Source organism: Mus musculus, chromosome 18 (assembly GCF_000001635.26).
Source record: "Mus musculus strain C57BL/6J chromosome 18, GRCm38.p6 C57BL/6J".
Taxonomy (NCBI): Eukaryota; Metazoa; Chordata; class Mammalia; order Rodentia; family Muridae; genus Mus; species Mus musculus.
Genome location: NC_000084.6, coordinates 59,814,898 through 59,959,076, shown reverse-complemented (window position 1 = coordinate 59,959,076; position 144,179 = coordinate 59,814,898). Strand labels below are relative to the sequence as shown.

At 39.5% G+C, this 144,179-nt stretch overlaps 2 long non-coding RNA genes and 1 pseudogene across 2 annotated transcripts; 2 read left to right on the top strand and 1 right to left on the bottom strand.

Moving 5' to 3' along the window:
• Positions 60,990 to 61,500, bottom strand: Gm18217 (predicted gene, 18217; annotated as a pseudogene).
• On the top strand, positions 82,233 to 93,972 carry Gm41742. Its single transcript, XR_877464.1, has 3 exons — positions 82,233 to 82,385; positions 92,402 to 92,550; positions 93,763 to 93,972. It is a non-coding gene; the product is annotated as a predicted gene, 41742 (long non-coding RNA).
• A 383-nt stretch (positions 93,973 to 94,355) lies between these two features.
• Gm35234 (predicted gene, 35234) lies at positions 94,356 to 133,646 on the top strand. The gene is made up of 7 exons (NR_165277.1): positions 94,356 to 94,391; positions 95,138 to 95,232; positions 103,615 to 103,756; positions 104,398 to 104,521; positions 124,374 to 124,436; positions 129,463 to 129,545; positions 133,354 to 133,646. It is a non-coding gene; the product is annotated as a predicted gene, 35234 (long non-coding RNA).
• The last annotated feature ends 10,533 nt before the right edge of the window (positions 133,647 to 144,179 follow it).

Below are 144,179 nucleotides of genomic sequence, written 5' to 3'. Positions count from 1 at the left end.
CTACATGTTACTCAGTTTCATACTGAGCATTTCAGCCTTGACTACTTTAGTCTTGACATTAAGGACTGTTATTAACAAATCATTCCTTTCAGGCAGGCAGGGCATGTGCTAGACAATTGGGGGCGGGGGGGGGGGGGAGGGAGCCAATGATATTTACCAATTTCTTGTAAATATTTCTTGAAATTATATTTGTAAATATATTCCTTTTATATTAATTGATTATATATCAGGACTTCTCAAACTTTTTGTAGGCAATGACTAGTTTTAAGATAAAAATTCCAATCATATGCAAACCAGTAAATTTAAAAAATATAATAAAGGGTTTGAGGAAATGTTAAAGCATTTTGAATAATCTCAAGTATCTGCATTTACCTCATTGTCAATGGTCACTCAACCCTGCAAACTGTATTTGGTGGAGAGCAGTGCCCCTCATATTTCCTTATTGCATACAATTACTATAAACACAGTTTTCTATTCCTGCTTTCCCCCTACTTTACCATAAAATACCTTGAAGATGTTTCGATGAAAATCCAACATAAAATAGTTATTCAGAAAGCAAGAAAACACCAAACCTTACTGTTTTGAAAGGTACTGAGATATCTGGGGTTAGACACCATTAAAAACTGACTGATATTCATACTTCTACTAACACCCTTAAGAATTAATCAGTATTAATTCTGTAATATCCAAAATGAATTCAAGACCACCCAGTACCTTCCCCCTTCGAAAAGGACTTTCCAAACTGTACTAGCAGGCAAAATATAGCGCCAGATAAGAAAGCTGGCTGACTAAACAAATGTAAAAATATAGTTTTAGTGGTCAAAATGACTAAGTTTGCAACTGCCAAAATAATATCAGTTTTTCTCAGAGAAATAACCATAACAAGATTAGCAATCCCCCTACTGCTCTCCACACTGAATTCTGACAAAGACCACAAACCACCCTGACCTTGTTGCGAGCATTCCCTTGACGTTAATAGCTGTGACATTAATAACTGACCCATAAGTTCAAAATGTACTATTACTTTGCTGACCAAATCATAATAATCCACCATGGGGGCAAACAGAGTCACTAGGTCAAAGGGTTACTTAGTCACTATACAAACCAACCAATGCCTGAAAGGGTTACTTGCTACATTAATGAGAACCCTGTTGCTCAAATCTTCCCCTTACAAAGGTATAAAAAGTGTGTCCTGTCTTTGTTCTGGGTCTCTCCTCTGGCCTGCGTGCTGAGAGGGGAGTCCCCAACATGTTGGATCAATAAAAATCCTCATGAGATTTGCAACAATGGCGGTCTCTGTGGTCTTTGTGAGGGTCTTTTGACGAACTCCAACAATTCCTTTAAATTAGGAGAATTATCATCATGTTTTATTGCCTTATTTAGTCAGGATTGGATTTTCCATGGAGATTCTTCCTTTCGAGTTCTTACATTTTCTGAAATATAATGCAATATAGTTGTTTGGTTCAGATGAAGTCTATAGGTTATAGCTGAATTATTACTTATCTTAACATCTTGAGGTCTGTGACACAAACATAACCATGTGTGTGTGTGAGGTGTGTGGCTCAGGCAGCTCCTCTAAGAACGTTGTTGATGTTTTGTCTTCTGGTGTTGAGAAGTCTAACGTGAATCTTGCTGTGCATCCCTCTTCTGTATTTTGATCTAACATTTATTTGGACTAAATTAATGATTGAGCATTTGTTTTCTCTTCTGCGGAGCATTGTGCTCAGCTCTTGTATATTCAATGTTTGTCTGTTGTTGTTGAAACATAAATACTCATTTTTTTATTGCTGTTATTGGGACAAATACCCATAGAAGTTATTTAAAAAGAGGAAAAATTTTTTTTTAACTCACAATTTATCTATATTGGCTCTCTTGTTCCTGTGCTGGTGTGAGGCAGAACAACATGGTTGAGAGCATGTAAAGGCAGAGTTGCCTCCTTCATGCAGGTCAGGAATCAGAGAGCGAACCAAAAGAATGAATGATCTTGTTCAGTATCCGAACATTAAAGACACACATCTAGTGCTCTACTTTATTGTAACTTCAAAATTTCATGACCTCCCAATATGTCACCAAATTGTGAACTCATCAGTTGATTGACTCATCAGAGTCTTCAGGATCTAATAACCTCTTTATTGGATCAATTGAGGACCAGGCCTTGAGTACATGAGCCTTCTTTCTGAATATATTGCTTGGTCAGACTAAAAAATTGTGAGACTAATTTCTTAAACTGTTGTCAACATGTTTTCTTGACTGTCAAGAGGACAGCTGGAAGAAGCCCGAAGCAATCTGATTTTCACTCCATTTTTTGGCTGCCTTTCCTATTTGGGGTCTGCACACTTCTCTTTTCAGCATTTTGATGCCTATTATTTGTAAGCAACATCCCACTCTGTGTGGATAGCCCTGGAGCTGATTATATTTGATGTTAGTTCAGTTAACTTAACTTATTAATTAGTTTTAATTAGAATCTTAGGAACGCATGCTTGAGATTTGGCTTGACTTGGGTGTACATGTGTTTTGTTGATACTATTGAAATTTCTGTCAGTTCATATGTGTAGCTGCCCTGCTATGTTCAGAAGATAATGTGCCCTTGTAGTACACCACAATCTTAGACTTCTACCTTCTTCATGTCCCCTCTTCTGCAATGATCTCTGAACCTTGGGAACTAGGGTGCAGTGTATATTCTTTTCAGGGCTGAAAATTCTGTAGTCTCTTATTCTGTCTACCTTGGTCAACAGCAAGTCACTTTTTGGATGAGTAATGAGAGATGCATTGATTTATGAGTATAGTGAAAAGTGATTAGGAGTCAGTTTAATATTACATCCATTTAGCATAGGAGCAGTAGGTTCTCCTATAGACCCTATGACCTGCTGGTGTCCAGCCCCAGTGGGGTCTTCTTGAGGCAGCCGAGTGGGAAGCATGTAGACAAAGGTAAGACTTTGTGTTATGACATATTTAGGGTTGCTGTATAATAATATAAGGTTTACTTATCTAAGTCTAAGTTACTATGCTACTGTAGTAGGAGAAGAGAGTAATGCTCACAGAAGGAAAAACTTCTGCATAAACAAATATGCATAACCTCATATAAAGTTCATATATAGATTCATGCATGCACATTTGTACATTTCCAGTTGGGCCTAGCTTGCATGCATTCTCACAATTACACAATTACACACATGTATACACTCTCACAATGACATATGTACACACACACACACACACACACACACACACATCTGTACTTATATATGCACATGGAGCAAAAGACCAAGCACCAGTGCAGAAAGAACTCACTCATTCTGGATGAAAAATGAGCGCCAATCTTTATTGCATAGAGAAAGAAAACGCTTCTACCCTTTTAATGCTAACTGACTTAAACCCATGTTTGTAAGAAAAAAAAGCTTTGTTCCTTTTAATAAGACTAAGCTTGCCTTGTTATTAAGAAAGGACCTGTTCTGTCCCATGGTAAGGAGAAGCCTGCCTGCTCCTTCTGCTCTCTGCATCTTCTGTTTTTCTCTTTCCCTCTGCATTCTGCACATTGCTCTCTTAGCTTTTAAGGTTACCTATAGTTTCTAATTTATTCCACTCTGAATTCTCCTTCAAATCTTGCTCTCTTCTCTTGCTCTGAAGTCACAACAATGCTCTTACTCTCAATGCCATTTCTCCCTAAGCTATGCCTATAGAGTTCAGTTCTGTCTAAAAACTGTTCTGTGTAAAAACTTCTCCTCATCTTAGTGCCTCTCAGCTCAGTTCCTCTCAACTCAGTTCCTTTCAGCTCAGTTCTTCTCTTTGTCCTCAGCACTTAAAACATCTTTCAGAATACATGATCACATGTTAAAAAGTTCACCACAAGTTCACACATAAAATCAAACCATAAATTGAAATAGAAGTTTACAACAGAGAATGTTTGCATGCATATCCATTAGGAGTGATTATCTGGCTAAACATCCATCACCTGTCACAGTTCCACAGCTTCATTGAAAGTCAAAAAACGATCTTGGTCCGGGACCCGCCGAACTTAGGAAATTAGTCTGAACAGGTGAGAGGGTGCGCCAGAGAACCTGACAGCTTCTGGAACAGGCGGGAGCACAGAGGCGCTGAGGCAGCACCCTGTGTGGGCCGGGGACAGCCGGCCACCTTCCGGACCAGAGGACAGGTGCCCACCCGGCTGGGGAGGCGGCCTAAGCCACAGCAGCAGCGGTCGCCATCTTGGTCCGGGACCCGCCGAACTTAGGAAATTAGTCTGAACAGGTGAGAGGGTGCGCCAGAGAACCTGACAGCTTCTGGAACAGGCAGAAGCACAGAGGCGCTGAGGCAGCACCCTGTGTGGGCCGGGGACAGCCGGCCACCTTCCGGACCAGAGGACAGGTGCCCGCCCGGCTGGGGAGGCGACCTAAGCCACAGCAGCAGCGGTCGCCATCTTGGTCCGGGACCCGCCGAACTTAGGGAATTAGTCTGAACAGGTGAGAGGGTGCGCCAGAGAACCTGACAGCTTCTGGAACAGGCGGAAGCACAGAGGCGCTGAGGCAGCACCCTTTGTGGGCCGGGGACAGCCAGCCACCGTCCGGACCGGAGGACAGGTGCCCGTCCGGCTGGGGAGGCGGCCTAAGCCACAGCAGCAGCGGTCGCCATCTTGGTCCGAGACCCGCCGAACTTAGGAAATTAGTCTGAACAGGTGAGAGGGTGCGCCAGAGAACCTGACAGCTTCTGGAACAGGCAGAAGCACAGAGGCGCTGAGGCAGCACCCTGTGTGGGCCGGGGACAGCCGGCCACCTTCCGGACCAGAGGACAGGTGCCCGCCCGGCTGGGGAGGCGACCTAAGCCACAGCAGCAGCGGTCGCCATCTTGGTCCGGGACCCGCCGAACTTAGGGAATTAGTCTGAACAGGTGAGAGGGTGCGCCAGAGAACCTGACAGCTTCTGGAACAGGCGGAAGCACAGAGGCGCTGAGGCAGCACCCTTTGTGGGCCGGGGACAGCCAGCCACCGTCCGGACCGGAGGACAGGTGCCCGTCCGGCTGGGGAGGCGGCCTAAGCCACAGCAGCAGCGGTCGCCATCTTGGTCCGAGACCCGCCGAACTTAGGAAATTAGTCTGAACAGGTGAGAGGGTGCGCCAGAGAACCTGACAGCTTCTGGAACAGGCAGAAGCAAAGAGGCGCTGAGGCAGCACCCTGTGTGGGCCGGGGACAGCCGGCCACCTTCCGGACCGGAGGACAGGTGCCCACCCGGCAGGGGAGGCGGCCTAAGCCACAGCAGCAGCGGTCGCCATCTTGGTCCCGGGACTCCAAGGAACTTAGGAATTTAGTCTGCTTAGGTGAGAGTCTGTACCACCTGGGAACTGCCAAAGCAACACAGTGTCTGAGAAAGGTCCTGTTTTGGGCCTTCTTCTTCGGCCAGGAGGAGGTCCAAATACAAGATATCTGCGCACCTTCCCTGTAAGAGAGCTTGCCAGCAGAGAGTGCTCTGAGCACTGAAACTCAGAGGAGAGAATCTGTCTCCCAGGTCTGCTGATAATAACAGAATCACCAGAAGAACAATCTCTAAACAGAGTCAACTATAACTACTAACTCCAGAGATTACCAGATGGCGAAAGGTAAACGGAGGAATCTTACTAACAGGAACCAAGACCACTCACCATCACCAGAACCCAGCACACCCACTTCGCCCAGTCCAGGGAACCCCAACACACCTGAGAACCTAGACCTAGATTTAAAAGCATATCTCATGATGATGGTAGAGGACATCAAGAAGGACTTTAATAAATCACTTAAAGAAATACAGGAGAACACTGCTAAAGAGTTACAAGTCCTTAAAGAAAAACAGGAAAACACAATCAAACAGGTAGAAGTCCTTACAGAAAAAGAGGAAAAAACATACAAACAGGTGATGGAAATGAACAAAACCATACTAGACCTAAAAAGGGAAGTAGACACAATAAAGAAAACTCAAAGCGAGGCAACACTAGAGATAGAAACCCTAGGAAAGAAATCTGGAACCATAGATTTGAGCATCAGCAACAGAATACAAGAGATGGAAGAGAGAATCTCAGGTGCAGAAGATTCCATAGAGAACATCGGCACAACAATCAAAGAAAATGGAAAATGCAAAAAGATCCTAACTCAAAATATCCAGGAAATCCAGGACACAATAAGAAGACCAAACGTACGGATAATAGGAGTGGATGAGAATGAAGATTTTCAACTCAAAGGTCCAGCAAACATCTTCAACAAAATTATTGAAGAAAACTTCCCAAATCTAAAGAATGAGATGCATATGAACATACAAGAAGCCTACAGAACTCCAAATAGACTGGACCAGAAAAGAAATTCCTCCCGACACATAATAATCAGAACATCAAATGCACTAAATAAAGATAGAATACTAAAAGCAGTAAGGGAAAAAGGTCAAGTAACATATAAAGGCAAGCCTATCAGAATTACACCAGATTTTTCACCAGAGACTATGAAAGCCAGAAGAGCCTGGACAGATGTTATACAGACACTAAGAGAACACAAACTGCAGCCCAGGCTACTATACCCAGCCAAACTCTCAATTATCATAGAGGGAGAAACCAAAGTATTCCACGACAAAACCAAATTCACGCATTATCTCTCCACGAATCCAGCCCTTCAAAGGATAATAACAGAAAAAAAACCAATACAAGAACGGGAACAACGCCCTAGAAAAAACAAGAAGGTAATCCCTCAACAAACCTAAAAGAAGACAGCCACAAGAACAGAATGCCACCTTTAACAACTAAAATAACAGGAAGCAACAATTACTTTTCCTTAATATCTCTTAACATCAATGGTCTCAACTCGCCAATAAAAAGACATAGACTAACAAACTGGCTACACAAACAAGACCCAACATTTTGCTGCTTACAGGAAACTCATCTCAGAGAAAAAGATAGACACTACCTCAGAATGAAAGGCTGGAAAACAATTTTCCAAGCAAATGGTATGAAGAAACAAGCAGGAGTAGCCATCCTAATATCTGATAAGATTGACTTCCAACCCAAAGTCATCAAAAAAGACAAGGAGGGACACTTCATTCTCATCAAAGGTAAAATCCTCCAAGAGGAACTCTCAATTCTGAATATCTATGCTCCAAATACAAGAGCAGCCACATTCACTAAAGAAACTTTAGTAAAGCTCAAAGCACACATTGCGCCTCACACAATAATAGTGGGAGACTTCAACACACCACTTTCACCAATGGACAGATCATGGAAACAGAAACTAAACAGGGACACACTGAAACTAACAGAAGTGATGAAACAAATGGATCTGACAGATATCTACAGAACATTTTACCCTAAAACAAAAGGATATACCTTCTTCTCAGCACCTCATGGTACCTTCTCCAAAATTGACCACATAATAGGTCACAAATCAGGCCTCAACAGATTCAAAAATATTGAAATTGTCCCATGTATCCTATCAGATCACCATGCACTAAGGCTGATCTTCAATAACAAAATAAATAACAGAAAGCCAACATTCACATGGAAACTGAACAACACTCTTCTCAATGATACCTTGGTCAAGGAAGGAATAAAGAAAGAAATTAAAGACTTTTTAGAGTTTAATGAAAATGAAGCCACAACGTACCCAAACCTTTGGGACACAATGAAAGCATTTCTAAGAGGGAAACTCATAGCTATGAGTGCCTTCAAGAAAAAACGGGAGAGAGCACATACTAGCAGCTTGACAACACATCTAAAAGCTCTAGAAAAAAAGGAAGCAAATTCACCCAAGAGGAGTAGACGGCAGGAAATAATCAAACTCAGGGGTGAAATCAACCAAGTGGAAACAAGAAGAACTATTCAAAGAATTAACCAAACGAGGAGTTGGTTCTTTGAGAAAATCAACAAGATAGATAAACCCTTAGCTAGACTCACTAAAGGGCACAGGGACAAAATCCTAATTAACAAAATCAGAAATGAAAAGGGAGACATAACAACAGATCCTGAAGAAATCCAAAACACCATCAGATCCTTCTACAAAAGGCTATACTCAACAAAACTGGAAAACCTGGACGAAATGGACAAATTTCTGGACAGATACCAGGTACCAAAGTTGAATCAGGATCAAGTTGACCTTCTAAACAGTCCCATATCCCCTAAAGAAATAGAAGCAGTTATTAATAGTCTCCCAGCCAAAAAAAGCCCAGGACCAGACGGGTTTAGTGCAGAGTTCTATCAGACCTTCAAAGAAGATCTAACTCCAGTTCTGCACAAACTTTTTCACAAGATAGAAGTAGAAGGTATTCTACCCAACTCATTTTATGAAGCCACTATTACTCTGATACCTAAACCACAGAAAGATCCAACAAAGATAGAGAACTTCAGACCAATTTCTCTTATGAACATCGATGCAAAAATTCTTAATAAAATTCTCGCTAACCGAATCCAAGAACACATTAAAGCAATCATCCATCCTGACCAAGTAGGTTTTATTCCAGGGATGCAGGGATGGTTTAATATACGAAAATCCATCAATGTAATCCATTATATAAACAAACTCAAAGACAAAAACCACATGATCATCTCGTTAGATGCAGAAAAAGCATTTGACAAGATCCAACACCCATTCATGATAAAAGTTCTGGAAAGATCAGGAATTCAAGGCCAATACCTAAACATGATAAAAGCAATCTACAGCAAACCAGTAGCCAACATCAAAGTAAATGGAGAGAAGCTGGAAGCAATCCCACTAAAATCAGGGACTAGACAAGGCTGCCCACTTTCTCCCTACCTTTTCAACATAGTACTTGAAGTATTAGCCAGAGCAATTCGACAACAAAAGGAGATCAAGGGGATACAAATTGGAAAAGAGGAAGTCAAAATATCACTTTTTGCAGATGATATGATAGTATATATAAGTGACCCTAAAAATTCCAACAGAGAACTCCTAAACCTGATAAACAGCTTCGGTGAAGTAGCTGGATATAAAATTAACTCAAACAAGTCAATGGCCTTTCTCTACACAAAGAATAAACAGGCTGAGAAAGAAATTAGGGAAACAACACCCTTCTCAATAGCCACAAATAATATAAAATATCTCGGCGTGACTCTAACGAAGGAAGTGAAAGATCTGTATGATAAAAACTTCAAGTCCCTGAAGAAAGAAATTAAAGAAGATCTCAGAAGATGGAAAGATCTCCCATGCTCATGGATTGGCAGGACCAACATTGTAAAAATGGCTATCTTGCCAAAAGCAATCTACAGATTCAATGCAATCCCCATTAAAATTCCAACTCAATTCTTCAACGAATTAGAAGGAGCAATTTGCAAATTCATCTGGAATAACAAAAAACCGAGGATAGCAAAAACTCTTCTCAAGGATAAAAGAACCTCTGGTGGAATCACCATGCCTGACCTAAAGCTTTACTACAGAGCAATTGTGATAAAAACTGCATGGTACTGGTATAGAGACAGACAAGTGGACCAATGGAATAGAATTGAAGACCCAGAAATGAACCCACACACCTATGGTCACTTGATCTTCGACAAGGGAGCCAAAACCATCCAGTGGAAGAAAGACAGCATTTTCAACAATTGGTGCTGGCACAACTGGTTGTTATCATGTAGAAGAATGCGAATCGATCCATACTTATCTCCTTGTACTAAGGTCAAATCTAAGTGGATCAAGGAACTTCACATAAAACCAGAGATACTGAAACTTATAGAGGAGAAAGTGGGGAAAAGCCTTGAAGATATGGGCACAGGGGAAAAATTCCTGAACAGAACAGCAATGGCTTGTGCTGTAAGATCGAGAATTGACAAATGGGACCTAATGAAACTCCAAAGTTTCTGCAAGGCAAAAGACACTGTCTATAAGACAAAAAGACCACCAACAGACTGGGAAAGGATCTTTACCTATCCTAAATCAGATAGGGGACTAATATCCAACATATATAAAGAACTCAAGAAGGTGGACCTCAGAAAATCAAATAACCCCCTTAAAAAATGGGGCTCAGAACTGAACAAAGAATTCTCACCTGAGGAATACCGAATGGCAGAGAAGCACCTGAAAAAATGTTCAACATCCTTAATCATCAGGGAAATGCAAATCAAAACAACCCTGAGATTCCACCTCACACCAGTGAGAATGGCTAAGATCAAAAATTCAGGTGACAGCAGATGCTGGCGAGGATGTGGAGAAAGAGGAACACTCCTCCATTGTTGGTGGGATTGCAGGCTTGTACAACCACTCTGGAAATCAGTCTGGCGGTTCCTCAGAAAATTGGACATAGTACTACCGGAGGATCCAGCAATACCTCTCCTGGGCATATATCCAGAAGAAGCCCCAACTGGTAAGAAGGACACATGCTCCACTATGTTCATAGCAGCCTTATTTATAATAGCCAGAAACTGGAAAGAACCCAGATGCCCCTCAACAGAGGAATGGATACAGAAAATGTGGTACATCTACACAATGGAGTACTACTCAGCTATTAAAAAGAATGAATTTATGAAATTCCTAGCCAAATGGATGGACCTGGAGAGCATCATCCTGAGTGAGGTAACACAATCACAAAGGAACTCACACAATATGTACTCACTGATAAGTGGATACTAGCCCAAAACCTAGGATACCCACGATATAAGATACAATTTCCTAAACACATGAAACTCAAGAAAAATGAAGACTGAAGTGTGGACACTATGCCCCTCCTTAGAAGTGGGAACAAAACACCCATGGAAGGAGTTACAGAAACAAAGTTTGGAGCTGAGATGAAAGGATGGACCATGTAGAGACTGCCATATCCAGGGATCCACCCCATAATCAGCATCCAAACGCTGACACCATTGCATATACTAGCAAGATTTTATCGAAAGGACCCAGATGTAGCTGTCTCTTGTGAGACTATCCCGGGGCCTAGCAAACACAGAAGTGGATGCTCACAGTCAGCTAATGGATGGATCACAGGGCTCCCAATGGAGGAGCTAGAGAAAGTATCCAAGGAGCTAAAGGGATCTTCAACCCTATAGGTGGAAAAACATTATGAACTAACCAGTACCCCTGAGCTCTTGACTCTAGCTGCATATGTATCAAAAGATGGCCTAGTCGGCCATCACTGGAAAGAGAGGCCCATTGGACACGTAGACTTTGTGTGCCCCGGTACAGGGGAACGCCAGGGCCAAAGGGGGGGAGCGGGTGGGTAGGGGAGTGGGGGTGGGTGGGTAAGGGGGACTTTTGGTATAGCATTGGAAATGTAAATGAGCTAAATACCTAATAAAAAATGGAAAAAAAAAAAAAAAAAAAAAAAAAAAAAGAAAGTCAAAAAACATAACTAAGTTATTAGTGAAGTTTTGTATAGATAAACCCAGTCAATACTTTATCTTCTGTCCTAGCACCTATAATAAATTGCTAATTCTCAGTTTATGACCTTTGGCTAATTGTTTTACAACTTCTTGAAATATGCTCTGAGTACAAAATAGTCTGGTTACTATCTAAGAGCAATAAACTGGTGACACATGGGAGACTGACAGAGTTCTCATTGCAGTTTTGATTATCAGAAAAGGACCTAATAGCAGTCCTACTATAAAAGATCTTAATAATTACTGATACAATTATAGGAATTCTTATAGGATCACCATTAAGACTTAAGAAGTCATCTATATAACATCACTACAAGAGAGTACATCTTCATAGATCTGCAGAGCTGCTCCACAGGGGTGAGCTAACACCTAGTGATTGTTACATATGTTTAATAATAACAGGAAAAGCATATTAATAGCAGGAATCTTTCCTAAAATGAATTCTCTTAAGCCTTGTCTATAAGAGTGAATCTGTTTCAGATTATATTATAATCTGAAGCAAACCATCTCAGGAAAATCACCTGATAGTTATTAGTTTGTCCTATTATGGCTCCTGACAATGACTTAGCTAGCCATAGGTTCTTTGCTCAATTCTTTAGCAGTGAGATGTTAGAGAAAGGGCAAAGGCAGCCCTACAGGAGAAAGCAATAGCAGAGTGTCTCTCAATCAAAGAATAGATAAGACTTTAAGAAGGAAAACGAAGTCAGTTGCATGTGTTGAAGAATGAAGTACATAGTTTTTTGTTTGTTTGTTTGTTTGTTTTTTGTTTTTGTTTTTTCGAGACAGGGTTTCTCTGTGTAGCCCTGGCTGTCCTGGAACTCACTCTGTACACCAGGCTGGCCTCAAACTCAGAAATCTGCCTGCCTCTGTCTCCCAAGTGCTGGGATTAAAGGTGCGTGCCACTACTGACGAGCAAGAATGAAGTACATTATTTAAGGGATACATCCATTGGATCTGACAAAATCAAAAACACCATGACATTGACAGCAACATTGGTGGGGTGAGAAGCTACATCACAGTGGCTTCAATTACTGAGGTATAAATGAGGAAACAGAAAAGCAGACAGTTGTGAAGTTTAGATATGAATGGTAACTGAGAACCAAGGTAGTGGAAGGCGACAGTTGTATTGTTTTATTTATTTGATTTTAATAGAAAGAATACAATAACATGCTTGCTTCTTAATAGAAATGATATGTGGGAAAGAAGTGAGCAATCATACAAGGAAGAAGTTGCATACGTAGCGTTGGATAAGCTTTCAAAAAAGTAAGAGGGGATTCAGTTCAGAGAAATAGACACTGATCCTGTGGATCCTGTAATGATGTGTATCAAGCATATGGGTGTTTACTGGGAGATTTAAAAGTTTGGTGGCAGGAAAATTATGAGAATTCGCCTTTATATCTTAAATCTGTGACAGGTGGAAACTATGTAGCTTAAGACAATAAAGCTGCTAGATCAATTTGCCCCTTGTTGTGTTTGTTATACTCAAACCATTATCTTATATTGCAGGATTCTTCTTCTAGTAGATAGCCCAAGTATAAATCAAAGTCAAATGATCACTGGCACATTACTGTTCCATTAGTGCCTCTTAGTGAATCCATTTTACAGATTAAAAACACTAAACCTTACATATGTTTAATAATTTGCTCATTGAGACAGAGCTGGGTGAAGGAACTAGACCTCATCTCACCCATCCGATCTCAGAGCCTGCTCTTCATTAGCACACTGTACTGCTTCTATTTATCACGATGCTTGAATTGCACAAGCAAATGCTGTGCTATAAACAGCAGGGTGTGCTGGTTTTATTATGAACATTCTTATCTATCTTAATAATTAGCATTACTTCTTCACTGATTTATATACTTAACTGTTTTACATTCTGGGGAAAGGGACACCTTATTTCAAATTTACTGTGGTTGAGTGGAACAAAATGGAGTTATATATTCTCACGCTAATGTTTCCCATATATATAAAGAGTTTTTTTTATCATAAACCTTTAATAATCAAATAGTGGTGAAGAAGCTAAAAATCTATAGCACCCCTTATGGTGAATGTATGTGTTCAAGAATAATCTCTCTCTTTCTTCCTTGTCCGATGGTAACATTTGCTTTTGTGAACATGTTAATTTTTTCCCCACGATAATTTCTTTAATTTTTTTCTCAATAAGACAAAAACAAGAATTCTGAGAATTGAAAGAGTATCTATAAAAAGCAGAAAAGAACAAAAAAGATGCTGTCTTGGCACTGAGCTAATGAAGAACTCTATTGAAAAGAGCTGCAAGAGACAGAATAATGTGGGCGTGCTCTTCGTGAGACCTGTTTGTTTCTCTTAGCTTTCTATGTGCAATGGAGCTATTTGAAACTTGGACACAAACTTGATTTGACATTCCAGTTATTAGGCATAATGACTAGAGAGCAGAGGAGAAATGAAAGGAAAGAGACAGGTGATGTGGGAGGGAGGGGGGCATGTCCTGAATTTTCTAACGTATCTCCATTTTTATTAAATTTTGTGAAAATGTCTGAGTTATTCTGTTTTATGAACAGAAAAATTTTGAGGATAAAGATTATATTATGAACATGTATCATCTAAACTTATGTCATTTATTCTATTGTTCTTCACCTTGACTCAGGGAATGTTGGATTGAAAAGACTGCCGAAGAACAGGGCCAACTTATGAAATTCTAATCTAGGGAAACAGAAGATATAAGTCAAAATGCAAATGCAATCAGAGGAAGTTGGGAGTAATACTACCATAGGCAACTAATCTGATTATAAGGGCTGGAGAGGACATGGGGAGAAAGAAGTCCTCATTTTTGTTGAGGGTGCAGATAAATGCAAGCATTATGGAAATTGGTTTGGGGATTTCTCAAAAAGAAATTAAAAATAGAACTATCACGAGGTTTAGCTATCTCACTTCTACGCATATACAAAGAGAACTCTATAATTTTTCATAAAGCTATTTGCACTCCCCTGTTTATTGCTGTTTCACTCAGTTAAAATGAAGAGTAAAATTAACCTTGTTGTACATTAACAGATAAATGGATAATAAAAGTTTGGTATATACATGAATACTACTTAGTTCTAAAAAATTACAGTTAAACACTTGCAGGAAAATGGATGGGCTTTGAATGTATAATATTTAGTGAGATTAGACACAATGCCAAACAGAAATAAACTGCATGTTCTCTCCTATATATGGAGTCTAGCAATAATATTGTATATATGTAACAATGTACTTGTGATCCAGTATAACATGAGACAGGGATGACTGAATATAGGGGGTGGAGAAGCACTGAATACAGGCTATAAGCATGTGTTTTGAAAGAGGATATCAAGGTAATTGTTTTTCTGGTTCTAATTCTGTCATAGTTTTTTCAGGGGTTTGGTGGTTGACAAGAACATAAAACGTATTTGATACTGAATAGTAAAATTTAATATTGAAACCTCACATCTTCTGTTTCAAATGTCAGTTTTAAATATATATATGTACATATATATACATGTACATATATATATGTATATATATTCATTAAATTGTATAGACTCAGTCTGATTAATTTTGCTGTGTATGTTTTTATTTATTTGCCAGATTGTCAATACTAAAGTTTACAAAATTAAAAGAGAAAGCTAAAAATGTTGACCGTGGCATAAAATTGCTCCAGGGAGCTCAGAAATGCCTTATGACTTGTCTTATTTAAGGATAGTTTTTGTTGAGAGAAGAGACTCAACACTGGATCACACAAGTGCATGAATATGGCCAGGGTGTCACTTTGTCCAGTGGTTGGCTGGAGACCAAATGACAACTTTGCTTACTTAATTTCATTCTTCTTGGTAGAATGGCCCTTCTTGGGAGTGATGCTATCCACATGTATCAAGAGAGCTCAAGTCAAGATTTATGACTTCAGAAAAGAAAAACTTATGTTCTTTCTGAAATTAGAGGTACTCATGCAGCTACATAATATTTTTCTCTAAAGCATATTTTCTTGTTTACAGATTTCTCTTCACTAATATAAACAGTGTTCAGCGAGAAACGTAAGTTCATTCTTTACATTTGCAAAAAGCTCTAAGATGTGGTAAATATCAAAGGTTAATAATTAGCTCTTGAAACTTGGTAAAATGAGAGTTGTATTTGTTCTCAAATCAGAATTTCATAGAGATAGGAAATCAGACAGACAGACAGATTCCTAATGTATGTAGAATTATATGCCACTCTTTCTTGGGTTTATTGAAGTGGCAGACATATGCAAGCTTCCTTTCATCTGATAGCCATAGAAACTTCTTGTTAAAAAAAAAAAAAAAAGAATCAGGAGCTGGAGAAATGGCTAAGTGGTTAAGGGTATTGCTGTTTCTACAAAGCACACTAACTAGTTCAATTCCCAGGACACAAATAAGGTGACTCACAGCTCTCTGTAACTCAAGATCCAGGGGTCTCATGGCTTCTTCTGACCACCTTAGGCACACACACACACACACACACACACACACACACACACACACGTGTTAGTTACTGTTCTATTGCTGTGAAGAGACACCATGACCTTGGCAACTCTTATAAAAGACATCATAATTGGGACAGTCTTACAATTTCAGAGGAAAACTTACAAGTATATAATCATGCCATCCTGTTACATATTTTTCATCTCCATACTATTCTGCAATTTTAAAAAAGATAATTCATTCTTGTATTTATTTTCCTATCTTACTAATATATATTGTATCTGAGTTTCCCCTGTAGCAGTTTGCCCCTGACTAGACCTGACTGGGACTTTAATCCAGCAGAAGGTAAGGGCCTCCTGAAGGTCTACTGCCAGGCTCCATTGGCATGTTTCAAGGGGGCCTACATGACAGACTACGAATTTGACCAAGGTACATGAGGTTGGATAGGAATCTGATGAGTCACTTTCAGACTTTCTAGAGAGACTCATGGAGACATTCTGTCAGTATACACCCTATGATCCCAGCAGCAAGGAGCAAAAAGCTACTGTGAGTATGGCTTTTATAGACCAGGCTAGTAGAAACACCAGGAAAAAGCTTCAGAGGCTAGAGAGATGACAGGATAAGTTGTTGATTTAGTGCAGATTGCTGAGAAAATCTACCATACCAGGGAGACAAAGGAGGAGAAGGAGCAAAGAAAGAGAAAGAAAGAAGATGAAAGGGATATATATATATATATAAAAAGAAAAGCAACAGGAAGGAATTTATAGAGAATCTTGACTGCAGTAGTTAGAGAAAGTAGGGAATAGAGACTCCAACCAAAGAGAGACAGAAAACCTCTTGAAAAGGACCAGTGCACATATTGCAAGGAGAGGAGCCTCTGGATCTGAGAGTGCCTTAACAAACAGAAGCCAGGTGCAGGAAATCCCAGGTCTTGGGAAAAGCCACACACACACCCCAACAGCAAAGGTGTTAGCCTTCAGGGAGGACAGTGACTAAGGAGGATTAAGTTCGGACCCTCTCCCCGAACTCAGAGTAACTCTGAGAGTGGAGAGGAAACTCACTGAATACTTGGTGGGCATAGGAGTTCAACACTCAGTCCTCCAAGCCATTGGCCCCATTTCTAAGAAAAATTCTTGGATCCAAGGAGCTGCTGGCACCAAAATGTATTCATGGACTATCTGAAGAACAGTGAATGTGGGGTGGGCCAGGTATCCCATTCATTTATGGTCATCCCAGACTGTCCCTACCCTCTGTTGGGGTGAGACTTACTCTCCAAGATGGGGCCCCAGATACACTTCCTGCCCTACTGGCCACAACTAACTGGTCCAAAAGGAGAGAGAGTCCATGGGTGGAGGAAAGACCTCTCTGACGGAACACTGCTGGAAACCAATGCTACCTGGTTTATAGAGAGACTAGAGCAGTTTTCTCCATGAAGGTCAGAGATGAGCCAGTGCTGCCATGGTGGAAAGCAAAAATAGTATATGACAGGAACCTCACCTCCCCCCTACCCCGCATCGGCACAGAAAGTGGAGCTAATTGCCCTCACCAAAGCCTTGGATCTTGGGGCCGGCAAGAAAATTAACATCTACGTGGATAGTAAATATGCCTTTGCCACAGCCCACATCCACGAGGTTATATGCCAAGAGATAGGACTGCTCCCATCAGAGGGAAAAGAAATAAAAATCAAACAAACAAATAAACAAACAAACAAAAACAGCAGGAAATCTTGGATCTCTTGGAAGCCCCAATGAAGCTGGCAACTGTGAGTATTATTCATTGCCCAAGACATCAGAAGGGAAGAGACTCAGTGGCCCAGAGTGTCTTAGTCAGGGTTTCTATTCCTGCACAAACATCATGACCAAGAAGCAAGTTGGGGAGGAAAGGGTTTATTCAGCTTACTGCTGTTTATCACCAAGGAAGTCAGGACTGTAACTCAAACAGGTCAGGAAGCAGGAGCTGATGCAGAGGCCATGGAGGGATGTTTTTTACTGGCGTGTTGCTCAGCCAGCTCTCTTATAGAACCAAGACTACCAGCCTAGAAATGGTCCCATTCACAAGGGGCCTTTCCCCCTTGATCACTAATTGAGAAAATTCCTTACAGTTGTCATGGAGGTATTTCCTCAACTGAAGCTTCTTTCTCTGTGATAACTCCAGCTGTGTCAAGTTGACACAAAACTAGCCAGTACACAGGGCAATAACCAAACAGATCAAGTGGCTTGAGAAGTGGCTATGTAAGAGCCTACCCTGGTTATGGGCCTGCTGGGAAATGGGACTGAACTAAGTGATGTCCTCACTTAAAATATACTGAAGAAGAAAGGTCTCAGATTGCTAGCTACCCTACCAACTATTACCTAAAGAAGGACAGGCAATGGCACACACAAGAAGGAAAAACTATACTCCCCAGATAGCAAGCAAAAGACTTACTAGGCCCAATTCACAGATGGACTCATTTAGGGAATAAAAAGCTTGTCCAAGCAGTTAAGGGATCTAAAGTATATATGATGGACCTCAGAGTTTGGGCCAGAGAGTTAGAAGAACAGTGTAAGTTATGCTAGCAAGTGAATGCTTATGTGGCCAAGAGTAAACAAGGCAAAACACCTAGGGAAGAATGGCCTGGAGTATACTGGGAGATTGATTTTATAGATGTTAAGCCAGAAAAATACGGTTACAAATACCTTCTAGTGTCCGTGGATGCTTTCTCTGGATGGGACAAGGTTTTCACCACCAAGCAGAAAACAGCTACCATGGTAGCCAAGAAGATATTAGAGAAAAATTTCCCTAGGTTTGGAGTGTCGAAGGAAATTGTATCGGACAATGGTCCTGCTTTTGTCTCTAAGGTAAGTCAGGGATTGGCAGAGATATTGGGGACTATTTGGAAGCTTCATTGTTCATACCATCCCCAGAGCTCAGGGAAGGTAGAAAGGATGAGCAGAACCCTAAAAGAGACCTTAACTAAATTGTCCTTGAGACTGGCACTGCCTGGGTGGTGCTCCTTTCTCTGGCCTTGTTCCAAGCACAGAATATCCTCTACCATTTTAACTTGACCCCTTTTGAGATCCTGTTTGGTACTGCAACTCCCATGGTGTCCACTGGGCCCTCACTGGAGGTATTCCAACTCACTGATAGGAATCTCTTCTTGAGGCTCCAAGCCCTTCAGTCAATAACATGAGATTTGGCCCAAATTGTCTGCCTTAAATGTTCCAGGGATGCCAGAGACCCTTTACTGCTTCCAGACTGGTAACTGGGTCTTCACAAGAAGGCATCGGACACAGTTGCTGGAACACCTTTCCTGGTGCCGCTAACAACTCCCACAGCCCTAAAGGTGGACAGTATTGTGGCTAAGGTACATGTTTCACATGTGAAACCTGCAGATGCCCTGCTCCCCAGGGACCCTGCTGTATGGTACAGAAGATGGACAAACCACTCAAGCTCGAGATCACTCGACCTTGATCATGACTGCCTGGTGGTACCTTTGGATTCTGTCTTTACTCCCATCCTATGTGCCTGTCAGCCAAATCCATTATAGCACTCACTGTCTCCCTTCTGTTGGGGTTGAGGGTGGCCAGGGCACCCACTGAGACCTCTGTTTTGGTCTTACAAGGGAAAAATTACGACAGTCTGAGTGCAGCCATTGATTTAGATATAGAGAGAATAGAAACTTCCAACACTCACCTTCAAGAATCCTTGACTTCATTATCAGAAGTAGTACAAGAGAATGGGAGGGGATTAGACTTAACTTTCCCTCCAGCAAGGAGGGCTACGTGCTGCCTTAGCTGAGGAGTGTTGCTTTTATATAGACCATTCTGGGGTTGTTAAAGATTCAGTGGCCAAGGTGAGAAAAGGGCTAACTAAGTAGAAGAGAGAAAGAAATCAGTCAGGGCTAGTGAGAGTCTTGGTTTAACTACTCCCCTTGGTTAACCACCCTCATATCTACCTTGTTAGGATCCCTAATTGTTCTCCTGCTATTGCTGATCTTTGGACCCTGCATATTGAGCAAGCTTATAGCCTCCATAAAAGAGAGAATAGGAGCAGTGCAGGTGATGGTCCTGTGCCAACAATATGAGACCCTGAGAACAGGACCTGAAGAGTATGAGATAGTTACCAGAGACCCCTGAGTGTAGCTCCAAGATTGGAGCTTTTACAAGAAAAGGGTGGGGGGATGAAGAACCCTAGGGGCTTTCACCAGCCTTACACCCACTGGCCTTGGGTCAAGACTAGACCAAGTTTTATTCTCCACCTACAGGTATATTCTTGAATAAAAATTCTCAGAATGTACTGGCTGATAGTTACCTTACCCTCTGGAAAGTCCCAGGTTGAGTTCAAATGCGTGTCATGCTTGCTAGACAACAGATTTAAAGGTCAAAATGCTCAGTCAACAAGTTTGAACTGTAACCTTGCTGATGTAACTTCTGTCCCTAAAAAATATAAAAGCCACTGGTAATAGCCATTCAAGGTCATCTTCTCATCACTCATCTAGAGAGACTGATTGAGGGTTACCCCTATGCACTGGAAAATAAACCTCTTGCTTTTGCATCAAAAAACAAAGCGAGGTAGCCCGGGGCTCGAGTCTCGAGTCGTATTAGCCCCAAACCTAGGATACCCAAGATATAAGATATAATTTGCTAAACACATGAAACTCAAGGAGAATGAAGACTGAAGTGTGGACACTATGCCCCTCCTTAGATTTGGGAACAAAACACCCATGGAAGGAGTTACAGAGACGGAGTTTGGAGCTGAGATGAAAGGATGGACCATGTAGAGACTGCCATAGCCAGGGATCCACCCCATAATCAGCATCCAAACGCTGACACCATTGCATACACTAGCAAGATTTTATTGAAAGGACGCAGATGTAGCTGTCTCTTGTGAGACTATGCCGGGGCCCAGCAAACACAGAAGTGGATGCTCACAGTCAGCTAATGGATGGATCATAGGGCTCCCAATGGAGGAGCTAGAGAAAGTAGCCAAGGAGCTAAAGGGATCTGCAACCCTATAGGTGGAACAACATTATGAGCTAACCAGTACCCCGGAGCTCTTGACTCTAGCTGCATATATATCAAAAGATGGCCTAGTCGGCCATCACTGGAAAGAGAGGCCCATTGGACTTGCAAACTTTATATGCCCCAGTACAGGGGAATACCAGGGCCAAAAAGGGGGAGTGGGTGGGCAGGGGAGTGGGGGTGGGTGGATATGGGGGACTTTTGGTATAGCATTGGAAATGTAAATGAGTTAAATACCTAATTAAAAAAAAAAAAAAACAAAGCGATACTTAAAGACACAGAGAATAGGAAAGAGAAAGTGGTATGAAACAGAAAAACAGACTTTTTAGAGCCAATGCCTGCCAGGTAGAGGACTAAGAGTGGTTAGCAGACCAGAGGGGTTGTGTGAGATCTGAGTGGAAAGTTCTTACAGGAACTGAAGAAATTAGTCCATGTGTTGAATGTCTCTATTTCCTCCAGTCTCTGATATGTGCTCTCCTCTGACTAAACTCAGACATAAGCCCAAGAGAAGGGTAACCATCTCACTGATGTCTTCCTGGTAGATCACTATCCTATTGCACTGAGTATGGTGGATCTGGAGTATTCACAAGATAATACCAAGTTCACATGGATGTGTGTGGATCTTTTGATTTGCTTCTGGAATTAATCTCTGGGTTTAATCGAAGAATAGGCTTTTCTCAGAAATTTCTTTCTCAGCTAGGGAAGCTTTTGTCATCTTAAAAATAATTTTAAGATTGGTGTTATTTATACCTTAAAACTTTGTTAAAATTGACCAATAGAATATCAGATAGTCTTTATTTCTTAATTGCTTCGAAATGATACTTATTCTTGTTTGCATTTTTATCAAACCAACTTTGCCCTAGCTTTTTGACATCTGTTTTCTGTTTCATTAATGTCTGATTGTGCTCTTTTGTTTCTTGTACCTTATCTGGATTTGATTTTTTGTTCTTTTCTATCATTTTAACACACACTCTACTCTGACTTGATTAATGTATGTATGCAAACCACAATGTGTAACCGAGCATGTGATTTCCTGTTCTAAGCACAATGCATGAGTTTTGATATATTATATTTTTATTATGTTATACATAGGATACTTGATTAAAACATTTTCTAGATTCTATGTTATTTATTCTTGACTGACTTAAAAATCTGTCCTTTCATGGTTTGCCTTTTGAGTCCAGCTTTAATTGCATTTTGGCCACAGAAAATGCTAATGTGTATGATTTCAGTGTTTAGAAATTTATGGAGATGTGCCTTATTAACTTTCAAAGAACAGTTTGATGTTTCATGTGTGCTGAAAATGTTTGTTCTCTGCTTTCTGTTTATAACATTTTATATATGCCTATTAGGTCAATTTTATTTTATGGACTGTTTTCAAAACTTCTTATACTCTTAATTTATTACTTTCCCTCCTTTCATTTTTCCCCCTTCCTTTTTCTTTCCTCTGTGAAATATTGTTTTTAGCAATTTTGTAACTTCTTTATTGATATTAACATATCAAACCTATACAAATGTGCTATATAATACTACATACCTAGATACTTGCATATATGCTATATATAAATTTATTTTCTATTAAAATAAATATAAAATGTACTTTTCGTTGACAAGTTACTTTGTAAAGTTTTTTATTTCCTTAAGTCTATTTTTTTGCTATTACTTCACCTAGTATAACATTTGAAGAGCCTATTATTAGGGGATATTAAGGATATTAAGCCTAATATCTCTAAAGGATTGGACAGAATCTAGGTTGAAGCAGAGTTTTCAGAATTCATTGGTCAGACCCACAAGATTAATTGTACATCACCTGGTCCACATCCCATATGACTGGGCCTTTTTAGTTCTAGTACAATTCCAGATTGTAGGCTGGAGGCAGTAAATAAAAACTACAGCATGGGGGCTGGCGAGATGGCTCAGCGGGTAAGAGCACTGACTGCTCTTCTGAAGGTCCTGAGTTCAAATCCCAGCAACCACATGGTGGCTCACAACCATCCGTAACGAGATCTGGCGCCCTCTTCTGGAGTGTCTTAAGACAGCTACAGTGTACTTACATATAATAAATAAATCTTTAAAAAAAAAAACTACAGCATGAATATTAAGCTGTCTTCAGGACTACAAGGGGGATTTCAGTAATACTGTAATTGAAACTTTAAATATGCAGTCTTGCAGGAGATGAGGTGGATACATTTTATCGCCAACCCAAAACATAAGACTGGAGCTGATATTCATATAATAGAGACTTAAGTGTAATGAAGACCTGCAAATGGTACCCAGATAAAACACCATAATGATTCTGTGATAAGAACTTTCCTTCTTTCTTTCTTTCTTTCTTTCTTTCTTTCTTTCTTTCTTTCTTTCTTTCGTTCTTTCTTTCTTTCTTTTTTTCATTTTTTATTAGGTATTTAGCTCATTTACATTTCCAATGCTATACCAAAAGTCCCCCATACTCACCCACCCCCACTCCCCTACCCACCCACTCCCCTTTTTTTTGGCCCTGGTGTTCCCCTGTACTGGGGCATATAAAGTTTGCGTGTCCAATGGGCCTCTCTTTCCAGTGATGGCTGCCTAGGCCATCTTTTGATACATATGCAGCTAGAGTCAAGAGCTCCGGGGTACTGGTTAGTTCATAATGTTGTTCCACCTATAGGGTTGCAGATCCCTTTAGCTTCTTGGGTACTTTCTCTAGCTCCTTCATTGGGGGCCATGTGATCCATCCAATAGCCGACTGTGAGCATCCACTTCTATGTTTGCTAGGCCCAGGCATACTCTGACAAGAGACAGCTATATCAGGGTCCTTTCAGCATAATCTTGCTAGTGTATGCAATGGTGTCAGCATTTGGAAGCTGATTATGGGATGGAACCCCGGATATGGCAGTCTCTACATGGTCCATCTTTTTATCTCAGCTACAAAATTTGTCTCTGTACCTCCTTCCAAGGGTGTTTTGTTCCCACTTCTAAGGAGGGGCATAGTGTCCACACTTCAGTCTTCATTTTTCTTGAGTTTCATGTGTTTAGGAAATTGTATCTTATATCTTGGATATCCTAGGTTTTGGGCTAATATCCACTTATCAGTGAGTACATATTGTGTGAGTTCCTTTGTGAATGTGTTACCTCACTCAGGATGATGCCCTCCAGGTCCATCCATTTGGCTAGGAATTTCATAAATTCATTCTTTTTAATAGCTGAGTAGTACTCCATTGTGTAGATGTACCACATTTTCTGTATCCATTCCTCTGTTGAGGGGCATCTGGGTTCCTTCCAGCTTCTGGCTATTATAAATAAGGCTGCTATGAACATAGTGGAGCATGTGTCCTTCTTACCAGTTGGGGCATCTTCTGGATATATGCCCAGGAGAGGTATTGCTGGATCCTCCGGTAGTACAATATCCAGTTTTCTGAGGAACTGCCAGACTGATTTCCAGAGTGGTTGTACAAGCCTGCAATCCCACCAACAATGGAGGAGTGTTCCTCTTTCTCCACATCCACGCCAGCATGTGCTGTCACCTGAATTTTTGATCTTAGCCATTCTGACTGCTGTGACGTGGAATCTCAGGGTTGTTTTGATTTGCATTTCCCTGATGATTAAGGATGTTGAACATTTTTCCAGGTGCTTCTCTGCCATTCGGTATTCCTCAGGTGAGAATTCTTTGTTCAGTTCTGAGCCCCATTTTTTAATGGGGTTATTTGATTTTTTTAAGTCCACCTTCTTTTGAGTTCTGTATATATGTTGGATATTAGTCCCCTATCTGATTTAGGATAAGTAAAGATCCTTTCCCAATCTGTTGGTGGTCTTTTTGTCTTATTGACGGTGTCTTTTGCCTTGCAGAAACTTTGGAGTTTCATTAGGTCCCATTTGTCAATTCTCGATCTTACAGTACAAGCCATTGCTGTTCTGTTCAGGAATTTTTCCCCTGTACCCATATCTTCAAGGCTTTTCCCCACTTTCTCCTCTATAAGTTTCAGTATCTCTGGTTTTATGTGAAGTTCCTTGATCCACTTAGATTTGACCTTAGTACAAGGAGATAAGTATGGATCAATTCCCATTCTTCTACACGATAACAACCAGTTGTGCCAGCACCAATTGTTGAAAATGCTGTCTTTCTTCCACTGGATGGTTTTAGCTCCCTTGTCGAAGATCAAGTGACCATAGGTGTGTGGGTTCATTTCTGGGTCTTCAATTCTATTCCATTGGTCTACTTGTCTGTCTCTATACCAGTACCATGCAGTTTTTATCACAATTGCTCTGTAGTAAAGCTTTAGGTCAGGCATGGTGATTCCACCAGAGGTTCTTTTATCCTTGAGAAGAGTTTTTGCTATCCTAGGTTTTTTGTTATTCCAGATGAATTTGCAAATTGCTCCTTCTAATTCGTTGAAGAATTGAGTTGGAATTTTGATGGGGATTGCATTGAATCTGTAGATTGCTTTTGGCAAGAAAGCCATTTTTACAATGTTGATCCTGCCAATCCATGAGCATGGGAGATCTTTCCATCTTCTGAGATCTTCTTTAATTTCTTTCTTCAGAGATTTGAAGTTTTTATCATACAGATCTTTCACTTCCTTAGTTAGAGTCACGCCAAGGTATTTTATATTATTTGTGACTATTGAGAAGGGTGTTGTTTCCCTAATTTCTTTCTCAGCCTGTTTATTCTTTGTATAGAGAAAGGCCATTGACTTGTTTGAGTTTATTTTATATCCAGCTACTTCACCGAAGCTGTTTATCAGGTTTAGGAGTTCTCTGGTAGAATTTTTAGGGTCACTTATATATACTATCATATCATCTGCAAAAAGTGATATTTTGACTTCCTCTTTTCCAATTTGTATCCCCTTGATCTCCTTTTGTTGTTGAATTGCTATGGCTAATAATTCAAGTACTATGTTGAAAAGGTAGGGAGAAAGTAGGCAGCCTTGTTTAGTCCCTGATTTTAGTGGGATTGCTTCCAGATTCTCTCCATTTACTTTGATGTTGGCTACTGGTTTGCTGTAGATTGCTTTTATCATGTTTAGGTATGGGCCTTGAATTCCTGATCTTTCCAAAACTTTTATCATGAATGGGTGTTGAATCTTGTCAAATGCTTTTTCTGCATCTAACGAGATGATAATGTGGTTTTTGTCTTTGAGCTTGTTTATATAATGGATTACATTGATGGATTTTCATATATTAAACCATCCCTGCATCCCTGGAATAAAACCTACTTGGTCAGGATGGATGATTGCTTTAATATGTTCTTGGATTCGGTTAGCGAGAATTTTATTGAGGATTTTTGCATCGATATTCATAAGAGAAATTGGTCTGAAGTTCTCTATCTTTGTTGGGTCTTTCTGTGGTTTAGGTATCAGAGTAATAGTGGCTTCATAAAATGAGTTGGGTAGAGTACCTTCTACTTCTATTTTGTGAAATAGTTTGTGCAGAACTGGAATTAGATCTTCTTTGAAGGTCTGATAGAACTCTGCACTAAACCCGTCTGGTCCTGGGCTTTTTTTGGCTGGGAGACTATTAATAACTACTTCTATTTCTTTAGGTGATATGGGACTGTTTAGATGGTCAACTTGATCCTGATTCAACTTTGGTACCTGGTATCTGTCCAGAAATTTGTCCATTTTGTCCAGGTTTTCCAGTTTTGTTGAGTATAGCCTTTTGTAGAAGGATCTGATGGTGTTTTGGATTTCTTCAGGATCTGTTGTTATGTCTCCCTTTTCATATCTGATTTTGTTAATTAGGATTTTGTCCCTGTGCCCTTTAGTGAGTCTAGCTAAGGGTTTATCTATCTTGTTGATTTTCTCAAAGAACCAACTCCTCGTTTGGTTAATTCTTTGAATAGTTCTTCTTGTTTCCACTTGGTTGATTTCACCCCTGAGTTTGATTATTTCCTGCCTTCTCCTCCTTTTGGGTGAATTTGCTTCCTTTTTTTCTAGAGCTTTTAGATGTGTTGTCAAGCTGCTAGTATGTGCTCTCTCCCGTTTCTTCTTGGAGGCACTCAGAGCTATGAGTTTCCCTCTTAGAAATGCTTTCATTGTGTCCCATAAGTTTGGGTACGTTGTGGCTTCATTTTCATTAAACTCTAAAAAGTCTTTAATTTCTTTCTTTATTCCTTCCTTGACCAAGGTATCATTGAGAAGAGTGTTGTTCAGTTTCCACGTTAATGTTGGCTTTCCGTTATTTATGTTGTTATTGAAGATCAGTCTTAGGCCATGGTGGTCTGACAGGATACATTGGCACAATTTCAATATTTTTGTATCTGTTGAGGCCTGTTTTGTGACCAATTATATGGTCAATTTTGGAGAAGGTCCCGTGAGGTGCTGAGAAGGTATATCCTTTTGTTTTAGGATAAAATGCTCTGTAGATATCTGTCAGGTCCATTTGTTTCATAACTTCTGTTAGTTTCACTGTGTCCCTGTTTAGTTTCTGTTTCCATGATCTGTCGATTGATGAAAGTGGTGTGTTGAAGTCTCCCACTATTATTGTGTGAGGTGCAATGTGTGCTTTGAGCTTTACTAAGGTGTCTTTAATGAATGTGGCTGCCCTTGCATTTGGAGCGTAGATATTCAGAATTGTGAGTTCCTCTTGGAGGATTTTACCTTTGATGAGTATGAAGTGTCCCTCCTTGTCTTTTTTGATAACTTTGGGTTGGAAGTTGATTTTATCTGATATTAAAATGGCTACTCCAGCTTGTTTCTTCAGACCATTTGCTTGGAAAATTGTTTTCCAGCCTTTCACTCTGAGGTAGTGTCTGTCTTTTTCCCTGAGATGGGTTTCCTGTAAGCAGCAGAATGTTGGGTCCTGTTTGTGTAGCCAGTCTGTTAGTCTATGTCTTTTTATTGGGGAGTTGAGACCATTGATATTAAGAGATATTAAGGAAAAGTAATTGTTGCTTCCTGTTATTTTTGTTGTTAAAGTTGGCAATCTGTTCTTGTGGCTGTCTTCTTTTAGTTTTGTTGAGGGATTATCTTCTTGTTTTTTCTAGGGCGTGGTTCCAGTCCTTGTATTGGTTTTTTTCTGTTATTATCCTTTGAAGGGCTGGATTCGTGGAGAGATAATGGGTGAATTTCGTTTTGTCGTGGAATACTTTGGTTTCTCCATCTATGGTAATTGAGTGTTTGGCTGGGTATAGTAGCCTGGGCTGGAATTTGTGTTCTCTTAGTGTCTGTATAACATCTGTCCAGGCTCTTCTGGCTTTCATAGTCTCTGGTGATAAATCTGGTGTAATTCTGATAGGCTTGCCTTTATATGTTACTTGACCTTTTTCCCTTACTGCTTTTAGTATTCTATCTTTACTTAGTGCATTTGATGTTCTGATTATTAAGTGTCGGGAGGAATTTCTTTTCTGGCCCAGTCTATTTGGAGTTCTGTAGGCTTTTTGTATGTTCATGGGCATCTCTTTCTTTAGATTTGGGAAGTTTTCTTCAATAATTTTGTTGAAGATGTTTGCTGGTCCTTTGAGTTGAAAATCTTCATTCTCATCCACTCCTATTATGCGTAGGTTTGGTCTTCTCATTGTGTCCTGGATTTCCTGGATGTTTTGAGTTAGGATCTTTTTGCATTTTCCATTTTCTTTGATTGTTGTGCCGATGTTCTCTATGGAATCTTCTGCACCTGAGATTCTCTCTTCCATCTCTTGTATTCTGTTGCTGATGCTGGCATCTATGGTTCCAGATTTCTTTCCTAGGGTTTCTATCTCCAGCGTTGCCTCACTTTGGGTTTTCTTTATTGTGTCTACTTCCCTTTTTAGGTCTAGTATGGTTTTGTTCATTTCTATCACCTGTTTGGATGTGTTTTCCTGTTTTTCTATAAGGACTTCTACCTGTTTGGTTGTGTTTTCCTGTTTTTCTTTAAGGACTTGTAACTCTTTAGCAGTGTTCTCCTGTATTTCCTTAAGTGAGTTATTAAATTCCTTCTTTATGTCCTCTACCATCATCATGAGAAATGCTTTTAAATCCAGGTCTACCTTTTCAGGTGTGTTAGGATGTCCTGGACTGGGCGAAGTGTGAGTGCTGGGTTCTGATGATGGTGAGTGGTCTTGGTTCCTGTTAGTAGGATTCTTATGTTTACCTTTCGCCATCTGGCAATCTCTGGAGTTAGTTGTTATAGTTGTCTTTGTTTAGAGATTGTTCCTCTGTTGCTTTTGTTACCCTCTATCAGCAGACATGGGAGACTAGCTCTCTCCTCTGAGTTTCAGTGGTCAGAGCAGTCTCTGCAGGCAAGCTCTCCTCTTTCAGGGAAGGTGCACAGTTATCTGGTGTTTGGACCTCCTCCTGGCTGAAGATGAAGGCCCAAAACAGGATCTTTCCCAGAAGCTGTGTTGCTTTGGCCAGGAAGGTGGCCGTTGTCTGGAGCCGAAGATGGCGCCGCCTCAGAAGCTCTCTGGCTCTAGCCTTTCCCAGAAACGGCTGGCCTCTGTATTCCACACTGTCACCCGTGCAGCCTGCCCTCTGCGGAGTCCTGGAGCCAAGGAGACTTCCGCTGCCAGGGCCTGAGGCACAAACCTCTCGGGCTGGCGGATCCCTGTGCACTCACCAGGAAGGTGGCCGGTTGTCTCTCTCTCTCTTTCTTTCTTTCTTTCTTTCTTTCTTTCTTTCTTTCTCTTTCTTTTTTTTTTTTTTTTTTGGTTTTTCGAGAGAGAGTTTCTCTGAATAGCCCTGGCTGTCCTGGAACTCACTTTGTAGATCAGGCTGGCCTTGAACTCAGAAACCCACCTGCCTCTGCCTCCCGAGTGCTGGGATTAAAGGTGTGCACCACCAACGCCTGGCCTGATAAGAACTTTTCTATTCCCTTTCTTTGAATTTTCTAGTCTCTATCACTTATAGTCAGAAGGATTATCAGGAATTTACTGTTATTTAATTCCTCTTAAAATTTTTATTTTATGGACTTGGAGAGATGCCTCGGCAGTTGAGAACACTGGCTGCTCTTCCAGAGCATCTTGGGTTTGATTCTCAGCAACAATAGGCAGCTCACAGCTTCCTGGAACTCCAGTTCCAGGGCTTTTGATGCTTTCTTCTAGCCTTCATGTGCACCACACACATACATGCTGCGGGCAAAATACCCATGCAGGTAAAATTAAAAAATTAAGAAGATAGTTAGCAACTAATTATTTCTAAAATGTTTTTTATTTTTAAGTTTCTTATTTCATGTAATATTATTTTTGGATATTGTTGAATTTTGTGAGCTAAGACTTAAAGAATTTTTTTCATTCATCTAAAGTAGTTTATTTTAAAATTTATTTTTATGTGTTCCAATGGTTTCCTGAATACATGTGTTTGTACCACTTGTGTGCTTAAGTCCTGTTCAGGCCAAAGAGTGGCATCAGATTCTCTGGGTGGTTGTGGTTGTGAGCCATCATGAAGGTGCTGGGTACTGAGCTTGACTCCTCTGTTAGAGCGGCAAGCAGGAGCTCTTCTTCATACCTGAGCCATCGCTCCAGCCCAACGCTTATGTTTTTTTTGAAAGCATTAGGTCTCCAGTTTTATTTTCCTAAGAAGGCTTTGATTTTGGTGTTTGTAATAGACAAAAATCAGTCCGCAGCATCTCCATACTTCAGAGTACTTCATTATTTCCAGCCTTTGGAAACGAAGGTTACTCCAGTGTTTACAGAATATAGCACATTTGATTTTCAAATGAGAAATTGCCCGGATGGACCTAGTCTAATACTAGAAACCTTTAGAATCTGAATCTATCAGTAGAGGCCAGGGAGGTTAGATGTTTGAGTCATGAGAAGAATTCAACACACTGCTGCTGGTGTAACATGTAGAGAAGCATGCAGCGGGGGATGTGAGAAACCTCTGGAGGCTGATATTCAGCCAGCTAACGGGAACCTCAGTCCTCCACGAACTCTGGAAAAGCAATAATCATAAGTCTGCAAATGTATTCTCCCCAGTACTCAGGTAAGAACTAATCTGGATAATATTGTGACTTGGCCTCAATGAAGCCCCAGCAGAGAATCTGTATATTTTACTCAGACTTCTGATATATGGTAATTGTGAGGATTGTTAAAGAAGGTGACAATTTAGTTTGCATTGCTATACCAAGCAGAGGCAGCATGCTGTGTTAATCTTTCGGTGTACCTAATGAAAGTCTTAAACTCTTTCTGTGTCATTTGCACGAATCAGGAAATGTAACAATAGGCTTTTAAGATATTGGATATACTTGCTAATTTATTTGATGAGTCCCTGTGAGACCCTGTATACTTATGAAATCTGTATGTGTCCACTGTGGGTGATTGTTTTGAATATTTTCATGTAAGTAAAATAAAGATTGTGATGAATGGATACCTTGTAATAATGGTGAGTTTTGAAAGTTACTTGAGAAATTCCCTTCCAATCGAACCTCACTGAGTCCAAAAGGGCAAGGTTAAGGAATCTTTACACTTACACAGGGACAGAAATTGGCTATGTTTCTCTACAGGAAGAGGGCTTGGTACAGCCATTATTCATCTGTCTTTTATTGAAATACTGCCCCAAATGCCTCCATTCTCATTCTTGTGCTTTTACAAATGATTATGTAAGTAATTATTCTTCACTAACCTTGCAAAGGCAACTGCTACTAGGCTTTTGTATCTGTCAGATTACATGTGATTCTTATAGAATGGTGCATACTTTTTCCTATACTTCCCTATTTGTAATGAAAGGTGGGCAAAAATTGGATGGGCTTGAAGTCATAGCTTTGTGGAATTGATCTGTGTTTCCAAGAATCTAGAAGATAATTGTGTTTCCTGAGATCATCACTAGGAAGCTATGAGGGTAACTCATACCTGCTAGCACTCTTGTTTCTGGCTTGAGTTCCATTTAACAGTAAATGTTGCTTTGGCTTGTAAGTTTCATTTTTTGAGGTAGTTGTATTTCAGTTATTATTAGGAACAACTTGCATGCTTATAATAATCAAAAAGGGGCCTTTAAAAATAGCACTACCACCAATATGTAAGTGGGAAATTTGAAAACAGACTTGCGAATTGTTACAGAGACAGAAGTCAAAGACTTCCATGGACTGAAGGCCTGAATACTCAATAACTGTTTGAGATCATTTTGGCCTTGAGAGAACATTGCTGAGCATAGGGCTGACAGATTTGTGGGAAACTGTTGAGAAAGCAGTAACCATCAGCCTTGACATACTTAATTCACTGGAACCATTTTATAGCTTCTTGGTCCTTAATCATCTTAAATGACGCAGACCTGTTGACTAGAAATAAGATCACTTGGCTATTAACGTCTCAATAAAATATTTTACTCAAAGGCACCAATTAGGACTGAGTAATTAAAAATGCACTTGAGAATATTCCTTTATGAATTTATATTTTTAAAATTTTTAAAAATTATAATATAATCAAATACCTTAGTGATCATTTGTGATCACTAGATGCATGTTGAATCAACCAAATTAGTTCCTTTTGCTTACTGCTGTGAACAAATGTATAGCAAGAAGCAACCGTGGGGGTGGGGGTGGGGTTTATTGTGGATCATTGTTTAGTAAGTGAATCCCACTGAAGAGGGGAGGCAGCTGGGAGGCAGAGCCCTGGCTGCAGAAGGGGCTCACAGCTATGGCAGCAGGGACTTGCTCACATCTAGAGAGATCAGGAAGCAGAGAGCGAGTACTGTGATGCTCAGTGGTCTTTCTCCATTTTCCATTTTTATTCAGTTCTAGGAACCCAGCCTGTTGATGTATCCATTAACTCTCAGTGATTTCTGTTTGCAAACTCTTTTCTGAAACCTGATAGACACGCCCAAAGGTGTGCTTGCTCTGCACAGTTCCTAATCCAATTGAGTTGGCAATGAGGATCAGTTCTCATGGTAAGGAAGGAAAGGTCTTAGTTCTCTGCCTCAGATATGAAGTGCCCACTGTCTTAAAAAACATGGGCTCTAGAAATTTCTGAGAATGAGGTGAGAGATTTTTAAAACACCGGGAATTTCTGAAAAGAAAGCCATCAAGACTTAGATAATGGCAGAAAAGCCTTTAGCTTCACTTCTATCCTTAATCCTAAGTAAGAAATAACTTAATGGCCATGATTGTCCAAGGCTTACTAAATGCACGTTAAGAAGGGTGAATAGGTAAGAGGTACCAATAAGGGTCAGAGGCTAAATAAGAATCCAAATGATCAGATTACTAATGGTGATAACATCAGCAAAAACTACTCCAGAAATAAAAAGAGAGCAGAGTTGCTGGCACCATTCTAGAGGATTTATCAGTTGAATCTGACAATTGGCAGGAGAGTTTGGGAAAGGAGATGAGAGGAATAATGATGGTAGGCATGAATACCTAAAAATAACTTTATTATAAGTAGAAATATGAAAGGAGGAAGAGACTTGGAAAATGGAAATTTCATCAAGTACAACAACAAAATTGTTTCAGTACTGTAATGCTTAATCACGGAGATTAAGAAAACAATGCTTTATTTTGATTTTTATGTCTATGTTTGGTGTGGTATGACTGGCATTCATGTGTTGCATTCTGTATTCTGGGGATACAAACTGTCAACATATTAGCCATCACCCAGAAAACTGAAACTTGAGGATCTCTGTGTTGGGCAAAGATTCCTAAAGGAATAGAACCACTAGAATGCAAAAATATAATTACAAAGGGGAATTTATTCACTTGGCTTAGGTAATAGTATCTGAGTAGTCCAATAATGGCTGTTTACAATCTGAAGAGGCTAAGACCCCAGTAGTTGGTTAAACTACTTGGGAAACTCCCGCTTTTAAATATCCTATTACTTAAACATGATAGCAAACTTAATAATGTTTACTTACTGATATTAACTCAGCCACTAAAGCTGTATGTCTCAGAACTTCCAATCCAGTTCTGAAGACCTGGAGTGTTGATTGGATTTGGCCCACATTGGAAAGCTGGAGAGCTAGAGTCTGGTGTCAGTGGAAAGAATCTCTAACAGAGAAACAGAGACAGCAGAGATGCACTTCCTTTCTGCCAAAAGGAAGGAAGACAAGTGGTCCAGATACAAAGGCATTGTTTTTCCCTCAGCCCTCTGTATCTTAAACACCCACTGGGAGGCGATACCCGCTCTGCGGAAAGTTCTTCCCCATTCAGTTGATTATTTCTAGAAATGCCTTCACAGCCACACCCAGATATCTGTTTCATTGTTCATTTCAGGGTCTGTCAAGTTGAAAGTCACCATTAGCCTTTTCAAGACCACTCCTTGGTATCTTGACACTCACTGTATCTCCTTTATGTCATGTTTGGTTTCCAAATGAAGCAACAGCAATGTTATAATTCTGTCTGACATTATATATGTGTCCCATGTAAACTCAAATCACACTAATGCTTTCATTCTGAGTACATGGTAAAAGCCTTCAAGAGATGCTTGTTTTTAAATACCCTATAACTTAAACATGATAATAGATTTAACAGTGTTTGAGTACTGGTATAAACTCAGTCAATCCTATGTTATATGTTAATGGAATAAGAAGTAAAAGAAAGTACAAGTATCATATACACATACACATATGTAACATATATGCAAATATTCCTAACAAAATAAGATAGAAACACTCATGACAATTACAACCCTAATTTCTGTAATTCATGTGATATTTATTACAACATTCTTCACACAATTCTATATTCCTTCCTTCATCAAAAATTACCTCAAAGGTCTTGTTCTTTTCTTGGTTCTTTACCTAGAGAGGTGATTCACCTTCTTCATTCATAAAGGATCTAGGCTAATTTTCATTCTGCCAGGATTAGGTGGTAGTTTCCATTGAATTTAATCATGGGATATGATAACACCTAGAGACACCCTGAAGGATCTTGTACATTTTAGATGCTTGTGTTAATAGTCCAAACTCTCACTGATCAATCAAACCTGCTAACATCAAAACTCTGCTTAGTCTAATGAATCAGGGATAGTAGGAGCCCCAGGTGACCATAGTCAGGTCCTAACTTCTATTCAAATGTCCAGGCAGAATAAATCAAGATCACTAGGCCAGGAGAGCATAAGGTCATGGAATCAGGAATTTTGCTAGTGGGTCACAAGAGGAAATGATGTGAGTAGTAGCATTACTATTTCCTGTCTCTCAATTCCTGGACTGATGAACCTTGGCTGTGGGATGTAACTGGCCTTTGCCTACTTTGTGGGTTCTTTGTTCTTCCATCCTTTTCCATCATTTCAACTTCCTAACACTAGATAGGAATGAAAAAAGGATGGGGGGGGGAAGGGTAATGTTATCATTAGACTACTTCCTGCTGATTAGGGGCATTGAGCTTCTTGGGGAAATTTTGATCTTCACTATCGTGATATATTATTTTTTATTGTTGTTTCTTTGTCTTTGTACATAACTACTTAACAAACCACAGCCAACAACAACCAACTGCAACCAAATACCTACCAACAACCCATAACAACAACCCAACCAACAACCAACCAAACCCTCTCTAGGCCCTAGCATTTATATTACCTCTGAAATTTCCCCAGAGTTCCCAACATCACACAAATGCAAAAACTCTACCACTGGCAAAATCATGCCCTTGCCAGAGAATGAAGCAAATCATAGTCAACTGCTGTCAACATTCTGATACAACCCTGTATCCTATCCTAGACCTGGGATTAAAATGAAAACACATTCTTATAATGTTTCTGTATTTTCTAAATAAACCAAAACCCCCAAATTGTCACTACAGTGGGAGAAATAGTTGGATACTGATTTAGCAAATACAGCATTCTAGAGAATCTTGCCTCAATTCTGAAAGCCATTGCCACTTGTTGCTGTAACTGACTCTTTAATAAAGGGTCATTCTATTGTTCTATAAAGCCGCCCTCAGTAGGGAGATGGAGAATATGGTAAAACAGTGAATCCCATGAGCAGGAACCAACTGCTGCACCTCATATGTGAAGCAAGTTCCTTGGTTAGAAGTCATCCTTTAAGTCCATGGATGATAGTTTTGGCAGAATTATTACATGTAGAAAAGACAATTCCACACCACAAATAAATGTCTACTCCAAAAAAGAAATGACAAAGTACTTCTCTTTCTATGATGGAAGCAGTTTATGCAGTCAATATGTAGTCATGCATTGGATGGTCACCCTTGGCAATGGAAGTATGTCACGTGTTCAGCATTGGTTTCTGATGCTGACTAATTTGACTGGTAGCAGCATCAGTAGCTAGTGGTGAGTTGAAATTCATGATGTTAAGCCTATGTCTAACCTCCATCTCTGTCACAATGACCACTTTGTTCATGGACCCATCAGGCAATAATAACAGGGATGGCCAGAGAAAAACATTGACTCCTATCCACAGAAAAGATTGTTATTTATATATGATTATCAATTTCCCCCTGTATTAGGGCTATCTCCTATTTCATATTTATATAGGACATAAGTACCTTCAAATCTTTTCTAAATTCAGAGAGATCTGCATAAATCTCTCTTCTCCAAATGTCTTTCTTACAACTTTTCAGAACTCTCATTTCCAAGTCCCTTACTGTCCAGCCAAGTTGTTGGTTACATCATGGGAATCACTATATAGCCATATAGATAGCCACTTTTCCTTCCAAGAAAAGTGTACAACAATGTGCCATGTACAGAATTCTATCCTGCCCATAGTGAAGATTTTCTTTCACCCATGCCCGTTGGCTTTTTTTTCCCAGAAAGGTGTTGTAATGCTGCAGCTGTACACTTCTAGGTGCTGCCTGAGGAGTCTGTAGAACCATCTGCAGATCAGACCTCAGCAGGCCAATCACTGGACTGATGATGTCATAGCAATATGCTTGGGAACAGAAAGCATCTTAGCTGGAGTAGGACCCATAGCATTTGGGGCACTTCAGGCAATTACTTATGCCTGTAGGGCTTGCTTGGGTCACTGATGTATAAGCTATTTGTAACTGATGACAGCTCACTGTTACAAATGTTCAACTTTATGGCTCAGTAGGTCAGATTAATGTTATGATAGCAACTCACATGGGATCTTGTCAAGCATTTAGTTTTCAAAGATGCCCAGGGGGCAGACCAAGAACTGTTTCTCAAAGGGAAAGTAGTTACCATCTATGATGGAAAGACCATTGCTGTGATACACTTATGTGAGTTAAACACCATCCCTAGCTGATACTGACAATGAAGATAGCACTGGGCACTGCTGGATCCTATCACCCAAGAGTTATAGTAGTTTCTATAGCAGAACAATCCTATGCTAAGCCTTCTCTTCCTATATGTCCACTCAAAGGTAGCTTTTTGAGTGACTTGGTTTGTGAACCACAGTAACACAGTAAGGTCCATGCCTCTTTCAAAATCTACTTAGGCCCATTAAGTATTGTGCTTCTTTTTTGATGGTAGGAGGGCCTATGTACAATGACTGACCTTCATTTTAGAAAGAATATCTTTGCATGCCCTGTATCACTAGACTTCTAGCAATTATGTGAGGTAAAAAAAAAATCCCTGAATCATTTTTTTCTCCCATCTTCTAGTGCATAATTCTTTACATAATTCTTTACCGGTTCAAAGTTTTTCCTGTCTTCTGATCACGTGGTTTCTTCAACATAATGCCATCAATGTAATGAACTAGTGTAATACTATATGGGAGAGGCGAGTGACCAAGATTCCTATAAAATAAATTAGACACAGGACTGATGAATTAATATACCCTTGAGGCAGAATGGTAAATGTGCATTGTTGGCTCTGCCAGTTATAGAAAAATTGATTGTGATGCACCTAATGTACTTATATGGGGAAAATCATTGGAAAGTCCAATACCCACACATTAGACACCAGAAGAGACACTAATCTGCTCAGTCAGGGAAACCACATCTAGTACAGCTGCAAATGGAATAATTATTTGATTAATCTTAAGAGAATGAACTGTATCTTTCATAATTCATCTTCCCAATAGACCAAATTGGAGAGTTAAAGGGAGACTTGGAAGGCACTGCTTCTGTATCTTTCAAGTCCTTGATAGTGGCATTAATCTCTGTAATTCTTCCCGGGTCGGTGTGTGTCTATGACCGTGTATATGGATGTGTGTCAATGTCTGTGTGTGTGTTTGTGTATGCATGTGTCATGTGTGTGTATGTGTCCATGTGTGTGTATATATGTGTGTGTATTTGTATGCACATGTGTGTGCCTGTGTGTGACCCTGTATACATACAATGAAATGGGGATTTGTTTGACTGGCTTACAAGATAGGAGTTGGGTACATCAACAATGGCCATCTGCATGCTCCATAGGCTAAGAATTGTATAGTTTCTCAGCCCTTGAAAATGCATCTCTCAGCAGTCCTGGCCTGGAGCTGAAGGCCTGTAAGAATCCTAGAGTATCATTTCTATTAAGATCATATTGGAAAGCTGAAGAAGCTGGAGTCTGATGTCAGCTGATGATAGAAGCAGCAGTGGTGTATACACTTGCACAGGAAGAAGTGATGGCAGTGCAGTGCTATTGTTTCCTGTCATGTCTCAGGCTATTGCTGATAGGTGCCATTCAAACCTACTGAGGTTTTATTCCTCTGTAAGCCTTCCTGGAAATGCCATTACAGTTATGCACAGAGGTGGGTCTCCTAGCTGATTCTGGAGCCCATCAAGTTTATCAAGATTAAGTATCAGCAGCAATTATAGATTCCTGTCAGATGAAGCTGTCTTTCCCTAATGCCAGTTAAATGGGTTATTTCTTGCTCATTTCACTGTCTTTTCCTTTCTCTACATTGATTGACAAATAAAAACCATATATATATTTTAAGGTATAAAATATAGTGCATTGGTGCATAAACATCTTGGGGAATGATTATCACAATCAATAGTAATTTTTTTCCTGGTGTGGGAACACATATGATATATTCTTTTAGCAGGTTTCAATTGCATAATGTATAATGTGCATTGGTTTTCTGTGTATGATTCATCATATGTGATGGAATCTTTATTGTCTTTAATCTGCATCTCATTCCCATTTGACAACTTTTGGTAACAGCCATTCCATTGTGCTTTAATGAATTTGGCAGTTCCAAAGTCCCTAAGTCAGTGATGTCCAACAGTACTTACATTTCCGTGTCCACATCATTTCACTTACCATGTTCTGCAGGTTCATCAGGGTTGTTGCAGGTGGCAAGATTCTTTTATTTAGAAGGCGAGTATTATTTCATTATGTATGTATGCCACATTTCCTGTATCCATTTACTCAGTGAGTATACACTGATGCTGTTTCCATATGTGGCCTATTAAAAACAATGCTATGATGAATGAGTGCAGGTATCTTTTTAGCATGTTTGGTTTATTTTATTTGACTGCCTATCCAAAAGTATGGTTTCTATGTCATATGGTGTGTTTATATTTTATGTTTTGAGTAAGCTCTACATTGAATTCCATGATGGCTTCTGTGCTCGCAAGCTAGTTTGATGTCAAAATGATACAAGCTAGAGTCATTTTGGATGAAACAATCTTAAATCAGAAAAGTCACCCACTAGATTGGCCTCTGGGCAAACCTGCAGCAGACTGGCCTCAGTCGTGCCCCCTCAATCCACTGGAGAAATCAGTGTTCCAGTACAGGTGGGCAGGGAGTCAGTGACGAAAAGGGTGATAAACAGACAGGGAAACAGGGAGTGTGCTGTACCTGAATGTAATTTGTCAAATCGAGCATCAGACTTTTAATACAGAAGAAAATAGGGAAGTTAGGTGACACATCAGCAAGGTTCAATGAGGTTACTGGATGCTTAATGACTCCTACACAAAACAGAGGGATGTAAACACAAAGACTGGCAGGAACTGGGCAATAAAACAACTGAGACAAAGTCAGCTCTATCTAAGGTCAGCTATATTCTTAGAAGCCAGGTGTGAGGTATTTACACTCCTGGGGCAAGGGCTTTCACACCCAAGTCATGGTTCTAATTAGGGAGTTCCACTCTAGCTAACCTTCTCATGAATAATGCAATACTCTAAAACCACAGCCCTATCTACTTCCTAAACCATTGTAAATTCCTGTATATGGGAGTGACTTGGCTTTTATTCTAAGTGATTGTGTGTGTGTGAGGGGGGGCGGGGGGGCTTTCTACTAATGAGTAATATAGTCTGCCATACATAACTATAATAAAAATTCTAAACTTACTTTGCTAAGCTTGCCCTGAGATTTCTAACTCTATATAGTAGATAGTAATGCCTGATTTCTTTCACTATCTCTCTTACAATACTAAAGGTAATTCTGAATGTCACTGAATAGGCAATATTCTTACTGAATTCCAAGTCCAGGGTCGGCTCAAGGACTACCTAGGGCATTGGTGAAGGCCAGGAAGCAAAGTTCAATTTTGCTTAGGTATTTGGCAAGTCATTGCTTGGAGACACCTATAATAAAACAATACTGAAAGAAAGCAGACAGATCCATACTCTGACTAATGCAAGGACAAAATTGGAGCATTTGTTTTCCAGGATGTCACAGTTCCAGGAGACTAAGTTTTCATGAACTTTTCACCTTCGGATTGTGTCCAGGTTTCTAGGCCTGTCACATGAGGCACTACTGGAGTGGGAGTAGCACAAACCTGTGGTACATTTTCTTGATTGATGTTTTAGGGCCCAGCTTACTGTGGGGGCTGCCACCTGTGGGGTGTTAGTCCTCTCTGTTATAAGAAAGAAGGCGGGGAAAGCCAGGAAGAAGAAAGCCAGTAAACAAATAATGACATTTCTCTAGGGTGGAAATTCTCAACCTTCCTAATGCTGTGGCCCTTTAATGCAGCCTTTAATCATGTGCTGACCCCTAACCATACAATTATTTTGTTGGTATTTTGTAATCATAATTTTGCTACTGTTATGAATCATAATGTAAATATCTGATGTGTAGGACATCTGATATGCAGTAAATATCTGATATGCAGGTCATGACACACAGGGTGAGAAACTGCTCTAAGGACTCTGCTTCAATTACTGCCTCTAGGTCCTGACTTGAATTCCCCTTGGCTTCTATCAGTGATGGAGCATGACCTGAGAGTTTTAAGATAAAATAAATCTTTTCTTCCCAAAATTGATTTCAGTCATGATGGTTTATCACAGCAATAGAAGCCTTAACTAAGACAGTCAGTTGGCATACTATCTTCTTGGGGCTGGTCTAGATATCACACTATGATATGACCAGGACTAACACCAAAGAGATTTGTCTTTGAGTATTTTTACAATTTCAGACATCAGATTTAAGCTTTAATTCATCTTTCATTGACTTTCTTTGGAGATGATGTAAGATACAGTTTTACTCTTTCCATTATATAGTGAATACTGTAATGTCACTTAGTAAAGAGAAATTCTTTATCCGTTGGGTATTTTATGATTATCTTTGCTGATCATCAGTTGGCTGTAAAAGACATATTTATTTCTTGACCATCTGTAATGCTGTCATGGTCTATGTTTGTTTCTGTGGCAGCCCTATATGTCTGATTACTGTACCATGGCATATTTCAAGTGAAACAGTGTGATGACGAGTTTACATCCTTTTATTCAGGAGTGTGTGTGTGTGTGTGTGTGTGTGTGTGTGAGTGAAAACTTTAGGATTCCTTTTCTATATCTAGATAAGAAGTTAGTGGAGTTTTGATAGAAATCACATGGAGCAACTTTCATGGAGACTTGGGGTCAAGAACTAGAATGCTTGGCACTCTGTATGATGTATTTTTATCTCTCCTACCTAACATTTCAGTTTTGAAGTGGCTGATATCTGACAGGAGGAAGAGCATCATTTATCAGTTGCCTTCAAGCCTCAGCAATCTCCTTGTTATTCTGAAAGGTGTCACAGTTTGTTTACACAAATTGATTGGCGAACACTGGGAATGCTTTAATAGGATAGAGATTGGTGAGCATACAATTGTTTGGATCATTTTCAGATTTGAAAATGATTTGAAGAGGTTTCAAATGGATTAGAAATTCCTGGGTTAAATGAATGGAAGGCATCTAAGGGGAGAAACAAAGTATTAGTTAGAAGTCCCTAACAAAAGTTCAGAGATATATTTTTTAGCATATTCTAGAAAATCTCACATAATGTATGGTTTCTGTTTATACTGCATAATTTTTCTTGGAAAAGACAAGTATCAAGGCTGAAACCCATCTTTCTTGATTTGGCAGCCATGGATAGCCTCTTCTCTGAGATGGTGCCAGTGGTTTCTGATCTTGAAAACAATGCTTTGAAATCCTATATAGCCTATATATTGCTGCTTGCTTTTTCCAGTTTCTTTTTCTACCTGTGGCTTGAGTGAACCCCTATCTCTGAGAAAAAGGTGCAGTTTTCTCTGGCTGGGTACCATTTCTCTTGGTTTAAAGGTGAAATTTATTATCAATTAAAGGAATGGGTTCAAGAATGTTGAAATTTCCTAGAAAAGTGTCAGAAGCTGAAGAGGACATCTATCATTTGTCCTGAAAACTCTGTGGCTCCTGTTTGTCTGCTTCCTAAAGTTCTGCTTTTGCTCTGTGCTCTAGACTTGCCCAGATACACTCTGTGACAATGTTTGCGGAGTTTGGAATTGTAGATGGATTTTGTGGAAAACACAAGATTCTGACACAAAGCTGTTCTGACAGTACATGCCTGTGCGCTGAGCGCTCCCTGGAGAGCTCAAATTTAGCCTGAGCAGCATGAGATGAAGTTCCCTCAAAAAACAAAATAAAACAAAACAAAACAAACACACAAAACCAAAACAAGAAACCACAAGCATCTAAATAACAAAAATAAGATTCTCCAACAATTTATAGAACTCCAAAGGATCTTAACAGGAACCTGGCTAGGGAGAAGGACTTGTAATTTATCGTTTTCCTTTATTGAATATTTTTTATTTACATTTCAAATGATATCCCCTTTCCTTGTTTCCCCTCTGGAAACTCCCTATCCCTTCCCCCTCCCCCTGCTTCTATGAGGGTGCTCCCTCTCTACCCACTCCTGTCTCCCTGCCCTGGCATTCCCCTATATTGGGGCATCGAGTCTTCACATGACCAAAGGCCTCTCCTTCCACTGATATCCAACAAGGCCATCTTCTGCCACATATGTAGCTGGGGTCATGGGTCCCTCCATGTATATTCTTTGGTTGGTGGTTTAATCCCTGGGAACTGTGGGGGTCTGGTTGTTTGATATTGTTGTTCTTCCTATGGGGTTGCAAACCCCTTCAGGGTCTTCAGTCCATTCTCTAACTCCTCCACTGGGAACCCTGTGTTCAGTCCACTGGTTGGCTTCTAGCATACACCTCTGTATTTGTCAGGCTCTGGCAGAGCCTCTCAGGAGACAGCTATATCAGGCTCCTGTCAGAAGCACTTGTTGACATCTGCAATAGGGTCTGGGTTTGGTGACTGTATATGGAGTAGATCCCCAGGTGAGGCAGTCTCTGGGTGGTTTTTCCAATTTATCTTTTTGTTTTTGTTTTGTTTTTCTTCTTTTGTTTTTTGTTTTTGTTTGTTTCAAGACAGGGTTTCTCTGTGTAGCCCTGGCTATCCTGGAATTCACTCTGTAGACCAGGCTGGCCTACTCAGATATCCGCCTGCCTCTGCTCCCCAATTCTGGGATTAAAGGTGTGCACCACCACTGTCCGGCTCAATTTATCTTTTTTTAAAAATGAATTTTATTATAAAAAGCAAACAAAAAAAACCTTGTGAATAAAAACATCACACACCAAAATTAACCAGACCCAAAGTCTATACATTTCAATACACTTCTATACAGTTGATGATTCTTTCATTTAAACATTCTTCTTCTCTCATATCTTATATTCCAACTGCAGTTTCCTCTTCCACCATTCCTCCCAGCCCTCCTCTGATAAGTTATTTCTCAGCCAATGAAATGAGCCAATTCAAGCTAGATTAGAGTATATATAAAGGCAGGTGTTTTTTTTAGGAAAACACTATCAAGTAAGTTCACTTTTCCCAAGGTTCCAAGGATAGGGACTTGACCATGAGAAGTGAGAGAAGGCATTGCAGAGAGAGACAGAGAGAGAGAGAGAGGTGGGGGTTATCAAGGAAAACGTCTCTGGTGGAGGGGGAGCACAGTCCCTGGGCTAGAAAGTTCAGAGTACAGGGTGCAGTATGCCAAGTAGAGATTAAGGGATGCTGGTAAAACCTGGAGACCATGTCCACATTGGTGTGTTAAATATGTACCTCGGCTGCTTGTCTGAGTCTGAATCCTCCCCCTTCCAACCTCCCCTCTCCTTCTACGTCCTCTTCTCTTGTTCAGAAAAGAGGCAGCCTCCCAGGGATGTCAACCAAACATGGCATGACAAGTTACAATAAGACTGGGTACAAACCCTTTTATCAAGGCTGGACAAAGCTTCCCAGTAGAAAGAAAAGAGTCCCAAGAGTAGGTAAAGGAGTCAGAGATAGCCCAGATCCCAGTATTAGAAGTCTCCCAAGAACACCAAACTATACAACCATAACATATATGCAGACGATCTAGCTCAAACCTACCCAGGCTCTGTGATTGTGGCTTTAGTTTCTGTGAGCCCCTCTGAGCCCTGTTTAGTTGATTCTGTGAGTCATGTTCTCAGAGTGTCCTCTCCCCTCTAACTCCTACAATCCTTCCTTCCCCTCCTTTGAAGGGTTCCCTGAGCTCTGCCTAAAGTTTGGCTATGGTCCTGGGCATCTGCTCTCATTGCTTGCTAGATAATGTCTCTCTTATGACAACTGGTCTACCCTCCTTTTAAGACACACACATCTCTCATTTATTTGAGGTGTGAAGCTGGAGGTGATTATTATTATTATTTAATAAAGGATTAATAAAAGGCTCTTGGGTAGACAATGACTGTAATAATAGCTAAGTGTTTTGGCGTGTGTCAAAGTGAGATTGAGTATTTTAAAATTGTGAATCTAAAAGTCTAGAGACTTTTAGGGAATCTGAAGGGAAGATGGCCTTTGAGAAATGGAGCTGACCACGTCATGGTTCATCCACTCTGGGGAGATGTTTATTTTTGCCAGCCTTCCTGTAGTGCTGAGTCTAGGGCAAACAAAGTTTCTCAAGCTTCATTTATCCTTTTATAGCACCTTAATAAAGAGATTTACTTGTTTGTCAGCACTTTTTACTCTATAAAGCCTAAATTGGCATCACTGACACACGCCGAGGTGTACAGAATGATAAATGCACCATCTCCAGCTCTAACGGCTGTGGGTTCTTACAACCCTGTTCTTTTACTTCACCTAGGTGATTTGATATATTTTCAATCTTTCCTGGGACCAGCTTTCTGATTGCCCTGGTGGTCACGTGAGTGTTCCTTCCACTGCTCTCTGGATTGTTGTTTCTTTTCTCTACCAAGTATTTTGCCTGTTAATTTCACTCATAGGCAATGTGTACTAAGGGAATAGGCATATGAATATAGAAGAGTGGAGAAAGGGCAGTCTAGGCTGTGAGTCGTTGGCCTTGTTAATTGCCAACTGTGGTCCTTAAGAAACGAATTATAATATGATTTCCTTATCTTATCTTTAGGAATAACGCAAAGATTCCTAATTTGCAGACTCACTGTGAATTCTCATTTATGAGAATTGCATTAAATACCTAGCTTAACACTTAAGCATAAGGTGGCAATGTTAATACTCAATTTGTAATATATATATATGTATATATATATATACATATATATATATATATATATATATATATATATATATATATATACTTGGAATCATAAAACTATCTTATATTCTAGAAAAGTTTACATGTTGAATGTAATAGATTCTCACAAATATTTTTTCTTACAATTTACTTAAAGATTACTTACTTTTCATCATTGTGACAAATACTTGAAAGAAACTATTTGAGAATAGGAGGAGATATAATTTGCTCCATGGTTGCAGAAATTTCTGACCATGGCCCTCTGGTTTTGTTGCTTTAGGCTTAGGTAAGGCATAAGCTCCAATCAGTGGGAGTGTATTAGAGGAGGCTCTTCATCTCATGGAAGCCAGACTGGAGGTAGTGGTAGCTAAGGAGATCCAGAGACAGAGGTAAAGATAGGAGTGAAGACAGAGACAAAGAGAAAGACTTTGAAGATGTGCTCCTAGTGAACTATATTCTTCAACCAGGTCTTTCCCTCTACCACTCCCAATAATGCTTCAAATTGTGGCTCATCAATGGATTAATCTGTCCATATCCAAACCATAATGGAAATATAGTTTACTTCGCATGTTCTGTGTCTTGTAGTAGCTTATTAATTTGATCTCTTTAGTAAAAAACAAAACAAAACACTCATTTAAGCATAGAAGCTTAATTTGTACTAATACATACTACATGACTTTTCATTAAGTCCTTTTATGTTTAGGTTGAATTTAATGTACAAGTCTTGTGACTTTAGTTTCTAAGCTACCACTACAGTTTTAAAGAACATCAAATACCCATGATGCTAAATAAATTAATCCATAGAAATTAATCTCTAAAAATATAAGCTACTTTTATTTGTGTGCATGTCTGTGTATGTCTGTATGTGTATACCTCATGTGTGCCAGTTCCCAAGGAGTCTACCAGAAGTTTTACTGGTGGTCATGTCTGAGTTGGGTGTTTCTAGGTTCTCCACCTTTTATCCAAATAATTAAACACAAGGGCTGCATTCTCCAAGATGGAACCCATGCTTGATACTGTTCAGATGGCCAAGAGCATCACACTGGATAGACCACTGTGAGCTTAGGGGGAAATCAAATACTATTTATTGTTTTGCTAAAGGAATGTGGCAATAAAGTGACTCCAATGACATTCTGTTATACTTATAGATCAGTGTCTTGCTTAGCCATGGCTAGAGAAACTTCCTCTTGTAGTAGACAGGAAATAACACAGAGACCTACAACTGGATAATATACAGAGTGAGAGATTTTGGAACACTCAGTACTAAATGCAATGTTTATCAAACTCCTCCCTCAGAGCTCAGGGAGTATGTGAAAGAAGAGATGGAAAGATTGTGAGAGCCAGAAGTGATCGAAGACACCAAGGAAACTGTCTTCCAGACACAACAAGACTGATGTGGTGCATACAGATCAAATCAGAGACTGTGGCAGCATGCTCTGGCTCTGCAGAGGTTCAAGCCAGATGGGATCCCAGTACTGAGAGGGGAAAGTAGACATGAGATCCTATCTCTAACCAAGAAGCTATTTCCAACTGACAAGTGCTTGCGAAGAAGAAATTAGTTTTCCGCAAAGGAGTCTCACTGGGTATATTAACCACACTTAGCCATGCCCAACAGTAGATGGACAACATAAACTGAACTCAGTAGTGGTTTTGCATACTTTTTGTATCATGTTGCTTTGGTTGGACATTTGTTGTTTTACTGGTCTTTTGCTTATATATTATGGTTTCCGATTTCACACATTTATGGATTTCGTGTGTGTTTCATATATATATATATATATATATATATATATATATATATGTTAGGTTTCTTGTTGTTGTTTTTGTGCTTGGCATTTTAATTTCTAAAGAGAAAAAAAAAGGGGCCATGTGGAGTTGGCTGGGTGGGGAGATGGGAGGATCTGAGAAAAGGTGGGACAGGGGAAACTGATCAGAATATATTGTAAGAAAAAAAAAACTTTTCTTGAGCTGAAGGGGTCTGCAACTCTATAGGTGGAACAACAATATGAACTAACCAGTACCCCCAGAGCTCGTGTCTCTAGCTGCATATGGAGCAGAAGATGGCCTAGTCTGCCATCATTGGGAAGAGAGGCCCCTTGATCTTGCAAACTTTATATGCCTCAGTACAAGGGAACGCCAGGGCCAAGAAGTGGGAGTGGGTGGGTAGGGGAGCAGGGCGGGGGGGGGGGTATAGGGGACTTTCAGGATAGCATTTGAAATGTAAATGAAGAAAATAGCTAATGAAAAATTGGAAAACAAACAAACCAACAAACCAACAAACAACAACAAGCACACCAAAATTGAAAACGAAGGCTAACAGATATTTGTAAAAGAAGCAAGATAATTTTAGAGTAAAGTGACTGTGAAGGGTACAGAGTGACACATTGTCAAGATTGATTAACAGGACACTGGGGAATGATTTAGCAGTTAGGAGCACTACTACTCTTCCAAAGAACCTGTCTTTGGTTCTGAGAACCCACAAAGCAGCTTACACCCATCTGTAACTACAGTTTCAAGGTGTCTCATTCCCTCTTTAGGCACTGTACACACATAGTGCTCAGATATACCTGCAACCGAAACATTCATATGCATTTTCAAAAGGAACAAAATGATTGCCAACAGATCACATGCGTTATTATTAAAAGACCCTGGTTATTGTTCTGGGCTTCCTTTTATGAGGTTTAAGAGAAGGAAGAGATGGTGGTTAAGAGGTGTGGTTTGGTGGTCCTCTAATTTGATTGGTATATTAGGTCATTCTGTGCCTACCACTAGCCACAGTGCATCTGAATTTAATCATATGCACATTCAATTATGCATAAGCATGAGATTGTATATAGAGAAGTCTCCCTAAAAGGTGATGTGATGGTTTGTATATCCTTGGACCAGGGAGTGGCACCATCTGGAGGTGTGGCCTTGTTGGAATAGGTGTGACCTGGTTGGAATGGGTGTGTCACTGTGGGTATGGGCATAAGATCCTCACCCTAGTTGCCTGGAAGTCAGTCTTCCACTAGCAGCCTTTGAATGAAGACATAGAACTCTCAGCTCTGCCTGCGCCATGCCTGCCTGGATATTGTCATGCTCCCACCTTGATGATAATGGACTGAACCTCTGAATCTGTAAGCCAGCCCCAATTAAATGTTGTTTTTTATAAGACTTGCCTTGGTCATGGTGTCTATTCACAGCAGTAAAAGCCTAACTAAGACAGAGATCAGTGGTCAGTTTTGCCATATTACAAACACACCCAAAACCAGTTTAGGCTGGATAATCCCTATTCTTCTTACTTGGATATTTTGGGAATATACTTGAATAGAAACTGTTTAAAATTGGTTGGTAGCAGGGATGGGAAGCTTATATTACTGTTTGGAGATGGGAATAAGTGTAGGCAGTTGTGGGTGAGGTGGTGGGGAGGTCTAGAGGCTCTAAGATGGCTAGATGCATTGTTTGGAAAGGGGTTTATGTACCTAATGGATTCAAGTGGAGGAACAAGGCTACCAAGTGCATATTACTACAGAAACCAAATGAAAGTCCTAGGCTAACTTTATCCTATGATTGCTTGCCTCAGGGAGTGTGGGATCTCCTTAAGGTGGAGTTACAGGAGCCACCTGAGATAGATGCTAAGAATTGGACTTGAGTCCTCTTCAAGAGCAGTAAGCACTCTTAACCACTGAGCCACGGCTTTGGTATCCTCTTTTTTTCTTTTTTTAAAATTTTTTAAAAAATTTTTATTTTGAGACAGATTTTATGTTATGACACTAAGGCTAGCCTAGAACTTGTTCTTCTTCTGCTTCAACCTCCAGAGTGCTAGGACTCTGGTTCACATGTGGCAACATTTGATCTTAAGGACTGATAATTAGTAACTAGCTTTCTTTTTAAGTATGCTAAACCAGTTGCTAATTTGACCATATATTTTAATACTTTAAAATAGCTTATGGATTTTAAAACATTTTTATGTTATGTGGAATATTCAGACCTATTCATTGTACGAGGCTTGTCTTAGGGTTTTACTGCTGTGAACAGACACCATGACCAAGGCAACTCTTACGAGGAATACATTGAATTGGGGCTGGCTTACAGGTTCAGAGGTTCAGTTCATTACCATGAAGGTGGGAGCATGGCAGCATCCAGGCAGGCATGGTGCAGGCAGAGCTGAGAGCTCTACACTGTGATCTGAAGACTGCATAAAACAAAGAACCCAGGATAGCTCATTGGTAATTTCACTACAGAGATAATAGAAGCAAGTATCAGTGCTTAAACTAATTTTTGCTTGGGAGTGAGAGGATGAAAAGAAAGAGAAAATGAGGTACACATGTATTCATAACACGTGTGCACATGCATATGCATACCTCCTTTCTCCCTTAATACTGCCTGAAAACTCATTATCCTAAGTTACCCTACCGTGACTTAAGTTAAATCGACTTTACAATTCTGTTCAACCATATTTCTATATTTAATATGAAATATTTAAGAGCAGATGTATATTTCTTAAAATCATTAATAATCAAAATTTGAATTTCACTGATTTAAAATGCACTGTTCCCTAATAAGGGCTAAAATCTTCAAGCACATAAGAAATCAAAAGAGTTAATTTTTTTTTCATCCTCAAATATAACTTATCTGCTTCAGACATAATCTTATTAGGAATGTGAAGAAAAGGAATTAAGCTGTCACAGTTTACACTAGGCTCCAACAGGCAACATTCCAACATTTATGTATCCTTTCAGTGGATCCACTCAATTGAATTGGATGGCAAAGAATAATTAAACCATGTTGTAGCTCAAATGTACAAGTTAAGCAAAGTTACACTTTATAACGTACCAGAATAATGTCATCTAAGTTGCATGTGGTGGCACTTGTAATCCCAGCACTTAGGAGACAGAGGTAGGGAATTTGCAAGTTCCAGACTAGTCTAAGAAAATCAGAGAGGCCCTGTCTCAATGAACAGACAAACAAAGGAATAGTGTCACCTCACATTCACCACCACCCCAGCATAGATTTTTGTTTCTTTTTTCAGAAGCACCTGACTTATGCTTTTCCACTTTTATGTGATGCAGGTGTCTAATGGTCTTTGTTGTCTCCCTTACACTGATATTTCACACTGCATGTGTCCTTTATTTTATTTTATTTTATTTCGTTATTAGATATTTTCTTCATTTACATTTCAAATGCTATCCCTTTTCCTAGTTTCCTCTCTGAAAGTCCCTTATACCCTTCCCCCACCCTTCTCCCCAAACCACCCTCTTCCACTTCCTGGCTCTGGCATTCCCTTGTACTGGGGCATATAATCTTCACAAGACCAAGGACCTCTCCTCCCATTGATGGCTGACTAGGCCATCCTTGGCTACATATGCAACTAGAGACAAAAGCTCTGGGGGTACTGGTTAGTTCATATTGTTGTTTCTCCTATAGCAGAGCCCTTTAGCTCCTTGGGTGCTTTCTCTAGCTCTTTCATTGTGGGCTCTGTGTCCCATCCAATACATGACTGTGAGCATCCACTTCTGTATTTGCCAGTCACTGGCATAGCCTCACAAGAGACAGATATATCAGGGTCCTGTCAGCAAAATCTTGCTGGCATATGCAATAGTGTCTGTGTTAGTGGTTGTTTATGGGATGGATCCCCAGGTGGGGCAGTCTCTGGATGGTCCTTCCTTCCATCTCAGCTCCAAACTTTTTCTCCGTTACTCCTTCCATGGGTATTTTGGTCCCCATTCTAAGAAAAAGGAATGAAGTATCCACACATTGGTCTTCCTTCTTCTTGAGTTTCATGTGCTTTGCAAATTATATCTTGGGTATTCTAAGTTTCTGGGCTAATATCCTCTTATCAGTGAGTACATACCATGTGTATTTTGTTGCTATGGGGTTACCTCACTCAGGATGATATCCTCCAGATCCATCCATCTGCCTAAGAACTTCATAAATTCATTGTTTTTAATAGCTGAGTAGTACTCCATTGTGTAAATCTACCACATTTTCTGTATCCATTCCTCTGTTGAGGGACATCTGGGTTCCTTTTCATTTCTGGCTATTATAAATAAGGCTGCTATGAACATAGTGGCGCATGTGTCCTTATTACCAGTTGGAACATCTGGGTATATGCCCAGGAGAGGTACAGCTGGATCTTCTGATAGTACTATGTCCTTTACAATCCTTTATGATATTTTCTTTAACACACTTGACCCCTGGGTGAGTCATGTTGATGGCCTGAGGTATTAACTCTGCTATGAGCATGCCTCAGCCAATCTGGAATTAATGCTGGAGAAGAAGCTACTGATTTCCTCATTATGCAGTAAGACTTTGAGGAGGGATCTAGTTCATAAGTGAGTTCCAAAGAGATTGAGCCTCAGTTAACCACAATGACCAAACCATATATTAACTTACCCTGTATGAATTGCCTCTCTGCCTTACCAAGACTCTGACTGGTCTTGTTGGGATCCATCCCTGATAAACCTTATGATCAGTTTCTAGAGCAACTCAATTTACTAGTCACCGGTTTTAAAAGTTACTTTTGAGAATTCAAGTACTGAGATCTACTGAGTAAAAAGTATTCATTCTAGACCGATACTGTTGATTTGCAATGGGTGTGTTATGATTTGACACATTTATTTACTTTAGGGTGCTTTATTGCAGACTATTGTACTTGTTCAATTAAATTTTAATCCTAGCCTAGTTTATAACTTTGCAACTCCAGGTGTTATGGTGATGACAGCTCTCCAAACTCATGCCTTTGATATCTTTTGAATGAGCTATAATGATTTTTATTTGAAGCCCTAAAACACAAGTCATACACTTAAGCATCAACACTTGACGGCATTTGATAGAATTCATTGAAATCTTTCTGTTTTGAAAATTCTGACAGGCTCTATAATCTTACAAGGTGGGTAGAATGGTAGTGTCTTGAGTTCTTGATTCATACAGTTGATGGGCTCTTTAAAGGTTAGAGACGGTTACAATTCAGATGTGCATAAAATTAATATATATGTATTACCTTGCTCAGTACTATTGATTTCCACTCAGTAACAGGCACCAATCAGTGCTTATTATGATATGTTCTATTCAGTATGACTCAATCTTCCCCAGTGTATAAAACACTCATTTTTCAAATGGTTCCTTAATGTTGCCAGGATTTGCATAGCACTCCGATTGATGATAGAAGGAAATTTTCCTGATATGGGCTGTCACTGATGGCAGAATGTTCATCATATCATACGGGCTGTCACGGTCTTTTGGGTTGGGATGTAGCAGTCTGATAGCTGTTTTAATGGCAGCATCTCTGAAACTCAACACTCATTCTATTTTCAATCTCACTGCTTTTCTCTCTAATTCTTAAACATTCTGGAAGGCAAATTGTTATTAAATATCAGCTGCCTGCCAAGTATCTCATCTCATCTCATCTCATCTCATCTCATCTCATCTGTCTCTGTCTCTGTCTCTGTCTCTGTCTCTGTCTCTGTCTCTCTCCTCTCTTATATTTTGTATATGAGTATCTGCCATACACATGAAGGTATGGGGGATGACGAGTGCCATCTCTGCCTAAGTGTTCTGTTGTTTCCCCTGTACTCTGGTCAGCCCAAAGGGTGCAGGGCATCTCTGATATATTCTCTGGCTGTAGCTCCAAGTGGGAAAGAGATGATTTCTCTTATTAATTTTCACCTTACTGTTTCATCCTCTCTTCTTTCAATATTTGGTCTGAGTGGAGAAAACATTCAATTCTACCTCAGTGGCTCAGGCAGTATTGTTGCAAATCAATGTCCTCTAGACTTCTTAAAGCCCTATTTACACAGAACAGCTTCCTTCCTATTTCTCTTCCTGTAGATAAGAGCCTAAGTGCTTTCCTTGGTTGCTCTCCAGAATGTGACTGTAAGACATTACTGTTGAAGAAAACTTATACTTAATTCATTAAAAAAAAAAAAACCACAGAAATGAAGCTGATACCTAACTGTAAGTTTCATTCCTACTGCCTAGCTTTCATGCTGTTAGGAGGTGCTATAAACTACCAGTAGTGAAGAGCAATCATCAGTGATTCAACTGTGAACTGCGAGCTAAAATAAAGACTAGACTGGCAAGAAATGCCCATTGGTATAATAGTAGTGCAAATATCATGGGTCAAACAGTTACTTCATTATTGGACTTAATGCATACTCCAAAACTTGAAACAGTCCAGCTACTGATATTGGGACCAATGCCCTCTGGCTATATGTGTCATAAACCCCAGGGGAGAACCTACTAGCCCATTAGTCTGTTGAACAGGCATAATTAAATTAACCCCTAATGATTTATCATCATATACATAGATTAGTAAATTTCTCAGGCCTCATTCAAGGAGTTTCTTTTTGCAGTAAATTCTGATTGACATAGAGACTTACAACTGATCAAGATTCAGAGACTAAGAGACTATGTAATGCTCAGTCCTAAATCGGACACTCATATTACAATCTATTCTTCCAATATTCAGGAATCATTACAGAGAAGGGTAAAAAGTGTATAAGAATTGCATGTGGTGGATAACATGAGGGCTTATTTATTTTTCTCAGACACAACAGAGAAGTTGCACATATAAATTCATAGCAATTAGGACAACATTGATAAGATCTGCCAAGCTTGAGCCATGCAAAATTCTAGCATGAAGCAGCACAAGTCGGTACAACTCGCTATTGGCAGTTAATAGCTGTTAGATGAGGTAGAGTTAGTTTTCTTTAAGGATGGTTTTCTTAAGGTCTGGTTGGTAAATCACTTTCTACTGGAGGCCATATGTCCAAGAATATATGGGCAACAAGAACTGAATTTGATGGGTTGAGAAAAGGAGAGAGAACACACAGTTGGGTGGGTTGGGAAGAAGTAAACTTGTGAGGAGTTGGGTGGAGGAGTGAATATGATAAAATACATTGTGCAAGATTTTCAAAGAACTAATACATGAAAAAATGAAAAAAAATAAAATTAATAAAGTTAGGAAGTAACTGAAAGGGGGTGTGGAGTTATGGATGAGTAGAGCTAGAGTTTGGAAGGGTTAATAGACAATTTTGGAGATAAATGGTTGTGGTGATGACTACACAGTGATATGACCTAACTTATACAACTGAGTAATACATGGAAGAATGGTTAAAATGGAACATCCTATGGAATGCATGCTTGATTCCAAAAACATTCAAAATAAGAAAACAAAGGAGCTTTGCTTATGTGTGCACTCGAGCTGAGAGTAGATAGCAAGCTCCGACCTCTCACTTTGCCTTTGCAATACCAAGTGGGGACTTTGGAATTTAGAAAATGTATTCCTCCTAGAAAAATTGAGCTCCCAAGGCTGTCATAGAGCTGTGAAGGCAGGAATAATTTAGTTTGGTTCTGAAGGTTGAATAATGACTTATTTGTTCTAGAAAATAGCCAACAATACCCCAGAGTCATGGATATTGCCCATTTAATGGGTGAGGAGACATAGGAAGTAGATTTATGATAAATGAAAGTACAGTGTTTTAATATTTTTAAAAGTATTATTACTTTTACAACATTATTACAAATGGGGTATCTTAAAATAGACTCTTATTCACATATCCACTGATGAATAACCCAAATAAAACAGAATTCTTCAGGCTGTGATACTTAACTTTATGGGTAATACAGCATACAAATTTTATGACTAAGAGATGCAAAATTAATTCCTACTTTGCTAATCTTAGCTTTATTGTTGCTGAAAGTATGACACAGATTCACTGAGGTTCAGACTTTGAAAACTGAAAGGACATAATTTTTTAATGAATCTTAACCTCATCCACACTGGTGGCTCTAGTTTTGGGTAAATAGGAGATTTTACCAACAATTTTACAATTCCACACTCTTCTCTCCAATACGTGTATCTACACTGATGCCCTTTTGTGATCATTTGTTCCAGAAAAGGGTAAATTTTAACCATGTTTGCAGTGAGCTCCATTATTTATCAAAGCTTGGCTTGCTGCTCCTGGGTGCTTCAAGTTGTGTGGATGGGGACAGATAACACAGAGGGGGATATTCTCCCCAGTGAATGCATAGAGTCTCCCCAGAGTCTAGAGCACAGAGATTAAACAAGGAGCTCATATTATCCAGAACCCCTTTTCTGTTTAATGCATTTAGGGAAGGCAGAGATGTGTCCTTACCTTTAAAGGTCAAGGTCTCCAAACCACCTAAAATTTCCAGCGAGGCTCTTGGGAATTTACACAGCTTTCCAATACCACAGTATTGGCAGTAACTGACTATGATTGAGTATGAAGACACATCATTTGGATCTCAACTGAAGACCTCTGCATGTCATTAAAGTAAAGGTAAAATTTCATTCATTTTCTCTTTTTTTGATTCTTTCAACTTTCCCCCCTTGAAATGCCAGTTAGCTAAAAGGAAACATCAAAATGATTTACTTAGAAAAGTACCAACCATATAAGAGTGAGTCTGAGTAAAACCACAGAGTTTTACTAAGAGCAAATATAAAAGTACAAATACCCACAACAAAGCTCTAGACCCTGATGAATAATCAGTAAATTGTAGAACTAGCTTTTTATTGGTATGGTCATGATCCATCTGACAGATTTTGATATCTATCAAAAGTATCTTGCCTACTTATCAAAGTCACAATTATTATGCTGGGCCATTGCCCAGAATACATATATTTTGTGTGTGTGTGTGTGTGTGTGTGTGTGTGTGTGTGTGTGTGTGTGTGTGGCTTAGCAATGCAGAAACTATGTGTGTCTTTCAAAATATGAACAGATGATTTCTTCTAACTACAATGTTATTTTCAACTTTAATAGTTTAAAATCGTACTTGAAGCCCATTAATTAAAAAAGCAATGAGCAAACTGTTAGTTCACAAATGCTGCATTTTTCTGATTAGGGAACAGAAATACCACACACTCAGAAATGAGAGTGATTTGAACCTTGCCGTCTACTCTCTGTCAGCTAGAGATGTAAGGTTTGGAAGATTTAAAGAGTATTTTCCCTCATTGTTTTACATTTAAATACATTGTAAATGATGTATATGATAGCTTCATGTCAGCGGGCAACAGGGACAAACATATTAGGTAAAGAAAGAAATTGATGAGCATTGTAGAAGATCTTCCCTCAGCCTTACCTAAGAGTAGGCAAAATCCCTGTATTTTCAGATATATCCCTAAGTCCCCTCATAAAAAGAGAAAGAGATACACAAAAAAATACAAAGCAACATTTCTTTGTCATTGAGAAAGACTGTGTCAGCTTTTCTAATTAGGCTTGAAGCTTGGTTATTTCCCTCTCAGCTCATCAGCCTGGCAGATTTTCTTGTGTGAACGTCTAGGACTGGGGTGGCATCTGGGAAGGGACAATTAAACCACAGGTTTATGAACTTACTTTGCATCTTTCCTAGATGTAACTTAGCTGTATTTACACCTGCCTCCAACAAATGAACACTCAAGCAGCCGCAATGGCAATAAACCAGATGGAACCAATGAATCACACTCTCAAAGGACTCTGTCAAGAGCTGGAAGAAGAAATGATCGACTCTGCTGCAGAGCTTATCTCTTTTTAATACATCAGAGCTATGCATATTGATTAGATTCTGCTGGGTCTTTATTTGTCTTTCCTAGCATACTGCTCATAACAAGGGATGGGAACAAGGGGAGGGAAAAAAGAGATATGAAGGGACAACATAACGGAGTGACAGAAATCCATGTATGCTGAGTGCTACCTTTGCCAGATAATTTTCCAGTCCTCATAATACAATTACTTTGATCTATTCACTAAAACATCCAGATAATATAGCATAATTTCTTGTATTATGGTCATTTAACTTCTCTACATTATTCCAAATGCAACTGCAGGAGAATTACTGAAATATGCAGCAATGACTTCCTTAGGATCAATGTTGGGAAGCTTGCTTCCACCTTACAGAAAAGAACAATGCCCTTCCTGTTTCTTTCAGAGAACTTGCTATATTCTCTTCCATTTCCTGTTTTCTTCACTCTTGCACCCCAGTAGATGTTTTTCTAGTGGTTAATTTACATGTTTCAGCAGAAATAAGGGCCATGGCTTTATTCAGCATTCTCTTTTTCATAGAGAAGTTCTGTACTTTCTTGTTCTGCTTCTGCATTCAAATCACAAGGAAGTATTACTCATGTTCAACAATGCAAATTTAATGTAATGCTTATTTACTTTTTATCATTATTGAGGACCAAGACATCATTTGCTGCACTTAGATGTTTAGTTCAAAGATCACATCAAGGGACAATATATTTGAAAAATAATATTGAACTATTTTTCCTTTTCTATCAAAAAATCAGTGGTTCTCAACATGTAGCTTGACTCCCTTAGGCTGCAAATCACAGGAATCCTAAGTATCGGGTATTTACATTATGATTTGTAACACTAGCAAAATTACAGTTATGAAATAGCAATGGAAATAATTTTATGGTTGGGGTGGAGGAGTCACCACCCCATGAAGAATTGTAATAAATGCTTACAGCATTAGGAAGGTTGAGAACCACTCTGCTCAATGGTTTTTGTAAAGGCCAAGAGCTTAGGGTTAGTCCAATGGGCCTCTCTTTGCAGTGATTTCTACTACTCATGTGGACATCATTCCTGGACAGTGTCTAGCACACAGATAGGCAGATACACATCTGGATTAACATTCAGTTTGAGGGAATTTTAGCCTTATAAATGACTCACACGTTTTTGTTTTTGTTTTTTTAAAGAGAGAAACCACAGGCTAATAAGCTTCAAATCAGAATCTATGCTGATGTTTAGAGATTGCACTGTTGCCATTTTAAAAGCAGCAACAGCCACAAACGTTAATAGGGAGTTACAATCTAAAATAATGTAATAGTAAGATGTGTTAAGATGGAATTAGAACTGAACAGGATCATCATGAATTCTCTAGGTTAAATGTTCCCATGAATTATAGATGCTTTTACTGGTGAAATTATCCCATGAGTATGCTGAGCCACTGCATTAAATCTGATCTTTCATTGAGAAAGAAGAAAAAAAAAAGGTCTCATATAAGCAAGGTAGAGAATGATTGAAAAGAAATGAGAACAGAGACAAAGAATCATTTTTTTTTCTTTCCAACAATGAGAAGATTTGTTGATGTTTAACATGAACTACAGAAATGTGCACTGGCTAATATCCCAGACCAACCAAACAACCCTATTAAAAAATGGGTTATAGAGCTAAACAAAAAAAAAAAAAAAAAAAAAAAAAAAAAAAAAACCTCTCAACTGAGGAATATTGAATGGCTGAGAAGCACCTAAAAAATGTTCAACATCCTTAGTCATCAGGGAAATGCAAATCAAAACAATTCTGAGATTCCACCTCACACCAGTCAGAATGGCTAAGATCAAAAATTCAGGTGACAGCAGATGCTGGAGAGGATGTGGAGAAAAAGGAACACTCCTCCAGTGCTGGTGGGATTGCAAGCTGGTACAACTACTCTGGAAATCAGTTTGGCAGTTCCTCAGAAAATTGAACATAGTACTACTTGAAGACCTAGCAATAGCACTCCTGGGCATATACCCAGAAGATGTTCTAATATGTAATAAGGAAACATGCTCCACTATGTTCATAGCAGCCTTATTTATAATAGCCAGAAGCTGGAAAGAACCCAGATGTCTCTCAACAGATGAATGGATACAGAAAAATGTGGTACATTTACACAATGGAGTACTACTGAGCTATTAAAAACAATGAATTTATGAAATTCTTAGGCAGATGGATGGATCTGGAGGATGTCATCCTGAGTGAGGTAACCCAATTACAAAATCACACACATGATATGCACTCACAGATAAGTGGATATTAGCCCAGAAGCTGGGAATACCCAATATACAATTCACAAACCACATGAAACTCAAAAAGAAGGAAGACCAAAGTGTGCATACTTCGATCCTTCTTTAAAGGGGGAACAAAACACCCATGGAAGGTGTTACAGAGACAAAACTTGAAGCAGAGACTGAAAGAATGACCATTCAGAGACTGCACTACCTGGGGATCCATCCTATATACAATCACCAAACCCAGGCACTATTGTGGATGCCAACAAGTGCTTGCTGACAGGAGCCTGATATAGCTGTCTCCTGAGAGACTCTGCCAGTGCCTGACAAATACAGAAGTGAATGCTTACAGCCATTGATGGGACTGAGCACAGGGTCCCCAATGTAGCAGCCAGAGAAAGGGCCCAAGGAGTTGAAGGGGTTTGCAGCCTCATAGGAGGAACAGCAATATGAACTATCCAGTACCTGCAGAGCTCCTGGGGACTAAACCACCAGTCAAGGAGTACTCATGGTGGGACTATTGGCTCCAGCTGCATATGTAGCAGAGGATGGCCTAGCTGGTCATCAATGGGAGGAGAGACCCTTGGTCCTGTGAAGGCTCTATGCCCCATTGTAGGTGAATGTTGGGGCCACGTAGCAGGAGTGGGTGGGTTGGTGAGCAGGGGTAGGGGGGAGGTCATAGCAAGAGGGGGTTTTCAGAGGAGAAAATCAGGAAAGGGGATAACATTTGAAATGTAAATAAAGAAAATATCTAATAAAAAGCAAAAACAAAAAATAAAATGATGCAGTAGTAAGATGTGTTAAGATGGAATTATAACTGAACAGGATCATCATGAATTCTCTAGGTTAAATGTTCCCATGAATTATAGATGCTTTTACTGGTGAAATTATCCCATGCGTATGCTGAGCCACTGCATTAAATCTGCTCTTTCATTGAGAAAGAAGAAAAAAAAAAAGGTCTCATATAAGCAAGGTAGAGAATGATTGAAAAGAAATGAGAACAGAGACAAAGAATCATTTTTTTTTTCTTTCCAACAATGAGAGTATTTGTGGATGTTTAACATGAACTACTGAAATATGCACTGGCTAATATCCCTGGGAGAATTATTCTCTGCAGGCCTGCCTCCTTAGCCTTGGCAGCGTTCTGCTCTCTAAGCTCAGGAGAGACTGGTGTGTGAGAAGAGATGATATGGAGGGGTGAAATAAGTTCTGCCTTTGGGACTGGCTCAATGGACAAATGTGCAAATACCAGAGTTTGGAAAACCAAAATCCACATAAATCCCAGAAGTATATTTGACTCCCTGTCCCCATATTTTTAGCACTCAAGAGGTAAAAACAGGAAGTCCAGCAGAAATCCAGGTAGCCAGATTAAGTGCTAGATCCAGCCTTAATGTGTAAGATGGACATGGATGATATAAGGCATGCAACACCAAGCTCTGTGTGAGCACACATGTATGAGTACCTACACACATGTCAACATTAATATGCACATGCATTCAGAACATAAGTGTACACACATGAAAAAAAATGTCATGGTACCAATGCCTTTAGGGATGTCCTGACTATCGAGGAGCCATTTATTTTTGCTGAAATGAGGGAAAAATAGAAAGCTTATCTCTTTGGATTCTCTAATTAAAATCGACAAATGACATTCATTTTCCTCCATTTCCTTCATAAGTGATTGACTCATTCTGAAATAGATCTGGATCATGATATTGTTTTTCCAATGGCTTTTAAAAATGAGTATGTAGTATATGATAGTTGTTATACACAGCAACACCACTGCCTCTTGCACAACCTTGGCACATGTCCATTAGAAAATGTCACAACTTAAAAAAATATTTTTTTTTTGGTGAATCCCAAAATTCTTCACTTGAAAGAATGGTATAAATTAAAGAACTTAAGTGGATGTTTTGAAGTAGGTTACAGAAAAGCAAAGGCAGCCCCAATCTGCATGCATTGCTTTGGTGACCAGGGATGTCACTCGTTGCTTTGGGATAGTCAACTTAGTTCTCATTATCACTGTGTCCCAGCATATGCTTATCAAAGATCTATTCCACCACACCAGATTCAGGAACTGACATCTTTCTCAGGCTGGTTATATCATCACCCAGTTCTGTGATGGATTTCGCCTGTCCATTCAAGTAATGGTTTCAATGAAGTCAAATAAGTAGGGGTCGTTTGTGTCAGTAAGTAGCCAATTTGTGCAGTTGCAGTAGTGACTGATTCACACTCTTTTTCAAGTGGAGTGAACACTCCATTGGGTTCAGCCCGTTTCCCCCAGTCATCATGGTCTTATTTCTTGATAACGCCGCAGGAAAATTTGGCTACCTCCTTAGTACTGCAGCACCATCAATTTCTCAGAGTGTTCCCTCTCCTACTGAGATTGGCTGAGAAAAAGTTCTTCAGAGGCAAAACCATCCTGGTTGAAGTAGCGCCATGGACAGGTACAAACAGGCTGCATTCAACTCCAGGTTCATCTGCTGGTTGACCAGATTCCTGGTGGTATATAACTCTGCACTGAACCTTCCCTGGAGTCTTGGTGGTCACTGCCCAGAACAGTGGAAAGAGAGGCTGTGGGGACTCGGGAGCAGCAGCAGGAAGTGGGGCTGTGGCCCGGAGTAGTTACGTGGGGTTGGTTGTCTTGCGTACCTACTTTTGTTCAAGAACTGTCGAAGCAGGAAACCAGAGGGCCTCAGGGCCGAGAACCTCTGGCTTAAAAATATTTTAGACTGACACATAATTTTGGTATATATTTATGAATTACAATGTGATGTTTCAATTCATGTATACATGAGTTAAATTCTCTTAACTCTGAAATGTGTTACATAACTGAATTTTTATAATATCTGGGCAAGGGTATAAACTGTGTCCTTATGAGTCACAAATATACACAAAACTCTCTAATGGGCGGCATTTCGTGTAAAGAATGACAGAAAACAGAAAATATAAAGTATCTATCAAGTGAATATGAGTTTTTATTTCATTAATAAAGTAAAATCATCCTGAGCATAACCGTGATAATCAAATATTTGGGCATTCGGTGTGCATTTCAAAGGGTAATTCTTTTTCTAGAAGATCGAAGCTTGAGGATCATTTTTCTCGTTAATGACTCTCACATGCTGAATGTTGCAAACCAGTAGGGAAGGAAGGGTAGGATTGTAAAGAACACAGCACGCTTGCTGCAATTCCCACCTCCCACATTCACAGCAGCTGCTGATGCTCTTTCTGGGGAGCTGAGACTCAGTCTCATCGTCCTACAGGAGGCCTTTATCAGTTCATTAGTGATGGTATTAACATCCTGACTTTCTCACATCTTTCTTTAAAACTTCAAAAACTACTTTGTAGACTTCATGTTACAGGGAAATGAGTCTAGTATATTTCTATTTTTCAATTTAACTTGAAAGTCTGGATTTAACTGTCACCAACCCAGATAATTAAATTACTTTAACTAAATATTTCCAAAAATTGTTCTAGGTCAGTATGTTTATCTGAATTTGGAGGAAACAAAACTTATATTGACTAATTTTGATTTGACAGGAACTTAAATCTAAAAATTTTGAGTTTTTTTCTTAAAACAACTGTTCCAGAAAGCAATAAGACATTTGAAAAAAATCCAAAAGTTCTTTATGATAAAAGTCCTGGAAAGATTAGGGATACAATTAGAAATATATCAACATATTCAAGGTAATTTACAGCAAGTCCACAGGCAACATTAATCTAAATGGAGAAAAATTCAAAGCACTTCCACTAAAATCTGGAACAAGACAAGGTTGTCCCTTCTCTCCATACCTCTTCAAGATAGTACTTGATGTGTTAGCTAGAGCAAGAAGACACCTGAAGGAGATCAAAGGGGATGCACAGAGGAAGTGAAGAAGTCAAAATATGTCTATTTGCAGATAATATGATAGTATATATGTGACCCTAAAAGCTTCATCATGAGTCTCCTACAGCCGATAAAATCATCCATCAGCATAGCAAACTGCCATATTAACACACAACAATCAGTAGCCCCCCTACATACAAATAACAAAGGACTGAGAGAGAGAAGGGAAATGGTACCTTTCACAATAGCCTCAAGCAATATAAAATGTCTTGGAGTAGCTCTAACCCAGCAAGTGAAAGATTTATATGATAAAAACATCAAGTCTTTGAAGAACAAATTAAAGAAAGCATAAGATAAACAGATCTCTTGTGCTAATGGAACCGTAGGGTTATTATAGTCAAAATGGCCATCCAATATAAAAAATCTACATATTCAATACAATTCCCATCAAAATTCCAATATAATTCTTCACAGAACTTGAAAGGACACTTCTCAACTTTATATGGACACACACACACATACACCACCACCACCACCATCACCATCATCATCCCCACCACCACCAAAAACAAAACAAACAAACAAAACCCAAAACTCCAGATAGTTAAAACACTTCTGAATTATGAAAAGAATGTCCAGAGTTTTTTCATCACTATATCCGATCTTAAATTGCATTACAGTGCTATAGTAATAAAAACAGTATGGTTCTGGCATAAAAACAGACACATTGATCAACAGAATCAAACTGAAAACCCAGACATAAATCCATGTAGCTGTGGGCATCTAATTTTTGGCAAAGAATCCAGAAATACACACAGGAGGAGAGACAACATCTTCAACACATGAGCTCACCAAACTGGATGGCAGTATATTGAAGAATGCCAGGACCAGGTGGTGGGATTGGGTAGATTGGTGAGCAGGTGGAGGGAGGAGGGGATAGGGGATTTTCAGAGGGGAAACTAGGAAAAGGGATAGCATTTGAAATGTAAATAAAGAAAATATCTAATAAAAAGATAAGAAATACATATTTTTTATACTGTTCAACATCTTTAATCATCAGGGAAATGCAAATCAAAACAACCCTGAGATTCCACCTCACACCAGTCAGAATGGCTAAGATGAAAAATTCAGGTGACAGCAGATGCTGGCGAGGATGTGGAGAAAGAGGAACGCTCCTCCATTGTTGGTGGGATTGCAAGCTTGTACAACCACTCTGTACAATCAGTCTGGCGTTTCCTCAGAAAATTGGACATAGTACTACCTGAGGATCCAGCAATACCTCTCCTGGGCATATATCCAGAAGATGTTCCAACTGGTAAGAAGGACACATGCTCCATTATGTTCATAGCAGCCTTATTTATAATAGCCAGAAGCTGGAAAGAACCCAGATGCCCCTCAACAGAGGAATGGATACAGAAAATGTGGTACATTTACACAATGGAGTACTACTCAGTCATTAAAAACAATGAATTTATGAAATTCCTAGGCAAATGGATGGACCTGGAGGGCATCGTCCTGAGTGAGGTAACCCAATCACAAAGGAACTCACACAATATGTACTCACTGATAAGTGGATATTAGCCCAAAACTTAGGATACCCAAGATATAAGATACAATTTGTTAAACACATGAAACTCTAGAAGAATGAAGACCAAAGTGTGGACACTGTGCCCCTTCTTAGAATTGGGAACAAAACACCCATGGAAAGAGTTACAGAGTTACAGTTTGGTGCTGTGACAAAAGGATGGACCATCTAGAGACTGCCATATCCAGGCATCCAACCCATAATCAGCTTCCAAATGCTGACACCATTGCATACACTAGCAAGATTTTGCTGAAAGGACCCAGATATAGCTGTCTCTTGTGAGACTAGGCCGGGGCCTAGCAAACACAGAAGTGGATGCTCACAGTCAGCTATTGGATGGATCAGGGCTCCCAATGGAGGAGCTAGAGAAAGTACCCAAGGAGCTAAAGGGATCTGCAACCCTATAGGTGGAACAACATTATGAACTAACCAGTACCCCGGGGCTCTTGACTCTAGCTGCATATGTATCAAAAGATGGCCTAGTTGGCCATCACTGGAAAGAGAGGCCCATTGGACACACAAACTTTATATGCCCCAGTACAGGGGAACGCCAGGGCCAAAAAAAATGGGAATGGGTGGGTAGGGAAGTGGGGGGGGAGGGTATGGGGGACTTTTGGGATAGCATTGGAAATGTAATTGAGGAAACAGAGGAAACTCAAATGGCTGAAATCCACCTAAAGAAACATTCAACATCCTTAACCGTTATGGAAATCAGTGTGGTGGTTCTGCTGGACACTGGGAATCAATTGACGTACCTCAGGATCCAGCTGATCCACTTTTGGGTATATACCCAGAGAATGCTTCATCGTACTACAGAACCCCAAACACTTATTCAACGATGTCCATTGCTGCTCTACTCATAATAGCCAGACATTAGAATGTCCTAGATGCCTGTCAACAGATAAACATTAATGAAAATGTGATGCAATTATGCAATAAAATATTACTCAGCCATTAAAAAAATGAAATTGTGAAATTTTCAGGTAAGTGGATGGAGATGGAACAAAAAAAAAATCATCTTATGACAGGTAATCCAGACCCAGAAATACAAAATAGTATTTATTCACTCATTTGTAGATATTAGCTTTAAATAATTGGTCACTGGTAAGCACATTACAAACCATATATCCAAAGAAGTTAGGGAAAGAGTAAGGGACAAGTTGAAGAGAAATAGAAAGTTGTGGATGGTCGGGGAGAGAATACTGGAATGGGAAAATCAAATGGGTGGGGGAGGGAAGAAGGAGACAAGTAGGCTCAACTAAAATATGGGCCATTTGTGGAATTATATGGAAACCTAATACAGTAGCAGCTTAAATACACACATATACAAAATTAAATGTAATGAAATTTAGGCCTTGCACAAGAAAAGGCCAAAAGAGTGGAAGACTCAGAGGGGATGGAGAACACAATGGAAACAAGGCATTGTAAACACAAGACTGACACACATGTGAACTCACAGAGACAGAGGCAGCATGCACAGGGCCTGCAGGGCTCTGACAGAGAGGGTCCCAGAGCTAAAAAGAGAAGTAAACACACACCCCCATCACTAACCCAGAAGCTAGCTCTAATTATTGATAACCACTTACAAATGAAAAATGTGGTTTCCTCAAGGGAATCTCACTGGGGAAACAGACTATTCTTTTTCATTTTGTTTTGTTTTTGTTTGTTTGTTTGTTTGTTTGTTTGTTTGTTTTTGACACAGAGTTTCTCTGTGTAGCCCTGGCTGTCCTGAAACTCACTTTGTAGACCAGGCTGGCCTCGGACTCAGAAATCCACCTGCCTCTGCCTCCCAAGTGCTGGGATTAAAGGCGTGCACCACCATCACTTGGCTGGAAACAGACTATTCTTAATGGTAGGGCACATGTCCAATGGTATATATATATATATATATATATATATATATATATATATATATATATATATATATAGGCTTCTGGCTTTGTGTTTTGTGCAAACATGTATCTCTTGTCTCTGGTCTCTGTCTATTTGTATTTCTTGCATTTTTTCCTTTGGCCCTTCTTGTTTTTCATTTTGTCTTAATCTGACTCATTTTATTTTATTTTATTTTATTTTATTCTATTTTAGTTTTCATTATTCCTTATATGCCTGCTTGTTTTCTAAGAAGAGACAGAAAGTGTGTGGATAAGGATGAGAGGGGAGGTGGGGAGGAACTGGATAGAGTTGGGGAAGGAGAAACCATAATCAGAATGTATTACATTAAAAATCTATTTTCAGTAAAATCAAAAATATCCCATTTTTATTGTTGAAGAAATAGACATTGAAAGATTAAACTCCTCATCCAAATCTTGTAGCCTTTCAATGGCAAAGCCAACATTCAAATCATTTTCTATATTCCTGAAGGGATCAGAGTTGCTTTTGCAAAACCTGAAGGTTTAATTTGTCTGAGGGCTTGTACACACATGTTTTCTAGTTTGAGCTAGCAGAGTCTGAATGAGGACATGCATAGATTAGCATCTGGCTTCATATTTTAGCCATATGATAGATCTGGAGTGGGGAATTTATCTCTCCAATGGAGAGATACATATGATGCCAGGCACAAAATATAGTGCTTAGCAAAGGACACTTTGTTTGTAGAAATTTCTGGCTACTTTTGCTTTATGCAGGTCTACTTAAGTGTCAGAATTACCTCACTAATGTAAATGAAATATGTATGCCAAAGTTTATGCATGTGGATTCATAGTTTTTTGTTATTGTTGATTTCTATCAACAATGTTGTGAAGTTGTTTTTTTTTTTTAGATAAATGTGAATTTTTTCTGTACTGGTTTTGTAGTTGACATATTTATTCCTAGAAATTTATCAGTTTTAGTGCCTTTTGAAATGTTACTAACAGATTATTTTAGCTGTTATAAATTTTGATGTCATATCTGATACATGAGTTATGATGTAACATTTTGATTCATGTACATTATTTCTCTTAATCCTGAAATAATACATAAAAGAAATTTGAGAACATCACAGATAAGTGTATAAAATGTGTTCTTTCGTGTGTCAAAGCATGAGCTTGTATCTCTGTCTTCACATATTAGTTCCTGGTTGTAAGTTATTTTGGATTTTTGATAGGTAAAATGAATAAATTGTTATGCTTACTTCCTTTCAAACCCCTGTAAGTTTTCTTTTCTAGCTTGTGATGGTTTGTATATCCTTGGACCAGGGAGTGGCACCATCTGAAGGTGTGGCTTTGTTGGAATAGGTGTGACCTGGTTTGAATGGGTGTGTCACTGTGGGTGTGGGTATAAGATCCTCACCCTAGTTGACTGGAAGTCAGTCTTCCACTAGCAGCCTTTGGATGAAGACATGGATCTCTCAGCTCCTCCTGCCCCATGCCTGCCTGGATACTGCCATGCTCCCACGTTGATGATAATGGACTGAACCTCTGAACCTGTAAGCCAGCCCCAATTAAATGTTTTATATAAGACTTGCCTTGGTCATGGTGTCTGTTCACAGTAGCAAAACCATAAGACATAGCTCATGCAATCAGGTAGGACCTCTACACATCTACACACATTTTAAAGTTACTGGGCATAGATATCTTGTATTTACTAATTGCATATGCTTAAAGAGTTATTGTGACTTAGGAATACAATGTTAAATGATTAATAACTAATTAAGAGAGTTAATACATTCATCATTTCAAAACATTCATGGTGAGAATACTTGAATATTATTCTTTGGTAACTGTGAAAATTATTACACCATTATTGACTATATTCATTATAGTCTGCAATAGAGCAGAGCCCACCAGTCAGAAAACTTAATCCTTCCCTGATCTGGGAAGCGTTTCCCATCTGCTGCTCCATCCCACTCAATCTCCTAGAGTCATCATTCAGCTCCTCCTGCTACTTTGGTTGTTTTAGATTTTCTGTGTAAGTGAGAATACGCGGTACTAATCTTTCTGTAATAGCTTATTGTACTCGGCGTTATGTTGTTCAGTTCCACCCATGTTGTCACAGTCTCAGAATGTTTTTCCCATTAAAGGCTGAGCGGTAGTCAATGGTGTGTATATGTGTATACACACACACACACACACACACACACACACACACATATATGTGAAATCTTCATAAGGTTTTATCCACCCAGGGAAAGGGGTCTCATGTAGCTCACAATATTCTCAAACTTGATATGCAGCAAAGAGTGATCTTGAACTTCTGTTCCTCACTCCTCCTCTCAAGTGCTGGTAGTATTGGCCTGTGCTGCCACACGTAGCTCCTTCATATCATTTTCCATTCTTACTATACTGTTGCATTTCACTAGCAAGAGTTTGCTTTTCCATACATTCCCTAAAAATCCACTGTCTTTGTCTTGCAGTGCTATCTTATTTGTGTGTGCACATGTGTGTGCACATGTGTGTGCAGATGCACACGGCAGACAGGAAGTACTACTGTGTTCCTCAGTTGCTTTCCACTTCTTTTACTGAACCTGGATCTTCTTGTTTGGCTATACTCTGCTCTTGTGCCCTGAGAATTCTCTTGCCTCTGCCTCCCTAATGCTAGGATTACAGCATGAGCTGCTACAACCAGCTTTTCCCATGGGTGCTGACAATCAAACCCTGGTCCTTATGCTTGCACAGCAAGCATTTTACTGACTGAGCCATCTCCACAGGTGCCATCTTCTATTTCAGCTTTAATCTCCTTTATGATTAGCACTGTTGGGCATTTTTCCAATATATCTTGTTTGACTTCTATTAACACGTGTTTATTCATTTTCCTTGCCAATTTTATAATTGCTTTATTAACTGACTATTAAGGAATTCCTTGTATGGTATAGATACTAATCCCTGTTTAGATGTTTGGCTTGCAAATATTTCAGTCTGCTTGTTTTCTTGTTACATATTAATTATTCTGATAGTAGTCTCATTTGTCTGTTTTTACTTTTATTTATCTGAGCTTTGGTGTTTATGTTTAAAGGAAAACAAAATAAAAACTACATAGGCTGTTTAGTTTTTCTTTCAGGGTTTCCCACAGTACTTTTAAGGTGTTTTTCTTTTAAATCTGTACGCTTAATTATTCTACTTTAAATGGATTTTTGTTTATAGTATAATAATCAAATTTAATTCTTTGGCATTAAGTAATCCAAGTTTCTAAACATAATTTATCAGAGACTGATATTTTACCACTGTATATTCTTGTCACTTTTGTCAAAAATCAATTGACCATATAAGCATGGGTTCATTTATGGGCTCTATATTGTGTTTCATTGGACAATTTATCTCTTCTTATATCAACAACACATTTATTCTCACTACTGCTGCTTTGTGGTACAATTTGAAATCAATATATAGCTGTATTCTTTAAAATCATATTTATTTTTATGTGTATCCATACGTGTGTGTGTGTGTGTGTGTGTGTGTGTGCCACATATTTAAGCATGAGACTGCAGAAGCCAGCGGAAGACAGTAGAATCTCCTAAGCTGTAATTGTAGATGGTTGTGACCTGTTCAATATAGACACTGGAAACCAAATATGGGCTCTTTGCAAGAATGATATGTGCTGTTAATCAATGTGCCATCTCTTCAGTACCTAGCATTTTGTTGTTGTTGTTTTGTTTTATTTCATAATGTTGGCCCTGGCTATATAGTTTTTATAGTTAAATGTGAATTTTGAATTTTTAAAAGGATTATTGAACATTAAAGTGTGAAAAGTGTGTTGATATTAATTATCCCAATCAATGAACACAAGATGTTTTATCGTTCAGTTGGGTCTTTAATTCATTCATTATTATTTTGTAGTTTTAGCATATATATCTTTTATCTGTTTTGTAGCTAAGTAACTTATTTATTTTATATTCTGTTTTAAATATGATCATGCTCTTTGTTTCGTCTTAAATATCTCATCACTATTGTACAAAATGTTGCTGGCTTTTGCATGTTAGTCTGGTATTCTGTAACTTTTCTGTATTTGTTCATTAGATCTGGCAGGTGGTGTATGGTAGAGCTTTAACGGTTTTCCAGCCTTCACATCTTGTTGTTAGCAGTTAGGGATCATTTCACTTCTCTTTTTCTTGATGGCTACCTTTTATTTCTTTCTCCTGCATAATCTCTATTGCAAAAGACTTTTAACACTGCCGGATGAGTATAAGAATGGGTGTCCTTTGTGGCCTTGCCTTTTTTTTAACACTGACTATTCTGTCCACTGTAGACCTAGTAGAACTGTGCTAGTTTTTAATCTGTTAAGTTTGATACATTCTTTTTTTTAAATTTTTTATGTCTACATTTTCAAGGCAATTTTACATTTCCTTCCTTATAATGCCTCTCTGAGGCTACAATAGCAATCTAGAAGACAAGATGGATCCCTGGTGCAATAGTGGCATGGCTGCTATATGAATAACCAACTACTCAATGATTAGATTGGAGGCCCGTACCACAAGAGGAAATCCATGCTTGGTGCTGTAAACCTGGTCAAAAGCTCATGGTCAAGGATGGCTGTTTTGAAAAAAAAAACAAACAAACAAACAAAAAAACAAAGATCAACAACAACAAAAAAAACAACCAAACGACCAAAATCAAAACCCAAAACCAAACATATTTCCAAACTACCTATTAAATATTTATGTTTATACTCACAGATTAGTGCTATTTCTCAACCTTGGTCAGGGGCAGTTCTGTTTGCAACAGGTGATAGTTAATTTAGAGTCTCATAACTGGTCAAAGTGTTTAAAATAAGTGAGTGTTGAGTGCCTGTCATTAAATGGGAGATCTGTAACAATCTTTCCAAAGCTCAGGGAACTCTGCAGAAGATGGGGAAGAAAGTTTATAGGGCCAGAGGATAGAGAAGAGTGTTGTGAAAGACTGTTGTGGACATTGCACTCATGAAGTCACAGCAGATGTGGATCCTGGACAAGATGGCCCCCAAATTAGAATCCGATAAGGGATGGTGACACACATTTCATGCTTTATGTTTCCCAGGAGAGCGATAGGCAGCTAACAACTTCTCAGGAAGCAAGAGTCAGTTTCTTCAGTGTTTTAACCACTGGTAAATTTCCTGTGCTCTAATAAATACCGCCCACCTTGCTAATTCAAGCAGCCCTAATTAAACACAGTGGGTCATAACAAAAATGAAAGAAAAAAAAAAACCTAGCCAAAAATCATGAAAATAGGTGGAAGACTTGTTAGGAAGAGGAAGGAATAAGAGAAGGGAGAGAGGGTATGAAGATAATCGAAATATATGTATATATGAAATATATGTATGTATTTGTGTGTATATATATATGTGTGTGTGTGTGTGTGTGTGTGTGTATGAAATTATGAAAGAATAATACAAATTTAAAAAGAAAAAGTTTCTATCTCATTTTACATTTCACTTTTAGTTTTTCATCTCGTGTTTGAGTTTCAGTATTTTCTATTGCCCTAGCTCCTATGTCCAAGATCACAACTTTCTTGAGTTCAGCTTTGTCTGATGTTAATTAAATCTGTTGAGTTTTAAATTCTAGTCATCATGTCTTTCTGGTTTATAATTTTCATTTAAAATTGCATTGGAATTTATTTTTTAATATATTAATCATCACTACTATTTTAAGTTAATGGGAGATAGTTCCAGCCATTGTACCTACTTGTATTTAGTACTACTGTGGTGATTTGAGGCATTGCTTGATCTGCACACTATGAATGGGTTTTGATTGTCCAGAGAGCATCCTCCAGTTGTGTGGTTAGAGGCTGAGGGACAGATTGTGATGAGAACCTAGGATGACTTGAAGGACTGCACAACCTCTATGGCGCTCTTCTTATTTCTTCACTGACTTCTAAAATGAAACCATTCAGTAGTTTTTAAAAAAAGAGGGGCTTGAGGTGTTTAAGGCCCTCTTTTTCTTAAGGCCTCAACTCTAATGTTTGTACTTCCAATAACCTGTTATGAAAACCTCTCTATAGTTTCCAGTTGGCTCCGCTTCTCATCCTTTTGACCTGTAATGCTTACTCAGCAAATGTCTTGATGGGGTAATTGTGTTCAGTACTGACTGCACTGTCCATGGGCATCGTTCTTTATATTCCGGCTGCCTTAGTAGGCCCTAAACCAAGCTCTAATGACTCCTCTGCCAACCTGTGTTTGTTTTCTAAGCCTAGTGCATTTTTCTGAGAATTGTCAAATGCTCTGAGAGAAGAAATAATGTGAAGAAAATTGAGTTTATAATAATATGCTTTTCACCTGTCTGCATTTTATACCCTCATGTCCTGGTTGACTTATTTTTCTGCAAGCCTTTCAAATAAAGTTTGATTTTGTATTTTGTTCAGCTTTTAGTATTGTTCTTGGTAAGTGCACTGGACTGCTGGGAGAAATAGGTGTCTTGAATTTTCTTGTATATAAATGCTTTAGCTAACTATGGAAATCCAAGTATTCATTTGATTCTTAAACACTCTGCATCATAGGACTCTTCAGTTTTTCCAGGAACAAAAGACAATAGCGTTTTTGGAACCGAGCCTATATGTAGAGGTATCCTTGCCCAGTGGTACTGTTATAAAGGCCACCTGATGGCATTAGCAGAAAAGAGGTATGCCCTTGTATGTTACCATTTTACCTTTTGTACTTCATTTTCTCAGGTAATTACAAGAGCCATTCTTTCCAAATCCACCATGCACCAGGGTCTTTACTTCAAGACATGGATTGACATTTTGTTTTACATAGAGTTTTCCAACAGATAAGGGATTGTGGTATGCATAGGGACTCATGCCATTATATATTGTATTCCTGTTATGGGTCAAAGTGCAATACTTACTTTATATTGTAAATGTATTGTGTTCCACATTGTAGATTGTGTTATTTACAGAGTATTGCTATCCATCTTCACAACTCTGGTCTGTCCTCTGCCATCTCTTTACAAATGACAGGAAGATAAGTTCTGTAGTTAATCTATCACTGAGAGCATACTTAAGATTTTCTTTTCTGAAGAAAAATGTTTCATTGATTGAAACTTTTCAATATGGTTTAGAAATGATTTCACAGACTTATATACTGATATGTTAATCCCTAGGTGTTGGTGTTATTTAGAGAGGTAGAAACTTTGGTTCCTGAGGCCAAAAGTGGGGGAAATATGACACTGAGGATGTCCCATTAGATCTTTATCTCACCCTAAATTTTCCTTGTTTTTGTCTCTGTTTCTTGACCACAGTGTAGCAGCTTTGTCCTCCCACATTCTCATAAAGTATGGATCTTCTCAGCCATACACCAAAATATCTGAAATCTTCAGCCCAAATAAATTACTCTTTAAACCATTTCTCTCTTACATAATTGTGAAAGTGAGAAAGGCCTGACTAAACTCGCTAAGTTGAATTTGGATGTCGGACAGCTGTGTTGGTTATCACTTGCATCCTGTGTCTACATGAATTATCAGGATGATATGCAATTATGTACTTTGTGGTTTCGCATATTTTATCTTTCTCTTCATGTCTATAGAATTCAGGTCTATTTTAAGTACAAGTTCTATATTCAGGACTTGGTCTTGTATTTTACCTTAGCAATTTTCAAATATGCATGGTTATATTTACATTTTTATTTGTTATATTAGGTATAATAAAATCTTTATTTTTGTATGCTTTTACAATATATATTTCAGTGTTTGTGACAATTTAAATTATACCAGTCAGGTTTTGAATCCCTTGTCCTTCCATATCTCCATACCTATTTATTAACAATCTTATAATATTAATTAATCTACTGTGCAGGGTAAAAATGAATTGCGTACCCCACGAAGGGCATATTATGAATGTCTTGTTGCAGTGAATAAAACAAATCACTTCATAATAAAATTTGACAGCCTCCATAAAGAGCTGTTTAGAAAGATTTTTAAAATTCAGTTGTATATTCCATTATCTAATGTCTAGTTTACCATGCATTATGTGAAGGACAGAGAAGAGACTGGACATGAGTATGTACTTTAACATGGTAACATGAGAAGCTGTCTACTGTCACAGGAAAGTGGGCTGAGATTTACTCATTAAAGTTTTTTTTTGAAGTGAGATGAAGAAATACATACTTTGATGCAAGCTTCTTAATGAAATATTTTATTTTTAAAGTAAAATATATATTCCTAACATTAACTTACAAAGACTACTTACTAATTATATTATATATAACTAAGATTATTATAGCATAATGTAGAGAACAAAGGCTTTGACTGCCACTCCACAAACTGTCCTCATTCTCTATTCCAGTTACAACTGTTTCCCTTAAAATGTAATTACGATACATATTTTAGTACTTTAATATGAATGGGTATCATTGGTTTATCTTTAAAATTTATAATTTAATTTTAGAAAGTGATTTTGAAGTTTCCATTAATCTGTGCTCCATGTTGTGTAGATTACATTGGCATGGCCTGTGTTGGTATATCAATTACTTCTTTGAACATTTTTAGGCAATATGGAAGCTATAGGAACCTTGGAATAATAGTAAGACTCATATCATTCTTCATTAATGACTGCACATGTCCTTTCCAGTCTGTTGAGAGCCTTTTTGGATCAACACTTAATAGAAGCGTACACTTGTGTACATACTTTTTAATGGGGCATTTAGGAGAGGCATTCAGTATATCTGTTGAGAGGTAATCACAAATAAACGTACTTAATGATATTTTATTTAATAAAAAGCAAAGATATGTGTGCTTAAAGCACATGGACAATATTTCTGTCTACTGGTGATCTCACTGCCAGAAAAACAAGAGAGGAAAGAGGCCAACAGGGTGGTTTAATTTTCCTTAACATAGCCTTTCGTGAAGAGACAAAACCTAACAACCAAACAAGTTAGGCATGGTGTCTCTTGGCTTTAATCAGGAAGAAAAGGAAGACAGTTTTCTGCGAGTTCAAGGCCAGGTTGGCTCACGTGGCAAGTTCCAGAACAGTCAATACTAAACATTGAGGCCATATTTTGTGTGTGTGTGTGTGTGTGTGTGTGTGTGTGTGTACATACACACACACACATATATATCACTAGCATTTCTCAAAATCAATGTGTGGAACATACGTTAATACATGGCAAAATAAATATTCCTATATTTTAAAAAAGCTTGAAAAAATGCCAAGTTGTCATGCTTATTTGATTATTAGAGTTGATTTTAAAAGTCTTGCATTAAATGAAACATTTTAATTTTGGTTAACTTATCTTTCAAAATCTCTTTGGTCACAAGAGGTTTTGTATGTGTGGATAGTTTCCATTGACTATTTGACAATTTCTTGTGTTACATGTATTAACTATGGATACATTTGGAAGATTCTTATAAAGTGATGTTTAATCTGTAGATATCAATGAGTAGATTATCTGTCTAGTCAATGTTCTATTGCTGTGAAGAGACATCATGCCCATAGCATCTCTTATAAAGGAAAACATTTAATAGGAGCTTGCTTACAATTTCAGAAATTTAGTCCATTATCTGCATGACAGGGGGTATGGCAGCATGCAGGCATACATAGAACTGGAGAAGTAGCTGAGAGTTCTACATCTGGATCCAAAGGCATTGGGAAGAACAAGAGCCATTGTACATGGCTTGAGCTTTTGAAAACCTTAAAGCCTACACAGGAATACCCCTGACAAATGTCTTACCTCAGCAGCTTTCCTTAGCCACAGAGGGAGAGTCCACAACTCTTTTTTTGTATCCTTGACTCTAGTGTTGGAACCATGTGACTGAAACTGCCAAGTTCTGTTCTTTGCTGGGGCAGGAACCTTGTCCCTCATTTAAAAATACTTTCAGTGTATTTCTATTTTCAATGGTTTCTTTTATGGCTTAAGCTGTTTTCCATCATTTTTTACAGGTTGGAAGTTTAGTTGGGTAGACTCTTGCTCTGAGATTACTACTTTCTTTATTCCACTTAGCATTTGAGTTTTCCTTAAACATTTTTTTTTCTCCTTGAGCCCTGGACTTAGCTCCATTATACTCCCTGGTGCTCATTTTCTCTTCAAACTATGCATTTTGTAATCTTAGATGCTTGGCATGTTCCTTTCATTACAGATCTGCATAAGAGTTGCCAATAATAGCCACCCGGCAGATTGTTTGGATAAAGGCAGAATGCAGCCACATTCTCCATCAAAATATCACAAGAATGGTCTCTAGGCCATTAGCTATTATTCTTTTATTCTGAAACCTCTTGAGTTGGCCATCATAATCTACATTGCTCTCAGCACCACTGTCTTCTATTCTTTTACTAGTATGGCCCATTATACTCTGCTTAAAGTTGTTTGACTGCATTTCTAATACAAGGTCCCAAAAGTTCACATTCTACCAATAAGCAGCATGATCAGGACTGTATATCAGTACCCTACTCCTGGCACTAACTTCTGTCTTAGTCAATGTTCCATTGCTGTGAAGAGACACTATGGCCAAAGCAATTCTTATAAGGGAAAACATTAAATTGAGGCTTGCTTACAGTTTCAGTGGTTTAGTCCATTATCAGCATGATGGGAAGCATAGTACATGCAGGTAGACATGGTACTACAGAAAAAGCTGAGAGTTCTACACATAGATGTACAGGCAGCAGGAGAAAAGGCTTGGGCTTTGAATCTCCCCATTCCCCCCTCCCCCCATGACAGACTTTGTCCAATAAGACCATACTTCCTAATCCTTTCATAGTGCCACTCCCTTAACATTTAAATATATGAATCTATGGGGGGCATTCCTATTCAAACCCCCACATGTGTAGTATCCCACATATAGGAATGCCCCCCATAGGCTCATGTGTTTGAATGTTTGACCCAGAGGGAGTGGCATTGTTGGAGTGGGTGTGGCTTTGTTGGAGGAAATGTGTAACTGGGGGTGGGCTTTTAGGTTGCAGATGCTCAAGCCAAGTCTAGTGTGGCATTCTTCTGCTTGCTGCCTGCTGATCTGGCTATAGCTATGGATCTCAGCTTCTTCTCAAACACTATGTCAACCTGCATGCCATCAATCTTCCTGCCGCGATGATAATAGACTAAACCTCTAAAAGTGTAAGCCAGCACCAATGAAATGTTTCACTTTATAAGGGTTTCCATGGTCATGGTGCCTCTTCACAGCAATAAAACCCTAAGACTATCTATACGGTATTTACTCTTCTGATTCATGAATATGGATGCCTTTCCATTTATTTAAATTTTCCTTAAATTCTTTCAACAATAGTTTGGTTTTAGTAAGTTTTGTGCTTCATTTGTTACATTGTTTTTTATTATTTTTAATAGTCTAGTAGAATGAATTGTTTTCTTTTCTTTTTTTTTTATTTTTGTATTTGTGTGTGTCTTGGTATGCACCTGTATATATGCATTTTTGTATGTGTGGACATGCATGTGTGTGCAGGTTCTGGTGCACCTTTGTATATGTGCATGTGCAAGCCTAGAAATGTATTCTTTAGTCTTCCTTGATCGCTCTCCCCCTTGCTTATTGAAATAGGGCTTTCCACTGAGCTCAGAGCTTCCTGATTCAGCCAGTTTGTCTAGCAGGCTTACAGTTTGGAGATTCCTTGGCTTTGTCCTGCTGGGATACCAGGTAGCTTTCTTTCCTGCATGTTTTTTTTTTTTAACTTGGTTCTCAGAATCCAAACTCTTGCCTTCATGATTATCCAGTAAGCTCTTATTCCACTGAGCCATCTCCTTAGTCCTGAAGTTAATGTCTTATTTCCTTTTTTAAATTATATATAGCAAAAGAATAAAACACAATGGAGTTCTGTATTTTGAACTTCTGTCTTTAAGCCTTGTCATTATTAGCTAGGGCTTGTTAGAAAAACAAAGCTGATAGAATGACTATGTTAGAAGAGGACTTATCCCATTGCCTTGCATGACACAGTCTGCCTAATGGAATGATGGCTGTCTTCTCTCTGGAGAATCCAAGATCCTAAGACTGCTCAGTCCTCTAGGTTGGATGCTTTAACATTGAAGGTGTGAGGGATTCTGAAAGATCCTCTAGGATGGATGCTTCAGCTCTGAATATATGAAGCATTATTGGAGAGCCATTGATCTTCAGCCCACATCAGAACACAGAAGAAATTGGGCTTTGACATGTATGGCATTAAGGGAGCTGTGGCAGCAACAGGGTAGATAAACTCATGAGGAAGCAGATTAACTCACCAGGAAGATGCCAAGACAAGTGGTCAAAAAGCCAAACCCTGTGTTTTGAACCTCCTTACAAATATCAGGAACATTACTGGAAAGGCTACCAACATTCAACCCACCTTCTAGCCCTCTGTCCAAAATAGGGGGAGAAAAGATGATTAATAGGATAAGGCTATGTAAACCTGTTTAGAAGTACTTTTTTTTCCCCTCGAGACAGGGTTTCTCTGTATAGCCCTGGCTGTTCTGGAACTCACTTTGTAGACCACGTTGGCCTTGAACTCAGAAATTCGCCTGCCTCTGTCTCCCCAGTGATGGGATTAACGGCTTGCGCCACCACGCCCAGCTATAGATTGAATAGATTAGGGATGGTTGTGAGCCACCATGTGGTTGCTGGGCTTTGAACTCAGGACCTCAGGAAGAGCAGTTGGTGCTCTTAACCACTCAGCCATCTCTCCAGCCCTAGAAGTACTTCTTTGAGGGGCAATTCCTATCTCTGTTGTTAGGATACCAGCAGGCTGGCTCAATAGTGTCAGGATACCAAACATGAATCAGTGGCATGATCCAGCAGAAACAGCCAGGCTTCCACTGAATAGGCATAAGTGATCAGAAGTGACCGGAACCAGCTGGAAAGCCAGGCGAAGTTCTCTGCTGTGCCTCTCAGTGAAGCAAAGACTCAAGAACAAAAAAGGGTTGCACAGTTCCCCATCACTATTGGTTGAGTCTTATTTATATTCTTTCCAAACATCATGTGCCCTCCCATCGGTCTTATCTCAGCAAACCATCATGAGTCTGACTCAGCAAAATACCATATGAGTCTGTATTACATGACACAACCAGAAACTTCCACTTCAGGATGCTTTTATTAACATTTTATTACTTCCCTGCACTGGCTGGAGCCTCCCCTATAGTGTCAAATAGAAGTGGGAAAAGTGGGCTTGTAAAATCCTCTGTCTATTGCTAATTATGATATTATAGATAAATCCAACAAACATGATCATGCACGTGGTTATATATATGAATTTGTGTTTGATTATACTTCATTGTTTCTTGAATTACATTCACAAATATTCCTGTGTGTTAACGATTCTTTTGTATGTGTATAAGTCTTTTAAACTATATTGGGCAGAGATGCTAAAACTTAACAACAGTAGGTACCGAAAATAAATATTTCAACATCAAAACAAACATGATTGTCACAAGTGCCCATCCCACATGCATGCGCTGATGCCGTCACTGGGTTTTGTTCTCAGAGCTCTGCAGACTGGACTCAGAATTGCCCCTTTCTCTTTTATTTTCTATGACTTCTTCGTATCAATGCATTAAAATATCTGACAGAATTCATGAATAAATTTTCCTTGAACCCCCCCCCCCTTCGGTCAATTTAGACTCATTAGTTGTGACTCTATGGGGATTGTCCACTTCTAGTGTTAGCTTGGAATATTTTATTTTTTAAGTATTTGTTCATTTTTCTAAATTATTTTAATATCTTATTTATGGCCTCTCTGTAATGTTTACTTTTCTGAATTCAGCAGCATTTCTGCTTGTTTTATTTCCTGTTTTAAATTACGTCAGTCTTCTCTATTTTTCTCTTGGTTTCTTAGTTCCAGCAATCTACTGTTTTTCTGTTCTTCTTTATTTTACTCCAGTGTAGTCTCTGTTGCTCTCCTCTGCCCGTTCTTGCTCAGTTTTTCTTTTACCCTCAGTGTTTTCGGGTACCAGGTTGAACTGCTGGTGCGAGATTTTTGTTTTTGTTTAATTGGTGCTTTAGATTTCCCTCCGGGCTGTTTTAGATGTAACCCACATGTTTGGGTATTCTGGGCTTTCATTTTCAATCATCTCAAAGTATTTTTTTTAATCTTCATGATTTACCTAATGTCCTAATTATTATGTATTCATGAATTTCCTATTTCTTTTCTGTTGTTGATTTCAATTTCATTTCATTGTGGCTGGAGGATATTACTGAGGCTTGTGGCTTAGCATGTGATCTGTCCTAGATGATGTCTCAAGAGCACTTGAAAAGAATGCACGGTCTGTAATTGATGGTAGAGTGTTGGGAGATTGTGAGTTCTGGTGTGTTCATAGCATCTTTGAAAGTTCCCGTCACCCTCTGTCTTCTTCTACAAGTTTTGTAGCCATTATTTAAGGAATGCCTTTGAAGTCTTCAATGAGGATTATTTCTTTTAGCCTTCATCCTGAAAAAAAATATTTCACATGATTAGTTTTCAGTTATCAGATGCATATCTGTTTATGATTATTATGTCTTTTCAAGACATCACTTACACTACAAATTCTCTGTCCCTGTCTCTGTCTCTGTGTCTCTGTGTCTCTGTGTCTGTCTCTCTCTCTCTCTCTCTCTCTCTCTCTCTCTCTCTCTCTCTCTCTCTCTCTCTCTCGTAGTGGTTTTGTTTGTAAGTTTGTGTCTGATGTTAGTGTAGCCTCTTCTGCTTTGTTTGGATTTTCCTACCATTTTAGTATATTTGTAACCTTGTCTCTTTGGTATAACACACAGTCAGGATTTGGTTTTGCAGTTTGTTGCCTTGATTGTTTAATTCACAAACATTACAGACTTCAGTGACAGTGTGGTTGTGTTTGCAGTTCTGCTCCTTCTGTTTTTCAGGTCACTTGTCCTAGCTCTCCATTCCTCACTTACTGCTTTCTTATGTTCAAAGCAAGTATTTCCTAATACAACACTCTGATTCTCTTATTTTTAAATTATATTTTGGTAGAGATTTTCTTATTTTTATGTGTGTGTGCCTGTACCTGAATGCAAATTGAATAGAATCTGCTTCAGATTTACTTTATTCAAACAAGATATAGAAATGTTAAGTTTATATATTTGTCTCATTTCTCTTTTGTGCATTCTTCTTCTATACATTTCATTTATATGTTATAACCCCAACTTACACTGTTATTGTTAGAACTAAGGTCTTTTAGGTAACCAGGCCCCAAGCATGGCAGGACCATGCCCAGCCACTCAGCTGCTAGGGTTTGGTGACAGCCTCACTAAAGTCACAATTCTATCTTACAGGACACACATTAACCAAGCCCCATTTGCCCAGAAGAAGAGCCAACCCTGTCATCTAAGCCCAGTCATGGGACATAGGTCACACATGAACTAAGCCTGCTTCCTTGGAGTACGAGTCCTCACCTTCCCCAGGAAACCTTAAAAGTGTACCCTGTTAAAACCTAAAAGGGTAATCTGTCCTCGAATCTCCCGAGAACCTCCTCTATTTTCCCTTCCTAAAGAACTTAAAAATTATAATAATTATTACTTCATGTAAGTTTATGGGTTTTGGTGTTTGAGAGGAAATAGAAAAGCTTGTGTTTGATACACTAGTCATGTTATTTAGCAGTTCTGGTTCTTCTCATTTGTTCCCAGGATTTCACAATCACTGGGCATCATTTTCTCAATCAAATATAGTGGTGTTCCAACCTTCTGTTGTAGTCATTATAAGAAAATGCATTCCATGTGTGTATTTGACAGTCCTGGACATACGGTTATAAGCATATTGTTTAATACAATCGGTTTTAAAATTACTTAGAGAAGAGGGGGAAATACACATTTACACTGTCTTTTATATTTATTTAATTATACTTACTGATGAATTTTTTTCTCCTATGTATTTGAAATTCATCTCTGGGGTTGTCTTTTTCCATTTTTCAAATTTTTTTATGATCCCCTAAAAAGTCTTTATGCTAACAGCACGTTATCTTAGTTTGCATTTACTGTGATTTTTAAAAATTTTGTCCTGCTTTTAAAATCTTTTTTTACTGGATTTAAAATTTCTGTTGGTCATTGTTTACTTTCTCACTAGCTTCTCCCATTGTTTCACTATTAGCTTTAATTATATTCACATATTTCTTCCCTCTCTATGTGTACACGGCCTTGTTTGTGTGGATGTCAAGGGACAGCGACTGGTAAATGGGTCTTCTCCTTACACTGTATGGGTCCATGGGATGGAACTCAGGTTGTCAGGATTAGTGGTAAGTACCTTTACATATTGAGACAAATCGCTAACACTCCTAATAAAAAAATAGTATTTTATTAGAATCCCTAAATAAGTGCTAAGTTATGACCTTTTAAATATTTTCTTCCTTATTCCTTCTGATAGTCTACTTTGTATATGTTGATATGCCCACATTTCCCAACAGCTGTTTATTTTGTATGTTTATATTTCTGTTTTTGAAATTGTGCAATCTGTATTTACTAAAGTCTTCCAAGTTTGTTGACTTTTTCTTCTGCAAGTTCAAACATGAGCTGTGTGCCTCTCATGCATGTAACAAATTAGTTATTAGATTTTTCAATTTTAGTCATTGGAACTTTGAATTTCAGAATTTCCTTTTGCTTCTTTATATGGTCTGCCTCTATATTGATGTTGTCTAGGTGATAAGACATTGTCTTCCCCTTTTATTTCCTTATTTTGGTTATCTTTGGTCCTTTGTATGCATTTATAATGTCTACTTTGAAACTTGTTGGTTAAATCTGTTGTGGAGCTGCTGTTCAGGGCAGCTTTCGTGATCGCCATGTTCCCCACAATGAGGGTCAAAAGTTCTCTAAAAAATATGACTCTTTGTTGTTGTAAAGTCAGCATCTTAGATGATATATTGCAGAAGCCCTGTGAGTGGTCGCCTAATCTCCTAAGGGGGTTGTCACCTGCTTGCTTATTTACAATGTGAGACTGGTTAAATTATTCTGGTCTCTTTCCCTTGCAATGAGAAGCCACTGATATCTCTAAACTGCAGCCCTGGATAATGCCAAGGTGCTTTCAGAATTGTGTCTCACTATCTCTCTGACTGCAGCCAGGTCCACTAATTCCTGGCTGATTACTCTGTTGTTTTTAATAATGCCGTGAAGCACACATTTGTCTCCAGAGGGATCTAAATCCAGGCTCCTTTGCAGGGATAGTATTTGAAGACCATGTTTGCTTGTTTTAACCCTAGGCAACAGCTATCCTTAGCTTTCCTTGGCCCTTATTCTAAGTGATAAACTGGCTGGCCTACAGTCTGATCAGTAATGAGGTTATAGGTTGTGGGATTGTGATAGGCAGCCTATTTTGGTTGAATGGGGTTTGCTCCGGTGACCCAATAGAGAAATCTACACAGGACAGAAAAGCGAGCCACGTTCCCAGAATCACGTGCCTGAAACCACAGAGCCCAGAGCTCCATAATTCTGTGACTATCAGTCACGCAGACAATGTCCTACGATTCTGACAGTCTGGCTAGACTCCACCCCCACAGTTACAAGACTATAGCCAGGTATGCTCCTTCCCACAGTTACCTGATAGCCCAGCCCACTATAAGAAGGGCTGGCTGCATGGTCCATCCTTTCATCTCAGCTCCAAACTTTGTCTCTGTAACTCCTTCCATGGGTGTTTTGTTCCCAATTCTAAGGAGGGGCATAGTGTCCACACTTCAGTCTTCATTCTTCTTGAGTTTCATGTGTTTAGGAAATTGTATCTTATATCTTGGGTATCCTAGGTTTGGGGCTAATATCCACTTATCAGTGAGTACATATTGTGTGAGTTCCTTTGTGAATGTGTTACCTCACTCAGGATGATGCCCTCCAGGTCCATCCATTTGGCTAGGAATTTCATAAATTCATTCTTTTTAATAGCTGAGTAGTACTCCATTGTGTAGATGTACCACATTTTCTGTATCCATTCCTCTGTTGAGGGGCATCTGGGTTCTTTCCAGCTTCTGGCTATTATAAATAAGGCTGCTATGAACATAGTGGAGCATGTGTCCTTTTTACCAGTTGGGGCATCTTCTGGATATATGCCCAGGAGAGGTATTGCTGGATCCTCCGGTAGTACTATGTCCAATTTTCTGAGGAACCGCCAGACTGATTTCCAGAGTGGTTGTACAAGCCTGCAATCCCACCAACAATGGAGGAGCGTTCCTCTTTCTCCACATCCACGCCAGCATCTGCTGTCTCCTGAATTTTTTGTCTTAGCCATTCTGACTGGTGTAGAGACTGCCATATCCAGGGATCCACCCCATAATCAGCATCCAAACGCTGACACCATTGCATACACTAGCAAGATTTTATTGAAAGGACCCAGATGTAGCTGTCTCTTGTGAGACTATGCCGGGGCCTAGCAAACACAGAAGTGGATGCTCACAGTCAGCTAATGGATGGATCACAGGGCTCCCAATGGAGGAGCTAGAGAAAGTAGCCAAGGAGCTAAAGGGATCTGCAACCCTATAGATGGAACAACATTATGAACTAACCAGTACCCCGGAGCTCTTGACTCTAGCTGCATATGTATCAAAAGATGGCCTAGTCGGCCATCACTGGAAAGAGAGGCCCATTGGACACGCAAACTTTATATGCCCCAGTACAGGGGAACGCCAGGGCCAAAGAGAGGGAGTGGGTGGGTAGGGGAGTGGGGATGGGTGGGTATGGGGGACTTTTGGTATAGCATTGGAAATGTAAATGATCTAAATACCTAATAAAAAATGGAAAAAAAAAAAAAAAAAAAAAAGAAAGGCTGGCTGCTTGCTTGGCCCTCCTAGCTCTCTTTAAGCTCTCACCTTTCTTACTCTCTAGCCCTCCTTCTCTCTCTCCCTTCCCCCTTTCTCCACTGGCCATGGCTGGTCCCTCTCTCTTTCTTCTTTTTTTTTAAAACTAGGTATTTTCCTCATTTACATTTCCAATGCTATCCCAAAAGTCCCCCACACCCTCCCTCCACTCCCCTACCTACCCACTCCCACTTCTAGGCCCTGGCATTCCCCTGTACTGAGGCATATAAAGTTTGCATGACCAATGGGTCTCTCTTTCCATTGATGGCCGGCTAGGCCATCTTCTGATACATATGCAGCTAGAGACATGAGTTCCAGGGTTACTGGTTAGTTTATATTGTTGTTCCACCTATAGGGTTGCAGATCCCTTTAGCTCCTTGGGTACTTTCTCTAGCTCCTATAATCAGCCGCCAAACGCAGACACCATTGCATACACTAGCAGGATTTTGCTGAAAGGACCCTGATATAGCTGTCTCTTGTGAGACTATACCGGGGCCTAGCAAACACAGAAGTGGATGCTCACAGTCAGCTATTGGATGGATCACAGGGCTCCCTCTCTCTTTCTACCTTCTCTCCTTTCTCCCTGCATTTCTACAATAAAGCTCTAAAACCATAGACTGTCTCTGATCATCAAGGCCTGCAGTGCTTGAATGGTGGGATGGACTTTCTCCTAACGTGCCGTGCCTTATCTCCTGCCAGAAGGCCATCCTGTGTTCCAGTCATGGCCCTCGTGGGAACCATCCAGTGTCCCTCTCCCTCTACCCTCTTCTCCCTTCAGCCCCGGGGCCCAGTGTCGCCCCAGGGGCCCCCATTCTGTTCTCAGCTCTTCCACCATATCCAGTGTGGTATGCCGGAGGCTGGGAGCCTGGTGCCTGGGACTGACCTTTGTCCACCACCGGCTGAGCTGGGGTCCAGAGGCTTCACACAGCCAGACACCCACCCCGGGGGCTTCGTGGAAAGCATGCGGCAGTCCTCCTCTCTCTGCCTGTCCAGAACACCGGAACTCTTGTGGGACATGGGTTTCCTCTCACTCCCTCTTTCCCCCACACAAATGGCCCCGCATAAGGTGTACTTAACTTCTGTTTACTAAGATCTTAGAGCTCACAAGTGTATAGCCTGCCTCTCCCTCTAGATTCCGGGTTGAATATCTTAGTGTAGTGTATTTTCCTCTGCATGATGCTCTTGTTTTGATTTCTTGGAATTAGGTAGCGATTGGTAGCATCTGGTTTCTAGCCTAGAATCTGACTTTTGAATGGTCATAGATGGGGTAATCAGTACCCTAATATTCTTTGCTAGGCATATGGTCAGAACATATGTCTCATAAGTAGGGGCTGAGAGGAAGGGTGTCTCCAAGACTTTGGAGGCACACACTAGGAATCTGGATGTACCACCTGTAGTAGTATGAGAGATGTGGACAATCTCCTGCTTTTACTAGCAGGTAGAATAAAACTGGCCCATATTCTGCCAGCAACTGTTTGGAGTGAGTAGAAATGAGTATGCATGTACTAAACAGATTAATGATTTCTCATCCAGCCTCACACATTCCTCACTTGGGGCACCAAATTCAATGAATTTAAATGCATTAGCAATAACTCTGAGTCACTGATACTACATTGATGATTAAGAAGAAATCAAATTCAACCAAAAGTGAGCCAGCTCTAAATTATTTACTTCAGGCTCCTCTTATGTCTTCAGGTGTCTGTCCTCTACCTACCTGATATATGAGTCTGAATCTATGCCTGCCTTAATGTTGTCTTGTAAGTCTATATCTGTGTCTGTCCCTGAATGTCTCTGTATGACTGTGTGTGTCTGTCTCTGTGTGATTGTGTGTTAGTCTTTGTGTGACTGTTTGCCTTTGTATGACTGTGTGTCTATCTCTGTATGACTGTGTATGCTTGTCTATGTGTGACTGTGTGTGTCTGTCTCTGTGAGACTGCCTGGCTGTCTCTGTGTCTGTGTGTGTCTGTCTCTGTGTGACAGTGTGACTGTCTCTGTGTGACTATGTGTGCTTGTCTCTGTGTGACTGTGTCTGTCTCTGTGTGACTGTGTGTGCTTGTCTCTGTGTGACTGTGTGTGCTTGTCTCTGTGTGACTGTGTGTGCTTGTCTCTGTGTGACTGTGTGTGCTTGTCTCTGTGTAACTGTGTCTGTCTCTGTGTGACTGTGTATCTGTCTCTGTGTGACAGTGTAACTGTCTCTGTGTGACTGTATGCATCTGTCTCTGTGTGACTGTGTGTGCTTGTCTCTGTGTGACTGTGTGAGCTTGTCTCTGTGTGACTGTGTGTGTTTGTCTCTGTGTGACTGTGTGTGCTTGTCTCTGTGTGACTGTGTGTGTCTGTCTCTGTGTGACTGTGTGTGCTTGTCTCTGTGTGACTGTGTGTGTCTGTCTCTGTGTGACTGTGTGTGCTTGTCTCTGTGTGACTGTGTGTGTCTGTCTCTGTGTGACTGTGTGTGTCTGTCTCTGTGTGACAATATGTGTCTGTCTCTGTGTGACTGTGTGTGCCTGTCTCTGTGTGACTGTGTGTATCTGTATGGTAGTTTGTGTCTTTCCCTAACAAAAGGTTTTGTCCTGTCTTTCTTTCTTTCTTTCTTTCTTTCTTTCTTTCTTTCTTTCTTTCTTTCTTTCTTTCTTTCTTTCTTTCTCTCTCTCTCTCTCTCTCTCTCTCTCTCTCTCTCTCTCTCTCTCTCTCTCCCTTCCTTCCTTTCTCTCTCTCTCTCTTTCTTTCTTTCTTTCTTTCTTTCTTTCTTTCTTTCTTTCTTTCTTTTTTTTTAAGAGTTTTCAGTGCCTTTCTTTTTAATCATCTCCAGTGCTATCATTGCCTCCTCAGAAAGCATTTATGTTTCTAGAAGCATAATTTAAACAGTCTTTTACTGGACATTGTGACATCTCTATACCTCTGTACTAATTTCAGAAAAGCCAAATGTCTACACATTGAGACAAATAGTAGGAAGTAGCTATAACATGAATTCAGAGATGAATCAGATTTTCTTTCTTCTTTTTTTTTTTCTGATTCCAAATTTAGGTTTATTAAGCCTGATCTGTTTTTCTTTTTATTGGATATTTTATTTATTTACACTTCCAATGTTATCCCCTTTCCTGGATTCCTCTCTGGAAAACCCCTATCCCATCCTTCCTTCCCTTTCTTCTGTGAGGGTGCTCCCCTCCACCCACTCCCACCTCCCTGCCCTGACATTCCCCTACACTGGAGCAAGGGCTTCTCCTCCCATTGATGTCCAGCAAGGCCATCCTCTGCCACATATGTGGCTGGAGCCATGGGACCCTCCATGTGTACTCTTTGGTTGGTGGTTTAGTTCCTGGGAGCTCTAGAGGTTCTAGTTGGTTGATATTGTTGTTCTTCCTATGGGTTGCAAACCCCTTCAACTCCTTCAGTTCTCTAACTCCTCCCTTAGAGTCCCCTTGCTCAGTCTAATGGTTGACTGTAAGCACCTGCCAGGCTCTGAAAGAGCCTCTCAGGAGACAGCTATATCAGGCTCCTGTCAGCAAGCACTACTTGGTATCTGCATGATTCTTGCTGTCTGGGTTTGGTGTCTGTATATAGGATGGAGCCCCAGGTGGGGCAGTTTCTGAATGGCCTTTCCTTCAGTCTCTGTTCCACACACTGTTTCTATATTTCCTCTCATGAGTACTTTATTTCCCCTTCTAACAAGGACTAAAGCATCTACACTTTGGTCTTCTTTCTTCTTGAGCTTCTCATGGTCTGTGAATTGTATCTTGGGTATTCTGAGCTTTTAGGCTAACATCCACCTATCAATGAATGCATACCATGTGTGTTCTTTTGTGACTGAGTTACCTCACTCAGAATAATACTTTCTAGTCCCATCCATTTACCTAAGAGTTTCATGAAGTCACTGGTTTTAATAGATGAGTAGTACTCCACTGTGTAAATGTACTATATTTTCTCTATCCATTCCTGTTTCTTGAATATCATAGAGAGTATCACATAAAGAAGGAGTGAATGATATTTTTCAGAAATCTTCATCAGAGTTTTACAAGGTATTAAGTCACTGACTTCAAACTGACCCACATAACAAACAGTATTACAAACATCATTGTTATTAAGCAACAACCAAATGTTGTGCTCAACATTTATGGTGTATATTCTTGTTATAAGGTTTCTTTCAACCTTTACAGTTGTTCTTCTCAGTAAATGATAGGCATGCATTATTTTTGGTCAGGGTTGCAGTAGAGTACATAATTAAGATTATAGCTGGGCATTAGCTTAGGTTGTAAAAGTTGATTGCATGGGAAATTCAAGGCAAGTAAGGTTGATTGCTACGTTGCTCTCTTAAGGGCAGATTAAAAAACAAGCTGGGTACACAGTAGGATAGCAGTCTTAAGTCTTAAGTAACCTCAAGGTTTATTATGAACTTTGGCTATGAGGTACAGCAGAAATTCCAGTCCCTTGGGGTATAAGAGATATTTTCACAAAATTGCATAACCACCAGAGTGGGTTATATATTATTAATGCTCTTAAAAAGTTTTAGTAAATTTTGAATTTTGTAAGTTTTTTTTAAACTTGCTATATATCTTTAGTACCATTTTTAGACTGTTTAAGTTTTTATTAAACTTTCCCCAAATTGATCTGTTGAAGTTATTTGTAACACTCTTACACAGAGCAGTGTATGTAGAGGATTTGTGTGTTCACCAAGCAACCTAAGAAGTAAACTCACAGGCATACATAGCCTCAGTATTCTCCTTAATCACATTTCATTTCCTCCTTTCCCATTGATTTGAGGCTTACATTTGATTATATATAAAACCAATGTGTTCAAAAAATTGAAACAAAGGATTTCTTAAACGCAGTATACACTGATAGCTCCACAAGCAAGATGTGATTCTTCAACATTCAAGGTAGCTGGGCGTGTGCTGACTCATTACTTTAGACATCCAGCCTTTACATTTCATCATTTACACTAAGAACCTATTGACAGACACAGTGTAATATTAAGGTATCTGGAATAGTTAACTCCTGCTACCACTAGTAAGTCATAGCACCTTGATGATGAAATATTATGCAAGATCCTTAGTGTCTCAGAGTTTTGCTTGATAAGATCCCAGTATTGTGAGGTTTTGCATAGGGTTAATATGCATCTCTCTCCATTCCTACCTCTTGAGCGCCAGACTCGACCAGCAACTATTGGATGGATCACAGGGCCCCCAATGGAGGAGCTAGAGAAAGTATCCAAGGAGCTAAAGAGATCTGCAACCCTGTAGGTGCAATATTATTAACTAACCAGTACCTCAGAGCTCTTGACTCTAGCTGCATATGTATCAAAAGATGGCCTAGTCGGCCATCACTGGAAAGAGAGGCCCACTGGACAGGCAAACTTTATATGCCCCAGTACAGGGGAACGCCAGGGCCAAAAAATGGGAATGGGTGGGTAGGGGAGTGGGGGGGAGGAGGGTGTGGGAGGCTTTTGGTATAGCATTGGAAATGTAATTGAGGAAAATACGTAAAAAAAAAAAAAAAAGAATGATACTACAACAGGATCCTTCTGCACACGTTTATTGGGAGAGCTTGATTACAGAGGCGAAGAGACCCCGAGCTCAGAACTGATGCTGCTTATAGAGGCCTAGGAGAGGCGTGTCTCACACCTGGATTGGTTATGCACTAAGCCTCATTTGCATGTTCCTCATCTGATTGGCTACTCTCTCTCTCTCTGTACCTCACAGAGCCTCATTATCATACCTCATTTGTATGCCTCACATCTGATTGGTTATACTCTCAAAGCCTCATTATCATGCCCGGCCCAGGCAGTGTCTTTGCAAAAAAACTTTACTGCATATGTACACATTGGTTGTTTGTCCAAACTTATGCGTGGTGGCCAGCAGTAGTCAGCGCCACTCTGCAACGACACATGTGGCTTCCCACACCTACCCAGCATTTTCTTCTGTTCACAAACACATGGGGACTGAAAATAGTAAGCTCATCTTAAGAAACTGTATTTATCCAGGAAGGGGAGGTATTTAGGGATGTTTTTCTAGCGGGTGAAAGAAGCAACCTGAACTAGATGCACATCCAGAGTCAGGGGATGCTGAAGGGCTTCATGTAGAAACCAGAGAAAAGCCAAGCTTTAGGATCTCTCTATGATAGATAATCATCTTGTTGAAATGATATAGAAGGAAGGAGGTTTGAACTGTGTGAAGTGTCTAAGAAAATCAGTGAATGGTAGCAGGTGATCACTTTCCTGGAAGGGTTGTGTAGTGCCTTCAAACAGCCTCCAACAACTCATGGCTATCATTCATGGAAGGAATCAGTAGTGCCTTCAAACAGCTCCCCATAACCCATGCCCATATTTCTTATCCACCCCGTCATTGAAAAGACACAGAAGTACCACACTTGAACTGGTTTCCAAGATTTTTTTTCTTATGCCTATAAGATTTCAATTTCTCCTAGAAATACTTTTTGCTAAATATATAATGGTACTTTAAAGTGATAACTTTCTGCTGAATTTGGTTTTCCCCAAAGGCTCTTTTATCACTTGATTCTTTTTTGATACTACTCTAATCTCTTTTTTTAAGAGTTTAAAAATAGTTATTGGTGTGTGTGTGTGTGTGTGTGTGTGTGTGTGTGTGTGTGTGTGTGTAGGTATCTATGAGTTTGTGCATGGCCCATGTGTACAGGGCCTGGGGAGGCCAGAAGAAGGAGTCAGATTCCCTGGATCTGGAGTTAGAGGTGTTTGTGATCTGCCTGATGATGTGGGGGTAGGACCTGAACTCAGGACCTCTGTAAGAGCAGTGAGGGTTCTTAACCATTGAGTCACCTCTCCAGCCTCTACTATTCTAGTTTTTATAGTTATTTTTCTAGTGGCTATATCTTGCCTTTCCCACTCACCTAACGGGTTCTGAACTAAAATCATTGTTAACAGAGAAAAGAAAACAAACATTTTTATATAAGTTTCTAACTAGCACAGATCACATTTCTGAGATGGATAATGCAGAGCTTATGTATAAACACCAAGGGTATACATATAATTCTTAGTGCTGATAGAGGAAATAAAACTGTGGGTTTGTGTCATATCCTTTACATTTCAGTTTTAGTTTTTCACTCAAAATCCAGAAGATTTGGCATATCATATAGCTTACTTTTTAAGAATTCAATTTATATATATATATAGATATATATATATATATATATATCTATATATATATATATAATGAGAGCAAAATTTCATTAAGAATTAGAATTAAAGGGGTCCAAAGGAAACAAATTTATTTTGTCTTTATAGAGCTAGTGTGCTTCTGAAGACGAAAGGTTAAACAAGTCATAACTGGTAATAATGGTATGCTGAGGTAGAGCAAATGTGCTTTATTTCAGGAACTTACTTTATAATAATGCTATGGAGATAAAAAGAATCTCTCCCATCTGTCGAGCTGGCTCTTAAGAGATGCTAGCTAGGCATATATAGCTTATGTGTGGATGCTTCCTCCTCTCCTGTTCTATTTCTTTCTTTCCAGGAAGTAACAAATGGCAAAATCTTCCAGAATCTACAGTGCAGTGCAATCCACGGCAGCTGCTCAGAAGATCTTTGAGAGGAAGAGAGCTGATGCTTGACAAAGAGGCTGTTAGCACCAGACACACAATTGAAGTAGCCATTCTGTTGAAGGTGAAGGAACTAGGCTGTTGGGGAGTGAAGTATCTCTCCAAAGATGTATTGTTGGAGATTCAGTCACATGTGTGAAACTGTCTGAAGTGTCTGAAGGCACTCAGCAGGCATGTTTCACATGCTGTCATTGTTAAAACCTTGAAATAAGTTGCTGGCGACACATAACCCTCTCTTTGGAATAATGCCAACCCAAGTGATCTTGCATTATGGCCTTTTTCTCTAGAGGAAAAAAGATACATCATCTTCTATGCAGCAATGTCTGATTGTATTCCACATCCTTTGTTGGGTATTAAGACAAACAAAATCCTTTGCCATGTTTCTTTGCTTGCTTCTTTGTTTCTGCCACAGAGGCAGAAGTGCACCTTTGTATTTATTAGTCTATGAAATAAATAGGTCAGTTATCTGGACTAAATTCAATGCAATTTGTGGCAAAGTTCTTTGCTATGCTGGCTGTAAGACCACAGATTTCCTTGAGCTCTTTAAGCTATTTAGAACTAGCAACAGGGCAACAGGACTGTGATATTTTAAGATTTTTGAGAATGTAACATGTCAGGGTATGGGAAGGAGATAAAATTGTACATGAATGTATAAGTATTCTTGAGGTATAATTAGAAAATAGGCAATAGAAGTGGTATATATTCAAAATTTAGTCATACTACCTATTTAGAAATTACCAAAAGCAAGATAGTAATTTCATCCAAGTGGTGTTTTTCTTTACCCAATTAAGCTGTGAAATAGGACTGATAAATCACTTCACAGAACATCAAAGCTCATTTTTCTTTTCCAAATGCCAACTGGATAAGTGAAGCCATGGAATTACACTGAACTCTGTGTCTATAATACACTTCTTTGTGTGTAAATGCACATGGTAATACCAAATTTTTAGATCAATTGTAGACAGGGATGAACATCAGTAACTAACAATACAGTCAGATGGTTATAATGCTACAAATTACATAAATGAGGAATTCTCCTCCCCAATAGGATTTCTGGGAAGTTTCCATTTATTGCTGTCCATTCTCTAAATAGTCTAATAGCTGAAGGAAGGGGCACAATTGTCTTTTTCGAGTTATAAAAGTGCTTGCAAGGGCCAGTTCCACAACTGGTATTTACGTTAGCTTATATATGCCTATTAAGTTAAACCCTTGGTATTTTGAATATTTTTAATTTAGTGATGTGTGTCCCAGATGTTGCTTTCTTCCCTTCCATCAGAATGGCCTTCAGGACCCACATCAAGGAACAGATGAATGTGCTCTTTTCTCAGAAGGAATCAAAACCACAACTTGGATGTTTGAACTCAAGAAAGCCAGGGTTTGATGCAGCTCTCCCTGTATACCATCAAGGTGTGCGATGCTGAGTTCAGTCTCTGCTACAAGCCATTCTGCAATAGTGCCAGATCCTAGGGGAGGATTGTGGGCAGAAGGACCCAGAGAAAGTGGCGCAGGTGAAATACTGTGCAAGGAAGACAGGCATGACTGTTTAAAGCCTCACAGAGCAATGAGCTCCACCGCTGTCCCTTACTATCTTCTTGGGCCTAGCAAATAATCTGCAAGCAGAGAAAGTGATCTAGTGTTTGGAAGGCTTGGAGGGAGAGTTCTTAATAAATTATCAATAACTTTTTTTTTTAAGATGCACTTTAGTGTGCTTCTAGCTTGAGTAAACTTTTTGGAGGTTTCTTCCGGTTCTGAGATTTCTTCCTTTTCCTACCACGTTCACTTTAGCAAATTTATAGATTCTCCCTAAGCCTTCTTTGCAATGCAGATTTTTTTAAAAGCTTCTTGCCATTTTCACAGTCCAGGAATATCTTTTTTTTTTGCAAGAAGCTGGAAGCCATTCTGTTGGTATGTAATCCCGAGGGAAGGTTGGACTTCCTTGGCCACCTTGCTCTAAGTGTAAAAACCACCTCTGTATCCATTCTTCAGGACAATGACCACAGTCTGTTGTGGTCATATTGGTCTTCACATGTGATTTCTTAATAGCAGAAATATATTTGGATATTTATAAAAAAAAACCCAACTCGATTCAACACACTATGTATTTTAGATGGATGGGATATTCTATCTGGATCTATAGTGATTATTGATAATAAATTGACTTATTTCCACTCAAATGTATCTTACTTTATTATTTGCTGGTTGCTTTGTTTTGTGTTTCATTCAATGTCAAGTTTGACAAGGTAAAGTTTTCTTTTCTTTCTTTCAGGACACAGTTTTATTTTATGTTGCATTCTGCTTTGTACCAAGCTCTTTGGGCTCCAGCATCATCTGAATGGTTGTCCCATTCCTACCATTGTAGTACATTACGAAGCAGAATCTGATCATCTCAGGGGTTCGCTATACACTTGAAGTCGTTAAATTCTTATATATGATATTAGTTACTTTCCTGTGTCAATGACCTAATGTCTGATACAAAGTCACTTAAAGGAGGAAATACTTATTTTGACTCACAGTTTAAAGACAGTCATCATGGCGAGGAAGGTGTGGTGGCAGTAGTGGTTGACTGCTGTGGCAGCAGAAGGAGCAAAAGCAGTGGGTGCTGGAGCTTAGCTGACCCTCAACTTCTTTCTCTCTCCCTCTGTTCACTCCAGGAGCCCAGCCCACAGACTGGTGTTCTGTGCATTCAAAGCAAGTCTCCTCTGTGAGTCAATCTTCTCTAGAAACACCCTTAAAGGTGCATCTAAAGGTATGTCTCGTTTGTATTCTAAGCATTGTTAATCCAACCAAGTTGACGAATCAAATTTTACTTGGCATGCTTCTGACGTCAGAACACTGAATTCGGAAGTAGCATTGAGTAGCTGGTAGCTGGTCTCTAGAAAGTCTGCGGTGTTCAAGTCTCCTTCAATGTGTTCCTTCCACGTAGAGACCTGGGTGGTACCAGGGCTCACTATCCAATTCAAGGTAATGTGCTACAGTTGACAGGCTTCCACTGTATAAGTTGTTGCTCACATGCAATAAAACAGGCTTTTCCCTGAAACTGTCTCTGGAGTGGTTTGTTTCTGTACCCTTTACTGACCCATAGGCATTGCTGGGGGATGCCTGTTGACTACTGTCACCAACTCAGGTGCATGAATCTCTTGAGGCTTGGCCTAATCCCTTGAAGCACAGAAAGAACCAGTCTACCACAGCCCCAACCTCCTTTGTCCTGCTCCCCCACTGTTCCCTCTCCAGATTCCTCAAACTAAAAGCTATTCTCACAGGTTGTGAAGGGAGTTCCCAGCCCCAAGGAAGGAGAGGGCCAGGCCTTGTCTAGTACAGGCCAAGTTGGGGTAATCCCACCAATCCCTGAACTAGCCCCAAGATCAGGCCACATAATCCCTCCAATCACAGGACACCCTGGAAAGCCCCACCCCCTCCCAGAATAACCCTATATAAACCCCATGTTTTACCCATTTCTCTGCTGCTTTTCACAGAGCAGAGGCAGCCATTCTCCTACCTCTAAATAAATCTCATGTGTGAGATGTGATTTTGTTATATTCTTTGGCTCCGACCTGCCAGGATACCTTTCCCTTCAGGGCTGTAACACTTACAATGCCCTGGTAAGGAAGGCAAGCTTGAGGATTTTGGACTTGCCTTTGGGCACTTGAATTGTATTTTTATATGTTCCACATGGTGAAGGCATGGTATTTAATCATTTTCTTTACATTTCTTTTCTGACATGAGGATAATGAGAGGGGGAATTTTAAACATTATCCTTAGAAGGATATGGATTTAATTCTTTGTTTTATTCCCTTTGTTGGGGGCCCAGTAAGGGAAAGTCATTTCCTTCTTGTCAAAATGAATGAATGAATGAATAAATAAATAAATATATAAATAGAATCTACCTCTGGTATAGATATTCATTAAGCTTCACGAAGAGTCAATCCTTTGGGACTGGGGAAGAGATTAACCTTAAATCATGGTAAAAAAGATGGAAGGAATAATTATCCTTTTAATGAGATAGTGTACTTTTTCTTCTCCAAACCCCCCTGCTCTCTGTGCAGTTGCTTCAGAATTCCCATGAGCTTCTTCAAGTTTGCCTGAAAGACAAAACTTGGCTGGACTCAGAAAGGCAAAACTTTTCCTTCGCTCTTCTCTTTCATGCAAAGGCAGGCCAGAGCCTAAGTCGGCTTCCTCTGCCATGTTGAGCTTTCTCAGTCTTTCTTGAAGCTCTCCTCCCTACCATGTAGCTGCTTAACACATTGTAGCTTGTTTTCCTCTCTTTCATATCTTTATCTTCCTTCTAGGGCAGCTGCTGAAATTTATAGTTTGCTGCTCCAGAGTTAAGAACTCTAAAAAGAGCTCCCCAAGTTCCCTGCTAATGTGGCAATTATGGTGGGATTCCCTCAGGTTTCTGGTACCACTTGCAGTTAGCTTTTACCAGGCTTTCAATGTGCTCTGTAGAAAAGCTTCCCATACTTCCAAGTGTGTCTGAATTACTTATGACTCCAGTAAAAATGCTGTCTGTATTTCTGAAGGCCTGGGACATTCCCGCAAGCTCTCAGGTAAGGCATAATTCTGGTTATATGGGCCATACCTTGAGTAGCAAGCTCCTACTTCATTATATTAAGTTTCTGGAGAAAATTCTGACTTTAGCTTCAGCTATGTGTTAATAAGTGTCCTAAATTTAAACTCAATATAGCTATTTCTAATGGGCATAACAGCAAATCAAACCAGAAGTCCAGGCTTTCTTATGCATGTTCTACTTCTTTCCTGTAGTTCTACAAATAACATCACTTGTGTTGTGTTTTATTAACATCTTAAATGTCCACACAGGAGGCATGTTTCTACAGGGGAATACATATTATAATGAGCCACAGGCTACCAGCAGATATGGGAGCTTCTTTGCATCTGTGTCAGTGGTTGAGTTGGCTTTAATTAGCTTTGGTGGGATGGGAAGATGTCCTACCCCCCCCCCTCAGCTTCTTTTTTACCAAAAGCATCATGTGCTTGGTGTGAAGTGATTTTGGGACCTCACTTTGCTCTACTCACGTGCCTCACAGGCTAAGTGGCATAGAGCATCCTCAATTAAGCAGATTTGGTTTATCTCTGAATCTGCTGTAAAGTTTCTTGTTGGTCCGATCTGCTTGTTTTTCATGTCTATTCTTTCAGATTGAATTGAGAATTGGTCTACATCTACCTTAGAACACTCTCTATGAGAGTCATTCACAATGTCATCTTAACCTTTGGGTGTCTCTCTTCATCTGATAAATGGCTTCCTTGAAGCTATTATTATTTTTTTTTTTTTAACGACAATTTAACAGGTGTCTCCAGAAGGTGCCTAATATGTATTACTTGAGTAAAAAGTATAGGAACTTTTAAGTTAAGAAATCTGTTTCATTTTATTTAAGTCTATATAATATTGCCCAATTTACCAGGTCATACATACACTCCTCATTTTTGAAATGGATGCTTTATCACATTTCCTGTGATTCTAAGGTTTCATACAGACAAAGAGGTGTATTCTCAGTTTGCATAATTGGCAAGCATTACATTACATGCTTAGAAGACATACATTCATTTTCCACTCAGAACTTCTCTTTGAGATATTGTAAGCTGCAGTTTATAGGTGGGAATTCAGCAGAGACGTGGGAGCTCATCTGGGAATGATTAACTGGTTCGGCTCAGAGCCTAGGGCAAATGTGGGAGCTTGGGCTAAAAGGTTCTAAATCTGGTGTGCCCTGCTGTCTTCCAGGTGCCCAGCATTCTCCTCTTCTCAGCACAGGGATTAAGTCTCCCAATTATGCCATTGCCTTTTAAAGGAAAAGATGCTTATTTGAGGAATGTTAGGCAGGAGGTATGGGCTGCGAGGAGACTTGAGCAATAGAGTGTACTTTACCAGTAAATTGGATGCCCAGAAGGGTGTGTCTATCACCTAATAAATGTGGCTCAATCCCAGAGAACCATCACTCTCTGCAAGAGCATTTAATGAGTTTCCCAGGTGTTTTTCAGTCGGGTATGGCTTTTCCTCCAGGGCAGCTTTGGAAAGCTGGTGAGTGGAGCTGACGTGGCAAGGGGTTGCTGATGGGCACACCTTACAGGAAAGGATGCTGAGCTCTGCTCTTAGCTAGTGGAGTCTTAGATCCTAAGCTAAATGAGCATAATAACTACAATGAAGACCTGGAACACCGCTCTCTCATATCGCGTGTTTATAGTCCTTGGCAACAACAGAAGAAAAAAAAAATCCTGAAATCGAATCAAAGCAATCTGCATGATAAAAGAATTAGCAAGAGGCGGTGGGGGCGGGAGCTTGATAATGGTTTTCATTATGCATAATGCTGCTGAGAGCTTTGTCTTCACCTTGACGCTTCAGAGAAAATTGGACTCTTTTTGGCAGCATTAGCTCCTTTTGCTGCAGACTCTTGTTATTGAAACACACACCAAGCCTTTAGGGTTATTTCTTGTTTTTCTTTTCCAGGTGCCTGGGGTGTTGTGTCCCATAAAGAGAAACCTAGAGCCTCTGGGTGCTACTTTTTGCTTATATGAATGTCTTTTTTTTTTTTTTTTTTTTTACGTTTAAAAATGATTAGGTTCTATGGGGCTTGGTGGAATGTAGAAGAGTGTCGGCTGAAAACTCATGTTCTTCCATCTGTGTGTAACCTGGGGCCATTCCTTACATTCGGTTTTCTCTCTGTGATGATGGATTATGGTGCCCGTCTCATTGGGTGGTGGCAAGAATTTCAAGGAATGTATATAAGGTCTGCAGCCACTTTAGGCAATTCATGATGGATAGCTAGTTTCTTACAAGTCTTGTGGAATCTGCTCTGTTCTCCTGGAATTTAATTTTAAGTCTGGGCTGACAGTTCAGACATTGTTCCTGAAGTATTCAAGGCATGAGCCAGGGCCACTCATTCTCAATACAACTAGTAGAGAAAATCAGAGAAATGATATTTGTTCAATATAATCACATTGGATGAAGGAAGAAATTAAGAGGTTACCCCACCTGCTCACATAGTTCATCTTCAAGATCCTGATATGAGATTTAAGCTTCGGCAGAGGACAAAGGTCTGCATAACTAAGTAGTTCTAGGCAATGCAGTGTTTCCTCCGTCAGTGATCCATCATTGCCTTCACACTTGTGCTCCCGGCAAGGTAGTCTGGGAAATTGTCAGCACTGTATGTAATCTCTCTCTGAAAGATGAGTTCTTCTTCTGGCCAACGTGTCAACCTTTTTCTTCCTCGGCATGAGATTCTGAGGAAATTTCAATTCACTGGGGCCACTGTTTGTGTAATCTCATAGCTAAAGAGGAACAGCTATTCTAAAACACAACTTTCACCTCACAGGGGTGATTGGTAGTTTATTCTGGAGCCAAATATAAGTGGCCATGGTTCTGGACCAATTCAGATTATGCGACACTCTATTTTCCAATGTGGTAACAGTTCCATGAAGTTTTAATAGTAGCAGAGAAAGAAAATCATACATCTTTTTGAACGCATTGATGGCAACATCAGGTAGGCAAGTCTCAGAAAAGCTGGGACCCACCAGATAGGCCTTAGATAATAGCTGACGATATTCATAGCCTTTGGGTTGGTAGAACTAGGGGTCAATTTGTACATTCCAAGGGATTTACCTAATGGAAGAAAGTCTAACAAAGATGTTAGACTGCATACACAGAGAGAAGGACAATGAATGACTTTTAAGTGAGTTAGAGATGGCCCACAGTACTCTGCCATTGAACTTGCAACACTGTATCATTTGAGCATCATTGGCAACACTGTATCATTTGAGCATCATTGGCAACACTGTATCATTTGAGCATCATGGGAGTTCTAGTCAGTCCACCAGCCTTGCAGAAGGTTCAGTATAATCTATGGCTCTTTAACGGAGCTTTGATTCACAGAGAGGCGTAAGTTTCCCTCTTTAGGGTATCTTCAGTTCTACCAAGATGATCACATATCAGCTGTGTGTTGGAGACAGACATGAACAGTGTTCTTCAGTTGCTATTTATGTCTTCTAGGGAGCAGAGTGCTGAGAAACCAGCACCTTATAGACAAGTCAGCAATGACCAAGACTGGCTAGAGAACTGGGTTTTTCAATTTGAGCTGGAACTGAGAAACAGTCAATTTTTGACCTTCTATCTTCTCCCATGTTCTGGTAAAATTCATGACATGAATACAGGTGTTTGGATTGCTTCTGTTGACTCATGCCAGGCTGCTAGCCCTCATTATTCTGGTACTAATATTCCTATCTCACCAACTCTGAACATCACCCTAAATTAGTTTAGCTATGACTCCACAGTGAAATGGTAGTTAAATTCCTTCTATTTTTGTGCTATCTCTGATTGAGTATGCTATAATTAATAAAGTGGGATTTGACAAGTGTAAGCCTAAGTAAGATATTCAGGCAGGTTAATTATCTTTCAGGGTTTTTCAACATTTTTTCCCTTTCTATTCTATCTTCTGACCTTCACACAAGCTCCTTTGAACAGAACTGTTTAAAAGATTTATTCTCATTTAGCAGTAGTTCATGGAACTATCTGATAGACATCGTACTTAAAGTGGTTCTGTTATACTCCGAGGAATTTGTTTCTAATATGTCCTGTCTGTTGCCTCAGGCTGAGCCCATATCCAATTAAGGAAGACAGGAAAGCCTACACACTTGATAAGCATCAGTGGAGATGAACTGTAAAATGGGATCTGATTTGGTAACTGATATTATTCACCTAGATGACGCACATCGGGCCTAGGGAAGCACTTCTATGCTAGTTGTCTCAGGGGAGGAGGATGCCATTGCCTTCCTTTCTTCTAAACCATCCTCTCACATGTTCTGATTCGAAGAGATTCCCACCCCCTGCTCCCATTTTCCAACACATATTATTTGATTTGCAGAACAGTAAGGGGTTGGCCTGGAAAGAAGATAGAAGATGCAGATGCCCACTGTAGGAAGTCCTGCATCCAGGTCTGCAAAGACTTTCAAGAGAAGGAGTAAGACTTAATGCTTTAAAGAGGAAGGTTTACTGTAGCCCATTGTGTAACTTTAAGAGACTTTCACACTCCTTGACAAGGCTTCTCTGTTTCCTCATGACCAACTTACCACCTTTCTGCCAATTTCTGTCTTCCGGTTACTTTGTTTTTTTTTTTTTTTTTTTTGCTTTTGATAGAGAGGTGAACTGTTGAAGCCTCAGGTTCTAATAATAAAAGTAAAGGATTATGAAGGGAAGAAAACATGGTTTCAGTCCATGTTAGGAAGGCTCCATTGCTTTTGGGTCCCAAGTCAGGCCTGTCACCTTGTGTGGGAGCCTGAGATGGAGCAAAGCAGCCTCCTTTATGGCAGCCAAGAAGAGAAAAGGGTTGGGAGAGGGAGGCAGGGGGAACCAGAGACCAGGGAGAAGATACTCTCATCTCACAGTCATGCCTCTATCATGCCCCTAGTGACTTATTTTCTAGACCCAAGACTCACCTAAGAGTAGTCTGCTTATGAATCTAGTTATCTCTCATTGGCACCAGGAAGTAGGGATTAAGCCTTTGGCACATGAACATTGTGGTCAGACCATAATACTTGCGTTTTGTTTGTTGTCATGGGGGAGGGGGAGAAGATGAAGAAAAGAAAAAGAAAAAGAAATTGGCTGAGTCCTACGTGCATTTTAAGTCATTTATGAAGTGCATTGTGCCAAGCGTGATATTCTGCCTGATCACCCTGTGGCGACTGCACATGACTGCACATGATGGGGACTGGACTTCAGCAAGTTCTCTGCTGAACTCTCTGCTGCTCATTGTTGGCAATTGCTTGTCATCTCATGTAGTTTAAACACATCTCTCTAAATTTAACACACTGCACACTAACTCCCCAGTGAGGCCTTGATGGGGCTTGGGGCTCAGTAGGAGGTGTTTTACTGCTGAGTCAAAGAAAGCACTCATGAGTAGATCAATGCCTTTCTTTCAAAATGTCTAACTATTGTTTATTATTTTTTAAACATATTTTTGTGAATGTGAGTTTGTTTGCTAGAATGACAGCAACCATGTAGTGATCAGAACACAAATTCTTGAGTCTACTCTCTTCTTCCACCTCCCCAGTGAGGCCATCAGACACAAGAAGGGGAAAGCTCATAAATACAAATTTTAGTTATATTTGTGAATTTTATCCATTTCCTTAAAAAAACCAATCCATTCTATAAGCTATCTATTGTTAACAAGTACCTGTGACAACATTCTACAGGAGAAATGAATTATTTTGGGCTCATGGAACCTCAGGTTCCAAGGTTCAAACTCAGGTTGTCAAGTTTGTGGGGCAAGTGTCCAACCCACTGAGCCATTTGCCAGCCTAGTCGATGCCTTTCTTGTGACTCTGGATTAGTGCTTGAGCAGGTGAGAAGTTCTAATTCTCCTTGGGTGAGACAATGACTGTGTGGTTGGGGAGGAAGCAGCTGTCACCCATGTCCTGTCTCTCTGCACACTGCCACTTGCTCTTTGACTGCCATGTCAGGAAGTAGCCCGAGGCCTTCACCTTGGACTTCTAGCTGCTATACCTGTCACCCTAAGAGGATTTCTGTCCTTTACAAGTTACCCAACCTTGGGTACTGTTTATTACCTATAGATATTACATACACATACTACATCAGAAAGTAGATCAAGACAGCCTTGCTAAACTCATTTTCCTCATTTGCAAAGAGGCTGTGTAATGTGAAATTTGTTGTAAATATACCATAAAGTGATATAAATTAAATAGTGTCTAGTACTAGGCATTTGAAATAACTATTGTTTTGCTGTAATCATTACTATCAGTATGTCCACCATTCTCATCAGTGTTACAACAATCAGAATATACCATCTTTTAGTTTCTTTTTTATGTTCTTCTGTGGCTAATATTCTCCAAATATTAAAAACTTAGATGTTAAAAATGAAATACTTTAATGTTGGATGTTTTAAATAAAAATTGAGATTGTAATAATGTGCTTGAAGTTTCTTCTTCTTCTTCTTCTTCTTCTTCTTCTTCTTCTTCTTCTTCTTCTTCTTCTTCTTCTTCTTCTTCTTCTTCTTCTTTCTCTTCTCCTCCTCCTCCTCCTTCTTCTTCCTCTCTCTCTCTCTCTCTCTCTCTCTCTCTCTCTCTCTCTCTCTTTCCCTCTGTCTTTCTCTCTCTTTTCTTCTTGCAGTTTTCCCATAAGAGAGCCTCTGGAAATGTCCATTTTCTACCATGACAGAAATGATTATAGGCTGCAACAAACCCTCAGCAATTTTAATAAGCTACTCTGAGATCTGGCTGAAATGTCACAGCACCTGGCAGTATTCAGTAAGGTCAGTTCCCTGTCCTGCCCACAGTGCTCGGTCTGCTTCTGAGCTTGCTGCTTCAGAAAGGCCTCATTCCCACTGTACTGCTTCAAACAGTGAAGGAAGTGGTAGGTGCTCTAGACCGGGGACATATGCCATTACACAGTCACCTTTGTGCATCCTCAGGACTCTCTTAATGCCATTAATGGTGGAGGTCAGCAAGGAGTGTGTAAGCCGCCTGCGGCCACACTAACTGGGTTCCTGAGTGGGAGGCCGGAGCTGTATGGGAGAGAACGACGAGAGAAATAATGGAGGCCAAGACATGTTTCTGTTCAAGGCCCCCAAGTTTACTAAGAGTCTGTGCTTATAAAGGGGGAGGCCCATCCCCTGCCAATCCGTTCTTGATGCCTGTTGCCAGCCTGTAGGTGGATCTGCTGGATGCTGTCTCTAGAATATCTCAAGGGCCTCTCAGCAGGTAGCAGTGTCTTGGAGAAGAGAAGCAGCAGGTGACAGAAAAATAGAGCCATCTAAGTCTGAAGGTTCCACCCCAGGTGGTCTCATTCTCAGTGGCAGCAAGTTCAAAACCAGCCTACCCAAGGCTAGGGGAGGCTACAGGAGTGTTCAAAATATTGAATATCCAAACAGTTTTGTGTACCTTCTGCTTGCAGGTCTCTGGATAGAGGCCTCAATCCTCCTTTGTGTTGTTCAAGTGCCTGCAGATGAGAGACGTGCCAGTCTTTCCTTATATCAGACAGAGATTTCTTCAGAGCTTCATAACTGCCGAAATAACCTGTAAGTAAAGTCTGATTCTGAAGTGATTTCCTCCCCCTCCACACATAATCTTGAAAATCATCACTTTGCAAAAGGCTATTTGGTTCCAGTTTAAAAATAGTTTCTGAACTCCTAGAACTGTGAAGACTTAGGTGGCCAATTTCTTCTGGAAGAATTTCATGTAATGTACTAAAGTCTATGTTCAAAAGACTCTTAGAGCCAATGACAATGGGCCTTTGGAAAAAGCTCATAATAGAGTTTAAGATAATTTTTAATATATCACAATATGTTATTATTGACTTAGGGTTTTACTGCTGTGAACAGACATCATGATCAAAGGCAAGTCTTATAAATGACAACATTTAATTGGGGCTGGCTTACAGGTTCAGTGGTTCAGTCCATAATCATCAAGGCAGGAACATGGCATTATCCAGGCAGGCATGATTGCAGGAGGAGCTGAGAGTTCTATGTCTTCATCTGAAAGCCACTAGCAGAATACTGGCTCCCAGGCAGCTAGGACAAGGATATTAAAGTCCATACCTACAAGGCCACACCTATTCCAACAAGGCCATACCTCCCAACAGTACCATTCCCTGGGCTAAACATATACAAACAGTCACAATTATTAATTATTTTCGGTTTTTTTGCTACTTAAGTTTTCAGTCATTGTATACACTTTTCCTTATACTGGTCTTATAAAACCTATGCAAAAATAAGTATTTTTTTTTTCCATCATTGATTCATTATTGAGTACTGTTAGGTACCAGACACAGCCTAAGGATTGATCACTAATATCTCTAACTTAAGAGACAAAGAAAAAAATCTTAGACTAACTCATTTGCTTAAAGGTGACAACTTATAAGGGCAGAAAGAGAACCAAGTCTAGGACAGTCTCTAAGAATATTTTTTGTTTTTGTTTTTTGTAGGTGAGAGGAAGTAACTGCTGAGGTTTTCATAGAGTGTGTGATGTAGGTTCCTTATTAGCCAGGAAGTTTAAATGTGTAATTCAAGCTAAAGAGACATCTTACACAGTCTATGTGTTACTAAATACTACCTGTGAGGACCATGATTGCTTCCTTGGTCTGTGTTGTTGGTCCTTACACATCAAGTTCACTCTGCTAATTAACAGACTCTGCAACTCCCCCTCATTCTTTCTCTTCTTTGATGTGGACCAGTTAGGAATTCTTGTTCTCACCTGGAGTGTTGGGCAAGCTCATCTTTGAAGACCCTTGTAAATGGTGCTGTGGATCCTGCATCTTCTGGGGTAGAGACTGGAGCTTCTTCTATAGGCAGGCCCTCTGATGCTTTGCCATGTGACTCAGTGTAAAACTCCTTCCACCTAAGCTTCCATTCCAAACCAAGTGAAAATGATTTCTAGATCATATTCCATTTAGGTGGCCCTTCTTTTGGCTCTTGATTTGGATCCAAACTTGTGATTTGTAGAATGATTTTTGGAAATTTTGCAGAACATATTTTATTTTCTGGTTAACTTAAGGAAGAAAGTATAAAATATTTTGTTTAATATTTTCTAATGATTTTAATTCTAAAGTTACCATGCACTCGATGTGGGGGTATTATTTAATGGCTTCCCTTTGTGGTTGATATCCACTCCATTGTGCTTTTTCAGTAGGCAATTTATGCAAGGCTTAGTAAAATGGACTTACTGCTTAAGGCATGTTAAATGACATAGTAAAAATGTCCTTCAAACAGGGAACTTTACAAAAATCCCTTTTATGATTTAATGGGAGTTTCTCAAGCTTCTGCCTTTTTAATGTGCAAATGTATCAAGAATGGCTTGGGTAATGTGATTTACATCCAGTTCTTCCATTAGGAATCAAGGGAGTCTTTTATTTCTTTCTGAACTAGGTCACTACTCCTGAGAGTCTTAAAATGGTAAGAGAACAAATGAAAATGTGGTCTTCTTAAAGTGATGGAGCAGTATTAGAGAGGATGAGACAATATGGTAAAAGACAGGATCTTCCTTAACTTGAATATATGGATTTTCAGGTGGTTTGACTGGTATCTGAAAGCTGCAGCAAAATCCATGTAGGGCCATTTAGCTGAGCTGTAAACTCACAGAAAGTGACTGTTTGGGTTTTTAAATTATCTTTCAAGTAGAAATCATCTTTTCAGTCTTTATGGCGAAGAGAAGACATGGGAGGTGAGGAAACAAACCGAACACTTTGGTTGCAGTACCAGCTCCTTCTGTCATGCTTCTGGGCCTCACTTCTGTTTCTACCTAAGTGATCCCTCCATCACTGCACAACCTAGGCCTGTGCAATGTGGGGCACGGATTTTTTCAAGCCAGCTTCATTCCTAAAAGAACAGCGCTCTTCTCACAATAACATCGAAGACATTCTGAGAATCTTAAAACTTGTTTGAATATGTTTTGTAAGCACTGAGAGATAAATGATGGAGATTATGGCTATAAACATTCATCTTATAACAAAGGCAACTACTTAATCTGCAATCCATATTTTAATGTTGGAAATTCAAATACAAATACTTTCCTATTTATAAGAAAGAGATTTCTTTCAGACACCGGCTTGAGCAAATGGAAATCTGCAAACAGAAAAACTACAGAAAACATTCTTTATTATAAAGGAATTAAACTTGTCTCTCTTAACTAAAGCTTTCCTTTTTTGAAAAAAATTACTGAAGGGATTTGAATTTAATTATTAGAGGGCTTTGTTTTATTTTTAATTTAGTGTTTGCTTGGTTTGTCTTTTATTTGTTTCACTTTTGTTTTTCCATTTTCTTTTTTGAGACATGTTCTTATGCTATAATCCAGGCAGGTCTGAAATTTACTTTGTAGTCCAGGATGGCCTGGACCTCTTAACCATCCCCCATGCTTTAATTTCCTGAGTGCTAAGATGACAGGTATCCCACCTTGTCCAGCTTCAGTTGGGGTTTAAGCCCACAGGAAGATGCATTTGTGTGTGAGCAGCAGGAAGACAGCTGTGTAACATCAGGACCACCATCAGCTTTAAGGATGAGTGGAAATTGCTCGTGAAGCAGTAGGAAGAACAGTGAGTCTCCTGCCTGACCTCGAAGTAGCCCCTCTCAAGATCTGCTTCTTCACTTCAGTTGCTTTTTCAAAGATACTATTGGAAGCAGAATGAATATTCAAATTACTTCTTGAGTTAACTAAAGAAATACATTGTGTCTAGGAAAGTTTGTTTTATTTCCACCAAAGTGATGGTTTTGTACATGACATACAAAGTGGTTTGGGGAGTGAACAACTCTAGGAAAGACATAGGTCACTAGGCTAAAATTCATAAATACATAAATTAATGTTTAATGCATATCAGCTCTAGCATACTTTTTCTATGCCCTACTCTTCCCTAACAAAACCTGTGGAAGAGAGGAAAAATCAATAATAATTTAGTTCTATACACAATAGTCCAGAAAAGATGAGTGTCCCCACACAAGTGAGAAAACACGTAGTCGTGTATAAAATATGATTTATCTTCATGTTTTCAGTATATCAAATACACATTTGTATCTACAACTATGTATCTAGACATAGTTTTGACTTGTGTGCATATATCTACATTGTCTTGTACCAACAGCAGCTATTTTCTGTTCTTTGGTTGATTTAGGTGGTTGGTCTCTCTGAAGCAAGACTGGTTTCTCTGGTTCAGAAATTAAACTGATGCACAATTGTTTATTACTGGTTGGCTAACATCTGCTTTCACAGGTAAAGCACTATCTCGTAAATGTTATTTTTCCTAAGAGGATCTCTCTCCTTTCTACCCCTTCCATATCATGCTGTTCTTTCTTACTTATGTATTTGTCCAGCCTCCTGGCTATATTGCTATTTTTCACTCTTACCAAAAAGATCAGTTCATTTTTCTTTGTGATGGTCTTTTTCTCATTCTGTTGAGAAATAAGCAATGTTTCTGTCTGTAAAAGCAAAATTGCTCCGTTTCCTGTTTTTCTTCCCTTCTTGGCCAAGCCATATTCAGTTGCATCATTCTCCTGTGTGCACAAACCAGTTTTAAGTTCTTCCATCTCCCAGATTGAAATCCTTGGAGCACACATCACTAATTTGTACCTTGCCTTGGTTTGCCTCGTTGCAATTTTCAGAAGGAGCCTTCGGAAGATGCTTCTAATTCAAACGTGGGTGCGTTTGATATGGAAGAAAGGGATTGTGTGATGTCAGCAGCCTAGCATCCCACAGAGCAAACATGGAAGGATATTCTTATTTTTCTCTGAGCTGAATGCTCTGCCCCTTCAGAAAGCCTTGATTCTGAGGGACCTTGAGTAAGAAATGCAATGGGTGCCGCTGTTTAACTATTCACTATAAATAGCTTTAGCTGCCTTTGAAAATGTACATTTCTTAAATAAGTCCTTTTGTCTTAACTTACTTCAAAATACAAGCAGTCTTTAACCAGTGCTAAATTTAGTCTCTTGCAATTCCAGTAAGAGACAGTTGTTCTCAACATGCTTATCTGCTTTATATTTTTTGACACAAGTCCTTTTAATTTTGTCAAGATAATGAATATTTTAAAATAGTTATTAATAACACCTCATTACTCTATTCCTTTTAGCACTTCCCTTCTAAACCTGTCCAAAGATCTCCTGTTCTGTTCACATTGTGAAAGGACATTTCTTTTTGTTCCTCTGTCAACCAAGGAGGCAGAGGTGCTCAGCAATGTGGTTTGTGTCTAGTTCATCCTCTACTAACAGTTCAGACCTCTGGAGACCCAACTTCAGTTAAAATGTCTTAAGATTTGTCATGGTCCACTTTCCTCCATAGCCTTAAAACAGAAACTCAAAATAAGAAAAGAGCAGCTATATCCAGGTAGAAGCCAGCATAGCTTGTAAGTAGTTTTCTTTCTCCTCTCCTCTCCTCTCCTCTCCTCTCCTCTCCTCTCCTCTCCTCTCCTCTCCTCTCCTCTCCTCTCCTCTCCTCTCCTCTCCTCTCCTCTCCTCTCCTCTCCTCTCCTCTCCTCCCCTCCCCTCCCCTCCCCTCCCCTCCCCTCCCCTCCCCTCCCCTCTCCCTCTCTTTCTTTCTAAAATAAATTCTCCCTTTGTTTCAGTTTGTGTATAAGTGTATGTATATGTATATTGTCATATGCATATGTTGGTGTGTGTGTTTGTGTGTCTCTGTGTGTGCAGGTATCATGTAATGCTATCCTATGTAGATATGAACATAGATCTACTAACTCTGGACAGGGAACCAATGACAGGTTAAAGTATAGATACTAAGAACACCTAAACTGGTGAGCCAATGAGTTTTATTGGTTAAAATGGCCAACTTATTAATAAGCTTATATAAAGTTATATAAGGAGCAGAAATGACTCAAAGGCAGGTACCTCAACAAAAGCCCACCACGCATGGGTAGAAAGGGTTTTATGAAAGCTGGAAACCTGGAGCACAATGCATGGCATGCACAAACCTTAACAAGTTAAGGGTGGGTGTCCTTTCCTGGTGGTTCAATTGGTCTGAGCCTCCTCCCAGCAGCCTAGCAGGTTGTTGTGACTTCTAGACAGATCAGCTACTCTCTGCTTCTTTCAGGCTGCTCATCTTGTCTTGTCTTTTTCCAGGCTGCTTGGTCTGTGCTTCTCCCAAGCAGCTCAGCTGGTCTAGGAGTGTCTCCTAGCTGTCCCTTTGAGGAGGAGGGGATAAGTGAATGCAGTAAGTATAGGGATAGAATGATTTACCTCCCCTTAAAGCATCCTGTTGATGTTTTCCATGAAAACATCCTATATCTTAAAAAATTTCCCTCCAAAAAATGGGCAGTTTTAACTTTGGAGAAAATTGCTACACAACAGCACACAGGCATGAACCTTTGTTCTAGAGGTGAACCTCTGGTGTCATTTGTCAGGACCCATCTACTTCAGTTTTGTGAGACTGGGTCTTGAATTGCTCTGTGGCTTCCCGTTTAAATATTTGTGTCATTTTATATGTATATTTATTTTCTAGATTTTCTTTTCCCTTGGTGAATATTACATCTGGCAGTATAGGATTTCATACATTAGACCTAGAAACCTAAGGATAATCTTTTTACTGTGATGCTTTAAATAATAATAATTTAAATAGATGAATGAATAGTGATGAAACTACCTTCTTGGGAGAGAGATGGAAACTTTGCTTAATAATAGAACACAGGTTTGTATTTCAATGCATTTGTGAATCTTAAACATCATATTAGAAGCAATGAATATGGTACATACATGACATAAAAATTTGGAACAATTGTTTTGTGCAAATATTAGGTAGATAACATAAAGACTATGGGAAAGAATTTTCATCTTTCTGTGAGAACCTTTGTTAGATCCTTCTTTAGTGGTCTTGAAATCTCTGCATTCTTACTCAAATGTTAGATGAATGATTTTCATAAATATGTATCGCCATGAAATTTCAGTCTCTCTTTACTCAACATTTTGGTTGCTCATACTCATATTGTTTTGAATCCTTTACCTGTCTTTAATTTATTCTCTTTTAAATTAGTCCCTCAAATATGTTCCATTTTCTGTACCTTAGCATATTTTCTGTACTTTTCTCTCCAGCTCAAACCTGCTAGACAGAATCTTAATCACAGACTTCATTCCTACTTTCTTTCTAGCAAAATTACACTACTTTTTTTTCTTGGTTATAAAAAAATAAGCCATTCTATTTTTATAGAAATTGTTTTTTCTCTTTCTTCCTAAAAACTTATTTTTTTAAAAGCCAGACAGCATATGAAGAATCTTAGAAACCTAAAATAAAGACATAGAATTGTTAAGAGCTTTCCGAATAATATTTATTTTTACAGTACAAAGTACTGGATAAAATAAAAAGTCTTTCTGCTTAGAGACAATGGGTGAACTACTTTCTGTGTTGTTTGATTGTGAATGTGGTGGAAACAAATATCTAAAGCAAAGAAGAAGGAAACAAAGTCTATGGATCATAATCTATTTTTAGTTGTAGAATCTTATAAACTGAAATGGACAGTTTTACCGGTTTCTGAAAAGATTCAAATGGATGTATTAAAAGCCAAAGGGGCATATGAGCAAGTCAATGTATTAGATTCCCACAAGACACTATTGTAAAGAAAAAAACAGAAATTACCTTGTGATTATTTGATAAGACATGCATGCTCATGGTACTGGTGAGTCACTATGTGTATGAACACATATTTAAGCCCCCCAACAAGTTTTCAGGTCTTAGTTACTTTTCTAGTGCTGTGATAAGACACCATGACCAAGAAATTGTTTAATTTGAGCTTATAGTTTCAGAGGGTTGAGTCTACACTGGTAGAGCCAAAGCATGGTGGTAGGAAAAGCTAAAATGTTGGACCTTAATCACAATTAGTTAGTCAGTTATCTAGAGAGAGAGAGAGAGAGAGAGGCAAAGAGAGAGAGACAGAGACAGAGAGAGACACAGAGAGACAGAGAGATAGAGAGAAGAGAAATTGGAATGACTTGAGTCTTTTGAAAACTCCAAGCCCATTCTAAGGCCACACCTGCTAGTACTTCTCAAACAGTTCTAAGCATTAAAATATATGGGCCTATAGGGACCATTCTCATTTTTAAAAACAAACAAACAAACAAACAAACAAACAGGTAAACAAACAACAAAAAGAAAAAAAATACAAAAATCCCCAAGTGTGCATGTGCGTGCACACACACACACACATACACACACACACAAACACACACAAACACACACCATATTCTACTCCCTGGCCCCTATAGGCTCGTGGCCATATCTAAATGCAAAATGTAACTAGTCCAACTTCAAATGTCCCCATAGTTTTTCACAGTCCTAATAATAGAGTTTAAAAGCCCAAATTCCAAAGTCCCTTCTGAAACTCAAGGGAAAATCTCTCTGTTGTAACCTCTTGTCAAAGAGCAGAACATATGACACATTTCCAACATACATTAACACAGAATATCCATTCCCATTCTAAAAGAGAGGAAAAGGAGACTAGTGAGGAAACACTGGACCAAAGCAAGACTAAAACCCAGCAGTGCAAACCCCGAATCCTGTAGCTCCATGTCGGATATCAGAGGTCTTGGATTGCCTCTTCTCTTCCCAGTTTGCATGACACTTCTTTCTTTTGGGTTGGGTGTACTCTGTGTGAACCTTTCCTTGAAAGTGTCTCATGGCTCTGGCATCTATAACATCTTGAAGTCTCCAATATAATAGACTTTCTAAACTTCATGCAATGGCCTCTCAGGGTTTCCATGTAGGACTACCCTGCCACTATTTTGGCCTCACTATTCTTAACCTTGGAGAAATATTCTTCAACCTGTTTCCTTGTAGATACTTCACAACTCTACAGCCATAACCATGTGGACTGGGTAACACTGCCAGTGCTCTGATCATTTGGGATGGAGCCCTGCCCCCTTGAATCACATTTATAGAAGCTTCCATTGCCCTTACATTTTAGGAGCAGAAAATTGCTTAGGCCTTTCCTTTTTAAATTTTGGAAACTTAGCTGTGTGGAATCTTTCCATGGGGGTACCTTCAGTTTATTTCATTTCAGAACATGTTTTTGTATAATCTCATCTCTTTCAGCACAAGTTGTAGATTCACCATGGAATGTCCTGGCACAACTCTTTTAAGTCCTAGTTTCTACTCCTTGCTAAAGATGGCCTTCCCAAGAATATGATGGAGTTCAGGGTTTAGAACCCTTTGCTTTTTAGTTCTTATTTACTCATGTTGAGGCAGTGATTCTCTATGTAGCCCTGGCTGTCCTAGAACTTGCTGTGTAGACCAGATTGGTCTCAAACTCCCAGAGATCTTCCTTGCTCTGCCTAAAAGCACTCAGTGTACATTGTGTTGAGAAATCCTCCACTAACACAGGTACCATCTTGGTCAGGATTTTATTGGTGTAAAGAGATGTCATGACCACAGCAACTCTTATAAAGGAAAGCATTTAACTAGGGCTGACCTACAGTTCAGAGAACTGGTCCATTATCCTGGGAAGCATGGTAGTATGCAGGCTGATGTGGAGCTAGAAAGTCATGAGATCCATGGAGTTGGTCTGGAGCAAGAGTGAAGTTGAGACATGTCCAAACCCTGAAAATATTATCCTGCGACTGACTGGAACTGTACTGCTTCCTTCCTGTGTGGGGCCTGCATATCCTTGTGCATGCAAACCTTAACAGTTAGACCTCTCCCACCCTTGTGGCGGTCAGGGTGCCTCATGGCCAGATTACGGGTTAAACTTCCTTTCTCCTTATAAGGACATTCAGCAAGCACATGAATTCCTCTTCAGGCAAATGAAGCATTCCCAGCACTACAGCCCCAGCCAATAATGTACACTCACCCTGAAAAACCCAACCCATTCCCCAAAGTTTATATAGCTCTTGTTCCTCCCCCCAATAAAGAGAACAGTTTTATTGAAAACTGTTTCCTGAGAAGTCTACCCTCCACCCCCACCCCCATATTCATTCATACTGAGATCCTGCTGGACCTGCCTGTAGCAGTAAATTGTTAAACTGCTCTGAGCTCTTGGTATATGCGCAATTCCCACCACCCGCCAGAGTTATCTGGCTTTGAGAATGAAAACACACACACACACACACACACACACACACACACACACAGTTTATATTTTGATATGCCTTGATTAGCTCAATAGTTGGGCCACTCCGGAACCTCCATGTGGCTAACACAGTTCCCTCTGATATTCCTGAGTTAATATTGCTAAGTTTATATTTCATCGCTGCTACCCCAGACCCAATGGGGGATCGGCCCCTGTGGCCACTTATCCTGATTCTTACATGTCAACTGGTCCTCAAGTTTGATCTCTCTGCTTCCCTGTCATGGCAATTCTTCTCCTTCTCCTTCTGAAGTCTCTTGCCCAGGAATCCCAAAAGTCTTGCCTCTGCCACTCTGTCCAGACACTGCTGCTGGCTCTTTATTGACCCATCAAGAAACCAACTGTTTGCAGGGACCTACAGCAGATGTGTGAATTCCCATGTAAGCACAAATCAAACCCCCAACACCTACCCACCCTGGCACAACAGGGCCTGTATACCCAAGGGGAAAAGCAGATGAAGAGGGGTAGAGGGGAGGAAGGTAGGTAGATTTGGTATTGAAGAATTAGCAGAGAGTTCAACATCTGAATAGGTAAGCAACAGGAACAGAGCAAGCCACTGGGCCTGGCTTGAGCTTCTGAAACCTCAAATCCCACTCACAATGACACATTTCCTCCAACAAAACCACACCTACTCCAACAAAGCCACCCTTCTAAATCCTGCCAAGTGGTGCTGTTCCATAATAACGAAGCATCCAAATATATGAACCTATGAGGGCTATTCCTATCCAAACCACCACAGGCACATTGCCAGGGATAATATCATGCCAGTTACTGTTTTCCTGTGGGGTTTCATTTTATTTTTTTCTTGGCCTGAACACTCTTTTTCCTCTACTGTCTAAGAGGAAGGAACTGAGGAAAATCCCTCACTTGGACGTTCAGCACTGGGAAGAGAAGTATATATAGCTGTAGTTCTTTCAGTGAGATGGTCATTTGTGTATAAAACAACCATGAACCTTCCAAGCAGCACACTTTAGCTAACTGTAGTATCCTGAGTGCAGGTATAGTGCTGTTTGGTTTTGTTCATGTTGAAAGGTTTTTTGTTAATGATGCCTTGAAGATACATTCTATCCAGTGTCGGTGACACCCTCCATTGGTAACTGTCTACAGCCTCTGAATTCAGTGATGATGTCACTCCTCGGTGACAAGGACACACCATGCATCTGTTGCCATGGCAACCACCACACATTCCCAGCATACACTTCACCTGCGTGCTGCTTCATCTGTGCGCTGTAGTGCGTGCGTGATTATGTCATGGCCAGAATAAAAGGCAGAAACTCCAAACCCCTTGCCCCTTCCCCTCTTCTTCTCCCTCTTCTCCCTCTTCTCTTCCCTGTTTCCTCTCCAATAAACCTCTTCTTGTGGAGCTCTGTTGGCCTGGTGTGATCTGTCCAGATACGGGCCTCCTTCTAACACAACAGTAACAGGAGCCACCCTGTCTAGCGAAAAGTTGGCAATGTATCCGCAAAGAAGAGTTCTCTTCAAGGACGCAGAGCCTTGTGAGTTGAAGGTAGGCAAAGAAAGTTTCGAAGCATGTGGCAGATACTAGTGCATTCTGCTGCCTTATCCTAGTTTCTGGCCTCTGCCGCTCCTCAACAGCTGTCCTGTTTCTACTGCAGCCAAATGCTTACAAAGAAGAGCTGTTGGGAGGAGACCCGCTCACTGTGGCAGTACTGCTCCTCTGGTAGGTTTTATGGTTAGGCATTTCCATCCATGAAATATTTTGACAAACAATCCTGGTAGGTGCGAAGGAAATTTTTAGCACAATTGAGACCACAGGAGGCAGATTCAACTCTTCACTAAATTTGCCTTAAGGAATTTGCGATTGAGCTTCCTAGGTGAGGGGAAATTGTTTACATGGGGAGCAAAGGACCCGCTTAACAATGCACTCCTCAGGAGGCTTGAATACCAACACTTCTGGAAAAGGAATGCACACTGGCTCTCCTGTTGCTTTATAGATGCCAGCTTCTGTGAGATTCCTTCATCACTCAAAAGCGATTGACTCACTAAGCCCACTCTCTGCTGATGTCCATTAATTACCAACTATTAATTGCCTATCTTTAGGAAAACATGAAATACTCTAAGTTATTTGGCACTCACCTCTTCCAGTGATTTTGCAAAGAGAAAAGGGCCATTTACAGTGAACTTTCAGCTTCCGTTGGTGCCTCTTAGCTTGTATCCCTTTGAGAGCTACCTCCCAATACCTGTGAAAACATCTTCAACTCTTTCTAACTTAAACAGAAAAGCCCTTGTTCCTGATTTCAGGTTTCATATATTTGGCTTGAAAGAGTGTGCTCATTAGGTAGAAGAAGAGAGGATACTGTGAGAAGAACAGCACAATACAAACATACAGAAGGAAAAGACCCCAAGAAATAGAAGGTACAAGAAATGAAAATGGCACAAGAAACAGATAAGGACAAAGAGATTTCCTTGCTGTGCATTCAGGAATATCATAAAAACACAAAACTGGAAGCCATAATATATAACCAATGAGTCTATAAGGTAAAAAAGAGAGGGAAAATAATCAATGAAATAGAGAGAGATCACACACACACACACACACACACACATACACACAGAGAGAGAGAGAGAGACAGACAGACAGACAGACAGACAGACAGACAGACAGACAGACAGAGAAAGAGAAAGCTTACTGAAACAGTAGGAGACAGGGAGCTTTCAAAGATGCTATTGAGTTGGTTGTCTGCTGGCATCTACTGCCTGGCTGCAGTCTACTCTTAAGAGTAGTTTGTTTCTCCAGTGAGATTCCCTTGGAAAAAACTAAATTTTCATTTGTAAGTGGTTATCAGTTGGGGATAACTTCTTGTAATGTAACTTTTATTTGTCTGATGTAATTGTTGTTTGGAGGTTTACTGCCTCAGTCTGTTAATCGAGGCCTAGTCCTGGAAGCTTCTAGCCTCTGTACAATCTAATTTAGGCCTAGAATGTTTTCTGACTCTGAGGCTTACTGCCAAATAAACTTACCCCTTTCTAGTTCTTATCTCTGGCTAGCTTGTTCAACTAGGCTTTTCTGGCTCAAAACTTCTTACAAAGCCAACTGATTCAATCTGGCTTCTCTCAATTTCTCAATGAATTCTGGTCTCAAACTAACTCTGGCAATCTGTTCTGATCTTTTGACTCCTTGTCATTGTCTGACTTGTTCTGTCTTCACCTATGTCTAGCTTATTTTTTCTCTGCAACCCATCTCTGTACAACTGTTCCAATAAAACTAATGACTCTACATTTCTCTCTCTACTCTGGCCCTCAAGTAGCTTCACTTTCCTCTCTCTTCTCATGAGAAGTGAACATATCCTATTCAATTAAATCTTTCTCTGATTCATCACTTTCTCTGTTACTCATTTAGGCATAACTTTCAGACATAGCTGCTTCCTTCTATAAGCTAATTTTACTTTCAATGTTTGGAATTAGAGTGTGTCTGGATTCTAGTCAGATGGATTAAGGGTGTGTGCTAAGGGCCCAGGGACGCCACAATTAGAAACAAGCTTTGTTTCTCCATCCTTCTTCCCTCCCTCCCTCCCTCCCTCCCTCCCTCCCTCCCTCCCTCCCTCCCTCCCTCCCTTCCTTCCTTCCTTCCTTCCTTCCTTCCTTCCTTCCTTCCTTCTTCCCTCCCTCCCTCCCTCCCCCCATCTCTTTTTCCCTTTTTATACTAGGCAAAGAATTTTATTAACCTTTTCCAAACTTTATTCCCAGGTTTCTTCAGCTTAATTTGCTGCAAAGAATGAATAAAGTATAAGCAAAAACTGAAATGAGCTGCAGTGTCTAGGGGGCTTGGACTTAAAAATATTAGAGATCTAGATTTTATCAGATCCATAATAAACAAAGGAAAATTTAAAAATCAGTCATGATATAAAATAGCAGCTCCTGTAACTTCTGCAAGTGTTCTTTTTAAAGTAAATAACACATTCTTGGAATTCATACTGTGATCAAACATCCTGCAACTGCAGGGTTGGGGATGGAAGCATATGTTCATATCTCCTTTCACTAATCAGACCCCTGTAGGCCTTTTCATGCTGCCTCAGTCTCTATGAGTTCATATGTGCATCAGTCCTGTTGATTTATAGTGCTTTGTTTCTCTAGTGTCCTTCATACCTTACACTAGCTCTTATACTTCTTCCATCTCCTCTTCTGCAGAGTTTCCCAAGTCAGTAGGGGAGTGATTTGATGGAGACATCCCATTTAGGACTGGACATTCCTCTCATTTGGAAACTGTCTGGCTGTGGGTCTGCATTTGTTCTCATCTGGTACAGGAGGAAGCTTCTCTAATGATGGCTAAGCAAAGCACTGATCTATGAACATGGCAGAATGTCATTAGGAGTCATTTTATTGCTGTTGTTTTAATACAACAGTAGTATTTGGTTTTACCCTAGGTTGACAGGCTATCTAGTCTTAGGTTCTTCATCACTCAAGGGTGTTAAGTATGGAATGGGCCTTATGTTAAATCAGCAATAGGTTGTGTACTCCCACAGGGTTTGTGCTACCATTGCACTAGCATATCTACAGGAAGAACAGCATTGTAGATCAAAGACTTTGTGCCTGGTGGTGTTTACATTTCCCTTTTGGTAGTGTGCAGAGAACCCTCCTGTACCAAAGGCACTAACCCACAGGGTTGAAGACTCTATGAAGTCACCAGCTTCACTTCTTCATGTTCAATGATCTGTGAATTTCTTGTTTTTAGCAATAGAGTCTTGTTGTCAATTTTTATTTGTGATTTGGATAATGAGGACTGGTTTGCCTTTATCAAGACCCCAATTTCTCTGTAAAGTTACTGCATATAAATTATTTGTTTCTTTTATTATTATTATTATATGTTTTCCTTCATTAAGACAATACTAGCTTTCTCTCTAAGTCAATAGCCGTAAACTATTATTTCTTATTAAAGTGAGTTACTGTGCATGTTATTTACATAGATCACAATAGGCTGAAAGCCGTACACATATTTTAAAAACACTGTTGCAAAATCAAGATCCTTAAGATACTTTCAAGGGAAAGTATCAAGATACTTTCAGCGAAGCACTGGATGGTTTGAAAATTCTTGTTCTACAACTGATGTGCCTACAGTGTTATCTCAGGCTCCTGGGGTTTAAAAATGTTTTGGCTTCTCCTGATTATTTTCACAGTCTTTTAATATATTCTTTGACACTGAAATAATGTTTCTTATAGGTATTCAAGAAAGAACCCACGGTAACAGGCTCAAACTCTAGTACAAAAGCTGTTTAAACAACTTGAGGTTGTTCTCGTAATATACTTTGTTGTTCAAACGATCAAGACTAGTTATTTTCGCTAAGTATTTTCTTTGTTACTCCATTATAATCTAAGAGGAACCTTACCAAGTTATAGAAATTATTAAACTAAGGAGACAGGATGATTTTAAAGGAAGTTTTACCAAGATCATGAAATTATAGAAGGTTCATTCTCTATGCCCTCAAATCAACCCTGGGAGACATTATAGAAGCAAAGGAGAACCCAGGACTGAAGAAGATGATGAAGCATAATGCACTGAGAGTCAAGAATGGAGGCCTAATTTGTGCAGAGTACAAGGTTTGTAGTTGATTAGAGCCTAGGAAAGCCAGAAAGCAGCAAGCAGGAGGGTGAAAGGGTTCTGTTTTAGTTCTCAGCTTTGGTTCTCAGACCAGAATCATCCATAAACTTGGGCTTATATCACATGTTTTGTCCATTTTAGGCTTACTAAACTAAATGAGAAGCTCAGAGGAGGGCCTGGAAATGCATTTAAACTAGCCCTCCCAGTGATTGGCACATGGTTGAGGAAGGATTTTTGTTTTTTAAGCCGCTATGTGCCTTTCCCATAGGTTATCTAGGAATATAGGTAGCCTTCTGGCTGGGCAGACATCTGGCACCACCTCAGTAGACCAGAGGATCAGAGTCATTGCCAGTGGCGGGAATAAGATATCCTGCTTATCTAGGACTTCCTAGAGAGGTGGAATGGCTAGCTATTTTACAGTTATTTCTCCATGGACATCCATGGGATGCCATCTGGGGAATATAGTGTACCACTCACAGTTATTCACTCCAGAAACCCTGCTTTGGAAGCTGCCTCATGACTGGTGAGTCCCCAAAGTTGCCAAGGACTTTGCTGTGTGAGATAGTTCACCGGAGGCTATGCTGCTCACCAGGGAGTGCAGAGGTGAATTGACATACCTAGGAGAACTTGGGCCATAGGCTACAAGAAGACCTCAGCAGAAGTGGACCAAAAATTATGTCAATTTCACAATTTTACAGCAATTAACAATGAAAAAAAATGAAACTAAAAGCATAAGATTAGATATCAAGGTGCATATCTGTTTGAGCTGAAAAGAATCATAACAAAAATATATAAAAGAACTGGCTGTTGAATTAACATTTTTCAAGGAGTTGTGAACAAATGTGTATGTACCATAGTTAGTGATCTGTTGAAGTCAGACTGTGGACTGGCCCTAAGTTAGTCTATATTGTGTAAAACTGGAGAGGCTCTACTTTACAAGGAGTGTTTTACTCCATTTTGAGGATGAAGAATGACTCTGCACCTGGGTGCATATGTGAATGGCATCATCTGTCTGGTACCTCTCCACCCCCACCCCCCAAAAAAAAATGACTGATAAATGACTTATTCCTGGGAATGGAAAGGGTGGTATTCTATAAATCTCCCGGAGTGAATCAAGACTGTAGGGGCACAGGGTTTATTAAACTCATATGAGGAAAACCAGACTCATATACATATCAGACTGTCTTCACGGATTTCTGTTGCAGTAATAGACACCATAACCAAAAGCAGTATGGCGAGGAAAGGATTCATTTCACCTTATGGTTTAGACTCCATCCTAGAGGGAAGCCAGTGCAGGAACCTAGAGGCAGAACCTGAAGCAGAGACCACAAGAAAATGCTGCTTACTGGCTTTCTATCTGTGACTTGCTCAGCCTGCCTTCAGGTTGCATCTACAACATAGGATGACCTTCTCCAGGGTGGTGTTTCCCACAGTGGAGGAGGATAAAATGGAATCTAGATTGATTTTTTAAAAGCTGGCTTGCTCAGCTGTGGGGCTATAAATCTAAAATCTTCAGGGAACTTAGAAATTAGACAAAGTTTGGGTATTTTATATCCACAAATAATAAGTTATGGGTAAATGTCAATTGATAAATTAACATTATAAGTAGTGAAACAAACATAAATTTGAAGAAAGCTGAGAAACAAATTTTTTAAAACATTTTAAGGAAGTCCTTCCTTAAAATAAAGCAAATCTAACTCAGGTAAAGTGGATTCCAGTATAAAGTTGATGAGAGTAATTATAGGTCTTCATGGGAATGAATTTGAGAATTCAAATAAAATGTCTAAAAATTACTCATATATTACATGGCTCAGTAATTGTACTTCTGTAATCAAGCCTAATGAGATAATCTGTAATAACCGAATCTATACGTTCACTTGCACATCCAGTGACATCTATAATAAATGAAGATGGAAGTGATTTAAATGAGATTTATAATTAGAAAGTAGATACAATAGCATGCCTACTAAGGAAAATAGTGTTGTTTTCTCTTTGAGCAAGCTCTCCCCATTCATATGCTTTTGGTCAGGTTTCTAGTATCAGGTGTGTGTTTTCTCTGGAGGAGCAGGCTTCAACTCCAATCCTAAAGTAGTTGGCATCCTCAAATAGTTGTGTCTCTATCAGCTCAGGAGGCATATCTTGCCTGCCAGGTCAGCCAGTGTTGTAGTGTGCATGACTTGCAGTTGTGTGAGATTGTTGATGAGGTTCCTTCCCAAGCAGCCTGCCTAACACCTTGCAGCACTTTGGATACCATCCAGCAGGCAGGGAGTTTCCATTCCATTCCAACTTGATTTCTCTGTGTCCTGTTTCTTCTGCAATAGGATATTAGCTTCTAGTTCCAGAGGACAACCAAGGGTGATTAATAATTGTCCTTTGTTTGTTTGTTTGATTGGTTGGTTGTTTGTTTGGTTAGTTTTCCAAGACAGAGTTTCTCTTCATGGCTGTCCTTCAACCTTATGTGTAGATCAGGCTAGACATGAATTCAGAGATCAGTCTGCTTCTGGCATGTAGAATTAAAGGCATGAGCTACCACTGCTTGGCTAATAATTTGTATTCTTTAAGGGTTTCTGGGACCTCTTCTGGCTAATAACTCATACAATAGTGTCCCACACCTGGCACTGGCACTGGATTCTTTTAAAGATGTGACCATCTTCTGGGAATAGCATTACCCATCCATAAAGGGTACCTACCTATGTCCCAGGCTCTTTTTAAAATTTGTACATTTTTAATTATACTTTTATTTTACAAAGTAGTAGATTTTTACATACATGGATTTTTTTTTTGTTTGTAAAATTTTCGGTGATTGTATACCCACTTAGGGCCTAGATAGAAAGAAACAGGTTTAGAGGAAAAGAATGAGTGATGTTTTGTCTAGGAGTCAGTATTCCACAGTATCTCTCCCCATTCTGTGGCTCTTACATTCTTACATTCTTTCCTTCCTTTCTTCTATCACATTCTATGAGCCTCAGAGCATAGTGGGTTTTATAGATGTCTCATTTAGAGCTGACCACACAATAGAAAATTGACTTCTCAAAATATCATGCAATAGGGGCAATGAAATGGCTCAGTGGGTAAAGGTACTTGCTGCCAAGCCTGACCACTTGAATTCATTTCCATAACCCACATGATGGGAGGAGAATACTGACTCCTCCAAGTTGTCTTCTAGCCTCCACAAGTAAGCCAGGGCATGTACATTGTCCTCCTGTCTCCTTATACCGTATAAGTTTTAAAAGTAATGTGTCATGAAGCAATGATCTTAACCTTGATACATATTTTACACATAAATTGAAGTTTTGCCATATTTTTAATTGTTTTGTTTATAAATAGGAATTTTTTCACATGTATAAAATGAAATATGGTCATATATGTATAAACTGATGGCATGACCATTCCATGGTATAGTTAAGGGGACGGTTTTTATTGAAGATACTAGAGAGAAAACAGAGGCATCTGAAAGTAGAGAGAAGGTAGTAGGCTGAAATTGACCTTAAGAGACACAGAAGCAGAACAGAAAGATAGTGTTGAAAAGATGATAGAGGTGAGAAATGGATAAAGACAAAGAGCTCATGGACAAAAGGAGGGATATAGCAGGGTTATATGGAGAATGGGCATGGGGGAAGGAAGCTCCTAAGCTGAAGGAAGTTTACGGTAGAGGAGGGGGTGAAAAGAGCAGAGCAGATCCAGGATGCCAGCATGAAATTTGAAATATGTAACAGAAACTTGTGATACTGAGGGAGTCTGGAGGCCAGCATGTGTTCTGGTATGATAAGAAAAAATGGCTCCATTTGGTAGAGGAGATTCAGCTTTCCAAGTTCTTGAGGAGTGCTAGCTTTTGTCTAACCACCAGAATTTGGGGAAGTTAAGTATCCTTTGGACCTGACAATATACACTCCTCTCCTCTCCACCCCCCCTCCCAATTTCATTAACGTGTCTCCCTCTCAATTGCTTATCTTGCTTGTTTGTTTGTTTTAATAGGCACTAAATCCAGTTAGTCCTGCCCATATGTACTCGCATGGGTATTGGGCCATCCAATGAAGCATAGGAATTCTACCAGTGGCCATGTCCTCAATAAAGAATTATTCCCCCTCAATTGGCTAATACTTAGCAGGGAATGTGGCTTGAATATCATCTACCCCTTTGGTGCAAGAATTTTGGCTGCCATGGTTCTATGCAGGCAACCACAGCTGCTCTGAGTTCACAGGAACTGCAGCCATGTCATGGCTAATAGACTCCATTTTATTGTGCTCTTAAGACATTAAATCCCAACTTTGTCCACTTTTATAGTTCTATCAGCAATTAGAATCTCTTATAACTGTCATGATATAAAGGAGGAAAGGTGAGATTCTAGAGAAATTACAGGCAGAGTCAAGATAAATATTGAATTAAGATTTGGAGAACCAAGATGAACAGAGTCAGCTGGATACCTAGATGATGGTCTCAACTTGCAAGACAGACAGGTTTTGAACCCATATTTCACTCTTTCCCCAGCTGACAGTCTTCTATATTTCTTCAATATTTTTCTACTTTAGGTTCAGAAGAATATGGGAGAGCTGATAGCAGAAGTCCTTCATTAAAGTTACATACCTTGCTTCAGACTCTTCCTCCCTCCCTCCCTCCCTCCCTCCCTCCCTCCCTCCCTCCCTCCCTCCCTCCCTCCCTCCCTCTTTCCCTTCCTCCCCCCTCCTCTGTTTTGTCTAGGTTAATTAATGTAAGTGCATGTTTAGATATAAAAGGCATACTTCATTCCCTGAGAGCCCTCACTTTTGTTCCTAAGGTCATGTTTTAGAGGCTGCTACCTGGAAGGATTTACTATCCTCCATGCGAATATAATAAAGAAGTAAGTATACAAACAACTTTCATATGTATGTTTATTCATCCTCCATTGCTTTTTATAGGGGATTGAAGAAAGGAATTGCCACACAGCAGGGGAGACTGGGGAATACAGGTTTTTAGCTGGGTGGCAGATTGCCCAGATAAAAATGGGTAGAAAGGGAGAATGGGAATTGGGAAGCAATTAACCATCTCTAGTACCACGATAGATCTCTGTGGTTTGCTTCTAAATTTATGGAACTATAAAATACTTGCATTTTACGGACCCCAATTTCTATGATTTTAATGCATTCCTTCTTTCCCTTTGCAACGATTCATTTTGCCACATGTCTTAAGGTGCTGCCTATTTGTTATGCATAGGTACCAGTGTCTCTTGACAAGTTAGAGATCTGTAAGTAAAACCTAATGAAAATACAGAGCTGTGGATTTGGATTTAAGAATTGATTGGTATCACACCACAGGAATTTATTAAAGTTGTTTTATTCCATATCATCTGCATACTGTTGGAAACAAAGGAAGGTGATAAAATTTAACAAATAGATATGAACTTTGAAGGCCAACCGCAGGCATTGTTATTATGTATGCAGAGTATGAGACGATGGAATATTAATTTTCAAAATTATATAATAATTTTATATTTGATCCTATCACAGTTTTAAAAAAACGATTCTTCACTATTAATTATATAGAGATTTCTGCATGAGCACCCAAGAATATCTCTGAGTTAGTCTTGTGAAGTTAATGGCTTGATCAGGTAAGTCAGATTATAGGCAATGAACTTATTGTTAAGAATAAGCTGCAGGGACTTTCAACACAGGACAGAGGTTACAAGTGATTTCAGGACACCATGAAACACAACCTTAGAAAATATTAAAGATCAGCCAAGGACTGGATTTCACTGTTGCTGTGTCCATTAGGAGTCAGGCTGAGTTCTGCAAACAGAAGTGATTCCTGTTCTAGTGCAGTGAACTTGTGTATAGAGGCAATGAATGAAATCATACCACCTGATGTTTGTAAGAATCTTTTACGTGCATCCCTTCTGTTATATATATTTTTATATATTTAAGACAAGGGAAGATCCTGGCGTGGTGGCGCATGCCTTTAATCCCAGCACTTGGGAGGCAGAGGCAGGCAGATTTCTGTCTGAGTTCGAGGTCAGCCTGGTCTACAGAGTGAGTTCCAGGGCAGCCAGGGCTACACAATGAAACGCTGTCTCAGAAAAACCAAACCAACCAACCAACCAAACAAACAAACAAAAAAGACAAGGGAATATAGACTTCTAAAGATTAAATGCCTTGACCTAAACTGTATAAGCGCCAACCAGTATTTTCTACAGCATCATTTTTATAGCATGCTTGTGCACAGAACCTGTTTTCAATACTGTGGCCCTGAGGCTCCATGTCTCACAGAACTCAACTTTTCACACCCTCTATCCTTTCTGATTCTTGGTCCCACATTTTAAGTATCTTTTTTCCTCTACATTGAACTCCCATGAATGTGAGTCAATTCTCTGCACAGATTGTGTGTTTTACCTTCTCATTCTGGACCTGGGTTAACTCTGTGAGCATAACACTTTGTACCTTTGGTCTCTGTTGTATTTGCTACAAGACACTAAATGAAGGAACTGAGCATTAATAGAAGCCCTAGAAAGAAAATCTGGCTTACTATAATACTTTCCTGTCAAACAATATGGTTGTACCTGATTTAAACAGAAACACAACTTGATCCTATTTTGATTCAAAGAGAAACACAATTATGCACCCATCTCAGTCATGCTGAATGTTATACCACTTAATTTTCCATTTTATACTGTCTCTTCTACTCTCAAAATAATACTTTGATCTGATCATTTTTTGAGTCAAATAATTGTAAGAACCAATATTATATTCATTTCCTTCCTTCATTATATAATTATTCATACAACATTTTAATGGTTTTATATAATTTCAAAATTTGCATTATTTTTATTCCATAATTTATATATGCATAACTAATTCAGCCAGTATTCTATAACTTATGAGAGTCTAGATGTTCTTTCCAAAGAGAATGATTAGTGAGAGAAAGAAGCTTGGGCTCTTATGTCACTGTTCAATATTTGGAGTGCAGTTCTATTTAATTCCTTATTTAGTGCATGGTAGAGGCAATCACTGCAGATTTTACTATACAGTCTTTATTTCTGTTGTTTTCTCACTATGCCTGTCCATTCACTTTGGAAGAAGGAAGGCCTACAGATATGCCTACAGGTATATTCTCATCCATGAGGTTTTTGAAAATCACTTTCTTATTTCTCTCTACATGTTAATATAATGTATTTTGATCATAATATCCCCCCCCCAGTCATCCAAAGTTCTCCCCCCTTCCTTACCCATCTAGCTTTATTCGTCCCCCCTCTCTCCATCTGTCTTTCTCTTAAGAAAGCAAGTCAGCAAACAAACAAAAAACAAATCCAAAGGGCAAAAAAACCCAAGAAATTAAAAATCCGAGACAACAAACAAACAATCCACCACACCATAATAACAACAAAAGAAAAAGCACACACAAAAAACATGGAATTCAATTTGCCTTGGCCAGGTACTCTCTAGCATGAAAATGAAGCCTGTCCTGGAGTATGGTTGAAATACCCAGGGTCATCCCATTGGAAAAAACCAATATTCTTTCTTCTAGTAGGCATCAGCTACAAACAGCTTTTTAGTTGGAGATAGAATTTATGCCTACTTCTGCTTCTCTTTACTGGGATTTTGTCTGACTTCAGTTTGCACAGCTATTGTGCATGCTGTCACAATCTCTCTTACCTAGTTCATTTGCGTTGTACCTGAAAACTCTGTTTTCAACCTACTTTATAAAGCATCCCACTTCCCCTCCAGCCTACCACCCAGCAGAGGCAGTGGACAGTTATTTGGACATGGGGAGGTAGACTATTAGAAATAGTTCTTCAGGGGTGAGCCCAATCTTCACTGTCAGGACATCAACAATTCAGTCCAGTAGCAAACACCAAATATGAATCCGCAGCTGCAGTCCAGTTCTTTCAGCAGACACCACACATGAACCAGCAGCTGCAGTTCAATCCTGAAGAAACTGGAAGGCTAGTCTACTAGCTCAAGGCCACAGAAGTCACATGAAGCCATAGGAACCTCCCAAGTAATGCTTTGGTGAGATTCTGTTTATGGCATTACACAAACAGAGCTCAGCAACTCAATGTCAGGCAAACCAATACATGTGCGTTGTTAGTGAAGAATAGTAAGGTGGAGCAAAGCAAACCAATTCTCATGCCCACTGTGGGGTCATATTTGTATTCCTTCTATACATGTGTACTTTCATGTGTTTTGCTATAACAAAACATCCTTTTTCACCTGTGTCTGCCTCAGAAAAACATTCTTTCCTGCTTTAGTAAAACACCCTTTCACCCATGTGCCCCGGAAAAACATCATTTGATATAACTGACTCTCCAAAGAAACCAGAGTTTCCACTTTCAAGAGTATCTATTTTGATTACCATTGACTGCAAGGACATGTTTCTCTAGTGAGGATTGTGTGATACATTGGTCTATGAGCATAGAAATATGTCATTCGGAGTTATTTTTATTGCTGTGCTCACTTAGCAGAATAGTAGTGTTTCCTTTAGAGCTTGTGACCTGTTCAGTCTCAGATTCTTGGCCTCATTAATAGCGTCAGGTGTTGGCTCTATCTCATGGAATGTGCCTTAAATCAAATTAAATTAGTGCTTGGTTACTCCCATAATATTTGTTCCATCATTGTACCAGCGTATCTTATAGGCAGGACCCTTCTGTGTATTCGTCATTTTTCCATAATGACATTATAGATGTGCTATTATGCTTTTGAATTTACAGAAATGTATAGGTTCTAGATGGATGATGTGACTGAGGGAACAAGAGCCTCCAATGATTTTAGGAAAACATAACTATGCAACCAACCTGGGTGTTCACCTGAGCATACTAGAGATAAGAGAGTGGTTTCTACTTAAAACCATTCTGTTTGCAAGATCCATTTGCTACAAAGCTATCTTGTACCTTAGCTAACTGCTTCCTTGCCTAGGCCTCAAGAGATAACCTGGTATTTTTATGTTAACTCCTGTGGCCAATGTAAAGATTTCTGATCTTCATCCTTATTTTGGCTGAGTGCCATTCTGATACTTTTCCCGGGAAATCAATTTCTACTTACCTCCAATAAAGAGAGCAGCAAGAGATCAAATAAACAACCCCAACTTGCTGAGGTAATAGGCTTATTGGGTTTACTCAGAGGAGGATGGGTGACTCAAAGGCAGATGCATCATGGAATAATTATTCCAGTATGGATGACAACAGGTGAAACTGTAGCACGGACTACTGTGCACAACTTACAGGCATGTACTTGAATAAAGAACATTTTCTGCCCTACCCACCTCCAGCATCTGGCTACTGCTTATACAACCTCAGGAAGGGCTCTTCCCCGACCCCAAATTTTTCAAAATAGGGCTTCTCTGTAACTGTTCTGAAATTTGCTCTGTAGACCAGGTTGTTCTCAAACTCAGAGATCCACCTGCCTCTGCCTCCTGAGCACCGGGATTAAAGGTGTGCGCCACCACTGCCTGGTTAGTAAGGGGCTTCTTGAGTCTTGTAAGTTTTCCTGATCCTGATGAGTCTTGTAACTTGTGAATTCATAAGTTTTTGACCTCTCCCAAAGAGAGGCTGTTGCAATCCAGAGGAAACAACTATAGGAGAATAAACTTTATATGCCCCAGTACAGGGGAACGCCAGGGCCAAAAAGTGGGAGTGGGTGGGTAGGGGAGTCGGGGGGAGGGTATGGGGGACTTTTGGGATAGCATTGGAAATGTAAATGAGGAAAATACCTAATAAAATATATATAAAAAGAAAGTAAGCAAAGATAATTTCATTATTTTGCACATTAGAAAGTTGGGCTTTTCTACTGGAGTTTGCGTAGGAATGACATTTAGAAAATCAACTCCCTTTTGAGTTTGAAAGTTAATGCTCAATTTTCTTTGTTATTTAACATATGCTCTTTTTTCCTTTCTTGAAGGTTCTATGATATTCTTTGAAAATCTATAGATTGAATTTCTTAAGAGAAGTACTGTTATGGGATGGAAGTTCTTGTGCTCACAGGTAAGCAGCAGGAGACCCAGCAATGTTAAACACACAGGGTTGTCTTTTCAAGGAGAAAGATGTATAACCTGTTTTTTTTTTTCTCTCCAGAAGGCTGGGAGTGGATATAGTTAATAGCTTAGTGATAATTTGTGTGGCTGAGACCATACTGTGTCCTGCCAGAGACCTTTGTCCCGAGCTTGTTTTTCTCAGTCAATCTATAAAACTTCTCTTTATGGAAGATGTCACATGCAGTTTATAAAGACTTTTGATGTTGATGTAGTCATGTCAACAAGCTGTGTTGTGCACATGGGACTAAGTTAATTATCACCAGAAAAAAATTCATCAAATTGTGCCGTGCCAAAATATTCCTAAAGTAAACTAGCCAGGGTCAGACTCCTGAAGTTTGAAACAATTCCAGCGACTGAGTTGTGTTGAACCGAACTGCATTCTTGTCTCCTATGGATTGTCACTGCTGACCATGGCATACAGGAACCCCTACAACAGAACATGAGCTGCAAGCCACAGATTTCAATGTCTTTATATTCCCTTTGACCTGATGATTATTCCAGAGAAGCATGTTGCAAATGGAATATAAGAGGAACATTATATAGCCACATAGTTTTGGGAGGAGAGTCAGGGGAGAGAGTACATAGCCCCAGAGTTCAGCATTTATATTTCAGTGCCACTTCTTTGAAAAGTAAATTGCCCAATTCCACAGCTATACTTAGCAACTACAGTCCAGAGAGTCTCTATTTTAATCTTTCCGGGAGAATATTTTTCATATTTTGTTGGAGTGGAGTTAAGTGGAAGTCAGTCATTCTGTGGAGTAAAGCCTAGGAAAGCATCCAAGACTTTAAGTGATTGCCAACCAACTTCTATCCCAGTCTTTGTATTTAACTACCTCACTCAACCAGGGGTCTCTATGGAAATAATTCCCAGAAATATCAGAATAAATATTACTGAAAAGTCTTCAGAATGAATCAGGTTATTTTAAAAGTTTTTTCCACTATAGGCTTTGGAGCTTGTCTGTATAAACATGTATAATGAGTGGCCATTCTCTTATTCTCATGTTGGTGTGAGGGGGGGAGGGAGGGAGGGAGGAAGAGAGAGAGAGAGAGAGAGAGAGAGAGAGAGAGAGAGAGAGAGAGAGAGAGAGAATTTGATATACCAACAGATAGATCATAGATAGAGAGTTGAAGATAGATGATGTTAAAAGATTTCATCTACCTCTCATCCTACTGGTGAGGTTTGAACTTAGTGTGTATTCTCTTTTTTTCTCCCATTTTTTATTAGGTTTTTAGCTCATTTACATTTCCAATGCTATACCAAAAGTCCCCCATACCCACCCACCCCCACTCCCCTACCCACCCACTTCCCCTTTTTGGCCCTGGCGTTCCCCTGTACTGGGGCATATAAAGTTTGTGTGTCCAATGGGCCTTTCTTTCCTAAGTTGTAACCCAAATGATTGGGTTAGTTTTTGTTGTTGCTTTGTTTTCTCAACCTACAGAAGGAAAGTGTTAACATGATTTACATTTCCCTGTGTATGCTCTTCTTAGGAAAAAACTGAAGTTTTTATTTGATGATAAAAGTAATTAAGAAATATTGATAATCTCTAATTCAAGGAAATTATTAACAGAATAATTATATAAATAGATATTAAAACCTTGATTTTTCAGTAAATCGTTGTGTCTCTTGTTTGATATATCATCTATATGAAGAGAACAGAGCACAGAAAAATGCTTAACTTAAAAAATAAGAGCAGAGGTTGATAGAAAACAGACATTAAGATTTCATTCACACACACACACACACACACACACACACACACACACAAAAGAGAAGTTAATTGAATGTCTGAAGACTCAGGAACTGGACAGGCAAATAGTACAATTAATACATAACAAAACTGTATATTCTAACAAAACCGAAGTATTTCATCTGTTCATAGCTAACTGGCCTTTGGGAATCTTCCAGTATCTTTGCAAACGAAGGAAGCTATTTCTTCAGCTTTTGTCTAAATGTTAGCTCCAGTGTACTTCCCTTATTTAATTACATATTGAGTTCACCAATTCCCTGGCTAATGCAAATAAAATTTTGGTCTCCTCATGCATCCTTTCGATGAATTACTTCAATAGGCATACAAAGTTATCTGAAGTTATTTAAAGGCCTGAGTGCTGGAGGGCTGTTGTTATCACTCAGGTGCAACCATCCAACTGTTCACTATTTCCAGCGGCGGCTTTACTCCACAGCCTCCTTGTTTCTGAGATGCCTCTCTGGATCAATCACATCTGCCAGTGCAGAGGGAGATTTTTTTTTTTTTTTTTGGTTTCTTGTTTTTTTTTAATTAGGTATTTAGCTCATTTACATCAGAGGGAGATTTTAAAAAACCATATTTTCACTTGCAGACTAGCCATCCTACACAGAAGGAGATCATTTCTAATCAGGTAGCTAGTGGGGCTTCAGACATTTGCTAGCCTTAGCGTATTTGAAGAGGGCTCTGGAAGCACTTCTCTGCATGGAGAAAGCTAACATGGGATGCATTTGCAGTTGAGTTCAGAGTTGTGAAGCATCAGTGGAGCATGCTTCAGCCCGATGAAAGGCTTCTGCTAGCATGTTAATGATACACAGGATCGTTTAGCATGATTCATAGCGAATCCCATTAGTCCTTTTGCTTCTGTTGCTACTGAAAACCACTGAAAGGAAATGTAAAGATACTTCAAAAAGGCTATTTGTCTTTGAGATCTCAATTTAGCAGGCCATTTAAAGCACAAATACAGTCTGGAAAGACAGCTCAATGCTTAAGAGCACTTGCTGCTCTTTCAGGGGGCCATAGTTTGGCTCCCAGGACCCACTCAGGCAGCAGGCAGCTCACAATTGCATGTAATTGCAGTTCCTAGGAATCTTCTGGCTTAGAAGTAGGGGACACCTATATATACCACACACATACACACACACACACACACACACACACACACACACACACACACACGCACAGAAGAAAGAGGAATAAAACTAAATCTAAAAAGAAGAAAGTACAAATAGATCATGCCACGTGAAGAAATTTCTTTGTTTATTGATTAACATAATTTTTATTAATAGGGTGCAGTGTGATATTTCTACATAGTACTCTTGTGAGCTCCATCATGATGACTAAACCAGCTTCCCAAAGTTTTGCCTCTTAATGCTGCCCCTTTTCAGGGAATGGGTCAGCATTTTAACATAGGAATTTGGGAATAGATTACAAACACTTAAACCATAACATTGACTAACTAGATTTCAAAATTTCTATTTTTTATTTTGTTTTGTTTTGCTTTACTTTGCTTTGTTTTGTTTTGTTTTGTTTTGTTTTGTTTTGTTTTGTTTGGGGACAGGTGTTCTTTTCTGTATATAACCCTGGGTGTCCTGGATCTTGCTCTGTAGACCAGGCTGACCTTGAACTCAGAGATCCACCCACTTCTAATTTTAAGATTTCTAATGGTAATAGGTAATAAGAGTACAGTACAAAATGCACTTTAGTAGTTTCTTTTTCTTATGGCTGTACTTTCAATTTGATATGTGATTACATTCATACATTGTCTTCCATATTTTCTCCATTTCTTATTGGTTTAAGTTTATACTTTAATGTACTATAGCTTAAAGATAAGGGTGAGAATGGTATTCGGGGAATCGATACTTCCATCCTTATACTATATTGTTACCACTACTTTATCTTTCCTGATAAACAAAGGTTTAAGTAATTGCTAGTCTTTATTTCATTGTAAAAATTACAATATACAAATACTAATATATTTTTATCATCAATTGCCTTAATTGCCATCTCATACAGCTTGGATTCATCTGTGAAGAGTGTCCTCAACTGAGGAACTGTCTACATCAAATGGGCCTGTAAGCATGCCTGTGGGGCCTGGGTTTCCTTGATCCTTTCTGATGCCCAGCATATTGTGAGCAGTGTCATCCCTAGGCAGGTGATACTAGGCTGCATTACAAAGTTAGCTAAATATAACTTACTGAGAAACTCAGTAAGCCACATTTCTCTCTGGATTTTACTTCAAATTCCTGTTTAACTCCTATGATGGATTGTAGCCTGTAAACTAATAAACCCTTTCTTTCCTTGTGTTACTTTTGGTGTGGTGTTTTTTATCACCATGACAGAAAGGACTCAAACAATCCTGTAACTTTGTATATTTACAGAAGTACAGATTATATGGTGCATATATTTATTTGTGATATATAAGCTATATGGAACATGTATATTACATAAATTTCTGTGTGTCTCTTAAAGAGGTTGAATATAAGTTTGGACATATTTAATTTCCATAATTTAAAAAAAAACATATCCAGAAATTACTTCATATGCACTCTTAGAGATATTAAATATCTTTATGTAGCTGTCATTCTGTTTTAGATATGTTTTAAATTGACATGTTTATGTTTGCCATGGGAGGTGTGATGTTTGATCTGTGGAATAACCAAGCCAAAGTCACATCATTTGTTATATTTGCCATATTTTGTGGGCAAAACAGTCTACTCTTAGCTATTATAAGCAAACAATATGCTGTTATGTAGTCAAAAGACTACAAGTGTAGTTCACCTCCCTCAGGACTATCTGTTCTCTCCTCCCCAGAAAAGCAGGAACATGCTACCTCTTACATTCTCACTAACAAAGCATGAAGCCAAAGTTCGGATTGCTAACCTGGATAGAGATAGGTTCTAAATTGTTTCAGCATAAATGTCTTAAATTCTGCATTCATGAATCTCAGGTCTGCCTCTGTGTTTTGATAATTTATGAATCATGTCTTTTTACTAGCTTATTTTTGTCACTCTTCTCAGAGTTTTATGGATATTAGAGTGACTAGTCCACTCCATGTGACACACTACAATATTTTTCTCCTAGTTTGATATATTTTTTCAAATGTTTCTTATTTGTTTCCTTGTGAAAAATATTGTTTTAAAACGCTAACCATAATCGATTTAAAATGACAACTAGGTCCCCGTGCCCTTAGGTTAAGGCCAAAGTGATTTAACATCTATGTTTTCAAGAGTTCGATGTTTTGAGTCAGGTCTCTGATCTGTTCTAAGTCTACTCTGGCATTTGGTATGAAGTAAGTGCCAATTTTATCTCCCCCCAGTGGCTCTCTAGTATTCCTCACATGGTTTGTTAAAAGGTCAGGGTGTTGTTGCAGATCTGTCAGCCTACCCACAAGAGTACTGGGCCATTTTAATTATAGATGATTTCTGCTGGGTTAAATCTCAGAAGCTTGGTTTTAGAGTTTTCCTATGTAGTCTTAGAAGCCTACACTTGTAAAATTTTAATAAGTCTTTCTATATATTTAAGATAAAATTTAATATTTTTAATCTATGTGCCGTTAAATTCACATAAACATGGGATTTTCCATTATGATACTGATTCTTCCTGACCTAGAATAAGTGAGACATTTTTATATATTTTAAGTGTTCTCTGCTTTTTAATATAAATGTTTCATATTTATTGTTAAATTCATTCCTATTTTTGACAGTGTAAATAGAATTTTTCTCATTTTCCTTCTTCCTCCTCTCTTCTCCCATATTTCTCCCCACTCTCTCCTCTCTCTTTCTCTGTCTCTCTTATTTCCCCCCTTCCTCCCTCCCTCCCTCCCTCCCTCCCTTCCTCCCTCCCTCCCTTCCTTCCTTCTTTACCTCCTTCCGTTCCCTTTTTTGCAGGGTCCCATTAAACTCAGGCTGACCTAGAACTCACTAGATGGCCGTTGGTGATTCTGAATGCTTCTTTTCTCCCCCCCTCTTTTTTTAAAAGAAAATTAATTAATTTACTTTACACATGACCACAATTTTTCCTCCTTCCTCTTTTCCCAGTATTTCCCACCTACCCACTGTCCACTTTTCCTCCTGTTCTCTTCAGAGAAGGGAAGACCTCACATGGATACAGACCAACATTGCCATATCAAGACTAGGCATGTCTTCTCCTACTGAGGCTAGGAGATGCAGCTCAATTAGGGGAGAGGGTCCCAAAGGTAGGCAACAGAGTTAGAGACAGCCCCTGCTTCTGCTGTTAGGAGTCCCACATGAAGACCAAGCTGCACAACTGTTACATAAAGGCCTAGGTCAGTCCCATACATGCTCCTTGGTTGGCGGTTCAGTCTCTGTGAGCCCCTATGGACCTAGATTAGTTGATTCTGAAGATTTCCTTGTGGTGTCCTTGACTTCTTTGGCCCCTATAGCCCATCTTCCTCCTCTCTTGCAGGATTTCCCAAGTGCTGCTTAGTGTTTGACTATGGGTCTCTGCATCTATTTACATAAGATGCTGGGTGAAGCCTCTGTGATTGATGGTGCTCATGCTAGGCTCCTGTCTGAAGATATAGAATATCATTAACAGTGTCAGGGGCAGGCTTCCTCTCAATGGACCAATGGGAGTTGGACCAGTCATTGGTTGGCTATTCCCTCAATTTCTGCTCCATCTTTCCTCCTGAACATCTTGTAGTAGGACAAATAGTAGGGCGAAAGTTTTGTGGCTAGGTTGGTGTTCCAATTTCTCAACTGTAAGACTCAAGTCTTGCTAGGTTACAGAAAATGGCTTGTTTAGGTTTCATATCCCCCATTGCTAGTAGTCTTAGCTAGGGTCACCCTCATAGGTTTCTGGGAGTTTCCATTACACTAGGTTTCTAATTTGTCCCAGAGATTCCTCCCCTTTCCAGTTGTCTCTCCCAGTACTCTCTCCCTCTGTCTTCCCTCCACTCCATCCCTCCAGTTCCCATCCACCTAAACCTATCCAGTTCCCTTACCCTGTCCACCCACAATGTCTATTCTGTTTTCTCTTCTCAATGAGATTCACACATGCTCCCTTGAGTGTCATTCTAACTTAGCATTTTTGGGTCTGTGGGTTATAGAATGATTATTTTCTACTTTACATCTAATATCCACTTATAAGTGAGTACATGCCATTTTTATTTGTTGGGTCTGGGTTACTTCACTCAGCATGATCTTTTGTCACTTCATTTATATTTGTGCAAATTTCATGAAGTCATTGTTTTGAATAGCTAAATAATATTCCATTGTGTGAATGCACCACACATTTTTTTTTGAACTTTTGGTCTTCCAGCTTCGTTCTTCCAAGTGTTGAGATGACAGACTTTCTCCATCACACACAGTCGGTGAATTTGTTCATGTCAGGCAACCATTCTATCAACTGAGCTATACCACAGCCAAGTTTTTCTTCTGTGGTAATGTCTAACAGCTTTTGTTGTGTAAATAAAGACTTCCAGTTTTTGTTCACAAGTATTACTTCTATTTCACTGAATTTATTACTGAGTAATGTTTATTTTCAGTTTTTAGAATTCTCCAATTATCTTAATGTCTTTGAAGAGATCAGCTTGCCTTTTTACTTGCTAACTTTTCCCCTTTCGTTCATGCCTATTTAACTGTTTTATGAGGGATGCAATACAGGGCAACAATGTTCTAGTTTTGTTAAAGAAAAATGATTTCTGACTTTTTACTGTTTCATTTTTTTTCCGGCAAATCTCTGTAAATCCCTTTGTTTTAATCCTTTATAAATTACTTTAAGGAAGTTTCTCTTGAATACATGACAGAGTCAGGCTTTGCCTTGGGAAATCTCCATATTACATTGAGTTGATCCTTGAACTCCTGCTAGTTTGGCTTAGGGCAGTGAGATAAAATTGTTTACTGTATTCCTGGGATGGTAATTTATGTGGAACAGAGCATTTTACTAAATTGTGCTGTTTCTATTTCTAAGTAGATGTTAATGTCATTCACTGAGTTGCTTGAAAGTCAGAATGAAGGTTTAAAAGGTGTGCATTTTGAGGGGAAATGGGTATCATGAAAAGATGCTGAAGCAGGCAGATTTCTGAGTTCGAGGCCAGCCTGGTCTACAAAGTGAGTTCCAGGATAGCCAAGGCTATACAGAGAAACCCTGTCTCGAAAAAAAAAAAAAAAAAAAAGAAAAGAAAAGAAAAGATGCTGAGAAGGATGTTCAACAAGGTGTTCTAGATTTTGCATGACTATAGCAAGGACTTAAAACAGGGACAAATCTAAAGGTCTGTAGTGTGTGGGATTTGCTGATCAGGCTCTCCCTTCATGTTTCATCTTCCTATTGATTAGTCTCTGGTAGTTGCTGAAGCTCTCAGAGCCTAGTGTCTGTAATTAGAAACATCAGATAAAACATAGGCTACTGTCTGTCTTCCAAAAAATTATGACCCTCAAATTTTATAGTTTCCATAATCAAACTTCCATAATATCTCATTCCCAAACAAAGTTGAGGTATTCTTTTTGTCTTATAGATATTATATGATGACATTCTTTTGTCACAGTGTGCTTAAATAATTGAACTTTTAAAAACTGAAGTACTAGATGTTGATTTGCATTATTCTTCTCTGTGCCTTTTCTGAACTCACATGCACTAAAGTAATGTTTCTCAATTTCCTGCGTTTAGTTTGGGATTTCTCTTTTCCCAACTGTCTTTTTTCTCTGCAAGTATGTATGTATCTTACTGTGTATTTTTGAATCATATAAATATATCATTATATTTCACCTTATCAGCTTGTGTGTGCTTAGACTTTATAGGATGTTGACTTTGTAGGATGGTCCTAGTTAGGATTTCTATTGGTGTGACAAAACACCATGACCAGAAAGCAATTTGGGGAGGAAAGGGCTTATTCGGCTTATACTTCCACATTGCAGTCCATCACTGAATGAATTCAGGACAGGAACTCAAGCAGGGCAAGAACCTGGAGGCAGATGCTGATGCAGAGGTTATAGAGGGTACTGCTTACTGGCTTGCTTACTCATAACTTGCTACCTTCTTATCCAACCCAAGATCATCAGCCCAAGGATGGCACCACCCACAAGAGTTTGGGCCCTTCCTCATTAAGAACTAATTAAGAAAATGCTTTGCAGATGGATCTCATGAAAGAATTTCCTCAGCTGAGGCTCCTTCCTCTCTGATGACTCTAGCTTGGGTCAAATTGACACACAAAACCACCTACACATGGATATATGCTTAAGTGAGGGTATGCATTTATATTTAGCATCTTCTTTATGAAAAATAATAATTATAATTGACTCTCATCTTTCCTTTTCTTATCAACATTTAATAATTATACTGTTTATTTTTGTTCATTTTTTAAAAAGATTATTTTATTAATTTATATTCCAGCATTGCCTCCCCTCCAGCTTCACTTTCCCACAGTTCCCCATCCCATTCTTTCTCCCCCTTGCCTCTGAGAGGGTGCTCCCCCCCCCAAGCATCCCTCTTCCTTGGTGCCTCAAATCTCTCAAGGATTGGGTGTATCTTCTCCCACTGAGGCCAGACTACACAGTTCTCTGCTATATATGTGTCGGGGGCCTTGGACCAACCTGTTTTGTGGCTCAATCTCTGGGAGCTCTCAGAGGTTTGAGTTAATTGAGACTGTTGGTCTTCCTATGGGCTTGCCCTTCCATTCAGCTTCTTCAATCCATTCCCCAGTTCAACCATAGGGGTCCCTGACTTCAGTCCAATGGTTGGGTGTAAGTATTTGTGTCTGTTTCAGTCAGCTCTTTGTAGGGCCTCTCACGGGACAGCCATGCTAGGCTCCTGACTATCCTAGCATCAGTAATAGTGTCAGGCCTTGGTTTCCTCCCTACCCCCATTAAATGGATTCTAAGTTGGATCAGTCACTGGACTGCCTTTCCTTCAGACACTTCTCCATTTTTGTCCCTGCAGTTCTTTTAGACAGGAACAATTCTGGGTCAGAAACTTAGTGTGGGTTGGTAGCTCCATCCTTCCACTGAGGCCCTGTCTATCTACTGGAGGTGGACTCTTTCAGTTCCCTCTCCCCACTGTAGGGCATTTTGGCTAAGGCCACTGCCATTGAGTCCTGGGACTCTTTCACTTCCTGGGTCTCTGGTAATTTCTATAGGGTTCCGCCTGGTTCATCTTACTTATAGCTTTAAGTAATATGCTTACAGCGCTCATTATTATGTAATCAGTTTTCTTTCTTCATTCATTTTATTCTTTTATCATCCTCTTCATATCTCCTTGTTGACTGAATCCTCTATTTTTGTCAACTCCATCTGGCATCCCCGTAGTTATGGTTGTTACAACTCCATCTTTCTCGACTGTCAAAGTAGTTCATTCCTCAAAAAGTATTCAAAGATAGATTTTAAAACAGAACTTCAAGAATTCAGTACTTAAATTGTTGTCTCCTTTCATAATCAGTAATCTGGCCCCGTTACATTTCTCTCCTGGGTTTTGAGTACTGTCCTTGTGCTCCTCAAGGGAGCATGTGCTCATCAGCAGAGTTAAATCATTGTTTTGTTTGTTTCCATTCAAAGTCTGCCTCTGTATCTTGATTTATTTTGGAATCACAGGTCCCTTCCTTCCTTCCTTCCTTCCTTCCTTCCTTCCTTCCTTCCTTCCTTCCTTCCTTCCTTCCTTCCTTCCTGCTTACCTGACTTAATTTCATTTTCTTGAAACCTTACTTCAGGAATTCATCTTGGTGTTCAATTTGGACCTATTCAAGGCTGTCACCTTCTATATAGCAGTGAAGTGTATCTGTTTTTCAAATGAGGCCTTCCTGTGGCAGAATGAAAATATTGTAAACACTGATAATAGGGGAAGGATTAATTAGCAAGATAAGCTGTCATAGGTTGTGTCATGATGACTGTTGACAATGATTTTCCTTCCATTAGTATATCTAAAGAGCCACTGCCAGTTAGGTCAACTAGGCAGTAGAACAATACTTGCAGTGAGTTCTGTGATTTTTGTCTATGATTTTTTGTGAGCTATGGACTTCCAGATGATTAAACATGTACTCCTAAATTCATGATCTATATCCTGTTTTCTCAAGACAACACTTAGAAATTACTTTAAAAAATCTACAACTTTCTATTGCTTTGATTCTATCTATCTATCTATCTATCTATCTATCTATCTATCTACCTATCTCCCATATATTTATTGATATATCATCTGTCATCTATATAGCTATTATCAATCTCTATCTCCCATCTACCAATCACATACCTATTATCTATCTGCCTATCATATATGTATTACTTATTATGTTATATACATATTATATTATATATCATATATTTTCTATAAATGTTATATTATATATATCATATATATGACAGACAGATAGATAATAGATATGTGTATAGCTGTTGCTTTACTTTATACTTGTCATCACCATTATTATTCCTTTAGATGGTGAAAAACTTGGTTGTTAGCCATTTTTTCAGGGGAGGAGCACAAAATTAAAAATAAGGTGTTATGTGTAAAATTGGTATGTTAAGTACTCAGCCTGTACACTGCTGAGTGTCTGTGCTTGTACCTCCACTTTGTCACTCTGTTCGCTCATGCAGCCATTTAGTCCATAACCTCTCTGGGAAAGCCTTCTTAAGTCTATAAGACTTATAAAGGTCTCAGATTCCTCTTTTCTTTTCTAATACTAAATGCTTTCTTTCAGTCACTCCCTAAATGTGTTATAATTGCTCATTTGATGATCAGTTCTCTTATGGGTATCTTCAAAACTGTTTCATCAGGAAGAGAGGAGCGAAGATGGAAATGTATCCTGGGTACCTACTTTTAAACGGGAAGCCATTGCTTGTAACATCCCAGATGAATTACTTTCCTCTGGGCTACAGAGGCTGTCTCACCTTTCTCTCAACCTTATCTTCATGTGCCCACATCTTCTTTGTTTACACAATTTGTTCAGGTCGTGGTGTTTTCTCTGCAGCCTGTTTACTCAAATCATTTTTATTTATTTATTTATTTCTGCTTCTCTACCCACACTGCTCTCTCATTTTTGGCTCTATTCAATAACTTAGAGCGTTTTGCTTTACACATTGTAACATAAGTAATTTTTCCTGCATAATGAAAAAAAAACTGTCTAAAACAGACTTTTAAAAAAACCTTATGGTATATTGCTACTGGCTAATAATTCTCATACTGTTGGTACCTATATTGGTTCTTATATTTTTCTGTCATGAAATATGGAGATGTAATTCATATGCTAGGATTTAACTTTTATTTTTTATTTAACTTATATAAACTGTAATAAGATTTATTTATTTATTTACATCACTACCACAGTTTCCCCTCCCTCCTCTTTCTCCCAGTCCCTCCTCTGTCTCACTCTTTTCCCTCTTCTCAATTACTCTTTTTCTATTTCTCTTCAAAAAAGGACAGACTGCTCATGGATATCAACCAACCATGGCTTATCAAGTTGCAATATGGCTAGGCACCTCCTGTCCTATTAATGCTACATGAGGCAACTCAGTAGGATGAAAGGTCCCAAAGGCAGGCAACAGAGTCAGAGACAGTCCCTGCTCCCATTATTAGGAGTCCCACAGAAGATCAAGCTACACAACTATAACATATATGCAAAGGGCCTAGGTTAGTCCCATGCAGGCTCCCTGTTTATAAGTTCAGTCTCTGAGTCCTTTGTGCCCAGGTTAGTCAATTTTGTGGGTTATTTTATGATGTCCTTGGTCCCTCTGGCTCCTACAATCCTTCCTCCATTCCCCAAGAGGCATTTAATGTTTGACTGTAGATCTCTGCATCTGTTTCACCAGTTTCTGGGTAAAGACTCTCTGAAAAAGGTTGAGTTAGGCACCAATCTATGAGTATAGCAGAATATCATTAGTAATGATTTCATTGACTTTTTTTCTTTTTGGTTCTAAGCTGTACTGTCTCTGGTTCCTGGACCTCCAAGCATTGTCAGGGGTGGTCTTCCTCTCATGGAATGGACCTTAAACTGGGCTAGTCATTTTTTGAAACTTCTCTCAAATTCTTCTTCTCAAATTCTCCATTCCCCAGCCCTGTACATCCTGTATGCCAGAAAAATTGTGAATCTAAGGTTTTATGACTCTGTTGGTGTCCCAGATTCTCAACTGGAAGTCTTGTTAGATTAATAAAACTGGCCAGTTTAGGCTCCATCCTCCATTGCTAGGAGTCTTAGCTAGGGTCACCCTCAGATGTTCCTAGGAGTTTTGTGCTAGGTTTCTAGTTCATCTCAGAGATGCTCCCCAATTACCATTGTCCCAGATATGACCCCTCTAGTTGTCTTTCCCAGTACTTTCTCCCTCTGTAGTCCCCATACCTGATGCCTCCTATCCTCATTCTTGCCATACAGACTCCTACTCCAACCACCCACAATGTCTATTCTGTTCTGGTTTATATTTTTGACTTATAGAAAGTGTCTACCAATGACTGTTTTACTAAGAACTGACCCAGTTGGATTTTTCATTGACTTGGTTTTATTAAATTGATGTGTGTGTGTGTGTGTGTGTGTGTGTGTGTGTGTGTGTGTGTGCGCGCGCGCGTCCGCGCAAACACTCATGCCACTCTGTGTATGAGTATCCAGACAACAACATAGAGTCAGTTCTCTTCTTTCTACTATGTGTGTCTTTAGAATTGAACTTACTCATATTGCCAGGTTTAAGCATCTTCTGGGCCATCTCTTTAGACCTGGTTCTTATTATTTTTAAAATCTAGAGAGGAAATAAGACACTAAGAGAAAGAAATTTTTCATTAGAAGCTTAATTTGAATCTTGAGTATAGTGGTAGCAATCGCAGAGCAATGCAGAGATATTTTGACAAAGCATGGATTTTTCCAATAACATTTCTCTAAGTAAAGCAAACCCCAAGTCCATGCTATTTAAGGTTGTGTGAAGTTCTGCATTATCAACGTTGTAGAGTATATCTTCCTTTATTGAACCACAGTAAAACCTGAGATTTATCTGAGGAGGGGCAGGAGCCTTTGGTTCCACTCTGTGATGGCCATTACCATATCTATTGCAGTCACTACTATTGGTAGTAATTCAGAGCTTAAGCCCCAGAGCAACCGTAGATCATATAAATGGAATATTTGTTAATCGCACTTTGCCACCTCCTGTCTATGTTGATTGATAACCCAGTGTCTCACTTTCCTCATCGTGGAAATGAGTGGCTCATAGAATTGTCAGGATGAAATGATTGAAGCATGCAAGGCGGCAATAGCACACTTCAAGACCCACACCTGATGAGTGCTGTAACTGTCATTGCCACCATCAACAGCAGCAATATAGCTACACTGTTGCATTGTGTTCTTATTCTGGGGTGGGCTTTTAACTCAATGAGCAATTAGTCTTTTAGCAAATATTCATAACGCTTTCTTGGTTTCTTGCCTATCTTTGACTATTAGGTAGCTAGGGATGTCCTATTACAAAACAGATAATAAGAAGTAACAGGCATGAAATAAGTATAATTGAGAATCCAAAAGTGGTGCACAATGTTGGCAAGTTAGTAGAGATGCAGAAGGGAAGTTTAACTGAGGGGATCTTCCCTTATGGAGCATAAAGATAGTTGACTATCAACTATAAAGCTTGCATATTATGTCCAAGCACAAAGGCAACTTCACCGAAGAACTAAGGACAGAGCTATGTCAGGGTCCTTTCAGCAAAATCTTGCTGGCATATGCAATAGTGTCTGGGTTTGGTGGCTGATTATGGGATGGATCCCCGGGTGGGGTAGTCTCTGGATAGTCCATCCTTTTGTCTTAGCTCCAAACTTTGTCTCTGTAACTCCTTTATGGGTATTTTGTTCTCTATTCTAAGGAGGAATGAAGTATCCACCCATTGGTCTTCCCTTTTCTTGATTTCCTTGTGTTTTGCAAATTG